This window comes from Bos indicus x Bos taurus, chromosome X (assembly GCF_003369695.1).
Source record: "Bos indicus x Bos taurus breed Angus x Brahman F1 hybrid chromosome X, Bos_hybrid_MaternalHap_v2.0, whole genome shotgun sequence".
NCBI lineage: Eukaryota > Metazoa > Chordata > Mammalia > Artiodactyla > Bovidae > Bos > Bos indicus x Bos taurus.
This window is the reverse complement of record NC_040105.1, coordinates 70,134,681-70,278,859: the sequence shown is the minus strand read 5'-3', so window position 1 is coordinate 70,278,859 and position 144,179 is coordinate 70,134,681. Positions and strand designations below refer to the sequence as shown.

The 144,179-nt window shown below is 38.3% G+C and overlaps 3 protein-coding genes and 1 pseudogene across 4 annotated transcripts; 3 read left to right on the top strand and 1 right to left on the bottom strand.

Moving 5' to 3' along the window:
• Positions 1-10,631: 10,631 nt before the first annotated feature.
• LOC113887634 lies at positions 10,632-11,634 on the top strand (annotated as a pseudogene).
• Positions 11,635-34,369: 22,735 nt separating this feature from the next.
• LOC113888074 (fibronectin type III domain containing protein 3C1-like) lies at positions 34,370-98,848 on the top strand. The gene is made up of 26 exons (XM_027535402.1): positions 34,370-34,450; positions 36,463-36,582; positions 36,890-36,965; positions 41,028-41,104; positions 49,700-49,994; positions 50,585-51,412; positions 51,929-51,981; positions 52,319-52,461; positions 54,168-54,227; positions 54,586-54,724; positions 55,238-55,291; positions 55,398-55,519; positions 55,604-55,778; positions 56,706-56,792; positions 57,016-57,154; positions 57,752-57,820; positions 58,227-58,345; positions 58,470-58,575; positions 61,742-61,848; positions 62,053-62,166; positions 63,159-63,308; positions 82,835-83,109; positions 83,740-83,952; positions 84,399-84,565; positions 97,465-97,586; positions 98,053-98,848. Exons 1-26 carry the CDS (start codon positions 34,370-34,372, stop codon positions 98,389-98,391), a joined length of 4,230 nt encoding a protein of 1,409 aa, XP_027391203.1. The 3' UTR covers positions 98,392-98,848.
• Positions 98,849-106,530: 7,682 nt separating this feature from the next.
• TAF9B (TATA-box binding protein associated factor 9b) lies at positions 106,531-130,927 on the top strand. 2 transcript variants are annotated; one of them, XM_027535177.1, is made up of 8 exons: positions 106,531-106,864; positions 107,702-107,783; positions 108,413-108,549; positions 108,623-108,757; positions 110,568-110,643; positions 112,731-112,841; positions 129,900-130,042; positions 130,716-130,927. In XM_027535177.1, exons 1-8 carry the CDS (start codon positions 106,814-106,816, stop codon positions 130,740-130,742), a joined length of 762 nt encoding a protein of 253 aa, XP_027390978.1. In that variant the 5' UTR covers positions 106,531-106,813; the 3' UTR covers positions 130,743-130,927. The 2 variants fall into 2 exon arrangements, with proteins under 2 accessions (XP_027390978.1, XP_027390979.1); XM_027535178.1 differs by lacking the exons at positions 129,900-130,042; positions 130,716-130,927 and adding an exon at positions 113,937-115,242 and having other exon boundaries at positions 106,641-106,864.
• On the bottom strand, positions 119,713-142,393 carry PGK1 (phosphoglycerate kinase 1). The gene is made up of 11 exons (XM_027535175.1): positions 142,213-142,393; positions 135,855-135,905; positions 133,086-133,241; positions 132,831-132,975; positions 129,438-129,541; positions 128,670-128,789; positions 122,716-122,830; positions 122,289-122,468; positions 120,941-121,118; positions 120,577-120,675; positions 119,713-120,190 (listed from the first exon to the last, which is right to left on the bottom strand). The coding sequence occupies exons 1-11, from the start codon at positions 142,275-142,277 to the stop codon at positions 120,150-120,152; spliced, it is 1,254 nt and encodes a 417-aa protein (XP_027390976.1). The 5' UTR covers positions 142,278-142,393; the 3' UTR covers positions 119,713-120,149.
• Positions 142,394-144,179: the final 1,786 nt, after the last annotated feature.

The window sequence follows — 144,179 nt, the reverse complement described above, 5'->3', positions numbered from 1 at the left end:
GACAGGAAAAAGGAAAACGAATTAAAAGAAATGAGGACAATCTCATAGACCTCTGGGACAATGTTAAATGCTCCAACATTCGAATCATAGGAATCCCAGAAGAAGACAAAAAGAAAGACCTAGAGAAAATACTTGAGGAGATAATAGTTGAAAAACTTCCCTAAAATGGGGAAGGAAATTATCACCCAAGTCCAAGAAACCCAGAGAGTCCCAAACAGGATAAACCCAAGGCCAAACACCCCAAGGCACATATTAATCAAATTAACAAAGATCAAACACAAAGAACAAACATTAAAAGCACCTAGAGAAAAGCAACAAATAACACACAAGGGGATTCCCATAAGGATAACAGCTGATCTTTCAATAGAAACTCTTCAGGCCAGGAGGGGATGGCAGGACATACTTAAAGTGATGAAAGAAAATAACCTACAGCCCAGATTACTGAACCCAGCAAGGATCTCATTCATATATGAAGGAGAAATCAAAAGCTTTACAGACAAGCAAAAGCTGAGAGAATTCAGCTCCACCAAACCAGCTCTCCAACAAATGTTAAAGGATCTTCTCTAGACAGGAAACACAAAAGAAGTGTATAAAGTTGAACCCAAAACAATAAAATAAATGGCAATGGGATCATACTTATCAATAATTACCTTAAATGTAAATGGGTTGAAAATGGAGAGATCACAACAGACAACACAGAAATACAAAGGAACATAGGAGACTACTATCAGCAATTATATGCCAATAAAATGGACAACTTGGAAGAAATGGACAAATTCTGACCCACCCAGAAGATAGCGAGGAGTAGGACAGGGAGAACACTTTCTCCCCCAAAATTCATCAAAAGAGCATTTAAAAGCTGAGTAAATTCCACAAAACAACTTCTGAATGCTGGCATAGGACATCAGGCACCCAGAAAAGCAATCCAAGTCTTCGAAAGGAGGTAGGACAAAATATAAAAGAACAAAAAAAGAGACAAAAGAGGGAGGGACGGAGTTCTGTCCCAGGAAGGGAGTCTTAAAAAGAGAGAAGTTTCCAAACATCAGGAAACCTTCTCACTGCTGAATCTGTGCCGAGCTTTGGAACACAGAGGGCAACATAACAGGGAGAAAAAATAAACAATTAAAACTCGCAGATTGCGAGCCCTACAGTAACTCCCCCAGTGGAGAAGCAGTGCAGACGCCTGCACACGCCATTCGCAAGCGGGGGCTAGGCAGGGAGGCCACGGCATGGGCTGCATTGCTTAGAGTAAGGACCTGGCCTGAAAACCCTGAGCGCTATCTGAGCGAAATAATCTGGGCTAACAAACCAGACTGTGGGATATCTACCACGCGAAAAGCCAGCCCTAACCTAAGACACCGCCAGGCCCGTGCACAGAACAAAGGACTGAACAGAGATAGCCAGCGGCAGACCTTCCCCCTCCAGTGACACGCAACCAGAGCCGGAAGGGGCAATCGCAGCCCCAGAGAGACATTATCTATAAAAACTGTAAGCAGGCTTCTTTGCTAACTAAAACTTCTTGGGGGGTCTTGACGGTCAACATCTCCCTGAGAAGGTGCGCCGGTTGTACACCTAGATAACTGAGCGGCGGGGAGGCGATAAGTCGCAGCAATCACGCTCGCTAAACACCTCATCACCTGAGCTCCTCGGGACCTGGGAAGGGCACAAAACGCAGGCCCAACGAGTCTGCACCTCTGAGGACTACCCGAGTGCCTGGAACCTGAGCGGCTTGGACCTGGGAGGAGCAGGCAGCCCAGGGCCGGCCTCGGATGGTTCCCAGCGGAACAACCTAGAGCCTGAGCAGTGTGGGCAGAGAGGCTACACGCGCCGTGATCGGGGGCAGACCCAGTGTGCCTGAAGCACTGCGAGCACACGCCAGTGTTACTTGTTTGCAGCATCCCTCCTTCCCTCCCCACAGCAAGACTGAACAAGTGAGCCTAAAAAGAAAAAAAAAAAAAAAGTGTCCTCCACCGTCCCCTTTGTGTCAGGGCGGAAACCAGACACTGAAGAGTCCAGCAAACAGAACAAGCTATAACAGAGGGAACTGCCTTGGAAGCTACAGGCAATAGATTAAAACCCTGTGGTTACTACCAACTATGTAGGAAGAGGCCTATAGATCTTGAGAAATAAAAGTCAGACCAAGGAACTAGCCAAAATGAGCTGAAACCACAATACTCACAACAAAACCCAGAGAAAGTCCTCAATATATTTTTACTATTTTACGATCATTCTTTCTTTTTTTTTATTTTTTAATTTTTTAAAAAAAATTTTAAGTTCTCTTTATTCCTTTAATTTTCACTTTTATAACCTATTACTTTGCAAAAAAAAAAAAAAAAAAGACCCTATTTTTTTTTCTTCAGCAAACTTCATATATATTTTTTTTATATTTTTTGACCTTGGTTTTGTTTGTTTGTTTTTTCTTCTTTTCTTTTTTTTTCTTCATCTTTTTTTTTTATTTTTTAAACTTACATAATTGTATTAGTTTTGTCAAATATCAAAATGAATCCGCCACAGGTATACATGTGTTCCCCATTCCTGAACCTCCTCCCTCCTCCCTCCCCATACCATCCCTCTGGGTCGTCCCAGTGCACTAGCCCCAAGCATCCAGTATTGTGCATTGAACCTGGACTGGCATCTCATTTCATACATGATATTTTACATGTTTCAATGCCATTCTCCCCAAATCTCCCCACCTCTCCCTCTCCCATAGAGTCCATAAGACTGTTCTATACATCAGTGTCTCTTTTGCTGTCTCATACACAGGGTTATTGTTACCATCTTTCTAAATTCCATGTATATGTGTTATTATACTGTATTGGTGTTTTCCTTCTGGCTTACTTCACTCTGTATAATAGGCTCCAGTTTCATCCACCTCATTAGAACTGATTCAAATGTTTTCTTTTAATGGCTGAGTAATACTCCATTGTGTATATGTACCATAGCTTTCTTATTCATTCATCTGCTGATGGATATCTAGTGCTTCCAGGTCCTGGCTATTATAAACAGTGCTGCGATGAACATTTGGGTACACGTGTCTTCTTTTCTTTAACATTGTATTTTTGAAATTCCAAACTCTACTCTAGATTTTTAATTTTAGCTTTTTGGTATTGTTATCAATTTTGTACCTATAGTTTTTTATAATTTCTGTGACTTTTTTTTCTCTGTTTCTTTCTCTTCTACTTTTATATAACATTGTATATCTGAAACTCCAACTCTACTCTAGAGTTTTAACTTTTGCTTTTTGGTATTAGTTATCTATTTTGTATCTATATTTTCTTTATAATTTTTGCAACCTTGTTTGTTTTTGTTTGTTCATTTTTTCTCTCTTTCTTTTCCTTCTTCTTTTCTTCAACATCGTACTTTTAAAATTCCAAACTCTACTCTAGATTTTTAATTTTTGCTTTTATGTATTTGTTACCAATTTAGTACCTTTAAGAACCCAATCTTCAGTACCCATTTTTCACTAGGGAACGAGATTACTGGCTTAACTGCTCTCTCTCCCTTTGGACTCTCCTTTTTCTCCACCAGGTCGCCTGTGTCTCCTCCCTAACCCCTCTCTACTCTACCCAACTCTGTGAATTTCTGTGTGTTCCAGACGGTGGAGAACACTTAGGGAACTGATTACTGGCTGGATCTGTCTCCCTCCTTTTCTTCCCCACTTTTATCCTCCTGGCCACCTCTGTCTCCTTCCTCCATCTTCTCTTCTCTGTTATAACTCTGTGAACATCTCTGAGCGTTCAGTTGTGGACTGCACATAAGGAAGTGATTATTGGCTAGCCCACTCTCTCCACTATTGATTCCACCTCATCTCATTCGGGTCACCTCTAACTCCCTCCTCCCTCGTCTCTTCTCCATATAACGCTGTGAACCTCTCTGGGTGACCCTCACAGTAGAGAAACTTTTCATCTTTAATGTAGATGTTTTATCAGTGGTGCTGTATAGAAGGAGAAGTTTTGAAACTACTGTAAAAATAAGACCAATAACTGGAAGCAGGAGGCTTAAATCCAAACCCTGACTCCAGGGAACTCCTGACTCCAAGGAACATTAATTGACAGGAGCTCATCAAATGCCTCCACACCGACACTGAAACCAAGTACCACACAAGGGCCAACAAGTTCCAGGGCAAGACATACCAAGCAAATTCTCCAGCAACAAAGGAACCACAGCCCTGAGCTTCAAGATACAGGCTGTCCAAAGTCACCCCAAAACCACAGACATCTCATAACTCATTACTGGACATTTCATTGCACTCCAGAGAGAAGAAATACAGCTCCACCCACCAGAACACCAACACAAGCTTCCTTAACCAGGAAACCTTGACAAGCCACCTGTACAAACCCACACACAGTGAGGAAACACCACAAAAAAGAGAACTCCACAAACTGTCAGAATACAGAAAAAGACACCCCAAAATCAGCAATTTACACAAGATGAAGAGACAGAGGAATACCCAGCAGATAAAGGAACAGGATAAATGCCCACCAAACCAAACAAAAGAGGAAGAGATAGGGAACCTACCTGATAAAGAATTCTGAATAATTATAGTGAAATTGATTCAAATCTTGAAATCAAAATGGAATCACAGATAAATAGCCTGGAGACAAGGATTGAGAAAATGCAAGAAAGCTTTAATAAGGACCTAGAAGAAATAAAAAGGAGTCAATATATAATGAATAATGCAACAAATGAAATTAAAAACACTCTGGAGGCAACAAATAGTTAGAATAACAGAGGCAGAAGATAGGATTAGTGAATTAAAAGATAGAATGGCAGAAATAAATGAATCAGAGAGGAAAAAAGAAAAAACGAATTAAAAGAAATGAAGACAATTTCAGAGACCTCCAGGACAATATTAAACACTACAACATTCGAATCATAGGGGTCCCAGAAGAAGAAGACAGAAAGAAAGACCATGAGAAAATACTTGAGGAGATAATAGGTGAAAACTTCCCTAAAATGGGGAAGGAAATAATCACCCAAGTCCAAGAAACCCAGAGAGTCCCAAACAGGATAAACCCAAGGCGAAACAACCCAAGACACATATTAATCAAATTAACAAAGATCAAACACAAAGAACAAATACTAAAAGCAGCAAGGGAAAAACAACAAATAACACACAAGGGAATTCCCATAAGGATAACAGCTGATCTTTCAATAGAAACTCTTCAAGCCAGGAGGGAATGGCAAGACATACTTAAAATGATGAAAGAAAATAACCTACAGCCCAGATTATTGTACCCAGCAAGGATGTATTTCAAGTATTAAGGAGAAATCAAAAGCTTTTCAGACAAGCAAAAGCTGAGAGAATTCTGCACCAACATACCAGCTCTCCAACAATACTAAAGGATATTCTCTAGACAGGAAACACAAAAAATGGTGTATAAATTCGAGCCCAAAACAATAAAGTAAATGGCAATAGGATCATACTTATCAGTAATTACCTTAAACGTAAATGGGTTGAATGCCCCAACCAAAAGACAAAGACTGGCTGAATGGATACAAAAACAAGACCCCTACGTATGTTCTTTACAAGAGACCCACCTCAAAACAGGGGACACATACTGACTGAAAGTGAAGGGCTGGAAAAAGATTTTCCATGCAAATAGGGACCAAAAGAAAGCAGGAGTAGCAATACTCATATCAGATAAAATAAACTTTAAAACAAGGCTGTGAAAAGAGACAAAGAAGGTCACTACATAATGATCAAGGATCAATCCAAGAAGAAGATATAACAATTATAAATATATATGTACCCAACATGGAGCACCACGGTATGTAAGACAAATGCTAACAAGTATGAAAGGGGAAATTAACAATAACACAATAATAGTGGGAGACTTTAATACCCCACTCACACCTATGGATAGATCAACTAAACAGAAAATTAACAAGGAAACACAAACTTTAAATGATACAATAGGCCAGTTAGACCTAATTGATATCTATAGGACATTTCATCCCAAACAATGAAATTCACCTTTTTCTCAGGTGCACATGGAACCTTCTCCAGGATAGATCACATCCTGGGCCATAAATCTAGCCTTGGTAAATTCAAAAAAATTTAAATCATTCCAAGCATCTTTTCTGACCACAATGCAGTAAGATTAGATGTCAATTACAGGAGAAGACCTATTAAAAATTCCAACATATGGAGGCTGAACAACAGGCTGCTGAATAACCAACAAATCACAGAAGAAATCATAAAAGAAATCAAAATTTGCATAGAAACGAATGAAAATGAAAAACACAACAACCCAAAAACCTGTGGGACACGGTAAAAGCAGTCCTAAGGGGAAAGTTAATAGCAATACAGGCATACCTCAAGAAACAAGAAAAAAGTCAAATAAATAACCTAACTCTACACCAAAAGCAACTAGAAAAGGAAGAAATGAAGAACCCCAGGGTTAGTAGAAGGAAAGAAATCTTAAAAATTAGAGCAGAAATAAATGCAAAAGAAACAAAAGAAACCATAGCAAAAATCAACAAAACCAAAAGCTGGTTCTTTGAAAGGATAAATAAAATTGACAAACCATTAGCCAGACTCATCAAGAAACAAAGGGAGAAAAATCAAATCAATAAAATTAGAAATCAAAATGGAGAGATCACAACAGACAACACAGAAATACAAAGGATCATAAGAGACTACTATCAACAATTATATGGCAATAAAAATGGACAACGTGGAAGAAATGGACAAATTCTTAGAAAACTACAACTTTCCAAAACTCGACCAGGAAGAAATAGAAAATCTTAACAGACCTATCACAAGCACGGAAATTGAAACTGTAATCAAAAATCTTCCAGCAAACAAAAGCCCAGGTCCAGACGCCTTCACAGCTGAATTCTACCAAAAATTTAGAGAAGAGCTAACACCTATCCTGCTCAAACTCTTCCAGAAAATTGCAGAGGAAGGTAAATTTCCAAACTCATTCTATGAGGCCACCATCACCCTAATACCAAAACCTGACAAAGATCCCACAAAAAAAGAAAACTGCAGGTCAATATCACTGATGAACATAGATGCAAAAATCCTTAACAAAATTCTAGCAATCAGAATCCAAAAACACATTAAAAGATCATACACCATGACCAAGTGGGCTTTATCCCAGGGATTCAAGGATTCTTCAATATCCGCAAATCAATCAATGTAATACACCACATTAACAAATTGAAAAATAAAAACCATATGATTATCTCAATAGATGCAGAGAAAGCCTTTGACAAAATTCAACATCCATTTATGATAAAAAACTCTCCAGAAAGCAGGAATAGAAGGAACATACCTCAACATAATAAAAGCTATATATGACAAACCCACAGCAAACATTATCCTCAATGGTGAAAAATTGAAAGCATTCCCTCTAAAGTCAGGAACAAGACAAGGGTGCCCACTTTCACACTACTATTCAACATAGTTTTGGAAGTTTTGGCCACAGCAATCAGAGCAGAAAAAGAAATAAAAGGAATCCAAATTGGAAAAGAAGAACTAAAACTCTCACTATTTGCAAATGACATGATCCTCTACATAGAAAACCCTAAAGACTCCACCAGAAAATTACTAGAACTAATCAATGATTATAGTAAAGTTGCAGGATATAAAATCAACACACAGAAATCCCTTGCATTCCTATACACTAATAAGGAGAAAACAGAAAGAGAAATTAAGGAAACAATTCCATTCACCATTGCAACGGAAAGAATAAAATACTTAGGAATATATCTACCTAGAGAAACTAAAGACCTATACATAGAAAACTATAAAACACTGATGAAAGAAATCAAAGAGGACACTAATAGATGGAGAAATATACCATGTTCATGGATTGGAAGAATCAATATATTGAAAATGAGTATACTACCCAAAGCAATTTATAGATTCAATGCAATCCCTATCAAGCTACCAAAGGTATTCTTCACAGAGCTAGAACAAATAATTTCACAATTTGTATGGAAATACAAAAAACCTCGAATAGCCAAAGCTATCTTGAGAAAGAAGAATGGACCTAGAGGAATCAACCTGACTGACTTCAGGCTCTACTACAAAGCCACAGTTATCAAGACAGTATGGTACTGGCACAAAGACAGAAATATAGATCAATGGAACAAAATAGAAATCCCAGAGATAAATCCACACACTTATGGACACCTTATCTTTGACAAAGGAGGCATAAATATACTATGGATTAAAGAAAATCTCTTTAACAAGTGGTGCTGGGAAATCTGGTCAACCACTTGTAAAAGAATGAAACTAGAACACTTTCTAACACCATACACAAAAATAAACTCAAAATGGATTAAAGATCTAAATGTAAGACCAGAAACTATAAAACTCCTAGAGGAGAACATAGGCAAAATACTCTCTGACATACATCACAGCAGGATCCTCTATGACCCACCTCCCAGAATATTGGAAATAAAAACAAAAATAAACAAATGGGACCTAATTAAACTTAAAAGCTCTTGCACATCAAAGGAAACTATTAGCAAGGTGAAAAGGCAGCCTTCAGAATGGGAGAAAATAATAGCAAATGAAGCAACTGACAAACAACTAATCTCAAAAATATACAAGCAACTCCTACAGCTCAACTCCAGAAAAATAAATGACCCAATCAAAAAATGGGCCAAAGAACTAAATAGACATTTCTCCAAAGAAGACATACAGATGGCTAACAAGCACATGAAAAGATGCTCAACATCACTCATTATCAGAGAAATGCAAATCAAAACCACTATGAGGTACCATTTCACACCAGTCAGAATGGCTGCTATCCAAAAGTCTACAAGTAATAAATGCTGGAGAGGGTGTGGAGAAAAGGGAACCCTCTTACACTGTTGGTGGGAATGCAAACTAGTACAGCCACTATGGAGAACAGTGTGGAGATTCCTTAAAAAACTGGAAATAGAACTGCCTTATGATCCAGCAATCCCACTGCTGGGCATACACACTGAGGAAACCAGAAGGGAAAGAGACACGTGTACCCCAATGTTCATCACAGCACTGTTTATAATAGCCAGGACATGGAAGCAACCTAGATGTCCATCAGCAGATGAATGGATAAGAAAGCTGTTGTACATATACACAATGGAGTATTACTCAGCCATTAAAAAGAATACATTTGAATCAGTTCGAATGAGGTGGATGAAACTGGAGCCTATTATACAGAGTGAAGTAAGCTAGAAAGAAAAACACCAATACAGTATACTAACGCATATATATGGAATTTAGAAAGATGCTAACAATAACCCTGTGTACGAGACAGCAAAAGAGACACTGATGTATAGAACAGTCTTATGGATTCTGTTGCAGAGGGAGAGGGTGGGAAGATTTGGGAGAATGGCATTGAAGCATGTATAATATCATGTATGAAACGAGTCGCCAGTCCAGGTTCAATGCACGATACTGGATGCTTGGGGCTAGTGCACTGGGACGACCCAGAGGGATGGTATGGGGAGGGAGGAGGGTGGAGGGTTCAGGATGGGGAACACATATATACCTGTGGCGGATTCATTTCGATATTTGGCAAAACTAATACAATTTGTAAAGTTTAAAAATAAAATAATTTTTTTTAAAAGAAAAAAAAAAAAAAAAAAGAATACCCACCAAAAAAAAAAAAAAAAAGAAATGGACAAATTATTAGAAGAGTATAACTTTCCAAAAATGAGCCAGGGAGAAATAGAAAATCTTAACAGACCCATCACAAGCATGGAAACTGAAACTGTAATCAGAAATCTTCCAGCAAACAAAAGCCCAGATTCAGACAGCTTCACAACTGAATTCTACCAAAAATATAGAGAAGAGCTAACACCTATCCTACTCAAACTCTTCCAGAAAATTGCAGAGGAAGGTAAACTTCCAAACTCATTCTATGAGGCCCCTATCATCCTAATACCAAAACCTGACAAACGTGCCACAAAAAAAGAAAACTACAGGCCAATATCACTGATGGACATAGATCAAAAGTCTTTAACAAAATTCTAGCAGTCAGAATCCAACAACACATTAAAAAGATCATACATCACCACCACGTGGGCTTTATCCCAGGGATCCAAGGATTCTACAATATCTGCAAATCAATTCATGTAATACACCACAGTAACAAATTGAAAAATTAAAGCCATAATTTTATTGGATGATAATAGATGCGGAGAAAGCCTTTGACAAAGTTCAACATCCATTTATGATGAAAACTCTCCAGAAAGCAAGAATAGAAGGAACATAGGTCAACATAATAAAAGCTATAGGCCCGGGCGATGACAGAAAGCCAGAGGGAGGGGCGAGAAAGAGCGAGAGAGAAGGAGCCAGGGAGGCGAGAGCGGCCGGCGGCCGGCAGGCGGCGGGTGCCCATCCTCCGGCGGCAGCTGCGCGGAAGCCCCGTACGTCCCCGCGTCCTTCACCGACTCTCCGGGCGCGCGGGCCGGCGGGCCGGGGCGGGCCGGGGCGGGCGGGGGTCTCCCGGAGGCCGCGCGCTCGGAGCCGCCCGAGGGGCTTGGGCGGGGCGCGGAGTCCACAGTGCCGGGCTCCTCCGTCCCCCGCCGGGAGCTGGCGGCGGCGGCGGGGTGGGGGGGCTAGGAAAGCGGCGCCCGGGGCGGGGACGCGCGGGGGGCTGGAGGAGGTGGCGGCGGAGGGGCCGGGGCCGCCATGGACGACAAGGCGTTCACTAAGGACCTGGACCAGTGGGTCGAGCAGCTGAATGAGTGTAAACAGCTCAACGAGAACCAAGTCCGGACGCTCTGTGAAAAGGCTAAGGAAATTTTAACAAAAGAATCAAATGTACAGGAGGTCCGTTGTCCTGTCACCATCTGTGGAAATGTGCATGGCCAATTCCATGACCTTATGGAACTCTTCAGAATCGGCGGGAAGTCGCCAGACACAAACTATCTGTTCATGGGCGACTATGTAGACAGAGGTTATTATTCTGTGGAAACGGTAACTCTTCTTGTGGCATTAAAGGTGCGTTATCCAGAGCACATTACAATACTGAGAGGAAACCACGAAAGCCGACAAATTACCCAAGTTTATGGCTTTTATGACGAATGTCTGTGAAAGTATGGAAATGCCAATGTTTGGAAATATTTTACAGATCTCTTTGATTATCTGCCACTTACAGCTTTAGTAGATGGACAGATATTCTGCCTCCATGGTGGCGTCTGTCCATCCATAGATACACTGGATCATATAAGAGCCCTGGATCGTTTACAAGAAGTTCCACATGAGGGCCCCATGTGTGATCTCTTATGGTCAGATCCAGATGATCGTGGTGGGTGGGGTATTTCACCACGTGGTGCTGGCTACACATTTGGACAAGATATTTCTGAAACGTTTAACCATGCTAATGGTCTCACACTGGTTTCTCGTGCTCACCAACTTGTAATGGAGGGATACAATTGGTGTCATGATCGGAACGTGGTTACCATTTTCAGTGCACCCAATTACTGTTATCGTTGTGGGAACCAGGCTGCTATCATGGAATTAAATGACACTTTGAAATATTCCTTCCTTCAGTTTGACCCAGCACCTCATCGTGGAGAGCCTCATGTGACCCGGCGCACCCCAGACTACTTCCTGTAAATCCCTCTTGGGAAAACCTGCCTTTGTATGTGGAAGTATATCTGGCTTTTATATATATATATATATACACACAACAAAAAAGGCAAAAAAAAATAAAATAAAATAAATAAAAGCTATATATGACAAATTCTCAGCAAACATTACCCTCAATGGTGAAAAATTAAAAGCATTTCCCCTAAAGTCAGGAATAAGACATGGGTGCCCACTTACATCATGACTATTCAACACAGTTTTGGAAGGTTTGGCCACAGCAATCAGAGCAGAAAAAGAAATAAAAGGAATCCAAATTGGAAAAGAAGAACTAAAACTCTCACTGTTCGCAGATGACATGATCCTCTACATAGAAAATCCTAAAGATTCCACAAGAAAATTACTAGAGCTAATCAATGAATAGAGTAAAGTGGAAGGATCTAAAATCAACACACAGAAATCCCTTGTATTCCTATACACTAATAATGAGAAAATAGAAAGAGAAATTAAGGAAACAATTCCATTCACCATTGCAATGAAAAGAATAAAATACTTAGGAATATACCTACCTAAAGAAACAAAAGACATATATATATAGAAAACTATAAAACACTGGTGAAAGAAATTGAAGAAGACACTAAGAGATGGAGAACTATACCATGTTCATGGAACAGAAGAATGAATATAGTGAAAATGAGTATACTACCCAAAGCAATCTATAGATGCAATGCAATCCCTGTCAAGCTACCAATGGTATCTTTCACAGACCTAGAACAAGTAATTTCACAATTTGTATAGAAATACAAAAAACCTCGAATAGCCAAAGCAATCTTGAGAAAGAAGAATGGACCTGGAGGAATCAACCTGCCTGACTTCAGGCTCTATTACAAAGCCACAGTCATCAAGACAGTATGGTACTGGCACAAAGACAGAAATATAGATCAATAGAACAAAATAGAAAGCCCAAAGATAGATCCACGCACCTATGGACACCTTATCTTTGACAAAGGAAGCAAGAACATACAAGGGAAAAAAGACAAACTCTTTAACAAGTGGTGCTGGGAAAACTGGTCAACCACTTGTAAAAGAATGAAACTAGAACACTTTCTAACACCATACACAAAAATAAACTCAAAATGGATTAAATATGTAAACATGAGACCAGAAACTATAAAACTCCGAGAAGAGAACATAGACAAAACACTCTCCGGCATAAATCACAGCTGGATCTTCTATGACCCACCTCCCAGAATATTGGAAATAAAAGCAAAAATAAACAAATAGGACCTAATTAAAATTAAAACCTTCTGCACAACAAAGGAAACTATAAGCAAGGTGAAAAGACAGCCTTCCGAATGGGAGAAAATAATAGCAAACAAAGCAACGGACAAAGAATTAATCTCAAAAATATATAAGCAACTCCTGCAGCTCAATTCCAGAAAAATAAATGACCCAATCAAAAAATGGGCCTAAGAATTAAACAGACATTTCTCCAAAGAAGACATACAGATGGCTAACAAACACATGAAAACATGCTCAACATCACTCATTATCAGAGAAATGCAAACCAAAACCACAGTTAGGTACCATTTCACGCCAGTCAGAATGGCTGCGATCCAAAAGTCTACAAACAATAAATGCTGGAGAGCGTGTGGAGAAAAGGGAACCCTCTTACACTGTTGGTGGGAATGTAAACTAGTACAGCCACTATGGAGAACAGTGTGGAGATTCCTTTAAAAACTGAAAATACAACTGCCATATGACCCAGCAATCCCACTGCTGGGCATACACACCGAGGAAACCAGAATTGAAAGAGACGCATGTACTGCAATGTTCATCGCAGCACTGTTTATAATAGCCAGGACATGGAAGCAACCTAGATATCCATCAGCAGATGAATGGATAAGAAAGCTGTGATACATATACACAATGAAGTATTCAGATCAGATCAGATCAGTCGCTCAGTCGTGTCCGACTCTTTGTGACCCCATGAATCACAGCACGCCAGGCCTCCTTGTCCATCACCAACTCCCAGAGTTCACTGACACTCACATCCATCGAGTCAGTGATGCCATCCAGCCATCTCATCCTCTGTCGTCCCCTTCTCCTCCTGCCCCCAATCCCTCCCAGCATCAGAGTCTTTTCCAATGAGCCAAATCTTCGCATGACGTGGCCAAAGTACTGGAGTTTCAGCTTTAGCATCATTCCTTACAAAGAAATCCCAGTGCTGATCTCCTTCAGAATAGACTGGTTGGATCTCCTTGCAGTCCAAGGGACTCTCAAGAGTCTTCTCCAACACCACAGTTCAAAAGCATCAATTCTTCGGTGCTCAGCCTTCTTCACAGTCCAACTCTACATCCATACATGACCACAGGAAAAACCATAGCCTTGACTAGACGAACCTTTGTTGGCAAAGTAATGTCTCTGCTTTTGAATATGCTATCTAGGTTGGTCATAACTTTCCTTCCAAGGAGTAAGCGTCTTTTAATTTCATGGCTGCAGTCACCATCTGCAGTGATTTTGGAGCCCAGAAAAATAAAGTCTGACACTGTTTCCACTGTTTCCCCATCTATTTCCCATGAAGTGATGGGACCAGATGCCATGATCTTAGTTTTATGAATGTTGAGCTTTAAGCCACCTTTTTCACTCTCCTCTTTCACTTTCATCAAGAGGCTTTTTAGTTCTTCTTCACTTTCTGCCATAAGGGTGGTGTCATCTGCATATCTGAGGTTATTGATATTTCTACCGGCAATCTTGATTCCAGCTTGTGTTTCTTCCAGTCCAGCATTTCTCATGATGTACTCTGCATATAAGTTGAATAAACAGGGTGACAATATACAGCCTGGACGTACTCCTTTTCCTATTTGGAACCAGTCTATTGTTCCATGTCCAGTTCTAACTGTTGCTTCCTGACCTGCATACAAATTTCTCAAGAGGCAGATCAGGTGGTCTGGTATTCCCATCTCTTTCAGAATTTTCCACAATTTATTGTGATCCACAAAGTCAAAGTCTTTGGCATAGTCAATAAAGCAGAAACAGATGTTTTTCTGGAACTCTCTTGCTTTTCCCATGATCCAGCAGATGTTAGCAATTTGATCTCTGGTTCCTCTGCCTTTTCTAAAACCAGTTTGAACATCAGGAAGTTCACAGTTCATATATTGCTGAAGCCTGGCTTGGAGAATTTTGAGCATTACTTTACTAGCATGTGAGATGAGTGCAATTGTGCGGTAGTTTGAGCATTCTTTGGCATTGCCTTTCTTTGGAATTGGAATGAAAACTGACCTTTTCCAGTCCTGTGGCCACTGCTGAGTTTTCCAAATTTGCTGGCATATTGAGTGCAGCACTTTCACAGCATCATCTTTCAGGATTTGAAATAGCTCAATTGGAATTCCATCACCTCCACTAGCTTTGTTCATAGTGATGCTTTCTAAGGCCCACTTGACTTCACATTGCAGGATGTCTGGCTCTAGGTCAGTGATCACACCATCGTGATTATCTGGGTCATGAAGATCTTTTTTGTACAGTTCTTCTGTGTATTCTTGCCATCTCTTCTTAATATCTTCTGCTTCTGTTAGGTCCATACCATTTCTGTCCTTTATCGAGCCCATCTTTGCATGAAGTGTTCCTTTGGTATCTCTGATTTTCTTGAAGAGATCTCTAGTCTTTCCCATTCTGTTGTTTCCTCTTTTTCTTTGCATTGATCGCTGAAGAAGGCTTTCTTATCTCTTCTTGCTATTCTTTGGAACTCGGCATTCAGATGTTTATATCTTTCCTTTTCCCCTTTACTTTTCGCTTCTCTTCTTTTCACAGCTATTTGTCAGGCCTCCCCAGACAGCCATTTCGGTTTTTTGCATTTCTTTTCCATGGGGATGGTCTTGATCCCTGTCTCCTGTACAATGTCATGAACCTCATTCCATAGTTCATAAGGCATTCTATCTATCAGATCTAGGCCCTTAAATCTATTTCTCACTTCCACTGTATAATCATAAGGGATTTTGTTTAGGTCATACCTGAATCGTCTAGTGGTTTTCCCTACTTTCTTCAATTTAAGTCTGAATTTGGCAATAAGGAGTTCATGATCTGAACCACAGTCAGCTCCTGGTCTTGTTTTTGCTGACTTTATAGAGCTTCTCCATCTTTGGCTGCAAAGAATATAATCAAACTGATTTCGGTGTTGACCATCTGGTGATGTCCATGTATAGAGTCTTCTCTTGTGTTGTTGGAAGAGGGTGTTTGTTATGGCCAGTGCATTTTCTTGGCAAAACTCTATTAGTCTTTGCCCTTCATTCCGTATTCCAAGATCAAATTTGCCTGTTACTCCAGGTGTTTCTTGACTTCCTACTTTTGCATTCCAGTCCCCTATAATGAAAAGGACATCTTTTTTGGGTGTTAGTTCTAAAAGGTCTTGTAGGTCTTCACAGGACCATTCAACTTCAGCTTCTTCAGCATTACTGGTTAGGGCATAGACTTGGATTACTGTGATATTGAATGGTTTGCCTTGGAAATGAACAGAGATCATTCTGTCGTTTTTGAGATTGCATCCAAGTACTGCATTTTGGACTCCTTTGTTGACCATAATGGCTACTCCATTTCTTCTGAGGGATTCCTGCCTGCAGTAGTAGATATAATGGTCATCTGAGTTAAATTCACCCATTCCAGTCCATTTCAGTTTGCTGATTCCTAGAATGTCGACATTCACTCTTGCCATGTCCTATTTGACCACTTCCAATTTGCCTTGATTCATGGGCCTGACATTCCAGGTTCCTACGCAATTTTGCTCTTTACAGCATTGGAACTTCCTTCTATCATCAGTCACATCCACAGCTGGGTATTCTTTTTGCTTTGGCTCCATCCCTTCATTCTTCCTAGAGTTATTTCTCCACTGATCTCCAGTAGCATATTGGGCACCTACTGACCTGGGGATTTCTCTTTCAGTATCCTATCATTTTGCCTTTTCATACTGTTCATGGGGTTCTCAAGGCAAGAATACTGAAGTGGTTTGCCATTCCCTTCTCCAGTGGACCACATTCTGTCAGATCTCTCCACCATGACCTGACCATCTTGGGTTGCCCCACGGGCATGGCTTAGTTTCATTGAGTTTGACAAGGCTGTGGTCCTAGTGTGATTAGATTGACTAGTTTTCTGTGAGTATGGTTTCAGTGTGTCTGCCCTCTGATGCCCTCTTGCAACACCTACCGTCTTACTTGGGTTTCTCTTACCTTGGGCGTGGGGTATCTCTTCACGGCTGCTCCAGCAAAGTGCAGCCATTGCTCCTTACCCTGGACGAGGGGTATTACTCAGCCATTAAAAAGAATACATTTGAATCACTTCTAATGAGGTGGATAAAACTGGAGCCTATTATACAGAATGAAGTAAGCCAGAAAGAAAAACATCAATATAGCTAATGCATATATATAAAATTTAGAAAGATGGTAATGGTAACCCTGTATGTGAGACAGCAAAAGAGAAATGATGTATAAAACAGTCTTTTGGACACTGTGGAAGAAGGCGAGGGTATGATGATACAGGAGAATGCTATTGAATCATGTAAATTATCACGTGTGAATCCAATCGCCAGTCCAGGTTCAATGCATGATACAGGGTACTTGGGGCTGGTGCACTGGGATGTCCCAGAGAGATGGGATGGGGAGGGATGTGGGAGGGGGTTTCAGGATGTGGAACACATGTACATCCATGGCGGATTCATGTCAATGTATGGCAAATCCAATACAATATTGTAAAGCAAAAAAAAAAAAAAAGACTATTTCCCCAAAATGTATTATTGAGTTCAACAAAAAGTTAAAAGCCACAATATCCAAAGAGAAACCATAGGTCTTTTTGAGAACTAAACATAATTTTTATACTATGATAATTTTAGTAATAACTTTTCTTGGGTCCTTAACTTTAAAAAAAAAAACAAAAAAAGCTTTTAACGTATTTCTTCATGTATATACTTTTGGGTTAGAAATGCCATAGTACTTCAGCTGATGACCATGCATTTCCTGTATTCCATGATTTGCAGTGATACCAAGACACTTGATAAAGTATATAGTTACCTCCTCTGACATCATCCTCATCAGAGTGGATATTAGGCCTCAGCTTTCATTAATAACCCAGTATTAATTGATCATCTTGAAATTTTCTATAGTTCCTTCTCAAATCTATTTATAGACTATATATTCACATTCTCTATCACAAATTGTATATACTATCTTGACTAGGAGGACTACTTGTTGATATTTCCTGTGGGTTTCTTTCTGTCTTTAAACCATTTATTTGGCCATCATGTGAGCAAGAGGAGGATCTTGATTCTGGTATTCCAGTATTTCTTTACAGATGCCAGTTTTTCCTAGACTTAGCCTCTCATTTCCTCTTTTTATGAAATAACGTGCTTTACTTTCAAAGATTAATAGAGTAATTTCAGAAAATTTTTTAAAATAGAGAAAATTTATCTTTAAAAATACAAGTCACTTTGTAATCCCACCCAATCAGAGACAGCCATAAGTAAAATCCTAGTATATTTCCATCAAGTCTATTCTCTATGCATATATGTAAACTTCTTCTTCAGTCACTATGTCATGTCTGAATCTTTGCAACCCGTGGACTGAAATACACCAGGCTCCCTTCCTTCACTGTCTCCTGGAGTTTGATACTATCTAAACATCTCATCCTTTTATACATATATGTATATATATATACATAAACTATTAGTCATAATTGGATGCATGCTATATGTAATTTTATATTCAGTAATATTTATCCAACAGTGTATCTTGTGTATTTTTTCATGTATTCAGAATCTATTAAGTTCCACTGTTATTCATTACTCCTCATTCTTTGTCTTCCTATACTGAAGTTCTAAACTTTTAAATCAGTCTCTAAGTAGCTCGCTTTATTGAGATTTGGAATCATTTTTGTATTTCAAATGATGTGTTACTTTTCTGTATATTACATTGGTGTGCAATGGAGTCTGCTCAAGGGTTACTTGTGTCTCTTTTGTTTTAATGCTGCCTGTTTCAATTAAGTCATCCAAAAATATTTTCATTTTATACAGAAGTCTAAAAAAATACTATACTTGATATCTTCAAAATGTCCCTTTTGCAGATATTAACCAGAACTTCTTTAAGGGTTTTAACTTTAAAATTCTCTTTTCATTCATATAAGTGATAACAGCATATTAAATCTCTGGCTTTTAAAAATTCACTCTTTACATTTATTTTTTAAACTTTTCATTGAAATAAATTTGACATGCAACTGTGTAAATTTAAGAAGAGGTGGCAAGAATACACAGAAGAACTATACAAAAAAGATCTTCATGACCTAGATAATCACGATGGTGTGATCACTCACCTAGAGCCAGATATCCTGGAATGCAAAGTCAAGTGGGCCTTAGGAAGCATCACTATGAACAAAGTTAGTGGAGGCAATGGAATTCCAGCTGAGCTATTTCAAATCCTGAAAGATGATACTGTGAAAGTGCTGCACTCAATAGGACAGCAAATTTGGAAAACTCAGTAGTAGCCACAGGACTGGAAAAGGTCAGTTTTCATTCCAATCCCACAGAAAGGCAATGCCAAAGAATGCTCAAACTACCGCACAATTGCACTCAGCTCACACACTAGTAAAGTAATGCTCAAAATTCTCCAAGCCAGGCTTTAGCTGTACGTGAACCATGAACTTCCATATGTTCAAGCTGGATTTAGAAAAAGAAGAGGACCCAGAGACCAAATTGCCAACATCCACTGGATCATCAAAAAAGCAAGAGAGTTCCTATATATATATATATATATATATATATATATATATATTTCTGCTTCATTGACTATGCCAAGGCCTTTGACTGTGTGGATCACAATAAATTGTGGAAAATTCTGAAAGAGATGAGAATACCAGACCACCTGACCTGCCTCTTGAGAAACTTATATGCAGGTCAGGAAGCAACAGTGAGAACTGGACATGGAACAACAGACTGGTTCCAAATAGGAAAAGGAGTACATCAAGGCTGAATATTATCACCCTGCTTATTTAACTTATACACAGAGTACATCATGAGAAATGCTGGGCTGGAAGAAGCACAAGCTGAAATCGATTGCCGGGAGAAATATCGATAACCTCAGATATGCAGATGACACCACCCTTATGGCAGAACGCGAAGAAGAACTAAAAAGCCTCTTGATGAAAGTGAAAGAGGAGAGTGAAAAAGCTGGCTTAAAACTCAATATTCAGAAAACTAAGATCATGGTATCTGGTCCCATCACTTCATGATGAATAGATGGGGAAACAATGGAGACAGTGGTAGACTTTATTTTCTTGGGTTCCAAAATCACTGCAGATGATGATTGCAGCCGTGAAATTAAAAGACGCTTACTCCTTGGAAGAAAAGCTATGACAAACATAGACAGCATATTAAAAAGCAGAGACATTACTTTGCCAACAAAGGTCCGTCTAGTCAAAGCTATGGTTTTTCCAGTAGTAATGTATGGATGTGAGTTGGACTAGAAAGAAAGCTGAGCACCAAAGAATTGATGCTTTTGAATTGTGGTGTTTGAGAAGACTCCTGAGAGTCTCTTGGAGTGCAAGGAGATCCAACCAGTCAATCCTAAAGGAGATCAGTCCTGAGTGCTCATTGGAAGCACTGGTGTTGAAGTTGAAACTCCAATACTTTGGCCACCGGATGCAAAGAACTGACTCACTGGAAAAGACCCTGATGCTGGTAAAGATGGAAGGTGGGAGGGGAAGGGGATGACAGAGGATGAGATGATTGTATGGCATCACCGAGTTGATGGACATGAGTTTGAGTGAGCTCCAGGAGTTGGTGATGGACAGGGAAGCCTGCCGTACTGGAGTCCATGGGGTCACAAAGAGTCAGACATGACTAAGTGACTGAACTGAACAGCATGTTAGTTTGATACCTTTATATATTGTAATATGATTGCTATTTTAGCAATAAATAACATTTCTACTGTTATATAAATATCATTGATTTATAATGGTTGGAATAGTTAAGCTCCAATTAACAAATCTGATGATTATTATACATTATAATATTGCTGTCTATGTACACTATGCTGTGAATTGTGTCTCTAGAACTTATTTACTAATCACTGCAAATTTGTATCCTTAAAGAATATCAGTCCTATCTCTCCATCTCCTATTCCCTGGTAATCACCATTTTACTCTGGATTCATGAGTATGGCTTTTTAAAAATTTCAGGTATAACTGATATCATATCATACTTGTCTTTCTTATCTCTGATTACATCTTACTTATCCCACTTAGCATAATGGTCTCAAGGTCCAAAACATCCATTCTTTATAACTGCATATAGCAACTTGAAAAGCAAAAATATTTTTGATTTTGTGAATTTTTTACATTTTATTCTCCATTATTACCTCTTGTGTCCATTTTTGGGAAAATCTCAGTGATATTTATTCTTTCTAATTCTCATCCTAACTATGTACAGTATTTTTACTAGAATATATTTTTTTCAACCTAAGTATTTCATAGCTTCAGAATGAGAAGATGGCACAATAAATGATAAATTGTTTATATATGACTTCTTTCTCTTAACAGACAATTATCCTTCCTTCAAAATCTTAAAACTTTATCAAATCATGATTATTCAAATGTTATGAATAAGCAGTTCCAGAGTTAAGTAGTTTTGAAAATCTTTTATCTCATAATAGGTGATATATATGCATAGCAGCATAGTGTGTATATATCTGGCCTGTGTCTAGGTTGTCTATGTGTCTGTGTTGTTGATCTTCCACATTCTCCCAGGACTGACCTAAATTCCAGCAGGGGTGATGGTGGGTACTTGAATAAGAGTAACTCCATTCCCTTGGAAGACTTTATTCAAAGGCAAGTAGTACTATTAAAACAAGAAGACAATTATTAATAGGCCTCCAATTTTATGAAAGGAAATTTTATAGTTAAGGACACTAATAATTGCTCTATTTAACAATAAAAGGGGTTGAAACTTTGCAGAACTCTCACTTGTATCCTGTGGCTTCAGGATGTAAAAGATTATTGTGTTTAAAATTTCTATATATTATCGCTTGTTTTACATTTTTAGTCTGTATATTTATATACTTATTTTCTACCCAAATTCTATTTGTTTTTATTTATATTGTGTATGCTGTGCCATTCTAAGTTGCTTCAGTCGTGTCTAACTCTGCGATCCTATGGACTGTAGCCTGCCAGGCTCCTCTGTCCATGGGATTCTCCAGGCAAGAATACTGGAATGGATTACTGTGTGCCCTCCTCCAGGGGATCTTCCAGACCCAGGGATCAAATCCACATCTCTTACATCTACTGCCTTGGCCAGCAGGTTCTTTATCACTGAGCCACCTGAGAAGCCACTATATTATAGATAGATAGAAAGATACAGATAGATATAGATATATTAGATAGATAGATAAATATGCTTCATATATATCTCCTAACCTAATTAAATATTCATAAGATAATGAAAGACTTTTGAGGTTAACTACTATATATTTCCCAGCTCACTTCAAGTTTCAGCTGTCTGTAATAGTTTCAAACAGCATTGATCTCTCCCTTCCCTAGCTAATTCTGGAATTTATTGTCTGTTTCAAATATTTTAATTTTTTATTATATTCAGTTAAGCATTTTGTTTTATATAGGTGACTCCATTTTTTATTTTTTGATGAATTTTATTATTATTATTATTATTTTATTTTATTTTATTATTTAACTTTACAATATTGTATTGGTTTTGCCATATATCAACATGAATCTGCCACAGGTATACACATGTTCCCCATCCTGAACCCTCTTCCCTCCTGACTCCCTTCTTTTTAATGTGCAGGCTTATTAATCTTTTTAATAAGATTAATCTTATTAACTAATCTTTAATAATCTTTTTAATGAGATTTAAGTAAATCCTTTTGGATTTTCCACCAAAAAATAATAATAATAATGTTATAAATGGTAGTTAGAGTCCAGGGCCAGTACTGGAAATTTATTTGACATGTCATGTAGCTGAAAAGGGCTTTATCTGCAATGACAAAAAAAAAGAACATAGCATTCTTATAATTTTAACTAAAATACAGTGACCAAAAACTACATTAAAATCCTTTCTTATTGAAAAGGGTCCTAAGATGGCAGAGGAAAAGGACGGGGAGACCACTTTCTCCCCCACAAATTCATCAAAAGAACATTTGAACGCTGAGTAAATTCCACAACACAACTTCTGAATGCTGGCAGAGGACATCAGGCACCCAGAAAAGCAGCTCATTGTCTTTGAAAGGAGGTAGGAAAAAATATAAAAGACAAAAAGAGAGACAAAACAGGTAGCTTTTGTCTGTCGGAGCTCTGTCCCAGGAAGGGAGTCTTATAAAGAGAAGTATCCAAACACCAGGAAACACTCTCACTGCCGAGTCTGTGGCGAGCCTTGGAATCACAGAGGGCAACATAATAGGGAGGAAAAATAAATAAATAATTAAAACCCACAGATTACGAGCCCAATGGTAACTCCCCCAGTGGAGAAGCAGTGCAGATGCCTGTACCCGCCACTAGCAAGAGAGGACTGGGCAGGGAGGCGCAGGCTGCATTGCTTAGAGTAAGGATCGGGCCTGAATGCCCCGAGTGGTGCTGGGAAAACTGGTCAACCACTGGCAAAAGAATGAAACTAGAACACTTTCTAATACCATACACAAAAATAAACTCAAAATGGATTAAAGATCAAAACTTAAGACCAGAAACTATAAAACTCCTAGAGGAAAATATAGGCAAAACACTCTCTGGCATAAATCACAGCTGGATCCTCTATGACCCGCCTCCCAGAATATTGAAAATAAAAGCAAAAATAAATAAATAGGACCTAATTAAAATTAAAACCTTCTGAACAACAAAAGAAACTATAAGTAAGGTGAAAAGACAGCCTTCCGAATGGGAGAAAATAATAGCAAATGAAGCAACAGACAAAGAATTAATCTCAAAAATATACAAGCAACTCCTACAGCTCAACTCCAGAAAAATAAATGACCCAATCAAAAAATGGGCCAAAGAACTAAATAGACATTTCTCCAAAGACATACAGATGGCTAACAAACACATGAAAAAATGCTCAACATCACTCATTTTCAGAGAAATGCAAATCAAAACCACAATGAGGTACCATTTCACGCCAGTCAGAATGGCTGCTATCCAAAAGTCTACAAGCAACAAATGCTGGAGAGGGTGTGGAGAAAAGGGAACCCTCTTACACTGTTGGTGGGAATGAAAACCAGTACAGCCACTATGGAGAACAGTGTGGAGATTCCTTAAAAAGCCGGAAATAGAACTGCCTTATGACCCAGCAATCCCACTGCTGGGCATACACACTGAGGAAACCAGAATTGAAACAGACACGTGTACCCCAATGTTCACTGCAGCACTGTTTATAATAGCCAGGATATGAAAGAAACCTAGATGTTCATCAGCAGATGAATGGATAAGAAAGGTGTGGTACATATACACAATGGAGTATTACTCAGCCATTGAACCAGTTCTAATGAGGTGGTTGAAACTGGAGCCAATTATACAGAGCGAAGTAAGCCAGAAAGAAAATCACCAAAACTTTTAAAATCTCGACTTTTCAATAATAGCCATGCTAACAAGTGTGAAGTGATGCCTCCCAGACTTCCATAATTGCACACCTGACTGTGAGTGATTGTCAAAAAGGGTGATCTTTGGGTCAGATCAGATCAGATCAGTCGCTCAGTCGTGTCCGACTCTTTGCAACCCCATGAATCGCAGCACGCCAGGCCTCTCTGTCCATCACCAACTCCCGGAGTTCACTCAGACTCACGTCCATCGAGTCAGTGATGCCATCCAGCCATCTCATCCTCTGTCGTCCCCTTCTCCTCCTGCCCCCAATCCCTCCCAGAAATCTTTGGGTCAGGGGAAGTGAAATAGTGAAGTGTCTCAGTCGTGTCTGACTCTGCAATCCCATGGACTGTAGCCTACCAGGCTCCTCCATTCATGGAATTTTCCAGGCCAGAGTACTGTAGTGGGTTGCCATTTCCTTCTCCAGGGGATGTTCCCAACCCAGGGATCAAACCCAGGTCTCCCACATTGCAGGCAGATGCTTTACCTTCTGAGCCACCAGGGGCAGGGGAAGGATAGTAAAAAACTCTAAGTCTGCCATGTTGGTGGCATCACTCCATCTAACATTTCTAAAGTGCCTACTGTATGCTCACCAATGCAGAATACAAAAACAGGAAGACTTGCATAATCAGGGGTAAAGCAGGACTTTGACCTCAGGTGCTTAGACCCAGACTTATTGCTATGAAACAATGCAATTTTACATTATTTAGAAAACTAAAATAATTATAATAAGATCACATATCTTCTTGCAGAAAGATTCAGTTTACCTTATTGGTGGCTTACCCAATTAATATTTATTTCAAGGGAATAAAAAATATACCTTTATCAAGCTAGAAGTTAATTTTAAAAAGCAGCTTTTGGCAAGAGTATATTGTAGAAGACTTTTAATAACTTATTTCCAGTTTTAAAAATATTTGTGACTTTGGAATTGGAATTTAAAAAGGCTGTAGTTTTTCAGTTGCTCAGCCATTTCTGACTCTATGTGATCCCATGGACTGCAGCATGCCAGGCTTCCTTATCCTTCACCATCTCCTGGAATTTGCTCAAATTCATGTCCATTGAGTTAGTGATGCCATCTAACCATTGCATCCTCTATCAACCCCGTCTCCTCCTGTCCTCAATCTTTCCCAGTATCGATGTCTTTTCCAAAGAGTTGGCCCTTCATACTGAAAGGTTGTTTTTGAACCACGAAAAGACGCTGGGATTCTTGGCCTCCGGAGGAGAGGAATTCAATCCAGGGCCAGAGACAAGGTTTGATCGCTCAGAGCTTTTGTGTAATAAAGTTTTATTAAAGTATAAATGAGATAAAGCTTCTGACATAGGCATCAGAAGGGGCAGAAAGAGTACCCCCTGCTAGTCTTCAGCTGGATGTTATATAGTCACTAGCAGTTTGTTAATGAAATAAAGGAATGTCTTAAAACTCAGAATGGCACCAGGCCCCTCATCCATAAGATGTATTTGGGGATAATCTTGGCACCAGACGAGTCATCCCGGGCCATAAAATGATTGACTTGAATCTTGTAGAAGGGCAGATTACCATACAAATAGTTTCGTTTACATAGATTAGGGGAACAATGTCTGAGTATAACATAATGGTTTGTCAAGTAGGTTCTGAGCCATTAGGCGGAACTGATTTGAAGACAGCATCTGGGGTAAATGCATAGTACATTAACATAGCTTAAGACAAACATTTCCATGAGAAAAATGCGTTGGTTAACTCAAGGTTTGAGAATAGTTAACTTCAGATGGAACCAGGTGTCATTATGGCAAAAGAGTATTTTAAGAGAAACCTCCTTTTAAATTTGAGAGAGAGAAAAATGTCTGACACTTGCAGCCTATTTCCTCTGTTTGGAGACCCCTGGTCTTCCTGCCTGTTACCCTCACATTCCCCCCTTTTCTTTTAGGAGAAATTGTTGCCTAGGGAAAAGGGGCATTGTTCTCATCCCATAACTGTTTCCGAGCTGACAAGGGGCATTGTCCCTAAATTGGTGAGGCAACATATTCTCCTAACCCTCATACCGAGGATTTCTGATCCAGGAAGAAGCTGTAGCAGTAGCAGGAGTTTGAGCAACCATTTGTAACTTAAAAGCTTTCATGTGACTAGAAACAAATCAGTTACACAGTTACAGATGCATGGAGCAAACAGCAAAAACAAAACAATCAGAATTATTATTATTAAGATAATTTTCCACCATGGGGAACTAGTTAATGTCTCCCAAAGTGAGGCGATTGAGGCTTCAAAAGTATCCATAGCCCCAATCATCTTGTTCATGTGTTTAGTAAAATGAGTAAAATTAGTGCTCATATCAGGTATATATGTACAGCATTGGGTATGAATAATGGTACAAGTTCCTCCTTGCACAGTTGTCAGAATATATAAATCCAATCTGTTTTGTAAAACACCTTTTTAATTTGTGCTTGTTCAGCATTAGAGCTGAAATAACTTTTTGAGAATCTTGTAATGACTGTTGAGTAAAATTAGTCAACGCATCCACTTGTAGCATAACATCTGTAGTTCCCAAAGAGGGAACAAACACTGCAGCCAAATAATCATACCAGTGAAATACGGACCTTGCCCACTGAGTTTTAAGGTGGGGTGAATTAGCAGGCTTTTCTGGAAGCTCTGAAAATATAAAGCCGTGAGTAAAGGCTAGACCCAGGGTGCATCTCCCTGTCCAACCAGGGAGAAGCCATGTTCATAGGTAAGAGCCACATGTCCACTAAGTCCCGTTTGGACCAAGCCAGTGTGGCTGAGATATCCAGTCCCAATTAGTGCCTGGCCAGACAAAGGGAGGACCTGAACTGGGGTTGGAAAACATGGGAATGATTACGTTGCATATTTCCTAAGGCAAAAATCCCAATTGTTTCCAATCATTGTAATTAAGTTGTTGGCTAACTTTTGGGGATGGCACTGTTTGTTCCCAGTATATAGGGGCAGTAGATATTAGACGTCCTTTTTCAGGAGTTAGCCGTATAACCTCATCCCATATTTGATAAACATCAGGTAAAAAACCATTAGATATAGACCTATTTGCCTTATGTGTAGCAAAATAGTCATTAAACCAAGACAATGTATAATCAAAATTAAAAGTCACATTATGTCCATAGTTAAAGTACAAAGTGTTGCACCAGTCCATTTTAGGGTTGTTAGATGTCATCAGATGAAGAAGAGGCATCACATATGATTGTTGTCAAAGATATTCGCAGACTTGGAGAAAGCGTTTTCCTTGAAGAGGAGATGTCCACCACAGGAAGCCTTCCACTGATGAAGAGGAGAGTGCTCCGCAGACCCAGAAGTTAGACTGATTGTGGAATGCAGCGTAGGAGTGAGCCCAGGACAGGAAGGCATTGTCTTGAGGATCAAATGGTAGATTCAGAATTTTGGGAGTCAGCAGAAGTAGGCTCACATAGATTATCAGGCCCATCTGAAAAGTACAAAATCAGAGCAGAGAAAGTAAAGACATAAAATGACATCACTTAGTTCTGGTCAGGGTGTCACCTCTTAACTTAAGTGTGATGTACCCACGAATCAATTCCTGGCACTTTGACAACTGTGGGAGAAGAAAGAATAACCTGGCAAGGGCCTTCCCAGAGGGGCTTGAGGGATGGGCCCCCAGACCCCAATGTTTTTATGAAGACCTTGGTTCCTGGCTCTAATAGAGGCTTGCTTGACTCAGAGGCTGCGTCAGGAGTCATCTCCCAGAGTTCTGTTAATGCCTGTTGAAAAGCTGAGAGCTGAGTTACATAACTAATTAATTCCAAGGCTTCAGGGTCTATAACAATGTCTGTGCATAAGAAAGGCCTTTCATACATACATTCAAAGGGGGACAGTCCCTCCTTTTGGGGGGCAGTTCGAGCCCTCATTAAAGCTATGGGTAGGACTTTAATCCAATTGTCCTGCATCTCTTGAGTTAATTTGCACAGATGTCTTTTGATAATGTCATTAGCTTTTTCAACCTTCCCTGAGTATTGGGGTCTCCAGGAACAGTATAAGTGATATTCTATTCCTAGAGCTTTAGACACCCCCTGAGTTACAGCAGCTTTAAAGGTGGAGACATTGTCGCTCTGAAGGCTCCATGGCAGCCCAAGCCTGGGGATAATTTCATGGATTAAAATCTTTATAACCTTCTTAGCCTGTTGACTATGACAGGGAAAAGGCTCAATCCACCCAATAAAAGTATCCACCCAAACATGTAAGCAAGAATATCCATTAGCTTTTGGCATATGAGTAAAATCAATTTTCCAGTCCTTTCCAGGATACTTCCCTCTTCGTTATAATCCAGATTTTGTTAGCTTTTCAGCCTTTGGGTTATTTTTCTAACAAACCTCACACCTTTTGATAATGTTCTTTAAAGTATTTATTACATTTTTACCTTCAAACAAATGAGAAGCCATCTGGTAAGTACTCTCTGCACCCAAATGAAAACTCTGGTGTAAACACTTAAGAATTTTCCACTGAGCATTTTCAGGAATTTTTAATAGTCCATCCTCAGACTGTAACCATCCTTTATCAGTAATCTTTGCTCTTCTTTTCTCATATCTTTCTAATTCTTCCTCAGTATATTATGGTTTTTCCTGTTCCACAGGACCTGTCCAAATCAAAGGCGTCTGTAGTGAAGGGGTTTCATAAAGTGGCGCTTTTCTGGCTTGACAGTCAGCCAACTGATTGCCTTCTGCTACTCTACTGGGTCGCACAGAGTCGGACACGACTGAAGCGACTTAGCAGCAGCAGCACTCTACTCCAATCCCTGCTGTGTCCTTTGCAATGCATAACAGCTACTTCTTTAGGACAATATATAGCCGTTAAAAGTCTCTCATCTCTCTGAAATGCTTAATAGATTCTCCTGTTGCTATTTTAAACTGTCTTTATTTCCATATTGCAGCATGAGCATGTAAAGTTAAATAAGCATACTTAGAGTCAGTGTCATTTGCTGCCCTTTGCTTAACTCTAGAGCTCGGGTCAGAGACACAAGCTCTGCTAACTGAGAGCACTGGTTCCCTAGGGGAGAGATTTTGCTTCTAAAACCTGTTCAGCAGTCACCACAGCATAAACTGCTTTACACTTTCCATCCCGAACAAAAGAACTGCCATCTGTAAATATTTCCATGTCAGGATTGTCTAATGGAGTATTCTTTAGATCTTCCTGAGCTGCATAGTTTAAAGTTAGAAATTGGGAACAATCGTGATTGGGTATTTCATTTTCCTTCTCAGGAAGGAAAGTGGCAGGATTTAAATTTCCACAAACTTTAAGCTTAGTTACTGGTCCTTCTAACAACAATGACTGATATAAGAATCCGACTGTCTCTCATCCAAATATTAACCTTAGAGTTTAAGATTCCACTCACATCACGAGAAGTCAGTACAGTAAGGCTTCGTCCATTAATTATTTTTAAAGCTTCAGGTGCTAATAGGGCCGCTGCCCCAATTACTCTTAGGCAGTGGGGCCACCCACGTGAAATTATATCTAATTCTCTACTTAGATAAGCAATAGGTTGCTGGTGAGGCCCTCGGGGTTGTGTCAAAATTCCTAAGGCCATACCTTTTCTTTCAGTGACAAACAAATTAAATGTTGACCCTGTGGCCAAGCTCAAAGTGGGAGCTTGTAGGAGAGCAGTCTGAAGAACCTTAAAAGCCTTTTGAGTATCTGGAGACCAAACCAGTTTGTCGGTTTGGGCCTGCTGAGTCTCAGCTATAAGTTTATATAAAGGCTGGGCAAGTTCCCCATAACCCGGAATCTAAATGTGACAGTAGTCTGTGATTCCCAAAAATCTTCTCAGTTGTCTTAAAGTCATAGGTAGGGGATGATTTAGTTTAGGTTTAATTTTCTCAGAGCCTATGGCCCCAGTCTCTTTTGATATGATTAGGCCCAGATATCTAACAGATTATTGACAAAGCTGAGCCTTTTCTCTTGATGTCCTGTAACCGCAGCCTGTCAGAAAGTTTAAGAAATCTTTTGAGGCTCATGAATAAGTTTTTTCTGTCTCAGCACAGAGCAGAATATCATCTACATATCGTAACACCACTATTTCACAATTATTAAAGTTTGGTAGATCTCGTGACAAGTTTGTCCAAATATGTGAGAACTGTCATGAAATCTCTGGGGCAAAACTGTCCAGGTTAACAGAAGCTGGCTGTGTAGGGTCTTTAAAGGCAAGTAGAAATTTACTTTTTTCCGCCAAAGGCACTGAATAGAAGACATCTTTCAAATCAATTACTGAGATATATTTTAGCTCGTTCAGGAATTTTAGACAATAGAGTATAAGGACTAGGCACTATAGGGTGTAAAGGAACTACAGCCTCATGTATTATTTGTAAATCTTGAACTAGTCTGTATTTATCATTTGATTTTTTTATATCTAAAATAGGAGTGTTGGATGGACTGTTAAAGGGAATTAATAGTCTCTGTTCCTTTAAATTTTTGATGATGGGTTTTAACTCTTTTCTAATCTCAGGTTTTAGTGAATACTGTTTCTTACGTGGAAATAAGTTTGGGTCTTTGAGCTTGACAACTTCAGGAATAGCATTTGGTGTTCGACCCACAGATCTTTCATCAGCCCACACTCTAGGATTTACATTTTGTTCAATTAAAGGGAGAGAAAGGGAGGGCTCCATATTCATGAAAACAGAGGCATGGACCTTGTTCAGTATATCCCTCCCCAAAAGGGGTGAGGGAGACTCTGGTGCAATCAGAAACTCGTGTGAAAATAGCACAGAATCTCAGTTACAACTTAAAGAATAACTGAAAAAATATCTTTTGGCTCATCTAGACAGTCTCATTACGGAAGCGGATCAGGAAGAAAGTGGGCCAGGGGCTTCAGTAAGCACAGAGTAAGTTGCCCCAGTATCTAAAAGGAAATTGATGGATTGGCCCCCCACAGTTATTAATACTCGAGGTTCCTCGGGTGTAATTAGGATGGGAGCTTGTTTGTGGACCCCCGGGCACCTTCAGTCCTGATTGTTTTGAGAGTCCCACCCCGGAGACCTACGCCTCTGGGGGCAGTCTCTTCTAGTGTGGTCCTTTACAGACCGGACATGGAGCCGGGGGCGGCTTGGATGCCTGAGGGCAATCCCGCTTGAGGTGTCCCTCCTTTCTACAGTAATAGCAAGCCCATCTCTTCTTACCTGGGTCCCACTGGGCTTTTTTTTCAGGCTGTTTAAGAATGGTTTTCACAGCCATTGTGAAGGCTTCTACCTGTTTCTTTGTCTTTTTTTCTTTTTCTTATATTCCCTACCATAATATATTGTCTGAGCCAGTTGTAACGGAGTATCTAAAGACTGATTTGGTCCATACGCCTGTTTTAAGAGCTTACGGTGGATATCTGGAGTGGACTAAGTGAGAAATCTATCTTTTAAGATCTCTTTTTCCTCTTCACTTTTGGAATCAGTTTCAGGGAATCTGAGAAGGGCTTCTCTCAGTCTATCTAGGAATTACCAGGAGCTTCCTTTTCCTCCTGTTCTATGTTTGTCAATTTGCCATAGTGGAATGTGAAGTCAAGTGGGCCTTAGAAAGCATCACTACAAACAAAGCTACTGAAGGTGATGGAATTCCAGTTCAGCTATTTCAAATCCTGAAAGATGATGCTGTGAAAGTGCTGCACTCAATAGGACAGCAATTTGGGAAAGACAGCAGTGGCCACAGGAGTGGAAAAGGTCAGTTTTCATTCCAATCCCAAAGAAAGGCAATGCCAAAGAAAGCTCAAACTACCACACAGTTGCACTCATCTCACACGCTAGTAAAGTAATGCTCAAAATTCTCCAAGCCAGGCTTCAACAATATGGGAACCGTGAACTTCCTGATGTTCAAGCTGGTTTTAGAAAAGGCAGAGGAACCAGAGATCAAATTGCCAACATCTGCTGGATCATCAAAAAAGCAAGAGAGTTCCAGAAAAACATCTATTTCTGCTTCATTGACTATACCAAAGCCTTTGACTGTGTGGATCACAATAAACTGTGGAAAAATCTGAAAGAGATGGAAGTACCAGACCACCTGATCTGCCTCTTGAGAAACCTATACGCAGGTTGGGAAGCAACAGTTAGAACTGGACATGGAACAACAGACGGGTTCCAAATAGGAAAAGGAGTACGTCAAGGCTGTATATTGTCACCCTGTTTATTTAACTTATATGCAGAGTACATCAGGAGAAACGCTGGGCTGGAAGAAGCACAAGCTGGAATCAAGATTGCTGGGAGAAATATCAATAACCTCAGGTATGCAGACGACACCACCCTTATGGCAGAAAGTGAAGAGGAACTAAAAAGCCTCTTGATGAAAGTGAAAGTGGAGAGTGAAAAAGTTGGCTTAAAGTTCAACATTCAGAAAACGAAGATCATGGCATCTGGTCCCATCACTTCATGGGAAATAGATGGGGAAACAGTGGAAACAGTGTCAGACTTTATTTTTCTGGGCTCCAAAATTCCTGCAGATGGTGATTGCAGAGATAAAATTAAAAGATGCTTACTCCTTGGAAGGAAAGTTATGACCAACCTAAACAGCATATTCAAAAACAGAGACATTACTTTGCCAACAAAGGTCCGTCTAATCAAGGCTATGGTTTTTCCAGTGGTCATGTATGGATGTGAGAGTTGGACTGTGAAGAAAGCTGAGCACCGAAGAATTGATGCTTTTGAACTGTGGTGTTGGAGAAGACTCTTGAGAGTCCCTTGGACTGCAAGGAGATCCAACCAGTGCATTCTAAAGGAAATCAGTCCTGGGTGTTCATTGGAAAGACTGAGGCTAAAGCTGAAAGTCCAATACTTTGGTCACCTCATGTGAAGAGTTGACTCATTGGAAAAGACTCTGATGCTGGGAGGGATTGGGGGCGGGAGGAGAAGGGGACTACAGAGGATGAGATGTCTGGATGGCATCACTGACTCGATGGACATGAGTTTGTGTGACCTCTGGGAGTTGGTGATGGACAGGGAGGCCTGGCGTGCTGCAATTCATGGAGTCACAAAGAGTCAGACACGACTGAGCGACTGAACTGAACTGAAAGGCTTAGCACCTGCCTGCCTGAGTCCTTCAAGAATACATCTGACAAAATGACTCTGATCCCATCTTCCTTTAGCTGTGTTGTAGTCCCATTCTGGTTCTGTAATTGGGACCGCCTGATTTCCAGTGGGGAGGGTGGTTATCTCATCCTCCCTCTTTCTTCCTGATTCATTACCAAGCCATTTATCTCCATCAGTTCAGTTCAGTCTAAGTGGCTTTTCACAGTTGAGTAGTATTTAAAACTTTAAGTTTGTAAGTATTTCTTATAATCCTAAGCTAAGAGAATATATGCATTTTCCTGCTAGATGCATTCCATACTTCTTTAAATCTTTCATTTTTGGAAAGCTATATTCACAAGCAAAAAGTCTCCAAAGACTGCATTAAAAAAAAAAAGAAGAAGAAGAAAGAAAAACTTGGTAAGGAAATGATGTAAGCAGTGACTAGAATTATGACATAGTGAAAATTCTTTTGCATCAGTAGTTACCACGGAGATGTAGAACCACAGCAATACACTTCATTTGGAGAACTTGCCTAGCTCCAAGAGGTTTCTTCTTGAGTATCCTCTTTCTCCACCTTCAAAAACATCATATTTTTCTTTCTGATTTTTGTCCAGGTGTATATGGACCCAAGGATCTGGGCTGCTACACCATATTTTATCACTTGGTTCCATCTACACATGAAGTATTTGAACCTGGAAAGTATTCTAAGTTTAAAGGTTTGGATTTAAAGCTTTGAGCCATGTTTAAGATACTTGATTTTAGTATCTGAAACAGTTAAGATAAATATCTATGGTCCTATCATTTTAAAAGGTATCTAGTTAATTTTTAAAGCCTTCTAAGCAATATGAAGTCTTATTTGGCAGTTATCATAGATTGGAAATTAACTGAACTTGATCTGAGTGAACCAAATGACCAATAACTTGTTTAAATCATTCTTCACACTGTAAAATGCAGCTATCTTTATTTAATGAGTGAAGAGTGAACACTCAAAGCTCTACTCTTAACATTCTATTCTTTCATTTATGAAAACAAATAATTATTTTGAAATGTTGCCATAAAACAATTTCAGTTAAGTAAACATTTCTGGAGAGAAAAATTATATGATGGATTTTCCTAGGAATATTTTATCAGGTTTTGTCATTTAAAATCACTGTGATTTAATTTGATTAATCTAAGTTTTCGCTCCCTTTTTAGAAACATCACTTTTTGTGAAAGCCAAACTTTTTAGACATGACTGAACATGGGCTTGCATCTACTCTTACTGAAATGCCTCTTTTAACTCCACTGATCAACGGAGATCCTATACATCAGGTAAGGGTAGTTTTGCTTTTTTTTTTTTTTTTCATTAAAACTGTTCAAATTTTTATTGAATTCAGTATTAGCTTTTATTTAGAAAAACTGTGTCACTTTTAATGACTGGTCACTTACTTTGCAAGTTTTTAGTCTTTTTATCAACATCTACTTATCTTCTTCTTAACATTGCTTGAGTGATATTTAACACTACCTTAGGTCCCACATTACCTCCTTTTGTGTGGATTTAGATTCTTTTGTAGCCTTTATTGGTAGGCTCAGAAGTCCTGGCAATGTGTCTTAAAGTTATACGACCCAGAGCTTGTTCTGTTGAATGATTTTAAATATGACTCTAAAGCAGATTCAACTTCCTTCATAGTCATTCATAGCTGTAAGTTCAACTTGCTAATATTTAAAAGTATCATTTTGAGCAACAGTGACATCTACCCACAGACTTGGTCTCCAGAAAGAAAGAGGGTGTGATTCAGATTTAGGATTCACCCATTTAAGATAATCTACTGAAGAAAAGTCATCTACATATGTAATATAATTTCAGACTTAAATTTAAGACAGTAGGGAAAAACCACTACACCATTCAGGTATGACCTAAATCAAATCCCTTTTGATTATACAGTGAAGTAAGAAATAGATTTAAAGGACTAGGTCTGATAGAGTGCCTGATGAACTATGGACAGAGGTTCGTGACACTGTACAGGAGACAGGGATCAAGACCATCCCCAAGAAGAAGAAATGCAAAAAAGCAAAATGGCTATCTGAGGAGGCCTTACAAATAGCTGTGAAAAGAAGAGAAGTGAAAAGCAAAGGAGGAAAGGAAAGCTATACCCATTTGAATGCAGAGTTCCAAAGAATAGCAAGGGGAGATAAGAAAGCCTTCTTTGGTGACCAGTGCAAAGAAATAAAGGAAAACAATAGAATGGGAAAGACTAGAGATCTCTTCAAGAAACTTAGAGATAACAAGGGAACATTTCATGCAAAGATGGGCTCAATAAAGGACAGAAATGGTAGAGACCTAACAGAAGCAGAAGATATTGAGAAGAGATGGCAAGAATACACAGAAGAACTGTACAAGAAAGATCTTCATGACCCAGATAATCACGATGCTGTGATCACTCACCTAGAGGCAGGTATCCTGGAATGTGAAGTCAAGTGGGCCTTAGGAAGCATCACTATGAACAAAGCTAGTGGAGGTGATGGAATTCTAGTTGAGCTATTTCAAATCCTAAAAGATGATGCTATGAAAGTGCTGACTCAATATGTCAGCAAATTTGGAAAACTCAGCAGTAGCCACAGGACTGGAAAAGGTCAGTTTTCATTCCAATCCCAAAGAAAGGCAATGCCAAAGTATGCTCAAACTACCACACAAATTCACTCATCTCACACACTAGCAAATTAATGCTCAAAATTCTCCAAGCCAGGCTTCAGAAATACTGTGAACGGTGAACTTCCAGACGTTCAAGTTGGTTTTAGAAAAGGCAGAGGAACCAGAGATCAAATTGCCAACATCCGCTGGATCAAAAAAGAAAGACAGCTCCTGAAAAACATCTATTTCCACTTTATTGACTATGCCAAAGCCTTTGTGGGGATCACAATAAACAGTGGAAAATTCTGAAAGAGATGGGAATACCAGACCACCTGACTTTGGCCACGTGATTGGAAGAACTGACTCACTGGAAAAGACCCTGATGCGGGAAAGATTAAAGGTGGGAGGAGAGGGGGATGACAGAGGATAAGATGGTTGGATCACTGACCCAATGAACATGAGTTTGAGTAAACTCTGGGAGTTGGTGATGGACAGGGAGGCCTGGCATGCTGCAGTCCAGAGGGGTTGCAGAGAGTTGGACGCGACTGAGTGACTGAACTGAACTGAACTGAACTGAATGTGAAAAGGTCTCTGTTTTTCTTCAGAGCTTAAAAAGATGAGCAAATATTGTACTTCTAGCTTATCACTTTGACATGTCAAAAGCAGCCAGTATAAAAATGACCTTATTAAAATTAAAATTACTTTTTACTAGATGGAGAGTTATCTGGATACCACTGTTGGAACACCGTGTACTACTAATTATTCACAAATGATGACTCATCCCAAGAGATATACCAGATGGCCTTCTTGTCCTCAGTACTGGGTACAACAAGTATGTCTGAATTTTTCCTTCAGATAAGTTTAGTTTTCTGTTTTTTATATTTTTGCAGAATTTTTTTTTTTTTGAGGGATGGAATTTGCGTCCTCCATCTCAATAAACCTATTTCCTATGATCCTATTATATTAAGTTTTACTTGGGTGAGGGAGGACCTGCTCTTACTTAGTGCCTAGTTGTACTCTACTCCTTGAGAATTTTGAGACCCCAATTAGTGATTTTGAATATTTTTTTTCAAAAAGATAATGATGATTTTTTCATAGATTAATAGAAAATATGCCATTAAAGAATGATTTATTTCTAGATTATACTGGTGCACGTTAACCCTGGGGAGATCCTCACCATCAAGTCCAACGATGGGAGCATTCAAAATATTCAAGGTCAGTAAAAGTATGTATGTTGTTTGATATCAAATAGAGGTGAATTTAAATATTAGTGTGAGGTGATTTTACTAGTAATCTAATCCCCTAATATCCTTTCTTGTTTGAGCCATATTGAGTGCTCTTAAGTTTATATACTCCTCATAGGAGCATAATATCAACAGAGCAACCAGGACTCATCTTTCTAGTGCTACTACAGACCTTCATGTAAAGTACTTATAAAAATTAACAATTAATTGAAGAATTACATTTGAAAAAGTCCAGATTTTGGAACTACTCAAAGCCTTTGACTGTGTGAACCACAATAAACTGTGGAAAATTCTGAAAGAGATGGGAATACCAGACCCCCTGACCTGCCTCTTGAGAAGCCTGTATGCAGGTCAGGAAGCAACACTCAGAACTGGACATGGAACAACAGACTGGTTCCAAATAGGAAAAGGAGTATGTCAAGGCTGCATACTGTCACAAGTTGGAATCAAGATTTCCAGGAGAAATATCAATAACCTCAGATATGCAGATGACACCACCCTTATGGCAGAAAGTGAAGAGGAACTAAAAAGCCTCTTGATGAAAGGGAAAGAGGAGAGTGAAAAAGTTGGCTTAAAGCTCAACATTCATAAAACGAAGATCATGGTATCTGGTCTCATCACTTCATGGGAAATAGATGGGGAAAGTGGAAACAGTGTCAGACTTTATTTTGGGGGGCTCCAAAATCACTGCAGATGGTGATTGCAGCCATGAAATTAAAAGACGCTTACTCCTTGGAAGGAAAGTTACGAGCAACCTAGATAGCATACTGAAAAGCAGAGACATTACTTTGCCAACAAAGGTCCGTCTAGTCAAGGCTATGGTTTTTCCAGTGGTCATGTATGGATGTGAGAGTTGGACTGTGAAGAAAGCTGAGTGCCGAAGAATTGATGCTTTGGAACTGTGGTGTTGGAGAAGACTCGAGAGTCCCTTGGACTGCAAGGAGATCCAACCAGTCCATTCTAAAGGAAATCAGTCCTGGGTGTTCATTGGAAGGACTGATGCTGAAGCTGAAACTCCAATACTTTGGCCACCTCATGCGAACAGTTGACTCATTGGAAAAGACACTGATGCTGGGAGGGATTTGGGACAGGAGGGGAAGGGGACGACAGAGGATGAGATGGCTGGATGGCATCACCGACTTGATGGATGTGAGTCTGAGTGACCTCTGGGAGTTGGTGATGGACAAGGAGGCCTGGTGTGCTGTGATTCATGGGGTCACAAAGAGTCGGACATGACTGAGGGACTGAACTGAACTGAACAACCACTGATAGTTTTAGACTATCCTCTGATAGGAGACTGGTGAGTGCTTCAGACAACTCATTCATTCATACATTCAACAAGTATTTCATTAATGCCTAGCCTATTCCACCACTAAGCTAAGTTGCTTCAGTCATGTCCAACTCTTTATGACTTTATGGATTGTAGCCCACTAGGCTCCTATGTCCATGAGATTCTCCAGGCAAGAGTACTGGAGTGGGTTGCCATACCCTCTTCCAGGGGATCTTCCCTAACCAGGGATCGAACCTGCTTCTGCGATTCCTGCATTGCAGGCAGATTCTTCACCGCTGAGCCACCTAGGAAGCCCATTCCAGCACTACACTAAACATTTAAGATAGAAAAATGTATAAGAAGGAGGAAATTATTTATATATAACTATTAAAAGTTTGATATCTATATACATGTGTATATAGCAAATGTGCAGCATACAGAATTATTTCAGTAGTAGTACAAAGTTAATAAATATTTACTTCGTTTAAGATTTATTACTGGGGCTTCCCTGGTGGCTCAGTGGTAATGAGTCCGCCTTCCAATGCAGGAGACAGGTTCAATCCCTGGCCCCAGAGGATCCTACATGCCACAGGGCAACTAAGCCCATGCACCACAACTACTGAACCTGTGATCTAGAGCTCGTGTGCTGCAACTACTGAAGTCTGCACACCCTAGACCTTGTGCTCAAGAGAAGCAACCACAATGAGAAGCCCACACACCTCAATTAGAGAGTAGACCTTGCTTATTACAACTAGAGAAAAGCCTGCATAGCAACAAAGACCCAGAACAGCTAAAATAAATAAATAAATGATTAAAAATTTTTTAAAGATTTACTATTAAGTATTTCAAAGTGCAGTGATTGTTTCTCTTTTTATGCCAATTATTTTGCATCTAAAGGTGATTTTGAGCTATGTCTCAAAATGCTTAGAAATATCATTTAGCATTGGGTTCCGTATGGCTGCTATATACAGTTTACCATAAACTCATCTTTATTATTTTCCCCCTTATTAACAGCAAATTACCATTCTAAGCCTTGAAAGCCACATATATTTTTACAACTAAGCACTAATTATAATAATTTCAGATAAACAAAAGAATGATGACATATAAATGCCTCTATTCTATGTTGTATTTTTATTTCCTATGCAATGTGTCTTTAAGATAGTGAGAATACCTGGTATAAATATAAGGCATCACAGTACATCATGAGGAAACACTGGGCTGGAAGAAGCACAAGCTGGAATCAAGATTGCCGGGAGAAATATCAATAACCTCAGATATGCAGATGACATGACCCTTATGGCAGAAAGTGAAGAGGAACTAAAAAGCCTCTTGACGAAAGTGAAAGAGGAGAGTGAAAAAGTTGGCTTAAAGCTCAACATTCATAAAACGAAGATCATGGCATCTGGTCCCATCACTTCATGGGAAATAGATGGGGAAACAGTGGAAACAGTGTCAGACTTTATTTTGGGGGCTCTGAAATCACTGCAGATGGTGGCTGCAGCCATGAAATTAAAAGACGCTTACTCCTTGGAAGAAAAGTTATGACCAACCTAGATAGCATATTGAAAAGCAGAGACATTACTTTGCCAATCATAGTCAAGGCTATGGTTTTCCCAGTGGTCATGTATGGATGTGAGAGTTGGACTGTGAAGAAGGCTGAGCACCGAAGAATTGATGCTTTTGAACTGTGGTGTTGGAGAAGACTCTTGAGAGTCCCTTGGACTGCAAGGAGATCCAACCAGTCCATTCTGAAGGAGATCAACCCTGGGATTTCTTTGGAAGGAATGATGCTAAAGCTGAAACTCCAATACTTTGGCCACCTCATGCAAAGAGTTGACTCATTGGAAAAGACTCTGATGCTGGGAGGGATTGGGGGCAGGAGGAAAGGGGGACGACAGAAGATGAGATGGCTGGATGGCATCACTGACTCGATAGACGTGAGTCTGAGTGAACTCCGGGAGTTGGTGATGGACAAGGAGGCCTGGCGTGCTGCAATTATGGGGTCGCAAAGAGTAGGACACGACTGAGTGACTGAACTGAACTGAACTGTGTAGCACTGGGTCCTTTATGTTATGTTGTTCCTCCCAAATTATTTCACTTTGCTAATTTAGTTAAAAGCCTTCATGTGAAAATTGATTTAAGTTTTTTATATAATATCACTATAAAATATATTTTATGATACAGAATAAAACTTCTATTATTCAACATACAACTATGATAGGTGAGTAAAATGGGGAAGTAAAAGACAACTATGTGTTTGTGCTAAGTCCCTTCAGTCATGTCCAACTCTTTGCTACCCTATGGACTGTAGTCCACCAGGCTCTTCTGTCCATGGGTTTCTCCAGGCAAGACTACTGGAGTGGATTGCCATGCCCTCCTCCATGGGATCTTCCCAACCCAGGGATCAAACCCGTGTCTCCCATGTCTCCTACATTGGAAGGCAGATTCTTTACCACTAGCGCCACCTGCAAAGTGAAAAAACAATTATACTGGAAGTAAATACACTAGCTGTGTATTTGGCCAAAATTTTTATGATATAAATTTCACCCAATCCCCGTTATGTGCCTTGGTTATATTTCATCATTTGTGATGAATTTTTATTGATTTATCTGCATTCCTACCTAGTCTCCTACGTAAGTAAACAAGACACAGTTTCAAAATGTCTGACTTGTTAACACTTGGAACTAGTTTTCACTGTGCAAAATTAAATGGATTTTTTTAAACTTATTTAAAATTTTATTAACAATAATTATCTTTTAGGACCTGCTGATGTACCTTTGATGTCGCCAAGTGGTACTTTGCCACCAATATATCTTCCTCCTGGTTACATGTCTCAGGTATACTACTGTAGCTTTCTTTGGTATTTAGCACTAAGCCACCATTTAACAGTTCTTTTTACATTACTGTATGATAAGAGAACTTCTAGAATACCATTTATTTATTCACTTTATTGTTATCACGAATGCTAAAAAGCAATTGCAGTGATGTTTAACCAAACCTACCTAGTTCAGTTCAGTTCAGTCACTCAGTCATGTCCAACTCTTTGTGACCCCATGAACCACCGCACTCCAGGCCTCCCTATCCATCACCAACTCCTGGAGTTTACCCAAACTCATGTCCTGTGAGTCTGAGATGCCATCCAACCATCTCATCCTCTGTCGTCCCCCTTCTACTCCAGCCCTCAATCTTTCCCAGCATCAGGGTCTTTTCCAATGAGTCAGCTCTTCACATCAGGTGGCCAAAGTATTGGAGTTTCAGCTTCAACATCAGTCCTTCCAATGAACACCAGGGATTTATCTCTTTTAGGATGGACAGGTTGGACCTCCTTGCAGTCCAAGGGACTCTCAAGAGTCTTACCCAACACCACAGTTCAAAAGTATCAATTCTTCTGCATTAAGCTTTCATTTTAGTCCAACTCTCACATCCATACATGACCACTGGAAGTACCATAGCCTTGACTAGACGGACATTTGTTGGTAAAGAAATGTCTCTGCTTTTTAATATGTTGTTTAGGTTGATCATAACCTTCCTTCCAAGGAGTAAGCTTTTATGGATGCAATCACCATCTGCAGTGATTTTGGAGCCCCCCCAAAATAAATTCGGCCACTGTTTCCACTGTCTCCCCATCTATTTGCCATGAAGTGATGGGACCAGATGCCATGATCTTCGTTTTCTGAATGTTGAGCTTTAAGCCAACTTTTTCACTCTCCTCTTTCACTTTTATCAAGAGGCTCTTTAGTTCCTCTTCACTTTCTGCCATAGGGGTGGTGTCATCTGCATACCTGAGGTTATTGATATTTCTCCCAGTAATCTTGATTCCAGCTTGTGCTTCATCCAGACCAGCATTTCTCTGCATAGAAGTTAAATATGCACGGTGATATACTCTGCATAGAAGTTAAATAAGCACGGTGACAATATACAGCCTTGACATACTCCTTTTCCTATTTGGAACCAGTCTGTTGTTCCATGTCCAGTTCTAAATGTTGCTTCCTGACCTGATACAGGTTTCTCAAGAGGCAGGTCAGGTGGTCTGGTATTCCCACCTCTTTCAGAATTTTCCACAGGTTATTGTGATCCACACAGTCAAAGGCTTTGGCATAGTCAATAAAGCAGAAATAGATGTTTCTCTGGAACTCTCTTGCTTTTTCAATGATCCAGCAGATGTTGGCAATTTGATCTCTGGTTCCTCTGCCTTTTCTAAAACCAGCTTGGACATCTGCAAGTTCACGGTTCACGTATTGCTGAAGCCTGGCTTGGAGAATTTTGAGCATTACTTTGCTAGCGTGTGAGATGAATGCAATTGTGTGGTAGTTTGAGCATTCTTCGGCATTGTCTTTCTTTGGGATTGGAATGAAAACTGACCTTTTCCAGTCCTGTGGCCACTGCTGAGTTTTCCAAATTTGCTGTCATTTTGAGTGCAGAACTTTCACAGCATCATCTTTTAAGATTTTAAATAGCTCAACTGGAATTCCATCACCTCCGCTAGCTTTGTTCATAGTGATGCTTCCTAAGGCCCACTTGACTTGATATTCCAGGATGCCTGGCTCTAGGTGAGTGATCACACCATCGTGATTATCTGGGTCATGAAGATCTTTCTTGTACAGTTCTTCTGTGTATTCTTGCCATCTCTTCTCAATATCTTCTGCTTCTGTTAGGTCCATACAATTTCTGTCCTTTATTGAGGCCATCTTTGCATGAAATTTTCCTTTGATATCTCTAATTTTCTTGAAGTGATCTCTAGTCTTTCCCGTTCTATTTCTTTGCACTCGTCACTGAGGAAGGCTTTCTTATCTCTCCTTGCTATTCTTTGGAACTCTGCATTCAAATGGGTATAGCTTTCCTTTTTTCATTTGCTTTTCACTTTTCTTCTTTTCACAGCTACTTGTAAGGCCTCCTCAGATAGCCATTTTGCTTTTTTGCATTTCTTCTTCTTGGGGATGGTCTTGATCCCTTTCTCCTATACAATGTCACCAACCTCTGTCCATAGTTCATCAGGCATTCTGTCTATCAGATCTAGTCCCTCAAATCTATTTCTCACTTCCACTGTATAATCAAAAGGGATTTAATTTAGGTCATACCTGAATGATGTAGTGGTTTTCCCCACTTTCTTCAATTTATGTCTGAAGTTGGCAATAAGGAGTTCATGATCTGAGCCACAGTCAGTTCCCAGTCTTGTTTTTGCTGACTGTATAGAGCATCTCCATATTTGGCTGCAAAGAATATAATCAATCTGATTTCGGTGTTGGCCCTCTGGTGATGTCCATGTGTAGTCTTCTCTTGTGTTGTTGGAAGAGGGTGTTTGCTATGACCAGTGCATTCTCTTGGTAGAACTCTATTCGCTTTTGCCCTGCTTCATTCTGTACTCCAAAGCCAAATTTCCCTGTTACTCCAGGTGTTTCTTGACTTCCTACTTTTGCATTCCAGTCCCCTATAATGAAAAGGACATCTTTTGGGGGTGTTAGTTCTAAAAGGTCTTGTAGGTCTTCACAGAACCGTTTAACTTCAGCTTCTTCAGCGTTACTGGTCAGAGCATAGACTTGGATTACCGTGATATTGAATGGTTTGCCTTGGAAACAAATAGAGATCATTCTGTCGTTTTTGAGATTGCATCCAAGTACTGCATTTCAGACTCTTTTGTTGACTATGATGGCTACTCCATTTCTTCTAAGGGGTTCTTGCCCACAGTAGTAGATATAATGGTCATCTGAGTTAAATTCACCCATTCCAGTCCATCTTAGTTTGCTGATTCCTAGGACATCAATGTTCATTCTTGCCATCTCCTGTTTGACCACTGCCAGTTCACCTTGATTCATGGACCTAACATTCAATGTTCCTATGCAATATGCTGTAAGCATCGGACCTTATTTCTATCACCAGTCACATCCACAGCTGGGTGTGGTTTTTGCTTTGGCTCCATCCCTTCCTTCTTTCTGGAGTTATTTCTCCACTGATCTCCAGTAGCATACTGGGCACCTACAGACCTGGGGAGTTCATCTTTCAGTGCCCTATCTTTTTGCCTTTTCGTACTGTTTATGGAATTCTCAAGGCAAGGATACTGCAGTGGTTTTCCATTCCCTTCTCTGGTGGACCACATTCTGTCAGACCTCTCCACCATGACCCATCTATCTTGGGTGTCTCCACACAGCATGGCTTAGTTTCATTGAATTAGACAAGGCTGTGGTCCATGTGATTATATTGGCTAGTTGTCTGTGATTGTGGTTTCAGTCTATCTGCCCTCTGATGCCCTCTCTCAGAGCCTACTGTCTTACTTGGGTTTCTCTTACCATGGACATGGGGTATCTCTTCACAGCTGCTCTAGCAAAGCGCAACCGCTGCTCCTTACCTTGGACGTTGGATATCTCCTCACGGCTGCTGCTCCTGACCCTGGACATGGGGTAGCTCCTCTCAGCTGCCACTCCTGACCCTGGACGTGTGGTAGCTCCTCTCAGCCACCACTCCTGACCATGAACGCTCTCTAGACTGTCTTGTAAATAATGCCTTATTAGTCTAATGAATTTGTATCTCTTCATATTCATTAATACTTCATTGCTCTTGTTTGTTTCTATACATTTTAACCAGTCTTAATTATCTACTACAATTGCTATTGTAAAGGCTTCTGACAGTGTGTGGGCATTATTCCCTAAAATTACTTAGTATTTTTAGTTCAGTAGTATTTCATTGTCAGTTGTCAGACTACAATGGGCACTTTTTTAAAAATTCATTTATTTATTTTATATGGAGGCCAATTACCTTACAATATCGTGGTGAGTTTTGCCATACATTGACATGAATCAACCATGGGTGTACATGTCATGTGTCCCACCATCCTGAACCACCCTCCCACCTCCCTCCCCACCCCATTCCTCTGGGTTTTCCCAGAGCACCAGCTTTGTGTGCCCTGCTTCATGCATTGAATTTGCACTGGTCATCTATTTTACATATGGTAATATACCTTTCAATTCCATTCTCTCATATCATCCCACCTTCGCCTTTTCCCACAGAGTCCAAAAGTCTGTTCTTTACATCTATGTCTCTTTTGCTGTCTTGCATATAGGGTCGTCATTGCCATCTGTCTAAATTCCACATATATGCATTAATATAATGTATTGGTGTTTTTCTTTCTGACTTATTTCACTCTGTATAATAGGCTCCAGTTTCATCCACCTTATTAGAACTGACCCAAATGCATTCTTTTTTATAGCTGAGTAATAGTCCATTGTGTATGTGTACCACAACTTGCTTATCCATTAGTCTGCCAATGAACATCTAAGTTGCCTCCATATCCTAGCTATTGTAAACAGTACTTCAATGAACATTGGGATACATGTGTCTCTTTCAGTTCTGGTCCTTGGTGTGTATGCCCAGCAGTGGGATTGCTGGGTCGTATGGCAGTTCTATTTCCAGTTTTTTTAAGAAATCTCCACACTGTTCTCCATAGTGGCTGTACTAGTTTTCATTCCCACCAACAGTGTAAGAGGGTTCCCTTTTCTCCACACCCTCTCCAGCATTTATTGTTTGTAGACTTTTTGATGGCAGCCCACAATGGGCACTTTTTTAAACTTCCTCAAATGTTTATCAAGTACCTAAAATGGGCAGAGAGCTTTGACTCCTACAGAGATTAATAAGATATTACATGGTCTCAGAAATTTTATAATTGAGACTATGTCTTTTTCTATTGCTTGGCTGTGGAGATCAAGAACATAGTAAAGTCAATATGTGTATGTGTTCTTAGTCACTCAGTCATGTCCGACTCTTTGAGACCCCATGGACTACAGCTTTGATGGCTCCTCTGTCCATGGGGATTCTCCAGGCAAGAATACTGGAGTGGGTTGCCATGCCCTCCCTCCATAGGATCCTCCCAACCCAGGGATCGAACCCAGGTTTCCCATATTGCAGGTGGATTCTTTACCATCTGAGCCACCAGGGAAGCCCAAGAATACTGACTGGAGTGGTTAGCCTATCCCTTCTCCAGGGGAACTTCCCTACCCAGGAATCGAACTGGGGGTCTCCTGCATTGCAGGAAGATTCTTTACCAGGGAAGCTCAAAAGTCAATATAATATGGTTTAATTTTAAATGGAATTATCTATTTAAGCAATGTCTAGCAAAAATATAAATGCATGTACCCTTTCATCCAGCAGTTCTACATTGAGGAATTTATCCAAAGACGTATTTTTACAAATGTGGAATAATAAATGTACAAGAATTATTTGTGTTTATTTTTGTGTATGGTGTTAGAAAGTGCTTTATTTTCATTCTTTTACAAGTGGTTGACCAGTTATCCCAGCACCACTTGTTAAAGAGATTGTCTTTCTCCATTGCATATTCTTGCCTCCTTTGTCAAAGATAAGGTGTCCATAGGTGCGTGGATTTATCTCTGGGCTTTCTATTTTGTTCCATTGATCTTTATTTCTGTCTTTGTGCCAGTACCATACTGTCTTGATGACTGTAGCTTTGTAGTAGAGCCTGAAGTCAGGCAGGTTGATTCCTTCAGTTCCATTCTTCTTTCTCAAGATTTCTTGGCTATTCAAGGTTTTTTGTATTTCCATACAAATTGTGAAATTATTTATTCTAGCTCTGTGAAAAATACCATTGGTAACTTGATAGGGATTGCATTGAATCTATAGATTGCTTTGAGTATTATACTCATTTTCAAAAATAAACTCAAAATGGATTAAAGATCTAAACATAAGACCAGAAACTATAAAACTCTTAGAGGAGAACATAGGCAAAACACCTTCCGACATAAATCACAGCAGGATCCTCTATGACCCACCTCCCGGAATATTGGAAATAAAAGCAAAAATAAACAAATGCAATCTAATTAAAATTAAAAGCTTCTGCACAACAAAAGAAAGTATAAGCAAGGTGAAAAGACAGATTCAGAATGGGAGAAAATAATAGCAAATGAAGCAACTGACAAAGAATTCATCTCAAAAATATACAAGCAACTCCTACAGCTCAACTCCAGAAAAATAAATGACCCAATCAAAAAAATGGGCCAAAGAATGAAATAGACATTTCTCCAAAGAAGACATACAGATGGCTAACAAACACATGAAAAGATGCTCAACATCACTCATTATCAGAGAAATGCAAATCAAAACCACTATGAGGTACCATTTCACGCCAGTCAGAATGGCTGCGATCCAAAAGTCTACAAGCAATAAATGCTACAGAGGATGTGGAGAAAAGGGAACCCTCTTACACTGTTGGTGGGAATGCAAACTAGTACAGCCACTATGGAGAACAGTGTGGAGATTCCTTAAAAAACTGGAAATAGAACTGCCTTATGACCCAGCAATCCCACTGCTGGGCATACACACTGAGGAAACCAGAAGGGAAAGAGACACGTGTACCCCAATGTTCATCGCAGCACTGTTTATAATAGCCAGGACATGGAAGCAACCTAGATGTCCATCAGCAGATGAATGGATAAGAAAGGTGTGGTACATATACACAATGGAGTATTACTCAGCCATTAAAAAGAATACATTTGAATCAATTCTAATGAGGTGGATGAAACTGGAAACTATTATACAGAGTGAAGTAAGCCAGAAAGAAAAACACCAATACAGTATACTAACGCATATATATGGAATTTAGAAAGATGGTAACAATAACCCTGTGTACGAGACAGCAAAAGAGACACTGATGTATAGATCAGTCTTTTGGACTCTGTGGGAGAGGGAGAGGGTGGGGAGATTTGGGAGAATGGCATTGAAACATGTATAATATCATGTATGAAATGAGTCGCCAGTCCAGGTTCGATGCACGATACTGGATGCTTGGGGCTGGTGCACTGGGACGACCCAGAGGGATGGTATGGGGAGGGAGGAGGGAGGAGGGTTCAGGATGGGGAGCACGGGTATACCTGTGGCGGATTCATTTCGATGTTTGGCAAAACCAATACAATATTGTAAAGTTTAGAAATAAAATAAAATTAACAACAACAACAAAAAAAAAAACCACAATGGGGTACAATTTCATGCCAGTCAGAGTGGCTGTGATCCAAAAGTCTACAAGCAATAAATGCTAGAGAGGATGTGGAGAAAAGGGAACCCTCTTACACTGTTGGTGGGAATGTAAACTAGTACAGCAACTATGGAGAAGAGTGTGGAGATTTCTTTAAAAACTGGAAATAGAACTGTCTTATGACCCAGCAATCCCACTGCTGGGCATACACACTGAGGAAACCAGAACTGAAAGAGACACGTGTACCCCAATGTTCATTGCAGCACTGTTTATAATAGCCAGGACATGGAAGCAACCTAGATGTCCATCGGCAGACGAATGAATAAGAAAGCTGTGGTACATATACACAATGGAGTATTACTCAGCCATTAAAAAGAATACATTTGAATCAATTCTAATGAGGTGGGTGAAACTGGAGCCGATTATACAGAGTGAAGTAAGCCAGAAAGAAAAACACCAATACAGTATACTAACGCATATATATGGAATTTAGAAAGATGGTAACGATAACCCTGTATGTGAGACAGCAAAAGAAACACAGATGTATAGAACGGTCTTTTGGACTTGGTGCAGGGGGGGGATGATTTGGGAGAATGGCATTGAAACATGTATAATAAATATCATATAAGAAACGAATGGCCAGTCCAGGTTCAATGCAGGATACAGGATGCTTGGGGCTGGTGCACTGGGATGACCCAGAGGGATGGTATCAGGAGGGAGGTGGGAGGGGGGGCCAGGATGGGGAACACGTGTACATCCATGGCAGATTCGTGTTGATGTATGGCAAAACCAATACAATATTGTAAAGTGAAAAAAAAAAAAGAAAACTTTAAAAAAAAAGAATTATTTGTTATAATACTGTTTGTAATCACAAAAGGCTGGAAACAACCCACAAGCATGTCAATGGAGGACTGTTGAAGTATATCCATTTAATGAGATAATGGGGAGCACTAAGCAAACAAGCAGCAATGCAAAAAAAAAAGAGGGGGGGGGAAGCCCTATGTATGATATAGAAAGATCTTCAAGTTATATTTCTATGTGTAAAAAACAAACTACAGAATGTGCAAATAATGCTATCTGTATGGAAAAAGGAGGAAAAGCAAGAATCTCTATTCTTATTTGCTTGCAAGGCATAAAGAAATTCTGAAAGTTTTCATAAGAAACCAAGAACAGTAGCAATCTACTGGAGGGAAATAAGGTTTAGGAGGGAAACTCTTCATGTATTTTTTATACATTATGGTTTTGAACCATGACAATATATTATCTATTGTCAAAAGTTATATTTTTAAAAATGTACAGAAAAGGAAGAAATATCTTGCCTCCCACTTGACATAGTTTTACTTCATTATTGGTGTTTGATCCTTTATGATTTTACAGCACAGAATAAAAATCTAAAACATAGTAGGAAAATGCTGATTTTTATGGATTCTAATATGTTTATGACTGTTTTCCATCTTAGGTGGTGGAAGAAAATGGGATTCGAAAAATTATCATTGTGCCTCAGACAATCGACTACTACACGACCATGTCTGCTCCTATACAAGTACCACACTTCATAGCACCAACTTTTATGTATCCACAAGCCACTCAACTCATATATCCCACATCTCAAGGGGAGTTTCTGCCACCTTACATTCAAGAGCCTGTGCCACAGCAGCTGCCACCACCACCACTGCTGCCACCACCACCACCGTTGCCACCACCACCACCACTGCCACCACCCCCAGCAGCATTTATATATCATGAGCAACATGGTAGTATATAATATTCTTAAATAGGAGAATTTTTTAGTTTGTTAAAATTAACAGCTGTGGGCAACTATTAAAATTTTAAAAGTAGAAGACATATTTCAATAAATGATTGCATTTCATGCATATATATTATGATGGATAATAAGAGGCATTGGTTTATGTCTTATGCAAAATGCCCATAAACAGAATTTTCTATAAATTTTTTGTACTTTGATATAGCATGTGATTTATGATATTTATTTTACTGACTGGATCTATAGAATCATATTGAAAAATCATAAAAGAATGTTTTCATTATTAATGGCATACAGTGGTATTATAAAAGACACACTATAATCATCTTAAAAACCTTAAAATTTGGAAGTAGAGTTACTCCCTAGGAAAACACTATCTGTATTTGCTCATGTTTTTCTTTCTGTATATTTCAGTACATAATAAATACACACATTAACCTAACATCTGTATTAAAGCAAAGTCGATTTTTTTAAGTAAAGCATGGTTTATGAGTGCTTTTGGTGGTTTGAAAAAGATTTTAAAGATTTTGAGATATGTAATTATTGTAATTATTAAGCAGTATTCGTTATTTCTTTTAGAAACCTATTCCCATGGAACAGCAAATTATAACCAACTTGACGAAAGGGCTGGTAAAATGGAAGAACATATGAAGAAAGAAATGCAAGAAAGCCAGATTGATGGACACAAAAATAGCTGTATGATTACCAACACCTCACTGCTTTTGAACCAAGCTAATGATTATTCCAGTATTCCTGGTACTCTGAGCACTTACACTGTGGACTATGCTCCAAGCACCTGCACTGTTGACAGTACTTCAAGCACCTACACTGTGGACAATACTTTCAGCACTTACACTGTAGACAATGTTCCATGCACCTACACTATCAAAGACACTTTGAGTACCTGCACTGTGAACAATGCTCTGAACATTTACACTGCTGACAATACTCCCAGTACTGACACTGTTGACCACCCTTCAAGCACTTATTTTACTGACAATACTCCCTTGAATTCTTCCACTGACCATGCTTCTAATATTTCCACCACAGACACTGATCTGCACCCTTCCACCAGTGAAAATAGTGGTCAGAGCCCTTCCAGCACTAATTATGCCTCCAAGACTTCCACCTCTGACAGCACTCCCACACCACCACCTATTGACAGTACTCCAAGCTCTTCCATTCCTGACAGTGCTCCCAACCCTCCCATCTCTGAAAGTGCTCCAAGTACGTCTGCCACCGATGTTGCTCTCAATACAGACAATGCAACCAGCACTTCCAACGCTGCTAGTGCTCATGTTGAAATTGGTCATGAAAACAAATGCATCAACCCAGGAAGTGAAGACATCAAGCAGAAACCAGGTGGAAAACGAAGCAAGAGTCCATCATCAAATACTGCAGAAAAAGGTAAGGTGAGGATTTTGGTTTTGTCACCAGTGAACAGACATCCTAATGTTAGGAGTCTCAGGGCATTTTAAATATCTAGGTGCCATTTTCTGCTTCCATTTCTGGTTGCCTTTTTTGTACCCTTACTTCCCAATTCTTAATAAAACCACAATTAGGCTGCCTTTTTAAATTATGGAGAAATGACCATCTTCATACAAAACATGTCAGGTATTTTATATACATATCACATAATTTTTTCTAGTTATCTGCCAGTAAAACATTGAAAACTACTCTATCATCCTAAAAAGTTCACAAGATTTTATTTAAATTGAGGACTTTAGTTCACCTTTTGTTAGAGTTTATTTAATGGCATACGTTTTAGACTGCTTTCTTATTTTAAAACTTTTAATGTAAAATGCTAATAGGTGTTAGTAGATCTCTTGGTGATGATATATTTGTAGTTGGGTAATGGGCATCTACCTTTATCTTGTTTTTGCCAATGTAATATTTTGTTTTGGGTTGCTTTTCTACTTTTAGAATGCAGAACAGAACATGGAAAGTCTTGCTGTTTCAGCATTGAGAAACCTGTAGTAAGTAACTAAAGAGAATATTTAAGTATTTATTTTCATTTGCTTTGTCACTGTAAAACATGAAAATTCACTGATATTCTTCCCTAGCACAATTTTAATTTGAAGCCTTTACCTGGATATAATTTCATAATCTTCTTTAGCTGTTAAGTACATAAAGATCCAGTGCGGCATTGTTAAAGATAATATTAATGGCTCATTGTTTAGTCACAGTATTTAAGCACCTAATATGAAAAGAATGATATACTTAGCATCAAACAAGGTTTAGGGAAAGATTACCCCATAAATTACAGATTATAATTTTTAAGTATCCTACTTGAATTCTTGTTATTTGTTTTAGGTTTCTGATATTCAGACAAGCTCTGCTGTTATTTCATGGAAGACACATGGTTCTGAGAAATGCAATCATACTAAATCTCCTGTAACATTTGAATTAGAAATATCTAACAGTGGTAAAAATGGAAAATATATAAATGTATATATGTAAGTCTCTTTTTAATCATCTCTCACTTCTCATAATTCAATTCAAATATGCTCTCTAAACCTTAGCTTATACCTAAGCTAAGTACTAAAGATTTTTCTGCAGTTTTTTTCAAGCTTTGGGTGTAATTTTCTACAGAAATAGTTTTATAAGTGGTGGTAGGTTGCCGGGTCGATTCACAAAATTCACTGAATCATAGGTATTTTCGAGCTGAAGGGAACCTTAGATATCAACTGCTCCATTCTCTTCAGTTTACAGATGTCTTATATGATAAGTTTAGACTTGGGAAATAAAGATTTCCTCTAATTCTCCCTTCTCTTTTTTCACTTAAGGAAACATGATGGTAGGCCTTTGTGTACACAAGGGAGGTAAGGCTTTCCCAGGAATTTCATTACAGGAGCTCATTATAATGCAGAACTATGATAGCATAAGGAGAAGGAAATGGCAACCCACTCCAGTCTTCCCGCCTGGGAAATCCCTTGGACAGAGGAGTCTGGTGGGCTACAGTCCATGGGGTCGCAAAGAGTCAGATATGACTGAGCAACTGAGCACTCGGCACGTGATAGCAGGAGAATGAGTTTAGGTATGTGCTTAGAAGATAGAAACAGGACTAGAGAGAATACAGTGGAGGACACAGTAAGAGCATAACCAAACACTTCCAACACCTTTTCAACTGGATAGGGACATGCAATCTGAAAGAGAACAAGCTGAGAGAAGCACAATGGAAAGGAAATTCTACACAGGAAAGAAAGAGAAGTTCTTTTGCCTACTAAACAACTAAGCAAGAAATAAGTCAGAGATCTCGAGCTGTCTTACAGCACTTTAAAAATCATAAACATCTTAAATTTTATTTGCTAGAATTTATCATCTTTATTCAGAGACTTGAAGTGAAAATTTAAATGTAATTATGTAAAGTTTTATTTCTTTTATAATTAACAACTAGAAATTTTAATTTAAAAATTATAATACACAATCTTCTATATTGAGTAGAGTGATGAAAAGATGTAAAATGTGATGAAAAGCTATGTATAAAATTAAGTTTTGCATGAATTTACATAATAGTCTTTTTCTGGTATTATGTATTCCACAAAAGTCATTGTTTTTTATAAAAATATACTTTGTCTATTCCTCTTATTACCCTACAACCTTGAGAGACCTTCGCTTAGAAGCATAGGTCTTTGCTTAGAAGTAACAATCTTTTAGCTCTTTTCAGAGGCTATTTCAGGGTTTAGAAGCTCAGGAAGCTCCTTGAGGTGGTAGAGTACACCAAAGTACTTATGAGTATTTACTCAGGAAGATGTAGGTATAGGAGCACAGCCACTTTATCCACTGTAGCAGATAGGTGGCCACCCCCAAAAGACTGCTCTGTGTGAACAAATAAATTGCACGATGCATGGTGTCTTTGAGGCTTTTCATATGAACATAATTTAAAATAAGCTAGTTAAAGACAAATCTGTATTATTACAGTGTGAAGAAGCTGTAGCAATAAAATAAAATTCCACTTCCTAAAGGTATATTAACTTGGCATGCAAGTAAAGAATTTTGAATTATTAATATCACATATTTTGCATTCTTATAAAATCTGTTAAAGTTATCTAAACTTAAAGGAGAATTGTGCTTCTTTATCAGTTGAATATATAAGATTAAGATTGTTACTTAGTTTTTAAATGTGTGTGAGATCTGTTATAATCAAAGGTTATCTCCACAGCGGTGATGAATTTACATTTACTCTACTTGATCTACAGCCATTCATGGCTTATTTTGTAAGGTAAGTACTCCATCCTATACAACCTCCCTCCATCATATAGCCAGTCCCACTCCTGAGTCTGTATCAGGTCACTACCTATGATTCCTATAGTCAGCCTTGCTACTTGCTAACAGAGTGGTCTTTCGTTCAAGTTTCAAAACAAGCCCCTACAAATCCAGCATTAGTTCACTTTCTTTCATTTAAAACAGGTAAGAGGGTGGTTTGGGAGCCATTATTTGCAAGGATACAGCTTCGTTCAATTGGAAAATTTTTTATAATTAGCTCCTAAGAAATGTATCTGGAAACTCAAGTATGCAATTTAGTACATATGTTAGGATAAATATTTGAATGCTTACAACAATTGTCATTACATTTTTAGAATTACAACTGTAAGAGGCTCAGCACACAGAACTGTGTCTAAAGTGGTTAGCTTCACAACTCCAGGTTTCAAACCAGACCCTCCACTTGCACCCAAACTGATTAACCGATCCAAGAGCAGCCTGAATTTACAGTGGAAAGTAAGGATTTTACTGCCAAAATACCTCAAAATGTTTTTTAATTTAAAAACATTCTTTCTACTTTGCCTTGAATGTTAAATATGAAATTTTGCATGCTTCATCTGACCTATTTCCCTAGCACTTTTCCATCTCCATAATCATCTTTCTCTTTCTGTCTATATAAAGCATCAAGTAAATGATAAATGTCAATCAGAATTTCAATAACTAATGAAAGTTGAAATGTCAATTTCTATAACCTAAATACATTTGTAATTGTGGCTACCAATAAGTCTTCCTCTCAATTTACTTTGAGTACTAACTTTCTTCCTTGCATAAAATTTAGGAAGCACAACAAAACATAAAATTTGGCATGTCCTATAGACTGTAAAAAGTACACTTTAACTTTAATATCTGAATTACTTCAAAAATAAAATGCAAACAGATTAATTTTACAGTGATTTACTTTAGTCGTATATACGTGTGTGTGCTGTGTAAAAATAGCTCATCATAATTTTATCTTTCTGATATTTTTAGGGTTCCAATGGTAATGGTTCCAAAATAAACAGCTTCTTTTTGGAATGGGATGAGGTAAGCAGTTTTACTTTTTTAAAGCACTTATTTGTAAATTATTAATATTATGAATTTTTATTTGAAACATTTTATAATGTTCTAATATTTTATGTATATTATTAAGGGCAAAGGTGAAGACTTCAAAAGTTGCTATATAGGTACCATGAAACAGCACAAGATCCTTAAACTGAATGCTTCTACAAAATATTCATTCAGATTAGCTGCAAAAAATAAGTTCGGCTTGAGGTACGTTGAACTACTACAATATTTAAAAGTCTATACTTCAGTAAGAACTTGAAACTAATTTTTCCATCTTCATTTATTTTTCAGTGATTTCAGTGAAATAGCAGTCTTCCATACATCAGGAATTATGCCTCCAACACCTTCACCCCCTAAGCTGAAAGAAGCAGGAATCTGTAATTTGTCACTAGAATGGTGTGCCCCAACTAACACAAATCCAAATGACAGTCTTACTTATGTACTAGAAATGGAGGAAGCAGGATTTGTAAGTTTTTCTTTCATATCCTTTAGTCTTCAACTTCAGTCTTAGGTATATTTTATACACATTTTACTCTGAAAAAAAATAAGATTTTATTAATTTAATTAACTTACTTTCATCAAAGTACATGATTCCTGAGTCTCAGTGTTCTGGATGGGACCAGTGCAGAGCCAAGGTTAAGCAAGCCTATACAGGGAGATCTTAAGGTATCCAAGTCCCTACAAATAAGGTAGAAGCAGCAACAGCTGTAACAACAGAACAGAGACTCAGAGAAGTGTATTAGTTCTTCAACTTTGCACCTATCCTGGACAAACTTGCATGGTCACACAGCTGTCCTACATACTTCACCAGGGCAAGCCATTTCCTCATCTCCCTGAATCTTTGATGTGGATGGAGGGCAAATTGTTTCATTCCATTCCAAACATTCAAGTGTATACTGAATAGACTAGTCAACTTAAAAAGCAACCACATTTTAAATAAAACAACTAATTAGATTTTTTGTGTAAGTAATATGTTAAGTGCCTTCATAGGCCTTTACAGAGAAGTAAAATATGCTACCTGTCCAGATAAGCCTGGATCCCCTAAAAAAACCATATATAAAGGGAAAGATCCATGCACACAGAGTAAAAATTGGATGGGGTAAGTAATGTTTTTCTATTTTAAAACTTACTCTAAATATTAACTATTGAGAAAAAAATCTTCCTCTAATTGCCCTCAGCTTTACAAAGTAGTAAAACATTAAAACATTATCTCATTACATCCTGAAAAAAGGAGCCCTTTAAAGTAGAAATTATCTCTATTTTTTTTATACAGAGAAACTGAATTTCAGAGTCTAAGGGGCTTTCTCAGAACCACCCAGATGGAAAATAAGTTGAAGTTGGAACTTGAACCCAGGCCTGTCTCATTCCTAAATCCATTGTCTTTCATTTCCAGGGGTTAGGTTTTAAACCTCAATACAATGGAGAAGATCTTTCATGCACTATAAGAAATCTTCAGAGAAGTACTACATACAAATTCAGGGTATGTGGCTATAATGTATAACTTGTATCATATTTTAATATAAAAGTATACACTTCACTAAAGATAAAAATGAGTGTCTTTTGGGGTTGAAATGAAACCTTTTTGTATTTAGTTCTCAGAAATTTTCAAGTAACTTGCTTTACAGTGTTATTTACAAACTGCACATTTTCAAATCACATTTATTTCCAATGGTCAACCAAAGTATTCTCTTTTACTCAAGCAGATCTTTGCCTGCAATGCAGAAGGAAGAAGCAACCCCAGTAGAGAAGTAAAATATGCTACCTGTCCAGATAAGCCTGGATCCCCTAAAAAACCATATATAAAGGGAAAGATCCATGCACACAGAGTAAAAATTGGATGGGGTAAGTAATGTTTTTTTATTTTAAAACTTACTCTAAATATTAACTATTGAGAAAAAAATCCTCTAATTGCCCTTAGCTTTACAAAGTAGTCTCTTAATCATTTGTATATTAAATATTTTACCATATAAATGTTCCATTATAAACTATGTTCTTTTTTCTAGTTCTCTATTGCTATCTCATTAATTCATATATGAACAAATTACTGAACTTTATATGAGCCTTTAAAATTATGGTTATTACAAGTAAGATTATATCTAATACAGAGGCTGTAATTAGGACACACTGATGATAAATATCAACTTGACAGGATATTATACAAATTATTTTGCCTCTAAACTGGAAAAATCCACTTTAAGGTACATACAATTAGCATTTCAGTCTCTTCCAAAGAACTTTAAAATGTTACTTAAGTAACATTCTAACAATGTAATTTGATTATGTTCTTATGATCTTTATTAATATCTGAATATTAATATCCTGTTAAGTTCCATGTTTGCATTTTTCTTCCATGAAAAATCTTAATTTATAAGATAACATTGCAATGAAAGACTTTTAAGTTTACGCAAGAATAATTTTAATTTTATTTCTCTTTTTCAGAACCACCCGAAGATAATGGTGGGACAAACATTTCAAGTTACAGTTTAGAAGTTAGGGAGAATTTGGATGGTAAGGCATCATAATTTTTTAATGTTTCATTCTGAAATAATTTTAGACTTTCCTAGAAGCTGCAAAAAATAGTATAGAGAATTCCCATGTGCAACCTTCACTTAGCTTCTCCTAATATTAATATCTTCGTGCAATATCATAGAGCAATTATTCAAAGCCAGGAAATTGTCACTGGTATAATACTATTAACTAAACCCCAGAACTTACTTGGATTTCTCCAGGTTTTGATAATAAATCATATTTACTAACTGATCTAGTATGATTTTATGGTTAATTCTATGGGGAATATAATTAATTACTGTAAGTAGGTGATTGGACAGTAGTTAACTTCCAAAATGGTATATACATGAGATAAGATTTATAAGCTACCTATAAAAATTGGACAAATTTGCTTCTATCCCTTCAGTGAATTTCTGGAACATAATCTACAATGGAACCACAACGGAATTTCTATACAATCACCTGCAACCTGGTACTACATATAAATTAAGAGTCTTTTGCACTTCACCTATAGGCCATAGCCAGGTGAGAAAAGAGAGAAAGAAAAGTTTTTAAATTGAGTATTGAAATGAATTGTATAATATTACTAAATGTTTTACAAAATTAAACTTGAATTCAGTAGCCATAAGGTACTTTGTATTTTTCTTAGCCTTCAGATATATTGACTGTTCAGACACCTAATCTTTCTCCTGCATCTTGCCGTCCTCCACCCTTGAATGGTAAAGTGCAGTCCAAAGAAAGCAACATCCAATGCAGTAAGGCTTCTTCTGTGATTTGAATTACTGACTTAAATTTCCTGTTTTGTAACTTCTGATTTTTATATTGATATATTTAGTTGGCCAAAAAGTTTCTTTGGTTTTAAGTAAAAATTAAAGACACATTTTTCATTTTTACCAAGAACTTAATTGAACAACATGTTCACAGTTTTGTTCCACTGCCTTCTGCCATTTTTCAGGCAACTTCATAACTCCATCTTCCCAAAACTTTCTTTTTGAGCAAAAGACTGTTCCAGGTGCCTTTTACAGTATTCCAGGGAATTTAAATTTTTTCTATTAAGAGAATTTTATAAACACTGAAATAAATGGAAATCTGAAGGTGAAATGTCTGGTAAATATAGCAGATGAATTAGGACTTCCCCGACAAGCTGTAACTGTTTTTGCCTGGTCACCAAAAAATGTGCAATCTTGTATTATACTGATGGAAGATTATATGTTTTCTGTTGATTAATTCTGGTGCTTTTCATCAAGTGTGGCTTTTAGTTGGTCTAATTGGGAGCAGTACTTATTGGAATTAATCATTTGGCTTGCCAGAAGGAGCTCATAATACAGGACTCCCTTCCAATCCTACCATGTACACAATATCACCTTCTTTGGATGAAGATGCCTTTGGTGTGGTTGGTAGTGGTTCATTTCATTCAACTCATGATCTCTTCCATTCCACATTATTGTACAGTATCCACTTTTCATCATCCATCACAATCTGTTTTTAAAACAGAATGTTTTCATTATGTTTAAATACAGAATCATGTGAGGAATTACGATCAAGAAGGTGTTTTTCTGCTTAACTTTTGTGGACCCCAAACATCAAAGTGATTAACATAACCAAGCTGGTGTGATTTTCAACACTTGATTTGGATATTTGGAGTATGTCAGCTATCTACCACGTGGTATAACATTGATTATTCTCAATGTTTCAATTTGATCCCTATCAACTTCAGCTGATCTACCAAATGTGGAGCATCATGGAGGAAGAAATCTCAAACAAGAAACTTCACAAACCACTTTTGATATGTTCAATCAGCCACAGAATCTTCTCCATATCTTCACAAATCTTTTTTGGTGTTTTTATCTTTTTTGAAATAATAAATCATAATATGCTGAAATGTTGCTTTTTTTCTTCCATCTTCAACATTAAAATAGCTACAAAAACTCACCAATTTCATTGTCTTATTAAATGCATACTGATATGATAGCTGTTACAATACAAGCTTACAAAATTGTTTTCAATGAAGTTAAAGGCAACTAAGCTCTTGTTCAAGCTGGTTTTAGAAAAAGCAGAGGAATCAGAGATCAAATTGCCAACATCCACTGGATCATCGAAAAAGCAAGAGAGTTCCAGAAAAACATCTATTTCTGCTTTATTGACTATGCCAAAGCCTTTGACTGTATGGATCACAATAAACTGTGGAAAATTCTGAAAGAGATGGGAATACCAGACCACCTGACCTGCCTATTGAGAAACCTATATGCAGGTCAGGAAGCAACAGTTAGAACTGGACATGGAACAACAGACTGGTTCCAAATAGGAAAAGGAGTACGTCAAGGCTGTATATTGTCACCCTGCTTATTTAACTTATATGCAGAGTACATCATGAGAAACGCTGGGCTGGAAGAAGCACAAGCTGGAATCAAGATTGCCGGGAGAAATATCGATAACTTCAGATATGCAGATGATGCCACCCTTATGGCAGAAAGTGAAGAGGAACTAAAAAAACCTCTTGATGAAAGTGAAAGACAAGAGTGAAAAAGTTGGCTTAAAGTTCAACATTCAGAAAACGAAGATCATGGCATCTGGTCCCATCACTTCACGGGAAATAGATGGGGAAACAGTGGAAACAGTGTCAGACTTTATTTTTCTGGGCTCCAAAATCACTGCAGATGGTAATTGCAGCCAGGAAATTAAAAGACGCTTACTCCTTGGAAGGAAAGCTATGACCAACCTAGATAGCATATTGAAAAGCAGAGACATTACTTTGCCAACAAAGGTCCATCTAGTCAAGGCTATGGTTTTTCCAGTAGTCATGTATGGATGTGAGAGTTGGACTGTGAAGAAAGCTGAGTGCCGAAGAATTGATGCTTTTGAACTGTGGTGTTGGAGAAGACTCTTGAGAGTCCCTTGGACTGCAAGGAGATCCAACCAGTCCATTCTAAAGGAGATCAGTCCTGGTATTCATTGGAAGGACTGATGCTAAAGCTGAAACTCCAGTACTTTGGCCACCTCATGCAAAGAGTTGACTCATTGGAAAAGACTCTGATGCTGGGAGTGATTGGGGGCAGGAGGAGAAGGGGACGACAGAGGATGAGATGGCTGGATGGCATCACTGACTCGATGGACATGAGTCTGGGTGAAGTCCGGGAGTTGGTGATGGACAGGGAGGCCTGGCATGCTGCGATTCATGGGGTCACAAAGAGTCAGACATGACTGAGCAACTGAATTCAACTGAACTGAACTGAACTGAAGCTCTACTAGAGCCATCTTACAGAAAATAAATGAGCATTTTGGCCAGCTCAATATAAATCTATTAAAACAGAATAAATGGTTTTCTTTTAGTGCAAAATCAAATAATGTCTAGAAAGTTATTTCTTGGTAATTAAAATCAGAAAAAATTTAAATGGGAACTAAAAAGTTAACTAACACAAATTGGTATAATTTGAACTTTTTGTTACTTTAGCATAAAGTAACTTTTATATGTTTAACATGTCTTCTTAAATTATATTGTGTTTTTAAGTACCATCCTTAAATTTTGCAATTTTTAAGTTAATTTTGTATATTTTTCAAATAGTAGGAAGTTGCTAAATAACACAGGGAGCCTAGTCTGGTACTCTGTGATGACCCAGAGAGATGGAATGAGGGTAAAGAGAGAGGCAAGACAGCAGGAAAGTATACATATGTGTGTGTGTACATATATATATATATATATATATATATATATATACACACATACATATATGTACATGCATAATTATGCTGAAGCCTGTCATGCTGCAGTCCATGGGGTCGTGAAGAGTTGGACATGACTTGGCAACTGAAAAACATATAATTATGACTGATTTGCATTGTTATATGGCAGAAATCAACACAAAAACTGTAGTTTTTCATCCATTAAAAAAGAAAAATCAAAAAAAATGTATATTTTTACAGACAATTCTCCTACAAAAGGAAACTCTGAAGCACTTACAAATGTCAAAAAGGTAAATGGCAACCAAGATGATGCACAAGGGCACTCTGGCACAGAAGTGAGATGCACAGTGAGTAAATTCATTCCTAGAGAATTCAGTTTCTGGTTAAAAGCAACAAATAAATCTGGGGAAACTAAATTGTTCAGCTAATCATTTGTAGTTCATTTCACTTTGGATGAATACATGCTTCTACTTCTTATCAAGGTGGGGAGTGAACATACCTGCACAATCATTTGTATGTCTGCTTATTTGTTTGTTTGTGTTTATTTGTAGTCTGGATCTCATTCATCAACATGTGAAACTGCTCCAGTCCCAAGCCCTCCTACTCAATGTGGTATACCTGTTCTAACCTGCAAGAGTCCAACCTGTGTTGTTGTTAGTTGGGAAGTACGATCTCAGTTTATTAGTTTTGATGATATAAAAGCACAGTAATTGGTTTAGAAATTGCTTTTAAAGTCTATAACTCCCTAAGGGTTCAGAGTCTAGATTAGTCTGGACCATGGTTTTAGAACACACCTAAGACCTGTTGCTAGTGCTATTAGAAAGGCAAAGGCTATGGTAATCCTGCTTTCCAAATCTTATATTTTTGAAGGATAATAAATTTAGAAAACCAAAGAGACAATCAGTATGCAACCAATTGAATTTTTGAGACTAAAATAAAAGATAATAAAATTAAATCTATTTATAGTTTTTTTAAAGTTTCATTGGGAAAACTCTGGTAGTTTGTTTGCATATAACCACAGTATGACACATAAGAAATGTGACTGTGAAGTAATGAAGAATTTTTTTTTAATGTACATCCATTTGAATATTTTCCCCTTCAAACTAATCAAACTCAAAAAGAATTGGCCTAGTTATTAAGCCCCCTAAGTGTCTTTGATTTTTTTCTTCCCTTTTCCCCAAATTCTAGTAGAGAATTTTTAGCATTAACAAAAAAACCTTTAGTCTGATAATAATAAATGATTACCTATAATGAAAGAGATTGCAAAAATATAAAGAGAGAGATATGAATCACTTTACTGTACACCTTAAATGAACACATTATAAATCAACTATATTACAATAAAAAATTTTAAAAATAATAATAAGTGATTGATCTGTTCACACCCCTGTATAAAAGCCAGACAGTACTGGGCTTTGTGTTTGATCCCACTAGTATGTTGAATTATCCAATCCTTTCTCTTAATTTTATTTGAGCCATTTAACATTAATTACAGTGTTCAACATTATGTTTATTTCTGTACTTGTCTATATTTCATTCCATTTAATAGATTATAGGCTTTGACACTGAAAGGATCATATTGTTACTTTCCATAGTATTGAGTATAGTGACTCCTTATGGAAAGAGCTAAAATTTTTGTTTTTGTTGCATTTTTCAGATTCCTGCGTGTAATGTTGCTGAGATCACTGATTACAGATTAGAGTGGGGACAAACTGAAGATTCAATGCACTTGATTTACACTGGCCCTTGTCTGAGCTATGAAGTTAAAGGTCTCATTCCTGCCACTATGTATTTTTGCAGAGTTCAGGTAATCCTAACAGTTCTTCCAATGTAAGCAAAGTATTAAGCTATGTTATTCACATTCATAATATACCATTTCCAGTGGAAAGACCAGAAGGGAGTCACAGACTTCCAAATCTTAAATATTCATCATATCCAGCAACAACATTCTGGGTTCCTTTATCTTGATTTTAAAGCCTCACATGATCTGGCACCTACTTTCTCTTTTTAAATTTGTTTATTTTTTAATTGAAGGATAATTGCTTTACAGAATTTTGTTGTTTTCTTTCAAACATCAACATGATGTCACCTACTTTCTATTTCAACTTGATCTGACATTATTTTCTCTTCAGTTCTATATTTCCCAAATTTCCCTGAACTCACTTGAAATGCTTTTATAAAACACTGAATTCTGAACCTCCACTCAGACCTACTGCATCAAAATTTTTAATCCAGAAATCTACTAATCTGTATATTATAAAAGCACCCAAAGTGATAATTATCATTAATTAAGAAAAACTGCACAAATCATACCAAACAAACAAGTCTACTGCCACCCCAAGTATGTTTTGTACATTTGTTCATACTGGTTGTTTGGCTATCTTGTTCCATAAAGCCAAGCTTCTGCATGAATGCTTCCCTGGATACCTTAGGTGGAAATGATCCCTTCATCTTCTACTAGAATTAAAAAAATTATAACTTTAAGGTTTGGGGAAACGGCCTACATTTAGAATTACCTGATATGTTGTCCATATAGTGTTAAGCCATCAAATCCTAGGAACCCTAATACTGGTACCTGAGCTGCATGTTCCAAATTGCCTTTCATAACTGGAAGTTGGGGGGTTTTTTAAGTATTTTTTTTAGAAAAGAATCCTTTGTAATATTTTTGGATACCCTTATTTTTGTATTAGAAAAATGCTCTCCCAATATATATTTATTAGACAGCCACCACAATAGTTCAAAGAATAGGGGAATTTATGAACATTAAAGTTGCTTTAGTGGGTCAGACATTAATGGTGAGACATTAATTAATTTTAAAGATATTAGAGAGGTAAAAATCAATGGACTAGCTTCTAGCCAAGACAGAGTTCCCCCATAATTCCCAAGTCTTCCCTCTTACAACCAAAAAATCCTGAGCATAAAACAACAAGCAAACATGGGAAAACTCTGAATCGTGGAAAGAAAGAAAAATGTGGAAGGAAAAAAATCCTGGGGAACTCACAACTTGAATAACACAGTGGTGAGCCCTTGGACTTCCTTATCATCTCCCATATAGCCCAAAAAGGGTGTGAGAGAAGTCTCCAACTCAAAATTTCCAAAAGGGACAGACAGAACAAAAACTCCAAGAAAAGCCTGTTTCACCTCAGCCCCAGCAAAATGACTGGCAATAGGGTAGCCTAATAGAAGAAAATATTGTTCACAATACCCACTTTACTCCACCCAAACATCAAGAGAAAAATTACACATATCCCTATCCTTCCCCACCCCTGAAATTTCAACAGGCCAAGTAGGAAGCTGACTATCCAATTTACCCCAGAAGCAAGCAGCATGCTCTAATTTTTCTAGCCAAAGGTATCAGTTTTGGCAGGGCCAAGCAGGTAATTAATCTTCCATCCTCTGCCTGGCAGAAGCAGGCAGTACTCTGCTTCCATTCCCCTGCTAACTGGTGTCAGTATGGCCAAGCAGGGAGCTTCCAGTCTTCCATACCTCTCTCATGGAAGCAGGCAGCAGCTCTCTAATTCCCCTGTAAGAGTAGTGTTGGCAAGCTCAGCCTCTACCCCCACCCAGCAGCAACATACTGAACAAAGTGGTATGATTCAGGCTAGTTAGCTCTCTACTTTCCTCCTGCCTGTGTCAGTGAGACCCAGAGTGAAGCTGAACTTACATGTCCACCTACTGGCACTGAGACTGAAAGACAATATGGGAAGCAGAGCTAGTCAGCACTCAGGCCCACCTGCCTTCACCTGCTGTCAATAGGTTCCAGTGGAGAGCTCAGTCTCCATATCTTCTCACCCATTAGAGAGGGATCTAGGTGTTGAGAAAGCTATGCTATTTGGTGCCTCAGCCTCCCCATTCTCTTCCCTTGGTGTCATTAAGACCCAGCTGGTAGCTGAGTTTACACTTCCACCCTTAATAAAGAGAGGTGTTAGTCCTGCACTTTCCATCTCCATGGTATTGGCACAACCCAATGAGGAGTTGAGTTTATACCCACACTCAGAGACAGTGATGCAGTATAAATAGTTGCCCTACTTTTCCTGGAAAGAAATCAAAGGGGCCTAGACAAGAGCTGAACTTCCACCCTACCCAACTTTTGCACTATACCTCTGGAGGGATACAGTCTACTAAATTCAGTTCAATTTAATCGGTCAGTCATGTCTGACTCTTTGCAACCCCATGGACTGCAGCATGCCAGGCTTCCCTGTCCATCACCAACTCCGAGAGCCTACTCAAACTAATGTCCATTGGGTTGGTGATGCCATCCAACCATCTCATGCTCTATCATCCCCTTCTCCTCCTGCCTTCAATCTTTCCAAGCATCAGGGTCTTTTCCAATGAGTCGGTTCTTCGCATCAGATGGCCAAAGTTTTGGAGTTTCAGCTTCAACATCAGGCCTTCCAATGAATATTCAGGACTGATTTCCTTTAGGATGGACTGGTTGGATTTCCTTGCAGTCCAAGGGATCTCAAGAGTCTTATTCAACACCACAGTTCAAAAGCATCAGTTGTTCAGCACTCAGCTTTCTTTCTAGTCCAACTCTCACATCCATACATGACACTGGAAAAACCATAGCTTTTGATTAGATGAACCTTTGTTGGTAATGTTTCTGCTTTTTAATATGCTGTCTAGGTTGGTCATAGCTTTTCTTTTTTTAATTTCATGGCTGCAGTCACCATCTGTTTTTTGTTGTCTTTTTTAAACAGTCTACTAAAATATGATTAAATGAGATCCAGGTCTCATAGTATAGTATTCAAAATGTCCAGAATAAGTAATCATTTGTCATAAGAAGAACCAAGAAAATCACAACTTCAATGACAAAAAAACAACAGACTCTGTGAAGTAAGTCAGAGGTTTGAGTTATCTGAAAAGGGCTTAAGCAGCCATCAAAAAAATATTCTGACCAGTAATTATGAGTTATCCTGAAACAAATGAAAAATATTAAAAATCAAAACAAAGAAATAGAAGTTGTAGAAGAAAACCAAATGGAAATTACAGAACTTAACAATACAATAACAAAATAAAAACTTGATTGGATGGGCTTAATAGTAGAGTGGCAATGACGAAAGATATAGTCAGTGAACTTGAGGACAGATAATAGAATTTACCCACTCTGAACACCAGGAAGGATTTAGAAAAAAAAGAAAAAAATTAATGATTTCAGAGATATATGAAATAACAAAATACCTAATGTTCATATCATTAAACCCCAGCAGGAAAGAAGAGAAAGAGTAGGAATGAAAAATTATTCAAAAAATAATAAAAAGCATTCCAATTTGGGGAAAAACATAATTCAAAATATTTTAAAAGATGGACAAATCCAAAATAATATAAACCTGAATAAACCCACACAACTAAGCCACATCTTAACTAAATTCTGGAAACAAAAAAGAAAGAAAAATATCTTAAAAGTACCCAGAGGAAAATGGTACACTACTTATAGGTGAACATCAATCCAGATGACAAAGGATACCTCATCTGAAACCATGGAGACCAGCAAGAAATGGCACAACATTTTTCAAGTAGATAGGAATTGGCAACTGCAAACTATATCCAGTAAAAAATATTCTTCAGGAATGAAAAGAAAATAAAGACATTCTCAGATGAAGGAAAACTAAGAATTTGTTGCCAGCAAAACTACCCTTAAAAATATCTACAGAAAGTACTCTAAATAAAAAGGAAAAGATAACAGAATAAGGTTTAGAACTTCAGGAAATAAATAACATTGGGATTTTGACTCAAGATGGTGACATATGAGTCCTGAGCTCACCTCCTCCCACAGGCACACCAAAACTATAGCTATACAGTAACAACTCCCTCTGAAAGAAGTCCAGGAATATTCTACCCAGCAAAGTTATCCTTCAGAACTGAAGGCAAGATTAAGAGTTTTCCATGGGAAAAAAAAATTCACAGGATGGGAGAAAATATTTGTAAATCAAGGGACTGAAAAGGGATTAATCTCAAAAATATACAAACAGCTCATGCAGCTCAATATCAAAAAAGCAAACAACATAATCAAAAAATGGGCAGAAGATCTCAATAGACATTTCTCCAAAGAAGACATACAGATAGCCAACAAGCCCTTGAAAAGGTGGTCAATGTGGCTCATTCTTAGAGACATGCAAATCAAAACCACAATGAGGTATCAGCTCACACCTGTCAGAACTGCCATCGTCAAAAAGTCTACAAACAATAAATGCTGGAGAGGGTGTGAAGAAGAGGGAATCCCCCTACGCTGCTGGTGGGAATACAAACTGGTACAACCACTATGGAGAACAGTGTGGAAGTTCCTTTAAAAACTAAAAACAGAGCTACCATATGATCCAGCAATCCCATTTCTGGACATATATCCAGAGAAAACCATAATTCAAAAGGATACATGGATACCAGTGTTCACTGCAATAGCCAAGACATGGAAGCAAACTAAATGTCTGTCAACAGATGAATAAGATAAACAAAATGTGGTAGATAGATAGATATAGATATAGATAAAATGGAGTATTATTACCACTGAGTCATCAAAACAAATGAAGTAATGACATTTGTACAACATGGATGGACCTAGAAGTTATAATACAGTAAAGTAAGTCAGACAAAGACAAATATCATATGATAACAGCTACATGTGCCATCTAAAAAAAATGATACAAATGACCTTATTTACAAGACAGAAACAGACAGACTCACAAATTCTGAAAACAAACCTATGTGTACCAAAGGGGAAAAGAAGCAGAGAAGGATAAATTAGGAGGTTGAGATTAACATATACATACTACTATATTTAAAATAGATAACCAACAAGTACCTACTATATAGCATAGGGAACTCTACTCAATATTCTGTAATAACCTATATGGATAAAGAATCTGGAAAACAATGAATATAAGTATATGCATAATTGCATCACTCTGCTGTACACCTGAAACTAACACACATTATAAATCAGTTATACTCCAATAATTTATTGTTTTTATTTTATTTTTATTTGTAGGATAATTGCTGTACAGTGTTATGTTGGTTTCTGCCACACAACAACATGAAACAGTCATAAGTACACATATATCCTCACCCTCTTGAACTTCCTTCCCAACCCCTCATCCCACTCCTCTAGGTCATCAAAGATCACCTGGCTGAGCTTCCTGTGTTACACAGCAACTTCCCACTAGTTATCTATTTTATGCATGATAACATACATGTTTCAATGATACTCTCTCAATTCATCCCACTTTCCCCCTTCCCCAAAGTGTTCACAAGTCCACTCTCTACATCTGTGTCTCTATTCCTGCCCTGCAAATATGTTCATCAGTACCACTTTCTGGATTCCATATACATGTGTTAATATACAATATTTGTTTTTCTCTTTCTGACTTACTTCACTCTGTATAACAGTCTCTAGGTTCAGGAGCCTCAATTCAACTGACTCAAATTCATTCCTTTTACGGCTAATATTTCATTCTATATATGTACCACATCTTCTTTATCTATTCATTTGTCAATAGACATATGGGTAGCTTCCATGTGCTGGCTATTGTAAATAGTGCTGCAGTGGACATTGGTGTCCATGTGTCTTTTTGAATTATGGTTTTCTCAGGGTATATGCTGAGGAGTGGGATTGCTGGGTCATATGATAGCTTTATTGCTAGTTATTTAAAGAATCTCTATACTGTTATCCATAGTGACTATATCAATTTACATACCTACCAACAGTGCAAGAAGGTCCCCTTTTCTCCAAATCCTCTCCAGCATTTATTGTTTGTAGATTTTTTTATGATGGCCATTCTGACTGGTGTGAGGTGATTGTAGTTTTGATTTGCATCTCTCTAAAGCTCAACATTCAGAAAACTAAAGTCATGGCATCCAGTCCCATCACCTCATGGCAAATAGATGGGGAAACAGTGGAAACAGTGGCTGACTTTATTTTGGGGGGCTCCAAAATCACTTCAGATGGTGATTGCAGCCATGAAATTAAAAGATGCTTATTCTTGGAAGGAAAGTTATGACCAACCTAGACAGCATATTAAAAAGCAGAGACATTTCTTTACCAAGAAAGGTCCATCTAGTCAAGGGTATGGTTTTTCCAGTAGTTATGTATGGATGTGAGAGTTGGACTAGAAAGAAAGCTGAGCACCAAAGAATTGATGCTTTTGAACTGTGGTGTTGGGTAAGACTCTTGAGAGTCCCTTGGACTGCAAGGAGGTCCAACCTGTCCATCCTAAAAGAGATAAATCCCTGGTGTTCATTGAAAGGACTGATATTGAAGCTGAAACTCCAATATTTTGGCCACCTGATGCAAAGAGCTGACCCATTTAAAAAGACCCTGATGTTGGGAAAGATTAAAGGCAGGAGAAGAAGGGAACGACAGAGGATGAGTTGGTTGAATGGCATCACCGACTCAATAGACATGAGTCTGGGTAAACTCCAGGAGTTGGTGATGGACAGGGAGGCCTGGAGTGCTGCGGTTCATGAAGTTGCAAAGAGTTGGACACGACTGAGCGACTGAACTGAACTGAACTGAATAATGAGTGATGTTGAGCATCTTTTCACGTATTTATTGGCCATTGGTATATCTTCTCTGGAGAAATGTCTGTTTAGGTCTTCTGCCCACTTTTTGATTACATTTTGTTTTTCTGGTATTGAGCTGCATGAGCTGCTTGTATATTTTGGAGATTAATCCTTTGTCAGTTTCATTTGCTATTAATTTCTCCCATTTGAGGGTTGCCTTTTTAGCTTGTTTATAGTTTCCTTCACTGTCCAAAATCTTTTAAGTTTAATTAGCTCTCATTTCTTTATTTTTGTTTTTATTTCCATTACTCTAGGAAGTGGGTCAAAGAAGATCTTGCTGCAATTTATTTCAAAGAGTGTCTTGCTTGTTTTCCACTAAGAGTTTTAATGGCCTTACATTAAGTCTTTAATCCACATTAAGTTTATTTTTGTGTACAGAGTTAGGAAGTGTTCTAATTTCATTCTTTTACACATAGCTCTCCAGTTTTCCAAAACTACTTATTGAAGAGGCTGTCTTTTCTTATTGTATATTCTTGCCTCCTTTGTCAAAGATAAGGTGCTCAGAGGTGTATGGGTTTATCTCTGGGTTTCTATCTTGTTCCATTGATCTATATTTCTCTTTTTGTGCCAGTACCATACTGTCTTGATTACTGTAGCTTTCAGGGAGGTGTTCCAGACAAATAAGGGCTAAATGCCTTTATCATCATAAGTTCAGCCTTATAATAAATGTTAGATTTCTTTAAGCTGAATGAAAAGACACTAATAAGTAACATGAAAACATATAAAAGTATAAATCTCACTGTTAAAAGTAAATAAACAGTTACATTAAGAATACTTTAATGTTGTAATAGTGGTGAGTCAGTCCCCTATACCAAGAAACCTATATATCTAATATGAATATTTAAAAACAAAAGTACTAAAAATAAGTATAACTATAATAATTTGTTATCAGATACATAAGATTAAAAGATGTAAAATAGGACATCAAAAACATAAGATGGGGAACAGATTAAAAATACATACCTTTAAGTATGTGTAAAAACTTAAGTTGCTATTAACCTAAAATAGACTGTTATAAGAAGTTTTACATAAGCCTTAAGGTAATCACAAAGCAAAAACATGTAATTGTCATCTAACTGCTAAGTTGTGTCCAACATTTTGGCAACCCCATGGACTGTAGCCTATCAGGCTCCTCTGTCCATGGAATTTCCCAGGCAAGAATACTGGAGTGGGTTGCCATTTCCTTTTCCAGGTGATCTTCCTGACCCAGGGATCAAACCTGAGTTTCCTGCATTGGCAGGTGGATTCGTTACCACCAGGGAAGCCCCTCAAAACAGTTACAAAATATGAAGACGAAGGAATCTAAGTATATTACTACAGAAAGTCATCAAATCACAAAGAAAAAAGCAAGAGAAGAAAGGAGCAATGGAACACGAAACAGAAAGAAAACAATTGCCAAAATAGCAGTAGTAACTCCAAAGTTATCAATAATTACAAATACATCAAATTCTCTAATCAAAAGGCATAGAGTGGGTGAAAGGGCAAAATTGCAATAACCAACTGTATGATAACTACAAGAGACAATCCAGCTTTAAGGACACATATAAACTGAAACTGAAGGTATGAAAAACAAAAATCCTTGCAAATGAAAAACAAAAGAAGCTATACTTATATCAGACAAAATAGACTGGAAAGCAAACACTACAAGAAGGGTCAAAGAAGGATATTATATAATGAAAAAGGGTCAATCCAACAAGATGATATAACATTTATAAATGTTCATGCACTCAACATAGAGCCCCTAAATATATAAAGCAATACTAACAGACCTGCCCCCTTCATGGATCACAGCCTTGTCATGGTGAAGGGGCTTGTGTAACTCAATGAAGCTATGAGCCATGCTGTGCAGGGCCACCCAAAATGGACAGGTCGTAATGAAGAGTTATGACAAAACATGGCCCACTAGAGTAGGAAATGGCAAATTACTCCAGTATTCTTGCCATGAGAACCCCATGAACAGTATGAACGGGCAAAAAGTTTTGACACCAGAAGATGAGCCCCCGGGTCAGAAGGTGTCCAATATGCTACTGGGGAAGAGTGGAGGACAATTACTAATAGCTCCAGAAAGAATGAAGCAGCTGAGGAAAAGCAGAAATGACACTCAGTTGTGGGTGTGTCTGGTAGTGAAAGTAAAATCCAATACTGTAAAGAATAATACTGCATAGGGATCTGGAATGTTAGGTCCATGAATCAAGGTAAATTGGATATGGTCAAGCAGGAGATGATAAGACTGAACATTAACATCTTAGGAATCAGTGAACTAAAATGGACAGGAACGGGTGAACTTAATTCAGATGACCAGTATATCTACAACTGTGGGCAAGAATCCCTTAGAAGAAATGGAGTAGCCTTCATAGTCAACAAAAGAGCCCAAAATGCAGTACTTGGGTGCAATCTCAAAAACAACAGAATGATCTTGGTTCATTTCCAAGGCAAACCATTCAACATCACGGTAATCCAAGTCTATGCCCCAACCATTGATGCTGAAGAAGCTGAAGTTGACCAACTCTATGAAGATCTACAACACCTTCTAGAACTAACATCAAAAAAAAAAGAATGCCCTTTTCATCATAGGGATTGGTAGGCAAAAGTAGGAAGTCAAGAGATACCTGGAGTAACAGGCCAAAAGTTTGGCCTTGGAGTACAAACTGAAGTAGGGCAAAGGCTAACAGAGTTTTGTCAAGAGAATGCACTGGTCATAGCAAACACCCTCTTCCAACAACGCAAGAAACGACTTTCCACGGACACCACCAGATGATCAATACCAAAATCAGATTGATTATATTTTTGCAGCTAAGGATGGAGAAGCTCTATATAGTCAGCAAAAATAAGATCTGGAGCTGACTGTGGCTCAGATCATGAACTCCTTATTGCAAGTTTAGGCTTAAATTGAAGAAAGTAGGGAAAACCACTAAGCCATTCAAGTATGACCTAAATCAAATCCCTTATGATTATATAGTGGAAATGACAAATAGATTCAAGGGATTAGAACTAGTAGACAGCATGCCTGAAGAACTATGGATGGATGTTTGTAACATTGTATAGGAGGTGGTAACCAAAACCATCCCAAAGAAAAAGAAATGCAAGATGGCAAAGTGGTTATCTGAGGAGGCTTTACAAATAGCTGAGAAAAGAAGAGTAAAAGGCAAAGGAGAAAGGGAAAGATATACCCAACTGAAAGCAGAGTTCCAGATAATGTAAAAAGATTGAAATACCAAGAATCTTCTCTAACTAGGAAGCAATTACAATAAGAAAATGGAAAAAGCTCAAATATATGTGGAGATTTAACAACATACTACTGAACAGCCAATGGGTCAAAGAAGAAATCAAAAGAGAAACCTAAAAATATCTTGAGACAAATGAAAAAGGAAATACAACATACTAAACATGTGAGATTGGGCTTCCCACATAGTGCTAGTGGTAAAGAATCTGCCTGCCAATGCAGGAGACATAAGAAATGTGAGTTTGATCCCTGGGTCAGGAAGATCCCCTGGAGGTGGGCATGTCAACCCACTCCAGTATTCTTGTCTGGAGAACCCCATGGACAGAGGAGCTTGGCAGGCTACAGTTCATAGGGTCCGAAAGAGTCAGACACTACTGAAGCAACTGAGCATGGACACAAACATATAAGATGCAACAAAAGCAGTTTGAAGAGGAAAGTTCATAGTGATTATATGGAAATAAGAAAACAGATTAATATTAACAAGCAGATGAAGGAAATAGCAAAGATCAAAGTGAAAATAAATGAATTAAACACTAAAATGTCAATAGAAGATATCAGTTACTAAGAACTGATTTTTGAAAAGATAAACAAAATAGACAAACCTTTACCTAGACTTATTAAGAAAATAAGAATGAGAATACAAATAAATAAAATTAGAAATGAAAGAGTAGACAACTGATACCACTAAACCATTATAAGAGATTAACGTGAACAATTGTACACTAAGTTAAACAACATAGAAATAATGGATACATTCTTAAAAACATACAACCTACTCAGAATGAATCATGGTGATATAGAAAATTTGAATGACCAATGATAAATAATAATTGGATCAATAATCGAATACCTCCCAACAAAGAAAGGTCCAGCACATGATGGCTTCACTGGTGAATTCTACCAAACATTTAAAGAAGAGTCAATACCAAACTTTCTTGAACTCTTCCCAAAAAATAGAAGAGGAGGGACACTTCCAAAATCCATTTTATGAGGCCAGCATTTTATAAGGCCAGCATTCCCATGATCCAAAAACCAGAGAAGAAGAAAAAATTACAGGCCAGTATGCTTGAGGAACATAGATGCAAAAATTATTAACAAAATATTAGAAAACTGAATTCAACAATATGTTAAACAAGTCATACACTATAATCAAGTAGGATATATTCCAGGAATGCAAGGATGGTTCAATGTCAGCAAATCATTCAGTGTGATAGACCACCTTAATGAAATGAAGGATAAAAATTGTATGATTCTCTCAATAGATGTAGAAAAAACATTTGATAAAATTCAACATTCATGATGGTTAAAAATTAATTCTCAGCAATTGAAGTAGAGAGAAAATATACCTCAACATAATAAAGATCAAATATGGCAAGCCCACAGTTAACATCATATACACCAGTGAAAAGCTGAAAGTTTTTCCTCTAAGATCAGGAAGAAGATAAAAGTGACCACTCTTGCCACTTCTGGTCAACATAGGATTGGAAGTCCTAGCCTGAGGAATTAGGCAAGAAAAAGAAATGACATCCAAATCATAATGGAGGAAGTAAAACTGTCTCTATTTGCAGATGACATGACATTATATATGAGCACCCTAAAGACTCCAGCAAAAAAAGAAAAAAAAATTATTCAAATTAAAAATTGAACTCAGTAAAGTTACAGCATACAAGATAAATGCACAAAAATTAGTTGCATTTCTGTACACTAATAACAATGTGTTAGGGAAACTAAGAAAACAATCCCATGAACTACTGCATCAAAAGAATAAAATACTTAGGAATAAATTTAACAGAGGTGAAAGATCTGTACACTGAAACTATAAGACACTAATGAAAAATTGACGAAGACACAAGTAAGTAGAAAGATATTCCATGCTCATAGATTGGAAGAAATAATATTAAGATGTCCATTACCCAAAGTAAGTGACAGATCCAATGCAATCCCTATTAAAATTCCATGTCATTTTTCATAGAAATACAACAAACAAATCTAAAATTTCTGTGAAACCATAAAAGACTCCAAACAGCCAAAGCAATCTTGACAAAGGAAAAAAGGTGGAGGCATACTTCGTGATTTCAAACTATATTACAAAGTTATAATAATCAAAACAGTATCATATTATAAACTTCAGCTGTAATATTAATAAGATCTGAGAAATGTAAAAGACAGTTAATTAGAATTGGACATGAACAACAGACTGGTTCCAAATAGAAAAAGGAGTATGTCAAGGTTGTATATTGTCACCCTGCTTATTTAACTTATATGCAGAGTACATCAAGAGAAACACTGGGCTGGAAGAAGCACAAGCTGGAATCAAGATTGTCGGGAGAAATATCAATAACTTCAGATATGCAGATGACACCATCCTTATGGCAGAAAGTGAAGAGGAACTAAAAAGACTCTTGATGAAAATGAAAGAGGAGAGTGAAAAAGTTGGCTTAAAGCTCAACATTCAGAAAACTAAGATTATGGCATCTGGTCCCATCACTTCATGGCAAATAGACAGGGAAACAGTGGAAACAGTGGCTGGCTTTATTTTGGGGGGCTCCAAAATCACTGCAGATGGTGATTGCAGCCATGAAATTAAAAGATGCTTACTCCTTGGAAGGAAAGTTATGACCAACCTAGACAGCATATTAAAAAGCAGAGACATTTCTTTACCAACAAAGGTCCGTCTAGTCAAGGCTATGGTTTTTCCAGTAGTTATGTATGAATGTGAGAGTTGGACTAGAAAGAAAGCTGAGCACCAAAGAATTGATGCTTTTGAACTGTGGTGTTGGAGAAGACTCTTGAGAATCCCTTGGACTGCAAGGAGATCCAACTAGTCCATCCTAAAGGAAATCAGTCCTGGGTGTTCATTGAAAGGACTGATGTTGAAGCTGAAACTCCAATATTTTGGCCACCTGATGCGAAGAGCTGACTCACCTGAAAAGACCCTGATGTTGGGAAAGATTGAAAGCAGGAGGAGAAGGGGACGACAGAGGATGAGATGGTTGGATGGCATCACCGACTCAATGGACATGAGTTTGGCTAAACTCCGGGAGTTGGTGATGGACAGGGAGGCCTGACATGCTACGGTTCATGGGGTCGCAAAGAGTCAGACATGACTGAGCGACTGAACTGATTCTGACTGAATTGAACTGAATGTAAAAGAAAATGACTATATTTGATAACACTATCATATAATTGAAATTCGCCAAAAGAGTATAATTTAAATGTCCTTTCCAGAAAAGAAGAAAAAAGTGTGAGGTGGCAGGTGTAGGAATCCTCTCATAATGTATATTTATATCAAATCACCATAACATACCATCTAAATACTGTAATAATTTTATTCGTCATTTATATCTCAATAAACCTGAAAAGTAAAATTGTAATGGGTTAAAAACAGGGATAAATATAGTAGAATACCCTTCCTCTCATAGGTTCTTAAAATATATTTGATGTTTGAAGCAAAAATTATAACACCATCTGTTGTGGTGCTCAATAAACAAGGAGGAAATACTTGAGAAAATCATATTTTTTTAATGAGGAAGGTAGAGGTACCTAAGTTGAAGTAATGTTTCTGGGCCTCACTCAAAGTGGTAAAACATTAATACCCACAGACTTTAATAACTTACATATGTACATTTTAATACCTGGGAAACTACTAAGAAAACTTTATAGAGTAACATACACAAAAATAGTGTAAATAAGTGAAATCAAATTAGTTTTCCAAAAAGTATTCAAGTTATCCCATACAAAGGTAAGACATTAGCCAAAGAACTTGTGACTTGAACTCCAGAAATGCTCAGGGAGGAGGGAAGTGGTCTGTTAACCAGGCTTCAGTTTCACAGTTCCATATCCCCACTCCTTGCCATTAAAAAATCTGCTGGCCTCACAGTGAGCTGTGACACACACTGTCACACAGTGACATAGGGGGAGGTGTCCCTTGAGGAATTAGGTCATCACCTGCCAAGTAAGAAATAGAGGAAAGAGAAACAGAAGTAACAAACAGGAAAATTAAAGGCAGACTTAAGCTCTAGCATACTAATTATTAACTTTAATATAAAACAGCCTAATTATAATTATTAAAAGCAGAAATGGCATAATGACTCAAAAAAATCACAGGCCAATATTCTGTCTATAAGAAACTTACTTCAAATACAATAACATAAGAAAGTTGGAAGCAAAAGGGAAAAAGATATATCATGTAAACATTAATAAAACAAAAAAGCAGGCGTGATTACATGTATATAGATAATGAAGACTTCAAAACAAAGGAATTACTGGAGACCAAAAGATACATTAGTAATGCTAAAAGGATCAATGCACCAAAGCACATAAGCATCCTAAACGTGTATGTATCGAGCAACAGAGCCTTAAAATATATGAAGCACAAAGTGATAACCAGAAAGGAGAAATTAGGCAAATACACACTTACAATAGGGAACTTCAACACCCCTCTCAGCAACTGATAAAACTACTAAGTAGAAAATGACCAAGGATAGTGAACAACTGAACAACACAATCAACCAACAGGATCTAATAGACATATTTAGCACACCACCCAACATCAGATTACATACTCTTTTCAAGTATCCATAGCACATTCCCCAAAATAGGCCATATCCTGAGCCATAACAATGTAAAATAATTGAAATCATACAAAGTGTGTGTTCTGACAATAATGAAATCAAACTAGAACTCAGCAACAGAAAAATAACAGGAATGTCACTGAAAACAGGCAGAAGTTAAACAATACACTTCTAAATAATCCATTTACCAAAGAGGAAATATCAGAATAAAAAATTTAATACATAGAATTGAATGAAAGTGAAAATACAGCATACCAAAATAGGTGGGATGCACCTAAAGCAGTGCCAACAGAGAAATTTATAACATTATACACTTATCTTGCAAAAGAAAAAAAGAGACTCAAATCAGTAATCTAAATTCCTACCTTAATTAGTAGACAGAAGAGTAAAATGAACCAAAAGCAAGCAGAAGGAAGGAAACGATCAGAAGTCAATGAAATAAAAAACAGGAGAACAATAGAGAAAAGTCAGTGAAACAAAAAGTTGGTTTTTGAAAAAAAAATCAATAAAATTGATAAACCACTTGCAAGACAAAGATAAAAAGAACAGATACAAATCACTAAAAGAACAAAACATCGGATATCACTACAGATTTGTCAGTCATTAAAAGCATAATTAGGGATGACTGAGCAACTTTACACTCATAAGTGCAACAACACAGAAAAAATGGACCAATTTCTTGAAAACCACAATCTGCTAAAACTGAGCCAAGATGAAATGGACCATGTGAATACCCCTATAGGTTGTCATCAAAGAAATATTCATAAATAAAGAGGCCCTGGAAAAGAAATCTGCAGGCCCAGATGGTTCCACTGGAGAATTCCACAAAGCATGTAAAGAAAAATTAACATTAATTTTAAATCTCTTACAGAAAATGGAAAATGAGAGAGCTCCCACTTCATTTTATGAGGACAGTATTACCCCAAAACCAAAATCAAAGATAATACAAAAAAAAAAAAAGAAATCTGCAAATAGATTATTAATAGATTGTTAATTTATAAACACATTTTTTAGAAAAAAACCTTTAACAAAATGTTGGCATTTCAAATCTGACATTGTATAAAAGGAATTATATACCTTGACCAAGTGGAATTTATGCCAGGTATGCAAGCCTGGTTCAAAATTGGTAAATCAACCGACGTGATGTACTATACAAACAAGTTGAAGAAGAAAAAATCATATGATCACATCAATTGACCAAAAATATGTTTGACAAAATCCAACAACCATTCATGCTTTTTTTAAATCTCAAAATTAGGAATGGATGGGGGCTTCCTCAACTTGATAAAGGCCATCTACAAAAAACCTATAACTAACATCATATTTAATGGTGAAAGGTGATTCCCCCAAGACTAAGAACAAGACAAAGATAATCTCACCACTCTTACTCAACATAAAACCAGGAATTTTCAGACACTGAAATAAGGTGAGTAAAGAAAATAAAAGGCATATATGCTATAAAGGAATAAATAAAACCATCACATTCTGCAAATAACATGTTTATCTACACAGACCATACCAAGGAAAGTACCAAAAAAAAACTCATAGAACCAATACGTGAAGTAAGCAACATCCTCATGACACAAGATCAACACCTCCAAATCAATCACATTTCTATATACTAACAACAAATATGTAAAAACAGACATTTAAAGCACAATAACATTTACAATAACTCTAGAGAAAATGAAACATGTAGGTATAATTCCAACAAAACATGTACTGTACATATGTGCTGAACTTTACAAAATGCTGATTAATCAAAGACCCAAAGAACTAGAGAGACATATTGTGATAAAAAATTGGAATACATGACATTGTAACGATGTTTAATGTTTAATTTCCCCAAAATGATTTATAAGTTTAATATAAATCCTATCAAAATCTAAGCAAAATTACTGATAGATACATACAATCTCATTCTAAAATTTATGTGGAAATTCACAGCATCTAAAATAGATCACTCAATCTTGAAAAACAAAACTAAGGCGGAAGAAACCACTCTATCTAATGTTAAAAACTTACTGTGGATATAGTAATAAAGACAGTGTAGTATTAGTGAAGGGACAGACACATAAGTCAATGGAACAGAATAGAGAACCGAGAAATCAACCTACACAAATATGCCCAACTGATTCTTGGCAAGATGTGAATAAGTTAAGGATGCCCTTTTCAAAAAATTATGAATATACAGCCAAAAAACAAAAATCTCTCACCTTATATTTGTAAAAACTAACTCAAAATGGACCATAGAAAACTGAAAATTAAAACATAAAACTTTTAGAAAAAATTACAGGAGGATATCTTTAGGATTTCCTGAAGCTAGGAAAAGAGTTCTCAAACTTGGTATCAAAAGCACAAACCATAAAATGAAAATTTGATAAATTTGAGCTCCTTAAGCTTAAAAACTTACTCTGCATAATCCCCTGTGGAGAAGATAATAAAGCTATGCTACAGGCTCGGAGAGAATCTTTACAAAACACATATCCGACAAAGGAGTAATATCTAGAATATATAAAGAACTCTCAAACCTCAACAGTTTTAAACCCAAACAACCTAGTTAGAAAATATAGTTCACAGAAAAGAACATACAGATGGTAAATAAGCACATGAAAAGATTTTCAACATCATTAGCCATTAGAGAAATGCATGATGAGATATCATGACCCACCTATCAGAATGGCTAAAATAAAAAATAGTAAAATAAATAAATAAAAATAATGATAACACCAAATGCTGGCAAAGACATGGAGAAACTGAATTACTCATACATTTCTGATGGGAATTACATCCACTCTGTAAAAGAGTAAGGCAGTTTCTTACAAAACTAAACATACACTTAACTATATTGCAACATTCTTGGGCACTTAGACAAATAAAAATATATATCCACAACAAAAACCTGTACATGGATGTTCATAGAACTTTTATTTGTAAGGACAAAAAATTAGAAACAGATCAGATGTCCTTCAACAAGTAAATGATTAAAGTAACTGTACTACATCCATACCATGGCTAACTATTTGAAAATAAAAGGAATCAAACTATTGATGCACACAACAGCTTTTATGGATCACAGAATTATGCTGACTAAAAAATACCTATCTGAAAAATTCACATACTGCTTTATTCTGTTTACATTTTTGTAAATAATGTTTTTGAAAAAACACAATTATATTTATGAAGAACAAATTACTGGTTGTTAAGGCTTAGAAAAAAGGGGGAGGGAGAAAAGATCATTGAGGCTATAAAAGGGTAAATTGTGATGGAGCTTCTATCTTAACTGGGTTGAGGATTACATGAAGCTACACATGTGATAAAATGTCATAGAAATAAATATACACACAAATAAGCACATGTAAAATTGGTGAAATCTGAGTAACATCGATGGAATGTATTAATGTTAATTTCCTGATTATAATATTGTACTATAGTTGTGCAAAATATTACCTTTGGGGAAAGTGGCTGAAGGATACACTAGAATCTACAATGATCTCAAAATAAAAAATCTTACAAAGTCGATGAAACTTGAATAGATGTGGACTTTGGGCTACCACCAACAGAGATAGAAACTACAAGTTAAAGAAAAGGAAGAAAGTTTGATGACACCGCCCTTATGGCAGAAAGTGAAGAGGAACTAAAAAGACTCTTGATGAAAGTGAAAGAGGAGAGTGAAAAAGTTGGCTTAAAGCTCAACATTCATAAAACGAAGATCATGGCATCTGGTCCCATCACTTAATGGGAAATAGATGGGGAAACAGTGGAAACAGTGTCAGACTTTATTTTTCTGGGCTCCAAAATCACTGCAGATGGTGACTGCAGCCATGAAATTAAAAGACGCTTACTCCTTGGAAGGAGGGTTATGACCAACCTACAAAGCATATTCAAAAGCAGAGACATTACTTTGCCAACAAAGGTCCATCTAGTCAAGGCTATGGTTTTTCCAGTGGTCATGTATGGATGTGAGAGTTGGACTGTGAAGAAGGCTGAGCGTCAAAGAATTGATGCTTTTGAACTGTGGTGTTGGAGAAGACTCTTGAGAGTCCCTTGGACTGCAAGGAGATCCAACCAGTCCACTCTGAAGGAGATCAGCCCTGGGATTTCTTTGGAAGGGATGATGCTAAAGCTGAAACTCCAATACTTTGGCCACCTCATGCGAAGAGTTGATTCATTGGAAAAGACTCTGATGCTGGGAGGGATTGGGGGCAAGGAGGAGAAGGGGACGACAGAGGATGAGATCGCTGGATGGCATCACCAACTCGATGGACGTGAGTTTGAGTGAACTCCAGGAGTTAGTGATGGACAGGGAGGCCTGGCATGCTGCAATTCATGGATCACAGAGAGTCGGACACGACTGAGCGACTGAACTGAACTGAACTTGACGGGATAAATGAGTTTGGTTTGGGTATATTTTTCCTGAACTGTCCGTATTAGCTCTCTTCATTTACCTTCCCAGTTTTAGACTCTTCACTTTCTTAAATATGCAACCTACAGATTTCCGTGTATATGTCAGCATCTTAGAACCATATTGTTTCATATTGCAATATATAAATGTATAAAATCAATGTTACACATCTTAAACTTACACAATGTTATGTGTCAATTATATCTAAAATTTTTATTCCATATTATTAGAATTGGAGTTTAAGAAAGTTTATTTTGTGAATTTGTATATACAAAGAAATGAGAAAACTAATCACATGTGACTCCCATTCCCAATGTTCTCTCTGCTTCCTCTTAAGAGAGATCCATAAAAATTGTAAAGAAGGGCAAGAGGGCATGCATTCTTGCAAATGTGATGTCACTCAGGCAAGGCCTGGTTTCTTGGGTATGAAAAGATCTCACATGTGAAAATAAAGCCACAAGCAAAATCCAAACCACATACACACACAAAAAAACAAAATTTGTTTCTATGCAACAAAATGGTTTATGTACAAAAGCAAAGTAATAATGAATCTCTAACAGAATATACTTTTTCAGGCTGTAAATATAGTTGGAGTTGGAATGTTTGGAGAAACTGGCATAGTAACCACACCAGCAACTGTACCGGCAGTAGTAACAGTGTTACAAGAATTTGAAAACAAAGTTCCTGCCAAATTGGCATCATCTTGCATCGCTATTCAGTGGGAGGAACCAGATTGCCATGGTTCTGCAATCACCGGCTATAACATTGAATATGGAGACAGAAAAATTTTGACTGTTAATAGAGTAACAGAATGTCTTCTGGAAAATCTACAGCCTGATACCACATACAGGTAAGTTGCTTATATCTTACTTGCTACTGCTAAGTCACTTCAGTCGTATTCGACTCTGTGTGACCCCATAGACGGCAGCCCACCAGGCTCCTCCATCCCTGGGATTCTCCAGGCAAGAACACTGGAGTGGGTTGCCATTTCCTTCTCCAATGCATGAAAGTGAAAAGTGAAAGTGAAGTTGCTCAGTCTTGTCTGACTCGTAGCGATCCCATGAACTGCAGCCTACCAGGCTCCTCCATCCATGGGATTTTCCAGGCAAGAGTACTGGAGTGGGGTGCCACTGCCTTCTCCGTATATCTTACTTAGGTAGATGGAAAGCTTTTTGAGACTTTTGAGCAGTTTTACATTTGTAGGTTTATACAATCTACATAGCATTTTCTTTGAAACAGATTTCTATTGTTTTAGAAAAATTGGGCATTACTAAGAGTCAGTTTCTCCTCCTCATTAAGAATTGTCAATACTGACTGTGCAAATTCAAGATTTTTGTTTCAGAAATTTGTCTCTAACAATTAGTATAATATAATAGTTAATATCCTACATAGAGTTACTAGGGGGTTAACTTAAATGTAGCAATGTATTTTCTTTTCTAAATCTAAATTAATACAGTTTATTTTTTTTTCTCACAACTAGAATCAGAATTCAAGCTATCAATCATTATGGACTAAGCCCTTTCAGCCAATCAATAAGAACCAAAACCAAGCCACTGCCACCTGAGCCTCCACGACTTGACTGTGTGGTCTATGGGCACCAGAGCCTCAAACTGAAATGGGGTAACTCTTCAAGCAAAAGATTACTTTCTAACCTTACAAGCTATAATTTATTAATGGGAGATCGATCTGACAGGTAAACTATTTTTTACTATTTAGCATGTATCATAATAAAAATATTTTAAATTTTCCTATTTTAATTCATAATCCAAAGTGGTTTCAATGAACTAATAAAGTTTAAAGCATCCCATTAACATGCTAGCAATACTTTCTTAAATTCTTACTGATAATTCAGCTCTCTATTTTTGCCTCTTTCAAAACATTTCTTCCCTTATACAACAGATATCAATACTATGGAATATAGAGTTACCAAAGAAATATGAAAGCCTGCACCTTCACATTGTGATATTTACAATTTGATTTTTTTTTCTTTAGTGTTTTACCTTTATGGCTTCAAGATTATTTATTTAGGGCTTATTGTAATTTTAAAAACAGTTTTAAGTCAGTCATATAGAGTTATTTGTACCTGTGGGCCAGTTGATTAATAATATTGCTTCCTTTCATCTCGATTCCCATTTCCAGATTTTCTATTATTTATCATGGACCTTGTCAAAGTCACAAGGTACAAAGATTGAGTGAACATACACAATATAAATTTAAAATCCAAGCATGTAATGAAGCTGGTGAGGGGCCACTGTCTGGTATCTATACTTTCACTACAACCAAAACCCCACCAGCCACACTTAAAGGTAAGTATTATAAGCCATGATAATGAAGACTATGTTAATTTGAGTTCCAGTAGCTCATATATAAAATTTCACAGTAAGGTTTATTTTAAATATTCAAAAATAGAACACCAAAATTATTTAATTATGGATTAAAAGGGCAAGATAAAATTTAATGATGTCCCAGAATCATGATTTTTTATGTTTTAATTTTATTGGAGTATAGTTGATTTTTTAAATGTTGTGTTAGTTTCAGGTGTAAAGCAAAGTGATTCAGCTATACATATATATATATATATATATATATACACGCATATATATATATCCACTCATATATATAGTGGATATATATATCCACTATACATATATCCACTCTTTTTTTAGATTCTTTTCTCATATAGGTTATGCCAGAAAACTGAGTAGAGTTCCCTGTGCTATTCAGCAGATCCTTTTTGGGTATCTATCTTATATTTAGTAGTGTGTGTGTATTCATCGCAAGTTCCTGATTTATCCCTTCCCCCCATGTTTTCCCTTTGGTAGCCATAAGCCTGCTTTCCATATCTGTAAGTCTGTTTCTGTTTTTGAAATAAATTCATTTGTCTTTTATAGATTAAATTGCACATATGAGTGATATTATAGAATATTTGTCTTTCTCTTTCTGACTTAACTTCACCTAGCATGACAGTCTCTAGGTCCATTCATGTTGCTGCAAATGGCATTATTTTATTCTTTTTATGACTGAATGAGCTTCCTTGGTGGCTCAGTGTCAAAGAACACACCTGCCAGTGCAGGAGATGCAGGTTCAATCCCTGGGTCAGGAAGATCCTGTGGCGAAGGAAGAGAAGGAAATGGCAACCCACTCCAGTATTCTTGCCTGGGAAATTCCATGGACACAAAAGCCTGGCAGGCCACACTCCATGGGGTCACAAAAGAGTTGGACACAACTCTTAGTGACTAAACAACAACAAACAATACTCCACTGTATATATGTACTACATCTTTATCCATTCCTCTGTCGATGGCCTTTTATGTTGCTTCCATGCCCTGGCTACTGTAAATAGCACTGATATGAATATTGGGGTGCATGTATCTTTTCAAATTATGGTTTCCTCCAGATATATGCCCAGGAGTGGGATTTCTGGAACATATGGTAGCTGTATTTTTAGTTTTTAAAGGAACCTCCATACTGTTCTCCATAGTGGATGTACCAATTTACATCCCCACCAACAGTGTAGGAGGGTTCCCTTTTCTCCACACTCTCTCCAACATTTGTTTGTACACTTTTTGATGATGGCCATTCTGACTGATGTGACATGATACTTCATTGTAATTTTGATTTGTATTTCTCTAACAAATAGTGATGTTGAACATCTTTTCATGTGCTTTTTGATCATCTGTATGTCCTCTTTAGAGAAATGTGTATTTAGATATTCTGCCCATTTTTTTTTATTGGGTTGTTTTTTTGGAAATTGAGCTGCATGAGCTGCTCGTATATTTTGGAGAATAATTCCTTGTTGGATGCTTTGTTTGCAAATATTTTCTCCCATTCTGTGGGTAGTCTTTTCATATTGTTTATGGTTTCCTTTGCTATGCAAAATCTTTTGAGTTTAATGAGGTCCCATTTGCTTATTTTTGATTCTCATTATTATAGGAGATGGATTGAAAAAGATATTGCTGCCATTCGCATCCAAGAGGTTCTGCCTATATTTTCCTCTAAGAGTTTTATAATATCTAGTCTTATATTTAGATCTTCAATCCATTTTGAGTTTATTTTTGTGTATAGTATTAGAGAATTTCTAATTTCATTCTTTTACATGCAACTGTTCAGTTTTCCCAACACCACTTATTGAAGAGACTGTCTTTTCTCCATTATATATTCTTGTCTCCTTTGTCATAGATTAGGTGACCACAGGATTATGGGTTTATCTCTGGACTTTCTATCCTGTTCCATTGATCTATATTTGTTTTTGTGCCTGTATGATACTATTTTGATTACTGTTTCTTTGTAGCATAATCTGAAGTCAGGGAGCCTGATTCTTCCAGCTCTATTTTTCTTTCTCAAGCTTGCTTTGGCTATTCAGGGTCTTTTATATTTCCATATAAATTGTAAATTTTTTTCTTCTAATTCTGTGGAAAATGCTATTTTAATTTGATAGAGGCTGCATTGAATTTGTAAATTACTTTGGGTAGTATAGTCATTTTCATAATATTGATTCTTCAAATCCAAGAGTGTAGTATATTTCTGCATCTGTTTTTGTAATCTTTGATTTTTTTTCAAATCAAAATTTGATTTTTTGATTTTATAGTTTTCAGAGTACAGGTTTTTTGTCTCCTTAAGTGGGTATTTTATTCTTTTTGTTGCAAGAGTGAATGGGATTGCTTCCTTAATTTATCTTTCTGATTTTTCATTGTTAGTGTGTAGAAATACAAGAGATTTCTGTGTATTAATTTTGGGGGTTTTTTTGTCTTTGGGAATTTTTTTACTCAGCATAATTCTTTGAAAAGTCATTCAGCTGGGTGTGTATATAGCAGTAGTTTGTTTCTTTTTGCAGCTGAGCAGTATTCCATGATATAGAATAGCCACAATTTTTTTAAACACTCACCCAAAGAAAGATACCTGGTTGTTTCCAGTTATTAGCTATTATAAATAAAGCTTCTATAAGTATTCATTTATAGGTTTTTGTCTGAGCACAAGTTTTCATTTCTCTGGGATAAATGCCTAGGAATGCAATTGCTGGAAGTTGCGTATTTAATTTTTTAAGAAACTGCCAAATTGTTTTCAAGGAGGCTGTGCCAATTTATTATACATCCCCACCAGCGATGTATGAGCAAGCCAGTCTCTACACTTTCTCATCAGCATTTGGGATTGTCATTATTTTTTATTTAGTCATCCTGATAAGTGTGTATTGGTATTCAACTGTGATTTTAATTTGCCATTCCCTCATGGCTAATGATGTTGAACATATTTTCATGTGCTTATTTACCATCTGGCTATCTTCTTGGGTGATATGTCTTCACAATTTCTCCCATTTTCCAATTGGATTTTTTGTTTACTATTGAGTTTTGAGAGCATTTACATTCTAGATATTAGTCCTTTTTTGGATATGTGGCTTGATAATATCTTCTCTCACTTTGTAGTTTTTCATTCTCTTCACAGGGTCTTTTGCTAAGCAAAAGACTTTAATTTTGATGAAGTTGTTTTCCTTTATTGTGTTTTTGGTGTCAAGTCTAAATTCTTTGCCAAACTCTAAATCCGGAAGAATTTTTCCCACGGTGTTTTGTTTTCTTTTTTTCCTAAAGGTTTCATAGGTATAGGTTATACATTTAAATCCATGAGCTGTTTTGAGTAAATTTTCTTTTTTTTTTTTTCAATGTATTTTAAATGTATTTATTTTAATTGGAGACTAATTACAATATTGTAGTGGTTTTTGCCATTCATTGACATGAATCAGCCATAGGTATACATGTGTTCCCCATCCTGAACCCCCTTCCCACCTCCCTCCCCATCCCATCCCTCTGGGTCATCCCAGTGCACCAGCCCTGAGCACCCGGTCTCATGCATCAAATCTGGACTAGCGAACTGTTTCACATATGATAATATGCATGTTTCAATGCTATTCTCTAAGACCATCCCACACTCGCCTTCTCCCACAGAGTCCAAAAGACGGTTCTATACATCTGTGTCTCTTTTGCTATCTCGCATTTAGGGTTATTGTTACCATCTTTCTAAATTCCATATATATGCGTTAGTATACTGTATTGGTGTTTTTCTTTCTGGCTTACTTCACTCTGTATAATAGTTTCCAGTTTCATCCATCTCATTAGAACTGATTCAAATGTATTCTTTTTAATGGCTGAGTAATATTCCATTGTGTATATGTACCACAGCTTTCTTACCCATTCATCTGCTGATGGACATCTAGGTTGCTTATAGGCTATTATAAACTCTATGTGTGTGTGTGTGTGTGTGTGTGTGTGTGTGTGTGTGTGTATATATATATACGCTATTATAAACAGTGCTGCCATGAACATTGCAGTACACATGTCTCTTTCAGTTCTGGTTTCCTCAGTGTGTATGCCCAGCAGTGGGATTTCTGGGTCCTATGGCAGTTCTATTTCCAGTTTTTTTTTAAGGAATCTCCACACTGTTCTCCATAGTGGCTGTACTAGTTTGCATTCCCACCAAAAGTGTAAGAGGGTCCCCTTTTCTCCACACCCTCTACAGCATTTATTGCTTGTAGATTTTTGGATAGTAGCCATTCTGACCAGTGTGAGATGGTACCTCATTGTGGTTTTGATTTGCATTTCTCTGATAATGAGTGATGTTGAGCATCTTTTCATGTGTTTGTTAGCCATCTGTATGTCTTCTTTGAAGAAATGTCTGTTTAGTTCTTTGGCCCATTTTTTGATTGGATCGTTTATTTTTCTGGAATTGAGCTGCAGGAGTTTTTTGTATATTTTTGAGATTAATTCTTTGTCAGTTGCTTTGTTTGCTATTATTTTCTCCCATTTTAAAGGCTGTCTTTTCACTTTGCTTATAGTTTCCTTTGTTGTGCAGAAGCTTTTAAGTTTAATTAGGTCCCATGTGTTTATTTTTGCTTTTATTTCCAATATTCTGGGAGGTGAGACATAGAGGATCCTGCTGTGATTTATGTCAGAGAGTGTTTTGCCTATGTTCTCCTCTAGGAGTTTTATAGTTTCTGGTCTTACGTTTAGATCTTTAATCCATTTTGAGTTTTTTGTATGTGTGTATGGTGGTAGAAAGTGTTCTAGTTTCATTCTTTTACAAGTGGTTGACCAGTTTTCCCAGCACCACTTGTTAAAGAGATTGTCTTTTCTCCATTGTATATTTTTGCCTCCTTTGTCAAAGATAAGGTGACTATAGGTGCATGGATTTATCTCTGGGCTTTCTATTTTGTTCCATTGATCTATCTTTCTGTCTTTGTGCCAGTACCATACTGTCTTGATGACTGTAGCTTTGTAGTAGAGCCTGAAGTCAGGCAGGTTGATTCCTCCAGTTCCATTCTTCTTTCTCAAGATTGCTTGGCTATTTGAGGCTTTTTGTATTTCCATACAAATTGTAAAATTATTTGTTCTAGTTCTGTGAAAACTACTGTTGGTAGCTTGATAGGGATTGCATTGAATCTATAGATTGCTTTGGGTAGTATACTCATTTTCACTATATTGATTCTTCCAATCCATGAACATGGCATATTTCTCCATCTATTTGTGTCATATTTTATTTCTTTCATCAGTGTTTTATAGTTTTCTATATATAAGTCTTTTATTTCTTAAGGTAGATTTATTCCTAAGTATTTTATTCTTTTCGTTGCAATTATGAATGGAATTGTTTCCTTAATTTCTCTTTCTGTTTCCTTGTTGTTAGTGTATAGGATTGCAAGGGATTTCTGTGTGTTGATTTTATATCCTGCAAATTCACTGTATTCATTGATTAGCTCTAGTAATTTTCTGGTGGAGTCTTTAGGGTTTTCTATGTAGAGGATCATGTCATCTGCAAACAGTGAGAGTTTTACTTCTTCTTTTCCAATCTGGATTCCTTTAATTTCTCTTTCTGCTCTGATTGCTATGGCTAAAACCTCCAAAACTATGTTGAATAGTAGTGGTGAGAGTGGGCACCCTTGTCTTGTTCCTGACTTTAGGGGAAATGCTTTCAATTTTTCACCATGGAGGATAATGTTTGCTGTGGGTTTGTCATATATAGCTTTTATTATGTTGAGGCATGTTCCTTCTGTTTCTGCTTTCTGGAGGGTTTTTATCATAAATGGATGTTGAATTTTGTCAAAGGCTTTCTCTGCACCTATTGAGATAATCATATGGTTTTTATCTTTCAATTTGTTAATGTGGTGTATTACATTGATTGTTTTGCAGATATTGAAGAATCTTTGCATTCCTGGGATAAAGCCCACTTGGTCATGATGTATGATCTTTTCAATGTGTTGTTGGATTCTATTTACTAGAATTTTGTTAACAATTTTTGCATCTATGTTCATCAGTGATATTGGCCTGTAGTTTTCTTTTTTTGTGGCATCTTCGTCTGGTTTTGGTATTAGGGTAATGATGGCCTCATAGAATGAATTTGGATGTTTACCTTCCTCTGCAATTTTCTGGAAGAGTTTGAGTAAGATAGGTGTTAGCTCTTCTCTAAATTTTTGGTAGAATTCAGCTGTGAAGCTGTCTGGTCCTGGGCTTTTGTTTGCTGGAAGATTTCTGATTACAGTTTCAATTTCCATCCTTGTGATAAGTCTGTTACGGTCTTCTATTTCTTCCTGGTTCAGTTTTGGAAAGTTGTACTTTTCTGGAATTTGTCCATTTCTTCCAAGTTGTCCATTTTATTGGCATATAGTTGCTGATAATAGTCTCTTACGATCCTTTGTATTTCCATGTTGTCTGTTGTGATTTCTCCATTTTCATTTCTAATTTTGTTGATTTGATTCTTCTCCCCTTGTTTCTTGATGAGTCTGGCTAATAGTTTGTCAATTTTATTTATCTTCTCAAAGAACGAGCTTTTGGCTTTGTTGATTTTTGCTATGATCTCTTTTGTTTCTTTTGCATTTATTTTGGCCCTAATTTTTAAGATTTCTTTCCTTCTACTAACCCTGGGATTCATTTCTTCCTTTTCTAATTGCTTTAGATGTAGAGTTAGGTCATTTATTGACTTTTTTTTGTTTCTGAGGTAAGCCTGTATTGCTATGAACCTTCCCCTTAGCACTGCTTTTACAGTGTTCCATAGTTTGGGGTTGTTGTGTTTTCATTTTCATTCGTTTCTATGCCTACTTTGATTTCTTTTTTGATTTCTTCCACCTTGTTTTTTATTCAGAAGCGTGTTGTTTAGCCTCCATAGTTGGGATTTTTAATAGTTTTTTTCCTGTATTTGACATCTAATCTTACTGCATTGTGGTCAGAAAAGATGCTTGGAATGATTTCAATTTTTTTGAATTTACCAGGCTAGATTTATGGCCCAGGATCTGATCTATTCTGGAGAAGGTTCCGTGTGCGCTTGAGAAAAAGGTGAAATACATTGTTTTGGGGTGAAATGTCTTGTGGATATCAATTAGGTCTAACTGATCCATTGTGTCATTTGAAGTTTGTGTTTCCTTGTTAATTTTCTGTTTAGTTGATCTATCCATAGATGTGAGTGGGGTAGTGAAGTCTCCCACTATTATTGTGTTATTGTTAACTTCCCCTTTCATATTTGTTAGCATTTGCCTTACATATTACAGTGCTCCTATGTTAGGTGCATATATATTTTATAATTGTTGTATCTTCTTCTTGGACTGATCCTTTGATCATTATGTAGTGTCCTTCTTTGTCTCTTTTCACAGCCTTTGTCTTAAAGTCTATTTTATCTGATATGAGTATTGCTACTCCTGCTTTTTTTTTTTTTTTTGGTCTCCATTTCTGTGAAATGTCTTTTTCCAGCCCCTCACTTTCAGTCTGTATGTGTCCCTTGTTTTGAGGTGGGTCTCCTGTAGACAATATATATAGGTGTCTTGTTTTTGTATCTGTTCAGCCAGTCTTTGTCTTTTGGTTGGGGCATTCAACCCATTTACATTTAAGGTAATTATTGATAAGTATTATCCCATTGCCATTTCCTTTGTTGTTTTGGGTTTAAGTTTATATACCCTTTCTGTGTTTCCTGTCTAGAGAAGATTCTTTTGCATTTGTTGGAGAGCTGGTTTGGTGGGGCTGAATTCTCTCAGCTTTTGCTTGCTGTAAAGCTTTTGATTTCTCCTTCATATTTGAATGAGATCTTTGCTGGGTAAAGTAAGTATGTCTTGCCATTCCCTTCTGGCCTGAAGAGTTTCTATTGAAAAATCAGCTGTTATCCTTATGGGAATCCCCTTGTGCGTTATTTGTTGTTTTTCCCTTGCTGCTTTTAATATTTGTTCTTTGTGTTTGATCTTTGTTAATTTGATTAATATGTGTCTTGGGGTGTTTCGCCTTGGGTTTATCCTGTTTGGGACTCTCTGGGTTTCTTGGCTTGGGTGGCTATTTCCTTCCTCATTTTAGCCAAGTTTTCACCTATTATCTCCTCGAGTATTTTCTCATGGCCTTTCTTGTTGTCTTCTTCTTCTGGGACTCCTATGATTCAAACGTTGGGGAATTTCACATTGTCCCAGATGTCCCTGAGGTTGTCCTCATTTCTTTTAATTCTTTTTTCCTCTCTGCTTCATTTATTTCTACCATCTATCTTCTACCTCACTTATCCTATCTTCTGCCTCCGTTATTCTACTGTTGGTTCCCTCCAAACTGTTTTTGATCTCATTTATTGCATTATTCATTATATATTGACTCTTTTTTATTTCTTCTAGGTCCTTGTTAAACATTTCTTGTATCTTCTCAATCCTTGTCTCCAGGCTATTTATCTGTAACTCCATTCTGATTTCAAGATTTTTGATCATTTTTACTATGATTATTCTGAATTCTTTTTCAGGTGGATTCCCTATCTCCTCCTCTTTTGTTTGGTTTGGTGGACATTTATCATGTTCCTTTGCCTGCTGGGTATTTCTCTGCCTTTTCATCTTGTTTAGATTGCTGTGTTTGGGGTGGCCTTTCTGTATTCTAGCAGTTTCTGGTTCCTCTTTATTGTGGAGGTTCCTCCCTGTGGGTGGGGTTGGATGAGTGGTTTGTCAATGTTTCCTGGTTAGGGAAGCTTGCATCGGTGTTCTGGTGGGTGGAACTGGATTTCTTCTCCTTGGAGTGCAATGAAGTGTCCAGTAGTGAGTTTTGAGATGTCTATGGTTTTGGTGTGACTTTGGGCAGCCTGTATATTGAAACTCAGGAGTATGTTCCTGCATTGCTGGAGAATTTGCGTGGTGTGTCTTTCTCTGGAACTTGTTGGCTCTTGGGTGGTGCTTGCTTTCAGCATAGGTATGGAGGCTTTTGGATGATCTCTTATCAATTAATGTTCCCTGGCGTCAGGAGTTCTCTGGTGTTCTCAGGTTTGGGGCTTAAGCCTCCTGCCCCTAGTTTGCAGTCTTCTTATTACAGTAGCCTCAAGACTTCTCCATCCATACAGCACTGATGATAAAACTTCTAGGTTAATGGTGAAAAGATTCTCCACAGTGAGGGACACCCAGAGAGGTTCACAGAGTTACATGAAGAAGAGAAGAGGGAGGAGGGATATAGAGGTGACCAGGAGGAGAAGATGGGGAATCAAAAGGGGAGAGAGCAATCTAGCTATCTCCTCCCTATCTCAGTAAACAATTCCCTATGTACTCTCCACAGTCTGGAACCCTCAGAGAGGTTCATGGAGTTACATAGAGAAGAGAAGAGGGAGGAAGGAGATAGAGGTGAGCAGGAGGAGAAGAAGGGGGTGATCAAAAGGAGAGAGATAGATCTAGGCAGTACTCTGTTCCCTAAGTGTTCTCCACAGCCCGTAACACACACAGAGATTGACAGAGTTGGGTAGAGAAGAGAAGGGGAAGGGAGGAGATAGAGGTGGCCTGGGGGAGAATAAAGAGAGTCAAAAGGGGAAGAGAGTAATCAAGCCAGTAATCACACTCCTAAAAATGGCTACTGAAGGTTGGATTCTTAAATGTACAAAATTGATAACAAATACCATAAAGCAAAGATTAAAAATCTAGAGTAGAGGTTAGAGTCTCAAAAATAACAATATTTTAAAAAATTACAAAAAGTATAAGAAATATATATAAGTATAAGAAATATATATGAAGTTTGCTTTAAAGATAGGGATTTTCTTTTTTGCAGGGTAATCAGATCAGATCAGTCGCTCAGTCGTGTCTGACTCTTTGCGACCCCATGAATCACAGCACGCCAGGCCTCCCTGTCCATCACCAACTCCTAGAGTTCACTCAGACTCATGTCCATCGAGTCAGTGATGCAATCCAGCCATCTTATCCTCTGTCGTCCCCTTCTCCTCTTGCCCCCAATCCTTCCCAGCATTAGAGTCTTTTCCAATGAGTCAATTCTTTGCATGAGGTGGCCAAAGTACTAGAGTTTCAGCTTTAGCATCATTCCTTCCAAAGAAATCCCAAGGCTCATCTCCTTCAGAATGGACTGGTTGGATCTCCTTGCAGTCCAAGGGACTCTCAAGAGTCTTCTCCGACAGAACAGTTCAAAAGCATCAATTCTTCAACACTCAGCCTTCATCACAGTCCAACGCTCACATCCATACATGACCACAGGAAAAACCATAGCCTTGACTAGACGAACCTTTGTTGGCAAAGTAATGTCTCTGCTTTGCAATATGCTATCTAGGTTGGTCATAACTTTCCTTCCAAAGAGTAAGCGTCTTTTAATTTCATGGCTGCAGTCATCATCTACAGTGATTTTGGAGCCCAGAAAAAATAAAGTTTGACACTGTTTCCACTGTTTCCCCATCTATTTCCCATAAAGTGATGGGACCGGATGCCATGATCTTTGTTTTCTGAATGTTGAGCTTTAAGCCAACTTTTTCACTCTCCTCTTTCACTTTCATCAAGAGGCTTTTTAGTTCCTCTTCACTTTCTACCATAAGGGTGGTGTCATCTGCATATCTGAAGTTATTGATATTTCTTCCGGCAATCTTGATTCCAGCTTGTGTTTCTTCCAGCCCAGCGTTTATCATGATGTACTCTGCATATAAGTTAAATAAACAGGGTGACAATATACAGCCTAGACGTACTCCTTTTCCTATTTGGAACCAGTCTGTTGTTCCATGTCCAGTTCTAACTGTTGCTTCCTCACCTGCATACAAATTTCTCAAGAGGCAGATCAGGTGGTCTGGCATCCCCATCTCTTTCAGAATTTTCCACAGTTTATTGTGATCCACACAGTCAAAGGCTTTGGCATAGTCAATAAAGCAGAAATATATGTTTTTTCTGGAACTCTCTTGCTTTTTCCATGATCCAGCAGATGCTGGCAATTTGATCTCTGGTTCCTCTGCCTTTTCTAACACCAGCTTGAACATAAGGAAGTTCACGGTTCACATATTGCTGAAGCCTGGCTTGGAGAATTTTGAGCATTACTTTACTAGCGTGTGAGATGAGTGCAATTGTGTGGTAGTTTGAGCATTCTTTGGCATTGCCTTTCTTTGGAATTGGAATGAAAACTGACCTTTTCCAGTTCTGTGGCCACTGCTGAGTTTTCCAAATTTGCTGGCATATTGAGTGCAGCACTTTCACAGCATCATCTTTCAGGATTTGAAATAGCTCAACTGGAATTCCATCACCTCCAGGACTAGCTTTGTTCGTAGTGATGCTTTCTAAGGCCCACTTGACTTCCCATTCCAGGATGTCTGGCTCTAGGTCAGTGATCACACCATTGTGATTATCTGGGTCATGAAGATCTTTTTTGTACAGTTCTTCTGTGTATTCTTGCCATCTCTTCTTAATATCTTCTGCTTCTGTTAGGTCCATAGCATTTCTGTCCTTTATCGAGCCCATCTTTGCATGAAATGTTCCTTTGGTATCTCTGATTTTCTTGAAGAGATCTCTAGTCTTTCCCATTCTGTTGTTTTCCTCTATTTCTTTGCATTGATCACTGAAGAAGGCTTTCTTATCTCTTCTTGCTATTCTTTGGAACTCGGCATTCAGATGTTTATATCTTTCCTTTTCTCCTTTGCTTTTCGCTTCTCTTCTTTTCACAGCTATTTGTCAGGCCTCCCCAGACAGCCATTTTGGTTTTTTGCATTTCTTTTCCATGGGGATGGTCTTGATCCCTGTCTCCTGTACAATGTCATGAACCTCATTCCATAGTTCATCAGGCATTCTATCCATCAGATCTAGGCCCTTAAATCTATTTCTCACTTCCACTCTATAATCATAAGGGATTTGATTTAGGTCATACCTGAATGGTCTAGTAGTTTTCCCTACTTTCTTCAATTTAAGTCTGAATTTGGCAATAAGGAGTTCATGATCTGAGCCACAGTCAGCTCTTGGTCTTGTTTTTGTTGACTGTATAGAGCTTCTCCATCTTTGGCTTCAAAGAATATAATCAGTCTGATTTTGGTGTTGACCATCTGGTGATGTCCATGTGTAGAGTCTTCTCTTGTGTTGTTGGAAGAGGGTGTTTGCTATGACCAGTGCATTTTCTTGGCAAAACTCTATTAGTCTTTGCCCTGCTTCATTCCGTATTCCAAGGCCAAATTTGCCTGTTACTCCAGGTGTTTGTTAATTTCCTACTTTTGCATTCCAGTCCCCTATAATGAAAAGGACATCTTTTTTGGGTGTTAGTTCTAAAAGGTCTTGTAGGTCTTCATAGAACCGTTCAACTTCAGCTTCTTCAGCATTACTGGTTGAGGCATAGACTTGGATCACTATGACATTGAATGGTTTGCCTTGGAAACAAACAGAGATCATTCTGTCGTTTTTGAGATTGCATCCAAGTACTGCATTTCAGACTCTTCTGTTGACCATGATGGCTACTCCATTTCTTCTAAGGGATTCCTGCCCACAATAGTAGATATAATGGTCATCTGAGTTAAATTCACCCATTCCAGTCCATTTTAGTTTGCTGATTCCTAGCTTCTCTTCTTTTCTCAGCTATTTGTAAGGCCTCCTCAGACAACCTTTTTGCCTTTTTGCCTTTCTTTTTCTTGGGGATGGTCTTGATCATTTTCTCCTGTACAATGTTACGAACTTCCGTCCATAGTTCTTCAAGGCACTCTATCAGATCTAATCCCTTAAATCTGTTTGTGACTTCCAAAGTTGTAAAAGATATTACTAGAAAATAAAATATTTTTATTAATTGACAATTTTAAGTGCTTAAAGATTTTATTACAAGCATTAAGATGCTGGTGATACAGCAAAAGTCTTTACAATAAGAACTAAAAATATATATCACTTAATCTTACATGGGTTACCTTTTACTGACCATATAAAACTGTATGAGAGATTTCAATGTTTTCAAGACCACCTGGGCAAAGTGGAACCATCTAAGCTGAAATTCTCTTTTTCTAGCACCTAAATTGCACCACTTGAATAACAATACTTGTGAGGTCAAATGGGAATCTTTGGAGCCAATAAATGGAGATTCCATAGTTTACAGTCTTCAGGTCATCAGTGGAAGTGGAACTGACCTGGTAAATTCTTATAAATTTTGTCTTTGTAATTTATAGTTTTACATCCTGCTGGGGACTGAGCTCTTGTCAAAGAGTACAATATTCTTTTATGATGTTGAAAGTAACTAAATCTTATCCAAAAATCCTATCTGGTCCTAAATATTTATGTACATAATACTTGGGAACAATTTGTTTATGTATTTAACTTAATATTATTGGATGTAGTTATTTTTAGATTCCACTGACCACATGCCAAGCCATTTCAAACCAAATGGAATTTAATGTTTAACAGTTAACAGTCTTTGTTATCTGTTATATTGAAGAAAATTACACCTAAATAGTACTGGGATCTCAAGATATTAGAGACTGTAACAGTAAACTTTTATTTTGTTGTGAACATATTCATGCAATGTTTCCTGTTGTCAAAAACCTTTTTTTTTTTTTTTGTAAGAAAATACAATTTTAATTTTGACTCTTTTTCATTTAGATTTACAAAGGACCGAACACATCATTCTCCTTTTCCAACTTTCTCACAAATTCACATTACCACTTCAAAGTCTGCGCTGGACGTCAATGTCAGAATTCTGCTGGGATACAAGAGCTCTGGGGACAATGTAGCCCAAGTGCTCTTTTCTCAACCTATAAGCAACAGCCGGGGCCTGGTAAAGATGTTAGAGGAAGGCAGGGAAGCAGCCCTAGTGAAGGGAAACATGAAAAACCCAAGATAGAGATGAGTGATGATACCTTTGTTCTAATCCTTGTAATAGGATTTGCACTAATTGCCATTCAATGTGCTGCTATGATTCAGTACCTCCTTATCAACTAATCTATTTTTACACATTTTCAACTTTTTAGGAAGTTCTAAAACAAATTACATCAAATATAGAAATTGCTAGATGCATCTCAGTTCTTAAAAGTAAATTTTATTGGGTAGAAATCCTTATGAACTTTTATCTGACATCAAAAGAACTGCCTTCAAGAAATTCATTTTTAATTAAAAAAAAAAAGAAATTCATTGTGAGAGTAGAAGAGTTTTTTTTAGAAAATAAGTATATTTTAAATTTGAGAATTTTAGCAACACTCCACTATTATGTAAAATGACCTAAAACCTCTCTTGAAAACTATTCCCTGTCTTAATTTTTCAAATGAATATTTTGCAAAGTTTTAAGAGTTATGAGAGGATAAAAGCATTTCCAAATTTTATACAGAACAAAATGGTAAAAATCAATTCTACATGTCAACTTACATTCATATGAAATAATAAAAAGTATCTACCAACTTTATGTACTGTACTGTAATTTTTTCAAGGTAACATACTCAGCTGTTTGGCTTGTGCTCTGATAATTACTTTGATAGTGGGAAAGTACTAATTTACAGCACTTTGGGAGTGGAAGTAGGGAAGTAGGAAGCCATTTTATACCATTCTAAGCTCTTTCAAATACACTCAGTGCCGATTATTCTGTAACTGGAATAATTAAACATGATACATATGATTATTCATATTTTACATGGAATATTTAAATGATTTATTCTCAAAATTGATGCATTCATATTTATTTCTAGTTACAAATGAAGCATCTCTCTCTATTCTCACAATCTTTCAGGAGCTGTTTTGGCCATCTTGCAAAGGAGATGTCACCCTCTCTAAAGAATATTTCTTCAGTTCAGTTCAGTTCAGTCGCTCAGTTGTGTCCGACTCTTTGCGACCCCATGAATCGCAGCACGCCAGGCCTCCCTGTCCATCACCAACTCCCAGAGTTCATTCAGACTCACGTCCATCGAGTCAGTGATGCCATCCAGCCATCTCATCCTCTGTCGTCCTCTTCTCCTCCTGCCCCCAATCCCTCCCAGCATCAGAGTCTTTTCCAATGAGTCAACTCTTCGCATGAGGTGGCCAAAGTACTAGAGTTTCAGCTTTAGCATCATTCCTTCCAAAGAAATCCCAGGGCTGATCTCCTTCAGAATAGACTGGTTGGATCTCCTTGCAGTCCAAGGGACTCTCAAGAGTCTTCTCCAATACCACAGTTCAAAAGCATCAATTCTTCAGAACTCAGCCTTCTTCACAGTCCAACTCTCACATCCATACATGACCACAGGAAAAACCACAGCCTTGACTAGACGGACCTTTGTTGGCAAAGTAATGTCTCTGCTTTTCAATATGCTATCTAGGTTGGTCATAACTTTCCTTCCAAGGAGTAAGCGTCTTTTAATTTCATGGCTGCAGTCACCATCTGCAGTGATTTTGGAGCCCAGAAAAATAAAGTCTGACACTGTTTCCACTGTTTCCCCATCTATTTCCCATGAAGTGATGGGACCGGATGCCATGATCTTCGAATATTTCTTACCTTTATTGAAAATGTTTAAATATTATCTCTATTTCAGTTTGCTCTTTGTGTTTCAAAAATGAAAATCATAAGTTGGCCCATTTTCACATGGGCTAATTTTGGCATACCCAATGAAATTGCACTGATACGTGGTGTGTTACAGAAAATTTATTTAGGTGGTTGCTGTTCAATTTAGAGCTTGATGTATTGTTTAAATATGAAAAACATAAAACAGTTTTCTTCAAAAGTAAATTGTGATACCATATTAATCCACATTCTAAACGAATATTACCTTCATATTTTAACATTAAAGAATACTAAAAATGAAATTTTTAATGTAATAACTTGTTATATACACCACGGAAATAATATTTTAAAGCCTATTTTAAAAAATATATCTTATCAGTCTTTCTTTGCCTATAAGCAAACATTTCCTTAAAATTTACCTAGTGGAAAATAATTTAAAGGTGTATTTAAAATCTTACCTATATAGTAATTTGCTTTTAATGGAAAATGGAAAATTCTCTCAATTTAAAATACCTTGTAAGATTGATAATTAAACTGAATACACTTTAATCTGCTAAAAGTAAATGTTTTGCAGCTTTTATATTTCATATACCTACATTCATCAAACTAATGTAGAACCTAAAATTTACACTTATTAAAGTATTACTATCATAGGAAACATTTTTAAATACCAATAAAAATAACAAAATTATTCCCCTGCTATTTTTGAAACGGGACTTGTACAAGTTTATTTGGAATAATTATCCCCTTGATATTACATATTTATCTCCTCCCAAAGAAACTAGAAAAATTACAACCAGTTTAAGATGTCTTTTTTTTAATTTATTTTTAATTGAAGGATAATTGCTTTACAATATTCTGTTGGTTTCTGCCATATATCAACATCAATCAGCCATAGGTATACATATGTCCCCTCCCTCTTGAACCTCCCTCCCACCTCCCACCCACCTGACCCATCAAGGTTGTCACAGAGCACCGGACTTGGGCTCCTTGCGTCATACAGCAAAATCCCACTGGATATCTAATTTTACATGTGGTAATGTATATTGTTCAATGCTACTCTCTCAAGTCTTCCCACCCTCTCCTTCCCACCTTGTGTCCACAACTCTATTCTCTTTGTCTGCATCTCCATTGCTGCCCTTCATATAGATTCATCAGTATCATCTTTCTAGATTCCATATATATCTAGATGTCTTTAACTGGCTGTTACAACATTGTTTTATAAATCTTGTTTCTGACTTTTTTCTAATTCTAGGGCATTGTATATTCTGAATATCAGAAGAATAAGGTTTTAGTCTCATCTCTGCTACTAACAAATTTTATGACCTAAAGAAAACCCACAAAAATAAACTCAAATGGATTAAAGACTTAAATGTAAAGCCAGAAACTATAAAACTCTTAGAGGAAAACATAGGCAGAACACTCTTTAACATAAATTGCAGCAAGATCCTCTTTAACCTACCTCCTAAAGTAATGGAAATAAAAACAAAAATAAACAAATGAGAACTAATTAAATTTAAAAGCTTTTGTACAGCAAAGGAAACTATAAACAAGGTGAAAAGACAATACTCAGAATAGGATAAAATATTTGGAAATAAAGCAACTGACAATGGATTAATCTGCAAAATACACAAGCAGCTCATGCAGCTTAATATAAAAAAAGAACAACTTAATAAAAAAGAGGGCAGAAGACCTAAACAGATATTTCTCCAAAGAAGACATGCTGATGGCTAATAAACACGTGAAAAGATGCTCGGCATCACTCATTATTAGAGAAACACAAATAAAAACTACAATGAGGTATCACCTCACACAGGTCAGAATGACCATCATCAAAATATCTACAAACAATAAATGCTGGAGAGGATGTGGAGAAAAGGGAACCCTCTTACATTGTTGGTGGGAATGTAAATTGATAAAACCACTATGGAGATTCCTTTAAAAACTAGGATATTGATGTATGGCAGAAACCAACACAATATTGTAAAGCAATTTTCCTCCAATTTAAAAAAAATAAATAAAAATAGGAGTAAAGCTACCATATGACCAGCAATCCCACTCCTTGGCATACACCCTGAGAAAACCATAATTCAAAAAGACACATACATCCCAATGTGTCTTTTTGACACACTCTAATACTTTGGCCATCTGATGCAAAGAACTGACTCCTTGGAAAAGACCCTGATGCTGGGAAAGATTGAAGGCAGGAGGAGAAGGGGACAACAGAGGATGAGATGGTTGGATGGCATCACCAAGTAGATGGACATGAGTTTAAGCAAGCTCCAGGAGTTGGTGATGGACAGAGAAGCCTGGTGTGCTGCAGTCCATGGGGTCACAAAGAGTTGGACATGACTGAGCGACTGAACTGAGTTGATCCCAATGTTCATTGCATCACTATTTACAATAGCCAGGACATGGAAGCAACCTAGATGTCCATCATCAGATGAATGGATAAAGACGTTATGATACATATATACAATGGAGTATTACTCAGCCATAAAAAGGAATGAATTTCAGTCAGTTGAACTGAGGTGGATGAACCTAGAGCCTGTTATAGAGTGAAGTAAGTCAGAAAGAGAAAAACAAATATTGTATATTAATGCATATATATGGAATCGAGAATAATGGTACTGATTAACTTATTTGCATGGCAGGAATAGAATCACAGACATAGAGAATGGACTTGTGGATACAGTGGGGGAAAGAGAGGGTGGGATAAATTGAGAGGGCAGCACTGACATATATACACTACCATGTGTAAAACAGATAACTAGTAAGAAGATTCTGTATAAAACGGGGTTCTCAGCTTGGTACTCTGTGACAACCTAGAGGGGTGGGATGGGGAGTTGGGAGGAAGGCTCAAGAGGGAGGGGATATATGTATACTTATAGCTGATTTGCATTGTTGTATAGCAGAAACCAATATAACATTGTAAAGCAATTATCCTCCAATTAATTTTTTTTTAAAGAATGGAACAACAAGGTCCTACTGTATAGCACAGGGAACTATATTCAATGTCCTCTGATAAACCACAATGGGAAAGAATATGAAAAAGAATGCATATGTATGTGTATAACTAAGTCACTTTGTTGTACAGTGGTAAATAACACAACAATGTAATTCAACTATGTATGCATGCTAAGTCACTTCAGTCATGTCCGACTCTTTGTGATCCAGTGGAACTATAATTGAATTTTTTTAAGTTTTTTGATGTGGGCCATTTTTAAAGTCTTTATTAAATTTGTTACAACACTGCTTCTGTGTTATGTTTTGGTGTTTTGGCCACAAGGCATGTGGTATCTTAGCTCCCTAACCAAGGATCGAACCTGCACCCTCTCCATTGGAAGGCAAAGTCTTAACCACTGGACCACCAGGGCAGTCCCTATAATTGAATTTAAAAAAGGGAAAAAAGAAAACCCTTTCCCTTCTATAGGCATCAATTGTATAAAATATTAATAAATAAAACTTACAGGTACATGATCTTTAAAGTTCTTTTCACATCTAAGAGTCTATCCTGATACATCAGCTATAATGCTGGTATACTAAACTCAAGCAGATTAAGTCAATAATTCCACATAGAGGTAGACAAATAGCAATTAGGCAGAGTCAAGAAGAACAGTAGCACCTAATAGGTACCATCTTGGGTCCAATTCACTGGAGTCCCTATTCTTTAGGGGACCCCAGATTTGCCTTGCCTATTTTTATCTTCTTCTATACCACTGAAAAACCAAAAATCTCCATAACATTTCAGCTACTTTCTTACCCATGCAGCAAGCCTATAACTGCTTCTTGATTGTCTGCTGCTGCTGCTGCTAAGTCGCTTCAGTCGTGTCCGACTCTTTGCGACCCGATAGGCAGCAGCCCACCAGGCTCCCCCGTCCCTGGGATTCTCCAGGCAAGAACACTGGAGTGGGTTGCCATTTCCTTCTCCAATGCATGAAAGTGAAAAGTGAAAGTGAAGTCGTTCAGTCGTGTCCAACTCTTCACGACCCCATGGGCTGCAGCCCATCAGGCTCCTCTGTCCATGGGACTCTCCAGGCAAGAGTACCGGAGTGGGGTGCCATCGCCTTCTCCACTTGATTGTCTAAGAACTGTTTACTGCTCACTACCTGAGAAAATAGAAGTGTGAAGAGATCCCATCAGTGGATGGCTTTCTTCTTAAAGCACATAATTGCCCAAGATGTGAGCAAAGAAAAGCTCATGAAAAGTAGTTCTTGGTAGAAATCAGATGATGTCAACAACCAACTCAAGCATATGTTCATGCCCCTTGGGGGTTCTCACATTCATCCCACAGATATGCACTGCTTCCCCTTTAATATATGTGCCAAATTTAGATTAAAACCCACTTTCTGGGTTAACTATAAACAGGCACAACAGATCTTACTAGGGTGATGGAACTGTTCCAAAATTGTATTAAGGTGATAACTGGATAACTTGGTAAGTTTATTAAAAATTACTGAATTGGATGGGGTAGGGATGGATTGAGAGTTTGAGATTAGCTGATGCAAAGTCTCATATATAGAATGGATAAGCAACAAGGTCTTACTGTATAGCACAGGGAACTAGATTCAATATCCTGTGAAAACCCATAATGGAAAAGAATATGAAAAAGAATATATATATATATATATATATATATATATAACTGAATCACTTTGATGCACATCAGAAACTAACACGACATTGTAAATCAGCTATACTTCAATAAAATAAACCTTAAAAAACATTGAACTGTATGCTTAAAATGAGTTAATTTTATGTTATGTAAATTACACCTCAAAATGTTATTTACAAACAACCTTGCTATATCACCAGGCTTCCCTGGTGGCTCAGACAGTAAAGAATCTGCCTGCATTGCAGATGACATAATCCTCTACATAGAAAACTCTAAAGATACCACCAGAAAATTACTAGAGCTAATCAATGACTACAGTAAAGTTGCAGGATATAAAATTAATACACAGAAATTTCTTGCATTTCTATATGGCAAAACCACTACAATGTTGTAAAGTAATTAGCCTCCAATCAAAATAAATTAATTAAAAATAAATAAATTTAAAAATTTTTTTAAAAAGCTTTTGCACAACGAAGGAAACTAAACAAAGTGAAAAGACAGCCTTCAGAATGGGAGAAAATAATAGCAAACGAAGCAACTGACAAACAATTAATCTCAAAAATATGCAAGGAGCTCCTGCAGCTCAATTCCAGAAAAATAAATGACCCAATCAAAAAATGGGCCAAAGGACTAAACGGACATTTCTCCAAAGAAGACATACAGATGGCTAACAAACACATGAAAAGATGCTCAACATCACTCATTATCAGAGAAATGCAAATCAAAACCACAGTGAGGTACCATCTCACACTGGTCAGAATGGCTGCTATCAAAAAGTCTACAAACAATAAATGCTGGAGAGGGTGTGGAGAAAAGGGAACCCTCTTACACTGTTGGTGGGAATGAAAACTAGTACAGCCACTATGGAGAACAGTGTGGAGATTCCTTAAAAAAAAATTGGAAATAGAACTGCCATGTGACCCAGCAATCCCACTGCTGGGCATACACACCGAGGAAACCAGAACTGAAAGAGACACAAGTACCCCAATGTTCATCGCAGTACTGTTTACAATAGCCAGGACATGGAAGCAACCCAGATGTCCATCGGCAGATGAATGGATAAGAAAGCTGTGGTACATATACACAGCACGGCAAAACCAATACAATATTGTAAAGCTAAAAAAAATTTTTTTAATTTCAAAAAAAATAAAGCCAAAAAAAATCACATATGTTTTCAAAAAATTTTAAAAAAAGAATATTATTCATTTATTAAAAAGAATGCATTTGAATCAGTTCTAATGAGGTAGATGAAACTGGAGCCTATTACACAGCACGAAGTAAGTCAGAACAAAAACACACCAATACAGTATATTAACGCATATATGTGGAATTTAGAAAGACAGCAACGACGATCCTATATGTGAGACAGCAAAAGAGACATAGATGTAAATTAAGAACAGACTTTTGGACTCTGTGGGAAAAGGCGAGGGTGGGATGATTTGAAAGAATAGCATTGAAACATGTATATTATCATATATAGAATAATGACCAGTGCAAGTTCAATGCATGAAGCAGGGCACTCAAAACCGGTGCTCTGGGACAGCCCAGATAGATGGGGTGGGGAGGGAGGTGGGACGGAGGTTCAGGATGGGGGACACGTGCACCCATGGCCGATTGATGTTGATGTATGGTAAAAACCACCACAATGTTGTAATTAGCCTCCAATTAAAATAAATTAATTTTTTAAATAAAAAAAGTAAATGACAGGGCTTTGAGTGTGAGAACAGCTGACCAAATGCCTGCTGGGTGGAGAGCAGGCTATAGGCTAGAGTTGCCAGATTTGGCAAATAAAAATAGGGGACGCTAAAAATTTGTTCGTCGTTGATTCAAATTTAACTGGGTTTTCTGCATTTGACCAGGCAGCCCCACCACAGAGGCAGGTGGAGGCAGGGCGTCTGCAGACATTTCAGGGAGACTTAAGGGGCCAGGGTGGCGGCAGGGGAGGTAAGGAGGGGCCCCAGAAAAGTCAAGGGTGGCCATATTGTGCACTTTTCCGGGGAACAGCTCTGGGAAGGCGAACTTATCCGCTCGTCCAAGCGTTGGGCAAGGGCTCTTCAGGGAAGGCTTCCGCGTCTCTTCAAGCCTCCTGCGCCGTGGATTCCCTGCAAGCCCGCAAGCCCGGCCGCCCTCAGCCTCCGCAGGAGGGGAGGAGGCGAGGGAACGTCCGCCCGCGGAGCAAGGGCCAGCGCGGTAACCCCGCCTTCCGCGATCGCAGGGGAGGGGCCTGAGCGAGGAACCCTAGAGCAGCCTTCTCTCCGCCGGATGACGAGCTGCAGGATAACATGGAGTCGGGGAAGATGGCGCCTCCCAAGAACGCTCCGAGAGATGCCTTGGTGAGTGCGAAGGATGCGTGGCGGGTTGAGAGGCTCCTCGCGGCCATATCCGGGGTCCGAGAGGTGGGCCCGTGTGGAGAACCTGGTGATGGGCTTGCAGGCCGAGTTCAGTCCTGCCAGGGACGCCAGGAGTAGTAGACTGGCGTGCCCTGGACCCCGGGGCTCTCTCCCGCCACCCTGGCGGCCCGGCTGGAGGGAGGCTGGAGCCCTCCGAATGCGCAGGCCGGCCGCCCAGGTTTATCTCCTGGACCTTGGGCCCCGGCCGCCTAGCCGTCCCTCCCCGTCTGCGAATCCTGACTCGTACGTCCAGGGTTTTGATGCTAAGTTTCCCCGGTAGCCACATCTGAAAATGACAACCAGCTGTAGCCACCTACCTAGGGAGGGAAAGCCAACCCGGGACTTTTTCTTCTCTTTGCCCCCGCCCCCACCCCCACCAAAAAAAAAAAGTTTTCAGCAAAGAGGACTCCGAGGGCATTTGGAGTGGTCTTTGTGCGGCTTCACAGGTGGCGCTAGTGGTAAAGAACCCTCTTGCCAATGCATGAGACCTAAGAGACAGGAGTTAAGAGATCACTGGAGGAGGATATGGCAAACCACTCCCGTATTCTTGCCGGAAGAATCCCACGGACCGAGGAGCCTGGCGGGCTACAGTCCATGGGGTCGCAAAGACAGAAGTGACTTAAGGTGCATGCATGACACTTGCTTGAGAGGAAAAGGACGAGTACAAGTTTGGAACCCAGAGAAGGGGGACCTTGTATCACAAATGTAATTATTACCTTCGGTCCAGTCTTGATTTCTATACCTCGATTAAGCATCTGACATTTTTATTTGAATCCACAGGTGATGGCACAGATTCTGAAGGATATGGGAATTACGGAGTACGAACCAAGGGTTATAAATCAAATGTTGGAATTTGCTTTCCGTAAGTTAACATCAAAAATTTGTCTAACTTTTGAATTTGAAAAATCGTTCATTGTAAGAACATTTTCAACAAAATTGCTTTTAACAGTTAACGTCATAACATGTCATTATATACACTTATCCAAACCCACAGAATGTCGAGTTCCAAGAGAGAACCATAATATAAACTATCAATTAAGAGTCGGACATGACTTGGCTACTGAACAACAGACAAGTGATTATGATAGGTCAGTGTATCAGTCTATCAGTTGTAACAGACGTGCCACTCTGCAGGGAACACTGGTAACAGGGGATGCTATGCTGCATGTATAGCTGCAGGGAGTATATGGGAAATCTCTATATTATCCCAAATTTTGCTGTGAATCTAAAACTACTCAACAAAAATTAAGTTTTAAAGTATGTGGAAAAAAAGTCATAAAATTCAGAAAGCAATAAAAAGGAACTCAGGCTAGGGAACAGTATTTATATTGTGATCATCTGTTTAAAGTTGATTGTATAGATAGGACAATTAGACATTAAAACCAAAATTCATAAACTTTCTGGAAATTAGTGAAACTTTTTATTAAGAAAAGTGCCCATAAATATTAAGCTATTTTCATATGTTTAAAAAATAATGTTTTGTTGTTAAAGGATACGTGACTTCAATTCTGGATGATGCAAAAATTTATTCAAGCCATGCTAAGAAACCTAATGTTGATGCAGATGATGTGAGACTGGCAATCCAGTGTCGGGCTGACCAATCTTTTACCTCCCCTCCCCCAAGAGATGTGAGCAAACTTTTATTTGAAGTTCATTTACTTATAGTTTTTAATTGTTGTTCTAATAAGCATTTTTTTTTAGTTCTTACTGGATATTGCAAGGCAGAAAAATCAAACCCCTTTACCGCTGATTAAGCCGTATGCAGGACCCAGACTGCCGCCTGACAGATACTGCTTGACAGCTCCAAACTATAGGCTAAAGTCCTTAATTAAAAAGGTAAGGATTTTTAGTCATTTTAGTTTTGTAAAAGGGTAAGATGTGTTAGGGGAATTTGTAGAGATCAAATTCCTGTAAATAGTGCAGGAAATTAAAGGCTAAGATAAGCTAAATACTAAATTTATAATCTAGAGTGAGGGAGCTGCTGAAAACCATTATTAAAGATGGAACCATGTTTTAAATTTTTTTTAAAGTAAAATGAGTTTTCTAAAGTGTAAGACGTAAGCATATACTCTATTCAGTTTTAAAGCCAAAACTTCATGCTTACTTAAATGTTAACAATTTCCTTATGTTTCCGGACAAGGAAACATTCACCTGCTGTGAATTTTCCTGACAAAATGAAATATTGCTTCATTATCCATCACCAAACTCTTTGTGCCACTCCTCAATACATGGGAAAAGTTGCCTAGAGATGGAGGTATGTTAGGCTTTTGTTAGATGCATGTTGATTTAGCTTCATGGGCATAATAGACACCTTCTTATACCCAGAGATTAAAGTGCCATATATAGCACTTTATAAGGTATATTATAGAAAATAATATAATAGAAAATAAAATACTATATAAGGTAATTAATAGAAAACTTGGGTCATCACTGGGATGACCCAGAGGGATGGGTGGGAGGGGGGTTCAGGATGGGGAGCACATGTACACCCATGGCTGACTTATGTGAATGTATGGTAAAAACCACTACAATATTGTAAAGTAATCAGCCTCCAATTAAAATAAATAAATTTATATTAAAAAATAATAAAAAATAAAAGCCTGTATTATATAAATTTCATAACTCTTAAGTTTTAAAAGGCAAACAGGAAAATTAAATGTTTGGTACACAATAAATAAATAAAAAATTTTTTAAAAAGAAAACTTGGGCCTTTAATTCTGCAGTTTATTTATATGTTCAACTTCACAAATTCTCGTAGCTAAAATTCAGTGCCAAATGCTGTGTGAAGAGTTTTACATGGATTATTCAATTCTCACAAGAATCCTATGAAATAAGTATTGTTATCCCCATTTGACAGATAAGAAAACTGAGGCACAAACAGATTAAATAACTTGCCCAGGGTCACTCAGTGATAAAGCCTGGATTCAAACTCAAGCAGGTAGGCTCCAGAGCCTACATTCTTTACCACTATACTATCCTGAATTTTTAGCATCTTAACTATTGAACTTGTAAACATTTTTGAAGTTACTTTGTGCTTATTCCCAGGTCTCATAACTCCCAATCTTTACACTACACCGTAACAGAGTAAATGATAAACCATCAGGCATTGGACTTGCTTTCTAAAATATGACCTAAGGCTTTCCCACCACTGAGAAAGTTCTCCCCACATTGGGCTACATTTGTACCTCTGAAATTCCACCATAAGGAGTTTCTTTCTTTTTGGGTTAAGATATTAACTAGTTAAGATTCAAAAATCATAAGGAAGTTAGCTGTTATACCCAAATAAGACTCTACTTCAAACTTTAAAACTATATAGGATTATATATCTTATATATATATATATATATATATATATATATATATATATATATATATATATATATATTCATATCCATGTTGATATAGATATGTATTGTTTCTATTACTTGTGTTTATATGTGAGTGTGAGTGTGTATGTGTGTGTGTGTGTGTGTGTATTTGTGAAACCCCTAGTTTAAATGTTGCATTAGAACACTGAACAAATTGGCATTCTTGCCATCAGTTATCCATTGATAATTCACATCAAAAATCCTAATTTCATTTCCTGGTAAATTTAGTTGTCAAGTCTGAACAACATTAAAACTAATTTGTGTTTTAAATCCCCTAGGGACCTAACCAAGGACGACTGGTTCCACGGTTAAGTGTTGGAGCTGTTAGTAGCAGACCTACCACTCCTAACATAGGTAAGTGAGAGAGAGAAAAATGGCTTTTCTGGCTGGTAAAGAAGTGCCCCAGCACTTGATTTTGAACTATAATCCAAGTCAAAAATGGAGTCAGAAATTCCCATATGTGTTGCCATTAATACATTTACTCATCCTCTAGTATAGCTGTAAACATATATTTTATCAGATTTCAAAATGAGACAGCCACAAGGAATATCTGATCCCAAATGAGAATAGAATTGGATGTTACTCAACATTATTGTATGTACTAAGTGTGGTACCAAAAACAAAAGTTTAAGCTGTGTTCTATCTGGCTTTTATACAAATGAAGTTGCCAAACTCACTCATGGCAGTAGCCTACCTATTATCAGAAATTAAATTTCTGAGTAAATTGGGAAGAGATGCAATCAAAAGAAGTTTAAAATACACAAAGCTCAGTCATGTCCGACTCTTTGTGACCCCATGGACTATAAAGTCCATAAAATTCTCCAGGCCAGAATACTGGAGTGGGTAGCCTTTCCCTTCTCCAAGGGATCTTCCCAACCCAGGGATCAAACCCAGGTGTCCCACATTACAGTCTGATTCTTTACCAGCTGAGCCACAAGGGAAGCCCTAAGAATATCAAAGAAAATCATTTTTAATGTAACCTTTTCAAAAGTAGTACTATTATTCTGTATTGGTCAGTGAGCACCCCTTCAAACTGTCAGTTTTAACAGGTCTCCATCATTCTTTGAGCATTTCTTCCTTTCTGGCACAAGATGTTCCAAGCTCATCTTATATTTTCTTTACCCCAGTCCCAGAATCATCCTTTCTCCAAAGAACCTTCATTCCTTTTAGTATAGAATGGTATTTAGAAACCATAATGTCATTGTTATTTAGATAATAAGAAACACATAAATAATAGATGTAGATTTCCTGTTTTTTTGTTCTATATTCCTGCTGGATTTCTTTCATAGTCAGTCTTTTCAGGAAAAAAATCCCCTTCTCTTTGACCAGTAGTGATTTCTTGGTTTTTATTGCTTATAACTTGAATCCTATAGATGTTGTATAGCTCTAGAGTAAGCAGCATTTGATTTTTGAGATGTGTAGACAGTCTTTCATTATTTTTAAGGTGTGAATTCACATTTTGGCATTTAAAACCAGCCTGGTACAGTATTAATTGTACACTTCTAATTATATGCATGTCCTTTATAGGCAGGAGTTTGCATATATAATTTCTGTAACTTTTTGATCATATACTGTTTATATGTTGGTTCATATTACTTTTTATGAACTTTTTAAAAACTCTAGGCTGTGGTAATCAGTTACATGTGTTGGCAAGTTAACCAGTTTTAGTTATCAGTTGTGATTTTTATTCCTGGACATTTATTGTACATGTTTTAGAGATTTTATAATCTATAACGGACAAAGAAACATTCACCTGCTGTAAATTTTCCTGAAAAAATGAAATATTGCTTCATTATCCATCACCAAACTCTTTGTGCCACTCCTCAATACATGGGAAAACTTGCCTAGAGATGGAGGTATGTTAGGCTTTTGTTAGATGCATGTTGATTTAGCTTCATGGGCATAATAGACACCTTATACCCAACAAATGACAGAGATTAAAGTGCCATATAAGGTAATTAATAGAAAACTTGGGCCTTTAATTCTACAGTTTATTTAAATGTTCAACTTCACAAATTCTTGTAGCTAAAATTCAGTGCCAAATGCTGTGTGAAGAGTTTTACATGGATTATTCAATTCTCACAAGAATCCTATGAAATAAGTATTGTTATCCCCATTTGACAGATAAGAAAACTGAGGCACAAACAGATTAAATAACTTGCCCAGGGTCACTCAGTGATAAAGCCTGGATTCAAACTCAAGCAGGTAGGCTCCAGAGCCTACATTCTTTACCACTATACTATCCTGAATTTTTAGCATCTAAACTACTGAACTTGTAAACATTTTTGAAGTTACTTTGTGCTTATTTCCAATGATTTTTTTTTCACCTTTCATTAACTCCATGTGTTTTGAAGGTAATTTCTAGTAAGCTAAAGGAAAGCAGAAATTGAACCTATATAATAAGTCATCTAACTAACATGATCTGTTAATTACAACTGTAGCGACCCCACAAACAGCATCTGTCCCAAATAAAGTTGCACCTCCAGTGTCAGTGACAAGCCAGAGATTCACGGTGCAGATTCCACCTTCTCAGTCCACACCTGTCAAACCAGGTAACATGATGGGTGGGGTATGGGGGGTTGAAAGTTGTTCTTTTAAATTTTCCTGAATTTTAAAATTTGTGAGTGATTGTCATTATTGAACAGTTTGTATTCCCATAGCAATAATTGAATTGTTTTACTATCATAATAGGTAAATTAGGGTTCATCAGAGGTCTATAACCCCATTAAAATTGTATGAAATTTTATATGTGTAACATTTTGGGGGAGAAGGGAGAGATTTCAACATGATCCTCAGATTCTCAAACAACATAGTGTTAAATCTCAAGAAAATAATACAACTTAGTGTATATCAAATGAAAACTGTATGTTTATTCAATTCATGGAAGTATAGATAGGAAGTTTGAATATAAGTAGAATTCTAACATAGTTTATTCTTGAATAAGTTTAGATTCCACATCTTCTGAAACTAACCGTGTACAATAAACTACTTATATAAAATATTGGTCTCTAAGGGAAGGATGATTCCTGACCTTGAACATATGCCTTTAGTATGTTGCATGATGAATCCAGTCTACTGCTAAGTACTAATTGAAATTTTAGGTAAATGCTCTGTGTCTCATTTTTTAATTGAACATTAAGGGAATGTAGCATTTTAATCATAACTGCCAATATCTTTATCTAGAGGCCTGTTGCCATTTTTATCTTTTATGAAATTTTTGTCACCAAGAAAAGCAGGATTACATTTTTTCCTTCCAGATGGAGTTGGTATAGTATATTCTTGGTTATCAAAATACTCATAGCTTTTGGATGCTGGAATAGTAAATATTCATGATATATGAAGAAACATATACATAACTATAGTATATTAATCATATAAAAGTGGATATTTAATTATGTAAATACACAAACGAGACCTAGGACACAAACAGTAAACTGCTTGTGATTATGGATGACTTTGGTTTTTTGTGTCTTGTGTTTTTTTATTTTCTTTTATGTACATTAACTTTTAAGGAATGTTATTTTTAAAACCTTTAAAAAAAAGAAATTATTATAAGAATTACATTCAGCTTTGTTGAATACTTTTTACCGTATGTGTCTGATTCTATGTAGTTCATAGTTTGGGTGTGTTTTCTCCTCTGTTTACAGTTCCTGCAACAAGTGCAGTTCAAAATGTTCTGCTTAATCCTTCAATGATTGGGCCCAAAAATATTCTTATTACCACCAACATGGTTTCATCACAGAACACAGCCAATGAATCAAACCCATTGAAGAGAAAACATGAAGATGATGATGACAGTGATACTATATAAGAAATACAGTGTAGTCTCTATGCATTTCAAAATTATAGTTGGTTCTGAATCCATATACCGAACTAGAACATTCTTGATCTTGTTTTATCTTAGAAAACTTAAATGTAGCTGCAGTATTTTTCACATTAGTTTAAACTGTTAGATTTCTTAAGGGTACCAGTGTTTTTTCACTAGGCTTAAAGTATAAAAAGCTAAGTGCTTGTTTTTTAATGATTTCATTAATGTTGACTCCTGCTACATTAATTCTATTTTTGGAAACAGCTTTCTGCAATGTATCTGATGTAGCACTTAAGTGTCAGTTTCTAAGCCTGATCAATGGACTAATCTTTAACAGCCTAATTTCTAATCTATATTTAAATACTTCTTTTGAAGATAAAATAGTCGCTTCTGTCCTCACCAGCTTTTTTTTACCAAATCTCTTAATTAAGCAAACATTTTTTGGAGGGGATGGATTTAGAGGGATTCTGAATTCATTTTGAATATATTTAAACTGTAACCTCCCACCTCCTCAGTCCCATTTCTACACCCTATTCGTTTTCTACACTACCTCCTCTCCACAGGCTTAGGTTTCTCCCTATTGCTCTTAAATTTAAAAGGCTAAAACTGGACTGTTAGGAATATAATTCCTGATAATATAGTTGTGTCATTTTTAAAACCTGCTTCACATGCCTAATGGTCTGTGGTTTACTTTAACTGGAAGGTTTACATTTGCTGTTTTTCTCTCCATATCAGAGCAGTTGTTTTATCCTTTGCCTTTTATGCCTGTTGAGCATTCCTCTGCTTTTGACAGGTAGTTTCTGGGTCAGTTATATGCAGTTTCAACCTTATATTCCAAGTTGGTAACTCCACCGTATTTCACATTTCAAAATTTAACACAGAAGATGGTATAGTTTAAAATCTGCCTTGATAAGTATATTTACACTGGACCTAGGCAAAACCACTGAAGAACAAGTGTTTTCTTCCTTTTTACCACCCGCATATATGTTTTGATCACTACTGCTTGAACCCTACTATTGGTATCAGTTCAGTTCAGTCACTCAGTCGTGTCCAACTCTCTGCGACCCCATGAATTGCAGCACGCCAGGCCTCCCTGTCCATCACCAACTCCCAGAGTTCACTCAAACTCACATCCATCAAGTCGGTGATGCCATCCAGCCATCTCATCCTCTGTCGTCCCCTTCTCCTCCTGCCCCCAATCCCTCCCAGCATCAGAATCTTTTCCAATGAGTCAACTCTTCACATGAGGTGGCCAAAGTACTGGAGTTTCAGCTTTAGCATCATTCCTTCCAAAGAACACCCAGGACTGATCTCCTTCAGAATGGACTGGTTGGATCTCCTTGCAGTCCAAGGGACTCTCAAGAGTCTTCTCCAACACCACAGTTCAGAAGCATCAATTCTTTGGCACTCAGCTTTCTTCACAATCCAACTCTCACATCCATACACGACCACTGGAAAAACCATAGCCTTGACTAGATGGACCTTTGTTGGCAAAGTAATGTCTCTGCTTTTCAATATGCTATCTAGGTTGGTCATAACTTTCCTTCCAAGGAGTAAGCGTCTTTTAATTTCATGGCTGCAGTCACCATCTTCAGTGATTTTGGAGCCCCAAAAAATAAAGTCTGACACTGTTTCCCCATCTATTTCCCATGAAGTGATGGGACCAGATGCCATGATCTTAGTTTTCTGAATGTTATGTATAGTGCAGATCAATTTTCACCTTGTCGCTGAGAATGTCACACATAAGATGGGATCACACCTGAAAGTTTTCTAATGGTTTCCTTCCTATAGAAGGCCAAAGCAAACAAATTAATGTGATGTGACGTGCATTTAGGTGTACTCTGTATAGGTTTCCCAATAATATTGCTAAACACCTTTCCCTATTTTCCATTTGTACACATCTAAACACCATATTGGGAAAAACTACAAAGCTTTCAAAAACATAAACAGGCTTGTGTTCTTTTTGTTAAGTAAGTTGACATATTCAACATAGGAATACTTTTGTAAAACTTCTACAATAAGTTTTCGTATCATAATTTAGAACTCATAGCCAAAGATCCTCAAAACTTAAGACGCAGGTTAAGTTTCATCTTAGGATGGTGCTTGATACATCAAAGAAAAATTGTCCAATAACATGGAAGAAATGTCTCATCAAAACTGTGATTCAGTATTTTTGGATAATAAAAGGTGATATCAAACTTACAAAAATACATCTGATCATCATAGGAGAAATGTTCATTATGTAGCATAGGATGTCATTACTTGAATGTTCTCAGGGAGGCAGCATGTCAAAGGCCTAGGTTCTAGTCCTGGCTCCATCACTAACCAACTGTGTGACCTTATTTCACCCATGAGCCTTGTTCTCACTAGTAATAGTAAACTGACACCAACCCTGCCTACCTCACAGGGATGTTGTGAAGGTTTAATTGGTATATGTTAAAGTTCTTTCAAAATTGTAAAAATGCTATATAACTCTGAGGAATTGTTAACATATTTGTTCTAAGATTATTAATAAAAAAAATTGAACTTATTTCTCATATTTTATTTAATGGCTTCAAAGAGGATGAATAAGGCCCATTAATTCTGAAATCCAAAAGACAAGATTTGCTTAATGTATGAATTAATTATAAATCAAGGTATAGCTTGCTTTTATTTGGAATCAGCATGTGACTCATCATAATGAAAGCAAAATAAATATGAAAGAAAATATGGGTTTAAATCTGTTAATAACATGCTTTTTATTTTTATTGAAATATAGTTGCTTTACAATGTTGTTTCTGCTGCACAGCAATGAATCAGCTATATATATATTAAAAAGGGATATATATATATATATATATATCCCTTTCTAATCCTTCCCATTTACACATGCTGTCTTTAATGGGAATTTATACATTTAACTGAGCCAGCCAGTGGGCGGTTTGCTCTTTCAGGTAAGACTGCTTTATCTTGCAGATCTCCCTTTCCTAATTACATCCGCCCATTCCAGCATCAAGAATGACATCAGACAGAAGCACTTCTAGGTGGAATTTTTTTTTAAGATGAAGATGTACTATAGTAAATTAGGTAACTGTCATCCTAAGTTCTTCCTTCTACAAGTAGGAAATAAGTGTCTTTAATTGGAATAAGAATATAGGGATACAGTCAGAATTCAGGGAATGGAAGATGTGGCCTAAGGGGTCCAGAGTGAAGAGAAGTACTCAAGAGGTAAGGAAAAAAAGAAACTAGTCAGGAGAGGTGCAGAGCAGTGTGTAACATACCACCATACATAACCCACACACACACATACCTGTTGTATGTGCATTAAGTAGCTCTAGATTGAAGGAAACCAGTCTTAACAGTGATTGATTGTTTCTAAGAAGGGAAACTGGCAGCTAGGGTAGGAAGGGGTCTTCTCATTGTGTGCCCCTTTTTGACTTTGGTATCATGTACTAGAAGGAAGTTTTACACATAAAAAGGAAAATAAGGGAAGCTGGAAACACTGAACTAAAGAAACTGAACTCATTTATGACATGATTATAATTTTTTTCTATATACCAGCATACATGTTTTCTGGAGGTTAAAAGTGAATTTGCTACACTTAAGCCTAAACCTTTGCAGTGTTTTATCAATAATTCCTAACTCTGTTATTAAACCAGGAAGCACATCTTTGTTCAATTCTACCTTATGTACTCATAAGTTGTTACGTACTGCCTTCCTTAACTCAGTTGTAAATTCCTTTAGGACATAAGTGTTATATTGCCTCCATTATGCCTCCATTATGTCCTAAGCATATAGCAGGTACTCAAATATTTGGCTGTTGGCATTTCCCCATTCATTTTCTGGATTAATGACTAAAATAAATGGGGAAGATCCTGGAAACGGAGTCTAGTAGAAAGCACTCGTACAATTGGGTTGATGGATGGATGAATTGGCAGTTGTAGAGTCTTAGGTTTATGGGCATTTACAATTCTTTCAGTTCCTTTGTACATTTGAAATAAAATGTTGGGGGAAAGGTAATCAGTAGGGGAAAAAAGTCATCAGTAGGCTGAAGTTCTGGCCCTGCTATGACATTAATTCACTGGATCAATGGGTAGTATCACTAGGCCTCACCAGCAAAAAGAGTGTACTAGAATTCCTGCTTTTCACATAAGGTTATAGCATACTATTAGAGGTATATAGAAACATGGTGTTTTTTTAAGATTAACTACAGCTATGAGGACAGTATTAATTAAAATACAAATGAACTTTTAGAAAAAAATTCAAGCCTTCAAAATTTGTTTAAAGCAGCCACGAAAATGTTCTTTTGCTGTTCTATCCAGAGTTAAGCAAAAGGTAGAATAAATAATATTTATTAATATTAATAAAATAGTCTACAGTAATCATCTCAGAGAGGCACAATGAAAAATCACCAGCCAAACCTGGATTTTAATCCCTGCTATTACTTACTGGCTCTATGATTGTGGCCAATAGTTTAACTATCTCTTTATCCAATAAAGGTGAAATATATACTCTAGTAAGTAAAACGCCCAGTAGAAAAATTCTGGTTAAACACGACCTTTTGAAAATACATGTTTACTTCTGCTCATTCCTGAAACTCCATTAAAATGACAGGAACAAGAAAGGAGGGACAATTACAAGGACAGTAAAAGAATCATGTCATTGGAATTACTTTGATCTTTTGATACAGTGTCATTAGATTTTCAGCAATAACAATGAATCAAAGCCTCTAATTCTGAGAAACTGCTGTGTAGGCTGAAATTCTACATATAACCAAATAGGCAAATATGAGTTAGATAAAGATACCTTCAGACACATAAAAATTTTACCTCCTAGGCACTCAATTTCTCATAAAGCTAATGGAGTCTTATGTTTCACAAAAGGAAGAGTAAAAGAAGAAAAGGTGGGGAGGGGAAGAGATTCAGGAAAGGGAAGGCCCAACACAGGAGTTTAAAGAAATCCCTAAGAGCTACCCCAGAGATTTCCTCTGGAAAGAAACCCCAGGGCAACAGCTATACAGGCAATCTAGGGGGCATCCAGGACAAACTGGAACAGGAACACAAGGACTCCAGAAGGGACATCTCTAATAAAAATGAACCAACTGGGACTTACCCCAGTGGTCCAGCAGTTAAGACCATGCTTCTGGCTGCAGGGGGCCCAGGTTTGATCCCTGCTTAGGAAGTTCCACATGCCACACAGTGCAGCCAAAAGAAAAAAAGAACCAACTGGTACGTTTGAGTATGTTGGGAATGAATCAGTGATAGATACACAGAAAAAAAGACACCAAGTTTTAAAACTATTTTTTAACTCCAAAGAAAAAAGGTATATAAGGAAATATAATCATGGCATAGTTCAGCTATGAATTGTAGTTACAATCACAATGTAGGCTTCTATTAATTAAATCTCAAATTATGACAAAACTATACTGGGAGAATCAAATAGGGGAAGTATATATGGAACAGAGGCTATAAGGGAGCTAAATCTCCCCATGTATGAAATTAACAGATACCTTGTTTAGGAAATCGAGATGTTAACAGTTTAAGCATATTACTTAGAATCATGGACACAGATGACCTGACCCCTTCCTCAAGATTCTGTTCTCATCCTAAATAACAAAATAGGACAGGAAAAAAAAATCCAGTTTCAATGGATCTTTTTATTTAATATGTCATCAACTTCATCTCCCTCCGTACCAATAATTGGAATTTCATCTTGTTTTCATGCTGAGTGGTAAAGCAATGACAAAGCTAATCAGAATAAGCTACTTCAGAAAGAGAACTAAGCTAACACAGCCCACTTTAACAGGCATAATATAAATATATGTACTCTAGAATGCACAACGGTTTAGTCTCTAAGAAATTCAAATGGGATCTTGAAGAATGTAGGCAATTCCCAGGTACAGCAAAGATGAGCTGAGATGTTCTGCAACTGTTTGAGGGTTCCTGGCACTACATCCCTTGGCTACTAGCTGATTCTTGACAAAGGGGAAGACATTAGCTAATGCCAAGTGGAGATGCAGACAGTGCTATGTTGACTTAGGGGCTATGCACAGGAACCAGAAGGCAGAAAAGTACTAAACACTGCTGAGAGCATCCACTCCAGGAAGCACTTTACCTGTTTTTGAGAGAACACACACACACACAAACACACACACACGGTCAGCATTACTATAAGATCCACTAAGCCAGATCTGTCCCCTCCTATCTTCCTAATAACATAGCAGTTCTTCTCTAGGATATATGGCCAGGAGTTGAGTAACTTCTACATTCTGGGCCCCAGGTATACTAGTGTGTAACCTCTTTGAGAATAAAAGTCTTCCCATCTGGCCCTCCCCACATCAAATGGAACCCAGGAGCTTTACTTGACGTTCCTCCTTTTGTATTGCCCATGACTTCTAATGACAACCCTACCACCTACTGTCTCCACCCCATTCTACTTAACTCTTACTGCATAAACCCTGTCATTCCTCCAAATAAGCCAAAAACATTAAAGATCCTCACCTTCCAGGAGCTCTAAACTGGCACCACCCCCAGTGCTCACATGACTGACTTTATCCTCTGTGTTCCATTTGGCACAGCAAGTAGCAGTGTCTCCACCACCTGTTGAACAAAAGCCAAATAAAAAGGGGAAAGAAGAGAAGAGAAAAAAGACTGGCACCAAAATTATAAGGCACTGTGTTCTCAAGCCCAAAAGGTAGCTGATAACCCCCCAACTCCATCTCATTTAGAGGTTTCTCCATGAATCATATACCCACTTAGCTCTCAAGATCCACCCAGCACCAAGGAACCTAGGAAAAGTGAACTATTTCTCCTCTACTTTCCTCTGATCTGCTAGCTCACATGGCATTAGCTTTGTACCCTTTACCTATGATGGTGATGCAGCCCCTGGAAGTGGCTTTCACCACCTCATCCATAAGGGCTTTGGTTCCTCGGGCAAAAGCTTCCCATTCAAATACACCCACAGGTCCATTCCACACGATCTGCTTAGCCCGAGCAACAGCCTCAGCATACTTCTTACTGCTCTCAGGACCACAGTCCAAGCCCTAAAAGGCAGATTTAAAAAGAGAGGATGAGCTACCAAGAAAAGCTACTTAGAGGAGCAAATACCACACCTCCACCAAAACCAGAACTCAAGGCTGAATATCAGAGTGTCTTCTAGAACTAAAAGATACAAGATACATTTCATTCTTTAAAATTACAAACTTGTTCATATCCTTTATGGAAGATCAAGTCTAAGGGAAAACCTCAAAAGTTATTTGATAAAAACATTTTTAGCCACATTATTTTATGACTGTAACTAGCTCAGTGGTTTTCAACTAGGGTCAATTCCACCCCTCCCTAGGGAACACATGGTAATATCTCAACATTTTTGTCTATCATGATTTAGAGGTGGTAGGGAGTTGCTACTTAGTATCTAGTGGGCAAACAGTCCTTAAACATTCTACAATGCAACAACAGCCCTCCATAACTAAAACTACCTGAGATGTCAGTAGTGCCGAGGTTGAAAAACACTAAACTAGATCAGTGGTGCTCAAACCTTGTGGTGCATCAGAATCATCAGGATGGCTTGTTAAAGCACAAATTTCTGGGCCCTACTCCCAGTTTCTGCTTCAGCAGGTTGGGAAAAGGGGGCAGGAATTTGCAGTTTTTAACAAGCTTCAAAATGATGCTGCTGTTCTTGGAACCACACTTAAAGCCACATGCCTAACAAAAGGACAGTGACTAAGCAAAGTAGTATGTCAACATTAACAATTTTCTACAGATATTAGAATGATAACAAATGGAGAGTACTACAATCAACTATTTAAATAAGTCCTTAATATACACATAGATTTTTCCCTGCTTGTAATAATTGTACTACCTTAATGTTTTCATATACAAAAAAATTCTTATACAGGGTTCTAGGCAGAAATAATAATATTTAATCCAACAGAACAGCCCAAACTATGAAAGTACATAGCATCATCCACAGCAATCAGTTAAGTACTTAATAAACATTAAATAGATGAAGAAACAAAAAGCAGTTTTGCCCTCACTTTTCAAATGAAAAGTCTTAGCAGCAATCTGATACCACTGCTTTTGCCCCATGGACTCTCCCTGAAGGAAGGGCTCACTGCCATATTTGGAGCACTTCCTTTAATTTTTTATTAGTTGAATGAATGATACCAAAATGTATTTGTTCACTCATACTACCAACCACCCAAGTGACTCACCATCCAGCCAGCAGGTATGCCAGAGGCCACAGTGGCTTGGCCAGTCTTGGCATTCTCATCAAACTTATCAGCAGTGACAAAGTCAACAGGCAAAGTAATCTTCACGCCATTCTTGTCAGCTTTGGACATCAGGTCTTTGACAATCTTGGATCCCTCTTCATCAAACAAAGAAGTGCCAATCTATATAGGGAAGTCAAGATGAGGAAGGTCAGCCTATATACTAAGAATGTGGTTACCTCACAAAGCAGACAGTATGAAATACAGCACAATATAAAGGAATAATTCTAAGACAAAAGAAAAACAACTTGCAAAATAAATAAAAATGGAGTTTTTAGGGCTCATGCCATAAGCTAATTTCCTTTGTAAATTTACATAACCTATTTCTCATGGAGAGCTATTTCACATCTACTTGGCATCGGTTTCCTACCTCCATGTTGTTGAGCACCTTAAGGAAGGTAAAGGCCATTCCACCACCAATAATCATTTCATTGACTTTGTCCAGCATATTACTGATCAGCTGGATCTTGTCTGCAACTTTAGCTCTGGAAGGGAAAGCAAGAATCATCACCAAAAGAACAAAGGACTAAAGAGCTGGTATTACACAAAGCCTGAGGTTTTATATCAAGGGACAGGAACAGAGAAATGTCCCACAGAGTGAGAAAAGTACTGGCTCTCAGCCTGGTGCTCTGTGAAGACCTATAGGGGTGGGATGGGGGTGGTGGGAGGAAGTCTCAAGAGGGAAGGGATATATATATTCTTATAGCTGATTCATGTTGTTGTACAGCAGAAACCAACACTGTTAAGCAATTATCCTCCAATTAAACATTAAAAAAATATTTTTTAAAAAGTACTGGCTAGCTTTGCCCTATGTTTCTCCAACACCAAAAAGCCAATCCATTACTAAGAAATCTTTTTAAGGTGTGGCTCTTGGCCAAGAAGGGCTTAGAAGACTTGCAATCATCTAAAGAAATCACAAGTTCCAAATAGATCTGTTTTGTCCCTCTTATTCCCCCAAAATCAAAGGTCAAGACTGGTAATTATACTTGAGAAAGATTGCTAATTGTGGGATCCCTAAGCTCACTGAGAACTGTCCTAACCCTAAAGCAGGTATCAAATTACATACCAAACAAATATATACTGAGCAAAAATAGACAAGATATTCACACTCTTAGGTCCATGTTTAGTTGCTGGAACATTTGCTTTATGGCATTCATTATTCTATTGGACCACTTGATTCAACACATTGGTTGTGGGACTTCCCTGGTAGTCCAGTGCCTAAGACTTTGCATTCCAATGCAGGGGGTGTGGGTTTGATCCCTGGTCAGGGATCTAATATCCCACATGCCTCATTACCAAAAAAACAAAATGTAAAACAGAAGTAATGGTGTAATAAATTCAATAAAGACTTTAAAAATGGTCCACATCAAAAAAAAAAAAATCTTAAAAAGCACTGAGTACTTACTCTGTGCCAAGCACTGTTCTAGGTCTTTAAGAAACATAAACATCACTGGGCAAAAGCAAAGATCCCTACCCCCTTGGAGCTTATATTCTAGAAGAGGGAAATAAGATAATCAACACAGATGTACCTTTCACCTCCCTGTGAGAGAAATATACATATCTAAACAGAAGAAATGGAGAAGGCGATGGCACCCCCCTCCAGTACTCTTGCCTGGAAAATCCCATGGATGGAGGAGCCTGGTAGGCTGCAGTCCATGGGGTCGTGAAGAGTCGGACACGACTGAGCGACTTCACTTTCACTTTTCACTTTCATGCATTGGAGAAGGAAATGGCAACCCACTCCAGTGTTCCTGCCTGGAGAATCCCAAGGATGGGGAAGCCTGGTGGGCTGCCGTCTATGGGGTTGTGCAGGGTCGGACACGACTGAAGCGACTTAGCAGCAGCAAACAGAAGAAAGGAGAAGGCAATGGCACCCCACTCCAGTACTCTTGCCTGGAAAATCCCATGGATGGAGGAGCCTGGTAGGCTGTAGTCCATGGGGTCGCTAAGAGTCAGACATGACTGAACGACTTCCCTTTCACTTCTCACTTTCATGCATTGGAGAAGGAAATGGCAACCCACTCGTGTTCTTGCCTGGAGAATCCCAGGGATAGGGGCGCCTGGTGGGCTTCCATCTATGGGGTCGCACAGAGTCGGACAAGACTGAAGCGACTTAGCAGCAAACAGAAGAAAAACAAATTCACTTGAAGCACAACCTTTAAAATCCTTCACATAAGTAATGGCTTGCTTTCCACAAATATTCCTATATATCTAAGTGAAGTGAAGTTGCTCAGTCGTTTCTGACTCTTTGCAACCCCATGGGATTCTCCAGGCAAGAATACTGGACTGGGTTGCCATTTCTTCCAGGGGATCTTCCAGACCCAGGGATTGAACCCAGGTCTCCTGCATTGCAGGCAGACCCTTTAACCTCTGAGCCACCAGGGCAGACCCCCCTATATATATCTAAATCCCACTTAAATAAGCAAATCACCTTGGGCTTATTTGCCTCTTCATTCAATAAACAAGATGATATCTATTCTGTAAGAGGCCTTATGCTAGGATTTGTGAAATGGAGGTTCAAAACAATAGTGATGTGGGAGAATGGATGGCAAGAGACTACTGATCTCTCACTTGTAAAGACTGATCACCACCAAGAGTAAAAATGGATTAACTGCTTTATACAAAAACATACACATACACACACAGAGAGTGAGAGGGAAACAGAAAGGATGAAAAGAGACTCAACATATAAAGAACATGGGATATTCTATACATCAAATACCCTGTTTCTTCAACAAATCAATGGAATGAAAAATAATAAGAGGGAACTATTATAAAATAATTAGGGTTAAGGTTATAAAAAATAGGAGAAGGCAATGGCACCCCACTCCAGTACTCTTGCCTGGAAAATCCCATGGATGGAGGAGCCTGGTAGGCTGCAGTCCATGGGGTCGCTGAGGGTCGGACACGACTGAGCGACTTCACTTTCACTTTTCACTTTCATGCATTGGAGAAGGAAATGGCAACCCACTCCAGTATTCTTGCCTGGAGAATGCCAGGGATGGGAGAGCCTGGTGGGCTGCCGTCTATGTGGTCGCAGAGTCAGACATGACTGAAGCGACTTAGCAGCAGCATTATAAAATAAAATATACCTAACAACAAAATGGCACCCCATTCTAGTACTCTTGCCTGGAAAGTCCCATGGACAGAGGAGCCTGGTGGGCTGCAGTCCATGGGGTCGCAAAGAGTCGGACACGACTGAGTGACTTCACTTTCACTTTTCACTTTCATGCATTGGAGAAGGAAATGGCAACCCACTCCAGTGTTCTTGCCTGGAGAATCCCAGGGACGGGGAAGCCTGGTGGGCTGCCGTCTATGGGGTCACACAGAGTCGGACACGACTGAAGCGACTTAGCAGCAACAACCATATACAATGCATAGATTTCATTTGGATCCTTATTCAAACAAACTGACTGTAAAAGACATTTCTGAAATGATGGAGAATTTCTGAATATAGACTGGGTATTGGATGACAGTATTAATAATAAGACTCTTAAATTTTGTTAGGTTTAACAGGTGGTTATTTTAAAAGAAATCTCAAGCTATGAGATGTATACAGAAGTATAAGAAATGAAATTATATGATATCTAAGGCTTGCTTTCAAACACTCCTGACATAAAAAGGATTAGAGGACAGATGAAACTGGATTGGCAAAAATGCCAGTAATTATTAGAACAGGGTAATAGGTACCTGTGAGTTTATTATACTATTTCAACTTCTATAATGTTTGAATGTTTCTACAACAATGTTTTGGGTTTTTTTCTCTTTTTGGCCACACTGCATGGCTTGTGGAATCTTAGTTCCCTTACCAGGGGTAGAATCTGGGCAGTGAAAGCAAGGAGTCCTAACCACTGGACCACTAGGGAATTCCCAACAGAATAATTTTTTTAATTAAATACAAATTCTTCCCCTATATTGTTAATGTTCTCAGGGACACTACATTGCAAGAAAGGTGGCCAAAAAAAACCCTCCGTGTAAACTTCCCCCAAATAGCAATTTTAGGCAGAGTCCAAAACCTAATCATAAGCACTAGGTAGCACTCACTCCCATATTCCAGGTCTAGAGAAGGACTGAGAACAAAACTCAAGTCCTAGTCTCCAGAGAAGCAAAGATCAGAGGCTGACCTTTATAATCCAGTGCACAAGAGTGGCAATGCTTCCAGGACACAGATTCAAGTACCTACCTTAACTATTTTTAGGACCCTGAAACTGGGCTCATGAAGCCTGGACAGCAACTATGCTACCTGAAATTGACACCCAACTCCAGAATCAGCTTTCATAGGGAAATGCTGAGTGTGTTCAGTCCCATGGGAAAATAATACCCTGCTCATAAAAGGGTCAGGAGCATCTAGCCATAAAGAGGCTGCTATCTAGAGAGTCGTGCCAAGTGACAAGATCTTATCCAGGAAGTCCCAGGTCTCTGTCCCTACTTTATCACCTAAAATGTATCCTCCTAGTCTCTTGACCTACACTTCTGAAATTTCTACTTTTAACTAAACCAGTAGCATATCACTATTCAGAGTACTCTTCCCCATAGGAGAAAATATAAAAAGGTATCGGATCTGAAAAAATGAGTTCCAAATAATATATTCAACACATATAAGGAGGTTTTCATATCTGAAAGGCTCAAGTGCTTCAAAAATTGTTAGATGAGCATTAGTGGGTAATAGTGGATCTTTCCAATTCTTCTCCCCAGAACCATTTTCTATCCTTTCTAGCCCTGTTCTCTGTCCCAGGAGGCTGACCTGCATAGACTGCATCAAGGAGGTCCTCTGCCCTCTGACATCCAGCTGGGTTGCAGCCCATTGTGGGTAAGAGGGGATACATCAATAGGACATTAAAATGAGATCAGAGTATCTATTTCCCTGGCTCCTTCCCTGCTAGATGACTATCCTCCATCCCTTGACCAAAGGCTATACAGTTCTTATCAGAGGTCCATCTCCACACAACTACCCTCTCTGGATTCTGGTAACCATCACTTCCCTTTTGCCCTTCAGGTCTAAGGGTGGTGATGATGGTTTCCTCAGATGACTGTATAGTCCCTTTTGTGTTTCCCTAAACCCCACCCACACCTTTGCAGATACTCCCTTTATTAAATTTTCCTCAGTCACCCAGTTTGATTGTGCTAATAACAATAAACCACCCAATTTATGGCCTCATGCTTGTGCTCAGTCACTTCAGTTATGTCTGACACTTTGTGACCCTATGGACTGTAGCCCGCCAGGCTCCTCTGTCCATGGGATTTCCCAAGGAAGAATACTGGAGTGGGTAAGCTATTCTGTCCTCCAGGGGATCTTCTTGACCCAGGGATTGAACCCACGTCTCCTGCAGCTCCTGTATTGCAGGCAGATTCTTTACCACTGAGCCATCAAGGAAGCCCAAGTTATGGCCTACTAGCAGGTAGGCCCAGATATTGAAGAAAGTGGGGAAAACCAATAGACCATTCAGGTATGACCTAAATCAAATCCCTTATGATTATACAGTGGAAGTGAGAAATAGATTTAAGGGACTAGGTTTGATAGAGTGCCTGATGAACTATGGACGGAGGTTCGTGTCATTGTACAGGAGACAGAGAGCAAGACCATTCCCAAGAAAAAGAAATACAAAAAAGCAAAATGGCTATCTGAGGAGGCCTTACAGGTAGCTGTGAAAAGAAGAGAAGTGAAAAGAAAAGGAGAAAAGGAAAGATATACCCATTTGAATGCAGAGTTCCAAAGAACAGCAAGGAAAGATAAGAAAGCCTTCCTCAGGGATCAGTGCAAAGAAAATAGAGGAAAATAATAGAATGGGAAAGACTAGAGATCACTTCAACAAAGGTCTGTCTAGTCAAGGCTATGGTTTTTCCAGTAGTCATGTATGGTTGTGAGTGTTGGACTGTAAAGAAAGCTGAGCGCTGAAGAATTGATGCTTTTGGACTGTGATGTTGGAGAAGACTCCTGAGAGTCCCTTGGAATGTGAAGAGATCCAACCAATCCATCCTAAAGGAGATCAGTCCTGAGTGTTCATTGGAAGGACTGATGTTGAAGCTGAAACTCCAATACTTTGGCCACCTGATGCAAAAAGCTGACTCATTTGAAAAGACCCTGATGCTAGGAAAGACTGACGACAGGTGGACAAGGGGATGACAAAGGATGAGATGGTTGGTTAGCATCACCGACTCAATGGACATGAGTAGACTCCAGGAGTTGGCAATGGACAGGGAGGCCTAGTGTGCTGCATTCCATGGGGTTGCAAAGAGTCAGACACAACTGAGCGACTAAACTGAACTGAACTGAACCAGGTATAAAACACTACTTAAAGCATGATCTTGAAGAGTTCTCTGTACCCGCCCAGGATGGCCAGGAACGGTCGCTCAGGGCTCTCCAAGGCCTTGGCAAAGTAGTTCAACTCCTTCTTCATCAAAAAACCTCCAGCCTTCTTTGGCAGATTTACTCCTACCATGGAGCTAGAAAGGAACAGAGACATTCAAATTTTAGTCAATCCTTAGCAATTCTCCCAATTCTAAAGGCCTTCTCCTTATCACTGAAATACTTTCACTTTTGAGACACCAGGACACCATGGTTTTCATCCCCAAACTACAACAAAACACTTAAGTACAAGATAAGGTTTTTGGCTAATAATGCAGGATAAAGCATAATAATGCAGTGAAAAGTAACTACCTTAAGTAGAATTTAAGATACCCAATTAATAGTCTTCAGGCCAAGGGTTTAACCACAATAAATTATCAGCCAGGTGATGCCAACAGGGAAGGATTCCTCGGTTTGCTTCCTACTGATAGCCTAAGACTCTGCTCCCACAGCAATCACAAAGGGAGAGCTCTCCATGAAATATCCGAAGTAAGACAGAACAACATCTTCCTAAAGCTCGACAAAAAGTTTCACAATCCTCAACATTTTTTACTTTTATTTCATCTTTAGATCAGGGATACTCAACAAGAACCACAGTTTTATTTGTAGCTCCAATTAGAGATAGAATCCAAAAAGACCACAATACAACACAGAAATTTCCAAAACTATTCCAGAGCTTTGGCTGCTTAAGTAAACAGAGAAATAATGCTCTCCCCGTTTGACAATGAACAAAAAACTTTTAGTACCTGTGGGCTCGGTGAGCAGTGCCAAAAGCATCATTGACATAAACATCCCCTAGCTTAGAAAGTGAAGCTCGGAAGGCTTCTATTTTGGTTGGCTCAGCTTTAACCTGAAGAGAAAAACAAAAAAGGGAGATATTGATGATTCCAAAGAAACTATAAAAGCATTTCATACCAAGAGTCCTCTTCAACATATCTAAAGACCCTGAGTTGGCAGGATAGCAATTTTTAAAACTAGCAACAGGATCTGTTCTTTCTTCCAAATATTCCAGATCTTTTGCTCATTTCTGTATGTTTCTGCTCTCCTTTGCCTTCCCTCAAATTGCAAGCCTAAGATTCCTAAATCACAGCTTAACCTCTAATCACATCCTACTGGTCTCTCTCCAGCTCCTAGGACAAAATACAAATTATCCTTCTCTCTCCTTGACTCATTGCTTCATTTTAACATATTCTCCTTGTAAAATTTAGGATTATACTTGTGTCAAGCTGCTAGCTGCCAAGACTCATACATATTTCTCATGAAAGCAACAAGGACAAGCTGGGGCAGAGAAGGCAGATGGAAACCTGACAACAGAAAAGCACCTCAGAAACACTGTATATATCAAAAGGAGGTAATTCATATAGCTTTCCCTGGAAGTTAGGCATCTGAGAAAACAATATACTTCTACAAAAAAGACAGAGGACAGAAAGTTGATGTAAAACATATGGCTTTGAATGTCAGCTCATTATCCAGGGATACTACCCTTTTCATAGGGGAAAGAAAGCAGGACAGCAGGATAAACAATGAGTCTCCAGTAAGAAACAAAGCAAAGATGCATAGAAAACCAGATGAGGGGGATTATGACAGAGAAGTATCAAAGCAGATGTTTAGTCACTGTCCACTCCCCTTCTCCTATATATTGAAATGAAGAAGGCTGTCACAAAGAACGGGCTTTCCTCTAGTGGCCCAAAGAACACAGGGGCACTAATGCTAAAACTAAAGTGTAGAGCCCCCATAATCTCTTTAAAATGGAATATTATCTGCCACCGCTGACTGCAAGATGTGTAGTCATGAAAACACTGCCCAAATGCCAGGAGACCTGGGTTCTAGGCCCACGTCTGACACTAATTTACTGTGTAACCTTTGTCAAGTTTTTCTCTATCCTTTCCCATCTATTAAAAAGGGAAGATAACTTCTCTAAGAACTGTTCATGGGAAAATGACACAAATTAAAAGCTATCTATGAAAAAGGTATTGTAAAAATTAGTAATAATCAGAACCTATTTCTCATTTTTTATCTGCCAGGAACCAGAAGGAAGAGAATGCTCCTAAAAGATAATGCAGGTACCCTGCATAAAGGAAAAAGTTCATGCCTCACTTCGTTTTTTATTCACTTTGAACTTATGGCTGGCTCGCTCCAAAAATTTCAAGCATGAAAAGCCACTGAACACTAAATGTAAAGTAAACTACCCACAAAGACATAGACTAGCACAGTTGGTTCATCACTTACTGTATATAACGATTTGCCTCAACCTGCCTCCTGCCATTTCTAAGCCCAAGAGTTTGAGTTTCAGCTTGAGTTTCAGTCTAAAAGGGCACCAAATTTTAGGTCAGCATTTAACTCCTACTACTGTAGCAAGACCATGCCAAAGGCAAGATAAGGCAAGACCTGAGCCTGCAGTGCTAAGAAAAGAAACTGCTTGAAAGCAGGCACTCTGATGACCTTAAGAAATGTCAGAAGCACAACAGGAGATTGAGATGCTAGCCTCAGAGCATCTTGTTCCCCAACATACTAAAGACATTAAGATTGGAAAGTATAAAGGGTGCTCTCTGATTCCCTTCTTATTTCTTAAGATAAGGAATGACAAGTACCTTCATATTTAAAAAAAAAAAACAAAAAAACCTAGGTCTCAGGAAGGCAGTTATTTCTGGAGTTACTTCTCCACTGATCTCCAGTAGCATGCATGCCCAGTTGTATCCAATTCTTTGCGACCCTATGGACTGTAGCCCACCAGGCACCTCTGTTCACGGGATTTCCCAGGCAAGAATACTGGAGTAGGTTGCCAGTATTTTATGAATCCATTTAATGAATCATTTAATGAATTCATTTAATGAATCCTCCAGGGGATCTTCCCCACCCAGGGATCGAACCCAAGGCTCCTGCATTGGCTGGTGGGTTCTTTACCAATGAGCCATGTGAGAAGTCCAGCTTCCTTTCTACAAATAGGCAAATTCGAAATCATCCTCAAAAGAGCCAGCTCTATCATTTAGTATTTAAATCCTGGTTGTCAGGTCACGGTAATCTATGTTGTGGGTATCTATGGTTGCCTTTTAAATTTTTTTTGGTTTTTTCCCCTATGGTTGCTTTTGTACAACAATGACAGAGTTGACTAGTTCCAATAGAAACCATATAAGGTTGTGACTGACCATCTGACCCACAAAGCCTATAATATTTGTTGTCTGACTCTTTACATAAAGTTTGCTTATTGATGGACTGAGCTACATACAAAGCCCAGCAACAGTACTCCTCCTCCTAACTTTAGTCAAATAACTGCCTTTCTGAGACCTAGGTTTTTTTTTTTTTTTTAAATATGAAGGTACCTGTCATTCTTTATCTTAAGAAATTCAGAGAAAGATCCTTTACACTTAAGAAAAGTGCCTTAAACCCAAGGTAATATCATCATGACCATTATCTACCTAACTCAATCAAATGTTCCAAATAGTCCCTTTCCACTTGACTTACGAAAGTACTTTTTCTGGTCACATGATTCTTTTATAAGAAAACCCCAATGATATCAAATTTAATTTACTGTTTTAAAAGTAACAAGTTCAAGCTTTAAGTTAATTCCCCTTCTAAATAAGAATACAGATTATTCTTCCATAATACACTAGGGCCTGCTGCTTATAAAAACTGTTCTAGCCCTGACAAAAAAATCTAAAACTGGCTCTGCTGGAAGAACAGCTGGTATATCATGAATACTCACTCCCCATAACCACCTGTAAATGTCTGCTCTCAGTCCTTGGGAACGATAGCCTACATTCTGATAGGATATTATCACATACTATTAGAAAAATACATCTTCATATATCAAAGGCCAGGTGTGTAACAAAGGGACAATTAGAAGCAGCATGTTCACCAAATACTCTTACACCCAAATGGTGTTCACATCTTTCCAAGGTATTTCAAAAACACTTGAGCATGATGAGGAGGGCTTCCAGGGCTGGCAATATCTTATTCTCTGACCTCGGTGGTGGTTACACAGGTGTGCTTACTTTGTGATAATTCATCAAGCTGTGCATTTATATATGTATTTCAATAAAAAGGTGTCAAAATAAACATGAGCTTCTTCTATTCTTCAATCACAGTCTCATGTACTCAGCCCTCCTCACCCCTACTAATGTCGAAATCACAGGTCCTACCTTGTTCCCAGAAGCATCTTTTCCCTTCCCTTCTTCCTCCACATGAAAACGAAGGTTCTCCAGCAGGATGACAGACCCAGCAGCTGGGTCAGCACAAGCCTTCTCCACTTCTGGGCCCACACAGTCCTTCAAGAACAAAACATCCCTGGAGAGATTATGACACAGAAACACTTGAACAGTCTGAATGTTAAGAACCAGCAACAACATACTTGACAACATCTCCTGTCACAGAGTTGACAAGAGCCTGAAACATACTTGCCCAGCAGAGATTTGAGTTCTACAGCAACTGGCTGCAAGGAGTACTTATCAGGCATGGGGACACCATCAGGCCGGCCCAGGTGGCTCATAAGAACAACTGACTTGGCTCCACTGTCCAAGCAGTATTTGATGCTTGGAACAGCAGCCTTGATCCTGCAACCAAGAAGAGACAGCAAGTAGAATAAGGCTACTCCTAAGAATTAGTGAGAACTATTTTATTCATGGCCTCATAAAACATAAAGCCTTTCTTCTCCAAATTCCTTCAAATCTGTCAGCAACTCAGTGATGGTCCTCAGGTTCATGTGTAGGGGAAGAAGTTAATAGGATGTCAACCCTCTACCTAGGGTTATACAATTTCATCATGTTTTGCACCTTGTGCAGAAAAAAAATTAATATAGTAGGACGGAAACTGCTGTCTTCAGAAGGACCTGCTTGCGAGGTTGGCCCTCGGCTGGTGTCTGGGAACTTGGCTTTTGAGCTGGTCCTTCAGTTCTCTGACAAAGGCTGTTCACAGTTCCTAGATCGTCTGTACAAACAGGTTTATATTCAACACTTGCTTCCCTCCAGGAGTAAGGAATTTTGGTAGCTGCTGGACAGAGGGTACCTATGTGATCAGCTCCCAGTAAAAATCTTGGGAGTTGAGTCTCTGAAGGGCTTTTCTGGGCAGAGATATCACACACAATTACTGCATTTTCACTGCTGGAGAAAAGGACCACACTTGGTGTCATGAGGGGGAGAGAGCATGGAAACCTAAGCATGGATTTCTCCAGATTCTGCCTGTGTCTTTTCCGCTTGCTGATCCTGTCATGCATCCTTTCACTTTAATAAACTTTAGCAGTGAATCCTTTCACCTTAATAAACTTTAGCAGTGAATCCTTCTAGTGAATCACCAAACATGTGGGTGCTTTTAGGGACCTCTGAAATACCCTAAGTGTTTGACTTTGGAAGAAATATAAAATTCTCAAATTTTGAAACCATTAAAAGAAATTTGGGGAAAACTGAAAAAACGTTACTTTTCAGTACCCATTACAAAATCCTAAGTCACTTTTTATGTAGGATAAAATAAATACATTATATAAAATGTGGTTTACATAACACATTGCGTTTACTAAATTATAGTTTAACCAAAAGTTTATTTAACTTCTTTAAACACTTCAATTTTTGTTACAAACCCAATACTAACTTTCCATTCATGGCAGTACTTAAGAAATTAAACCTGATAACAAAGAAAATATTTATTTATTCAACAAATATTTGTTGAATGCTACTTTTGTAGCAGCTACTATATCAGATTCTGAGAATACAACAGTGAATAAAATAATTTCTGCTCTCACAGAAGTGATAAGAACTATGGAGAAAATAAAGCAAGGTACAGTGACAAGAACGACTGGAGAATAGTGGTGGAGGGGATTTTAGAGAGGGTAGCCAGGGAAGGTCTCTCTAATAAGATGACATTTCAGCAAAGAATGGAATAATAAAAAGCCAAGTTATATTTCTAACTATCTTATGCTATTTGGCAGATATAAAAACTCAATTATACCAAATAAACAAGAAACCTTCATCAGGTACATTTGCCCAATGAAACCAAATTAATCTTCAGTGCTTTCCCTTAACAGTCAAGTTCTATTAGTTCTAATGCTTCATTTTATTTATCAACTCCACGGATTTCTGAAAATGAAGATCTACTCAGACTTGTTTCTCTGCTTTCTACTCATAAAATACCTTGATAGGCATATTTCTAATCTTTTATGTATGTTGCAGAAAATAACAAAAAAGCCAAGAAGGGTCAGAGATGGCTTATACAAAGACCTTTCACTATGGTGCAGGAGGGATGTGCTTGACAGAATGCCAGGCTCTATTCTGGGGCCAATATCTAAAAATGTTCTAGGTCTATACCTGTACCGTCCAATATGGTAGCCATTAGCCACAGGGACCTCCTGAATACTGGATATGTGGTTAGCCAGACTGGTATGTTGTCTAAGAGTAAAATATGTATTGGATCTCAAATACTTAATACCAAAAAAGTTAAATGTTCCTTTCATTAATTTTTAATTGATTATATATTAAAATGATTATTTGGAGCTTACTGGATTAAATATATTAAAATTAAGTTAATCTGTTTGTTTACTTTTTAATGGGACAACTAGAAAATCTTAAATTACATGTGGCTTTTATTATATTTTTACTAGACAGCACAGGCCTAGATCATTAGAACATACCTTTCCAGCTCAAACCCTTCATTTAAAATAAAAATCTTTTAGAATCTAATCAAAAGCAAGAACAATACTATCACTTAAAATTTCTGCTTCTGAATCTAGGAGCCAAGACATGGACAGCCTGAACAAGACATGTGGAGAGCCTAAACTGACTGAAAGTATTACTTCCAAAGTCTTTTCCCTTAAATCAAAATTCTCAAAAACTGATTTTATGGGGGCCAGTTAGAATAGGGGCTTGTAAAACTACATGAACAGTTCTTCATTTTGCAGGAAAGCTAAGTAACCTTAAACCTTGATAATCTTTAAAAATGTACAACCTCAAATTCTTCAAATTAAAAAAAAGGAGGAAAAAAATCACCTTCTTAAAATGATTTTTTTTCAATTTCTAAATTGTCATAAGAAAGCAAACCAGATGGTGGGTTGGTTGAAAGCCAAGATCATGCAGCTTAAGTTGCCATAATTCTACAATAAGAATGGAAAACCATTTCATTACATATACTCAGACCCACGTACATCTTAAACCTAGCTCAGGGTGTAGCAGGGACATTACCTCTGGTTGTTTGTTATCTGGTTGTTCTTCATAGGAACATTGAAGTCTACTCTGAAAAAGAAACAAAGTGTCAAGTTCAGAGCCACAATCAAATTATCATTCCCTCAAAGATTATGAGAGGTACTTTTAGTGAACCAGTTAAATAAGTGGAAGTTCAAAAGTCACCTTAAAAATAATCAGCAGTATTAGAAGATAGTGATTAGCCATGTGGAAGAGAGTGGGAGTAGTGACTTAGACAGGACACCAGAGGGAGCTTCAGGGGTTCTGATATTGTTCTCTTTCTTGATGTTGGTGACAAATGTGCTCTTTCTGTGATAATTCTTTGAGCTTTTGATTTGTGCCCTTTTAGGTATGTATTTCACACTTTTTAAGAGGAAAATTTTAAAAAAATCACAGGAACAAGCCCTGAAGACCTGGGAAGCTGAAACTAGTTCCATCTAAAAAGATTTCTATATGGGCCCAGCATGCTACTAACAATGGTGGCAGCCTGAAGGGTAAGGTTATAAAGAACACATCTGGATTCTGATTTCCCTGGTATTATTTCTGGGTCCTAATGAAGCAAACATTTCTCAAAAGAAAAAAAAATGGAAAAATAAAACACACCAAGAGAGTATCATTCGTTTTGGACGAAGTTTGGGACCTCAGGACCAGAAAGAAACCCAGTGTCCAAGGCTAAGTTCACACAGTATCCTTCAAGCAAAACAGTCAATAACCATAAGATAGCTTCTTTCTAAAAGCCTGATAGGACATTTTGCTGTACACCTGAAACTAACACAATATTGTAAATCAACTATACTTCAATTTTTTAAAAAACTTATTTAAAAAAAAAAAAAAAAAAAAACCTGAGAGGATGGAACATGTGACCCTACCCACCTAACAAACAGACAATCAGAAGAGAAGTGATCAAGACAGCACAGGCAGGGAATTCCCTGGCAGTCCAGTGGTTAAGACTCAGCGCTTCCACTGCCAAGGGTCCAGGTTCAATCCCTGGTTGGTGAACTAAGATCCCAAAAGCCACAGGGCATGGCCAGGGCAGGGGAAAAAAATATAGCAGTTTCCTTTCTTATGCAACTTCTTGCTGCTTTATCATTTTTAAGAACTTGTCATTCCTTCCCCTTTCTTCCAGATAGACTGGAACCTCAATCCCCTAGAAAGCAATGATGTGTGGTGGCTAGCTATCTGTAAGGTTTCACCTGCCAAGATCCTTTTTAAGTTGATTTCTTTTTCATCTATAGAATGGAGATGATAGTATCTACTTCACAGTTATTGTGAGAATTAAATGAGTTAGCGATCTGCAAAGTGCTTAGGAGAGTAACTGATAAACAGTGCCATAAAAGTGGTAACTATTATTATTCATGTGAGGACTTCTCCAAAACATGATTCTGTGATCTAAAAGGCACATCAACCATTACTAAAAACAGCTAGCAGCACGCACCAAAGGACAACAGTGAAGGTGTGACTGATTCAAAAAGACTTGTTGCTGTGTCTGACCATAAAGCTCCATCACTAGTCCTTCCTCTCTTAGGCTGAGGCTTGGCAGACAATTACAAAATCCTAAACCAACTAAGAAGACCACCAATTTCCTATGCCTCCTAGGCCTGTACGCTACTTCACTGAAGAATAACCTTTCCAAAGAGGAGTTGAAGGATTAATTCTATATTCAAATACTTTATTTAAAATCTTGAAAAATAAAAGCAGTATGCCTCTGAAAAAAGAAACAGTCTACTTAACTTCAGGCTACTTGATTCTGATTCTAAGCATCTTCTTTAAATATCCTAAGCAAGGCTCAGAGCATTCCAAAGAGGATAGAGTATCTCATCATGGATCATTTTCCCCCACCCTCTGCAGACTCCAAGAAGGCCCACATTCAAAAGGGTTAACAGCAAGTGGCCGAGCACAAGCCACCCCTTCAGTGCTGCTCCCTATCCCAGAGCCATGACACAGAAGAAATTCTCTAGAAACACTCAAGAATCTATCTCACCTATCCATGCTGCCATGGCATAGCTTACTGATGAGAAAAGGACTTATACTTTCTTCTCGTTGCTTGTGGATTACCTTCCCCCTGATGTTAACAACAGCTCTGCTTTTAACATCTCCTCTCTGAGGACTCCACCACAGAAACTGCTCTGGCCTACACATTTCACTTATCCTGTGTAAAATCTGTACCCTTTCCTTTTCTATTTCTCTTAATCCTGAGCTCAGCCTCAGGAACAAAGTCAGATATCACTACACACCACTCATATCAGAGTGGATGAAATAAAAAATGACATCAAGAGTTAGTGAGGATGCAGAGAAATTGATCACTCATACGCCCGTAGGAATGTAAAATGATGCAGCTGCTTTGGAAAACAGTCTGGAAATTCCTCAAAAGGTTAAGCATGTGTGCTAAGTCTCTTCAGTCATGTCCGACTCTTTGCGACCCACTGGACTGCAGCCTGCCAGGCTCCTCTGTCCATGGGATTCTCCAGGCAAGAACACTGGAATGGGTTGCCATGCCCTCCTCTAGGGGATCTTCCCAACCCAGGGACTGAACCCAGGTCCCTGGCATTGCAGGCGGATTCTTTACTGTCTGAGCTACCAGGGAAGCCCAAGAATACTGGAGTGGGTAGCCTATCCCTTCTCCAGAGGACCTTCCCAGGAATCGACCTGGGGTCTCTTGCATTGCAGGTGGATTCTTTACCAGTTCAGCTACCCAGGAAGCCCATACCACAGACTACTATTCAGCAATCCAAGGAATGAACGACTGATACATACAACAATATGGATAAATCTCAAGGGCGTTATGCTGGGTGAAAAAAATGCCATGTGTGATCCCACTTATATAACATATTGAAATAAAATTATAGAAATGCAGGACAGATTAGTAGTTACCAGGGGTTTAGGAATGGAGGGAGAGGGGCCAAGATGCTAAAGGATGACACATAGGGAGATCTTGGTGCTGCTCAAAGAAAATTAGTTTTGTATCTTGGATAGTGGTCAGAGTTACACAAATCTACACATGTTATAAAACAGCAAAGAACTATATGCTTTATTCTAATGTCAACTTCCTTCCTACTCTTGATATCGTACTGTAATTATGTAAGATGTATCCAATGAAGGAAACTGGGTGAACACAGGACCTCTCTATATTATCTTTGCAATGTTCTGTGAACATATAACTATTTCAGAATGAATCTTAAAAATATTAATTTAGTTGTAATAAGGATATCAAGTCTCTATCACCTGAAATCTCAGAAGTCCAGGCCCAGTTCCATTAAAAGCTCTCCAAGAAACCATTCCCACCCTTACTTCACTGTCCCTGATCAGGAAATAGGGGTATTATGGCTCTCTTAGAGGGCTTCCCTGGTGGTTCAGACAGTAAAGAATCTGCCTGCAATGCAGGAGACCCAGGTTCAATCCCTGGGTCAGGAAGATCCCCAGGAGCAGGAAATGGCAACCCACTCCAGTATTTCTGCCTGGAGAATTCCATGGACAGAGAAGCCTCGTGGGAGACCACGTGGTCGCAGAGAGTCAGACACGACTGAGCGACTAATAACTAACTGACTCTCTGAGACTTTTTTTTTCTTCTCTGCTGTTTTTCCTCCCTGTTTCTTCTTCCACTACACCAACTTGTAGCTGTTGCTTAACAAGTTACAACAGGTTAGAGAAAAACTGTGAGGTTTGTAAAAAATGGAGGAGGGAGAGCAAGCAAAAGGGAAGTGCTTCACCAGTCGGCAAAGGAGTATGACTGGCAACCTATGAGAGAAAGAAAGGAAATGACACAGCAAAATTAAACAGGAAATTTACTCAAGGTCTATAAAGTCAAATGGAATCCTAAAAAACTGAGGTACAACCTGGTAATTATCCAGTCAGAGATTTCTGGCTATCAGGAAGTTCCCTCAACAAATCAGTCAATTTCCCTTGGCAGTTCAAAGCAGGGGCCCTAAACATCACAGCTCCCCTTTGCAAGACAAAGAAAGGAGGCTAGTAAAGCAGCCACTACTCTGGAGGCTCCACTTCCGGAACACTGCCAGCAACCACTACATAAAGGCAATTAAAACAAAAAGAAATTTGAGCTGACATGCAAAGCTACCTAGATTCTTGCAAAAAGCAATCCTACAATGTTCAAGAGCTCTTTTCAAGAGCTACATTAATAATCTGGGAAAAAAGCAACTTCCTGTCCTCAAATCAGATAAGTAGAATTTATCCAGATTACAGGGGGAAATTATTGGCTGCAACCTTCAGCCGACAAAAGGTCTATTTTAACCTCTCCTTGTTCACTACATCCAAGAATTTAGAGGATATGGTTGGTAGGCAAGGAGACCCAAATTCTAGTTCTGGTTCTTCCACCAACGTGCTAGTTCAGTGACCTTGGATAGGTCATTTTCCACCAGCAAAACAGGACTAGCCAATCATTTCAAGGCTTACGGTTAATCTGTGTTAAATGAAACTTTGAGCCCTGGGGCAGAAACATATTTCAAATTAGGTCCAGAGGGAGAAAAGATAAGCACTTCCTCCAGTCTCACTCTCAACCAGCTCAGATAATTCCTCAAACCTGGGAAGAGAGGAGATAAAGCCTCAGACTGCAATTGTAGGTTCTCCAAGATATCGGAGAAGGCAATGGCACCCCACTCCAGTACTCTTGCCTGGAAAATCCCAAGGATGGAGGAGCCTGATGCAGTCCATGGGGTCGCTAAGAGTCGGATACGACTGAGCGAGTTCACTTTCACTTTTCACTTTCAAGCATTGGAGAAGGAAATGGCAACCCACTCCAGTGTTCTTGCCTGGAGAATCCCAGGGACAGGGGAGCCTGGTGGGCTGCCGTCTATGGGGTCGCACAGAGTCGGACACGACTGAAGTGACTTAACAGCCAAGATCTAGCTGCACGCCACTTTCCACTTGTCCTGTTTTTCATAAGTTCTATCCATCTTTCTTAAAAGCATCTGAGGGATAGACAGGGCCATTATCTAATACTAGGATGTCTGTGATTCCTACTCTGTTCAGATTGCAAAGGACTAGGTGATTTAGCAAAAGGGGACACCAGGCGTTTTTCATGGCCATAAGCTATTGGGTTCTTCTGATTATTGCCATAGCAAAGCAAAGCAGAAAAGGCCACTTGTAAACTAATAGTGGCCATAATGAAATTAGAGGGAAGGGGAGAGCTACATTAACTTTTAGGGCATCCACAAAGTACACCAATTCACAGCACCTACCTAGTTTAAGCCTTAAGTAAAGGGAGATCCCCTACTGCTTTCTGAACCGTTAATATAGAAAAGTTGCCCTCTCTTGAACCAGCCCAAATTGGGAAAGGATCACATCATTCACATGCCTGCCCATCAATCAACCACTTCCCTAAAAGGACAAGACTACCCAATGCTGTCAAGCCCTTATGCTGGCAAAAGCACCACCCTTGGATCCTATCAAGGTCAAGTCAGTTACATACCTAACTGAATTCCTGCAGTTAGCTCCTGACATGCACGAATGTACACGTTACAAAAAGGAGAAATGTAAATACTCCATACATCACACTAGTAATTTTGGCAAACAAGGGAGAAGCCATGTGGCCAGGGATCCACATGTTTGGAGTAAGAGACTCCAAGGCAGGTGGCTAGCCTTCCCCACTTCTAATATTCTAATATCCTGCTTCTCTAGCCACTTCTGGGAGTGAGGTTAGAGAACATCAAGAATGAGCAGCCACACCCTGCTCCACCATTACCCAGTGTGTGTCACAATCCTGATGCAAAACCCAAGGCCTGTGGTCCAAAGACACTACATGGCGGCAGAGGCCTGTTACGTAAGCTCTGCAGGGCCTCCTTCGGTGCGCCCCACCCTACCTCACCCTCCTACCCTCCTACCCTCCTACCCTCAACGCTTTAGTGGATTCTGCTCCTGAACAACATCCTCTGGGAAACATGTCCCTTTGGGCAGGGACCTTAGAAATGTGGGCCGTTTCTCATTTGTCTGGGGTGGTCTAGGGTGGTGGAGGAAGGAAAACTATCCAAATGACCTTTCAAGGTCCCTTCACTGGAGGCCTAGGGATCTGCAGGCTAAGCATCAGGTCCCACCTCACCAACTGAGAACTGGAGGCGACGGAACTGCCCTTCAGAAATAAGAAAAGAGGGCAAAATGGATCCCCGCAATCTGACCCTCCCTGGGAGGATCCACCCCAGCAAAGAGCAAATTCGGCTCAGTTTCTGGGCTGGGGAAAATGAGGTCAGAAACCGTTAAACCCGGGCAAAACCTCAGCCACAATGGTGGCCAGCCTCGCCCTACTGGGCTAGAGCCCTTGGGACCGACAGTAGGGCTAAAGGTCACTTGAGGCAGGAGGAAAAGAAGTCTGCCCCGGCCGGAGAGGCTGCGGGAGAACCCCAAGGATTACCTCATGACGACCCGCTTCCCCTTCACATCCAGCTTGTCCAGAGTCAGCTTGTTAGAAAGCGACATCTTGGCAATTCAGCTGCAGCGAGAGGCCAGGGGATGAGACAGCGGCAGAGACTGAGACCGACTCAGGGTCCGAACGCGTGGAAAATGCCTAGCACCTCACGGGCTGGGTCGCCACTCCTCCCGCCCCGCCCCTTTCCGGCCGCCGCGCCCGGCTCTCGGCGCCCAGTGGCCGCTCTAGAACGCGGCCCGAAGGCGCCCGCTGGCTGCCATTGCACCGAGGCGCTGTCAGTCAGCGAGCGCGATTGTGGGACGTGCAGCTGCCGCCAGTCACGTCCAGCACGCAGCGAGCGGCTGGGAACTTTCGTGACTAGAGGCAGGAGGCGGTGCCGCCGGACTAAGCGGCGGCGGGATCTGGAGCCAGTTGGCGCCGAGGGGCGGACACGGCTCGGGTTCCTGCGGCCGCACCGGAGGCAGCTGCAGAGCCCCGCAAACCCATGGCAGCCTCGGGGAAAACGTCACCCCACATCCCATGGAATTCCCGGCAACCCTATTCAGGATAGATGCAAATGAACCTCCTTGTGGAAAATTTCTGTTTTCCTGGCTCCCCCCAAAGGAATTCTCCGTAAGACTGCTAAGTGCCTTTAAGAATTGAGACCTTTCAGAAGTTGGGAAAGGCCCTGCTTCTCCCTTTCTCCCCTGCTTACCTTTTTTTGTAATAAGTGCAATGATTTGATTACAACGCAAAGCTAATGGCAAACACATAGAACATTTTTCACGTATTAACTCACATTGCTCACAAACTCTCAATCCTCATTTTACAGATGAATGAACTGATGCACAAAGAGGTTGCTTAGGGTTTCCGGTCTTGTAAATGGTGGATTCAAACCTAGACAGTTAAGATGTAGAGTTCATACACCTAACTATAGTGTAGTACAGATACCACTTCTCAGGACCAGGCACTCAGGTCCAACATACTTACAGAGTTGGCTGGAATGAAATAATTTGAGTCAGAAACATAAAAATTTTCCACATGGCACTCAAGATCTGTGTAAGATGTAGGAAATATTAATTCATAGTGCACTGGTACTGAGACACAAGTTCAAAGTTATAAGCATTCGTTTCTTTCAATCCTGTCAATGCATATTTGGGAAATCTCCATGGAGTTATTTCCAACTGAGTCTGAATTTGAGATGGGCCTGCTGGCCTCCTGGTCATCAGCTCTGCATACGTTGAGTACTCATTTCACTCCACCTGGGTTGTTGCTGTAGTAGTCGGAAGCAATTCCTTTTGCATAAGATAGAATAGCAACCAAGGGTATCAGCAAGCATATAATCTGACAGACTGAATTTAATAACAGTTCTCAATTATTGAGTGCTTGCTCTATGCCAGACACTGTACTAAGGATTGAACATACCTGACTCATTTACTCCTCACAATAGCTTTCTGAAGTAGGTACTGTTATTGTCTCTGTTTTACAGATGAGAACATGGAAGCTCAAAAAAGATAAGGAAGATTTTTCCACTACAGATTTGAAGGAGCATCAGATATGCAAAGATCCTAAAATGGGAAAGAGCATGAGACAACATAAAAAGTCCAACATTGCTGGAAAGTAGAGTTGAAGGAAGAGAGGTCTAAAACTATACTGATGAGGTAAAGCAAGGGGAGACCAGATGCTGTGGACTTAACAAACATGATAAAGATGTGATTTTTATCCTAAAGAGCTATGAGAAGCTATTTGTTGTGACCACTGTTACCTTGAATTCATGATATATAAAGAACTCTCAAAACTCAATGTTAAGAAAACAATTTTTTTTTCAATGGTCAAAGGATTTAGTGTGTGCATGCTCAATTGCTCAGTCTGTCCAACTCTTTGCAACCCCATGAATTGTAGCCCACCAGGCTCCTGTGTTCATGGACACTTCCCTAAATACAATATACAGATAACAAATTAGCACATAAGAA

Excerpts from the sequence above, each read along its gene's own strand:
- LOC113888074 (XM_027535402.1), top strand. The coding sequence starts at position 34,370 with ATGACTGAACATGGGCTTGCATCTACTCTTACTGAAATGCCTCTTTTA. Across the intron at positions 55,520-55,603 it reads AAAAATAAGTTCGGCTTGAG|TGATTTCAGTGAAATAGCAG; the intron begins GTACGTTGAACT and ends TTTATTTTTCAG. Across the intron at positions 62,167-63,158 it reads GTGTTGTTGTTAGTTGGGAA|ATTCCTGCGTGTAATGTTGC; the intron begins GTACGATCTCAG and ends TGCATTTTTCAG.
- TAF9B (XM_027535177.1), top strand. The coding sequence starts at position 106,814 with ATGGAGTCGGGGAAGATGGCGCCTCCCAAGAACGCTCCGAGAGATGCC. Across the intron at positions 107,784-108,412 it reads AATGTTGGAATTTGCTTTCC|GATACGTGACTTCAATTCTG; the intron begins GTAAGTTAACAT and ends TTGTTGTTAAAG. Across the intron at positions 110,644-112,730 it reads ACCTACCACTCCTAACATAG|CGACCCCACAAACAGCATCT; the intron begins GTAAGTGAGAGA and ends TTACAACTGTAG.
- PGK1 (XM_027535175.1), bottom strand. The coding sequence starts at position 142,277 with ATGTCGCTTTCTAACAAGCTGACTCTGGACAAGCTGGATGTGAAGGGG. Across the intron at positions 135,906-142,212 it reads GGGAAGCGGGTCGTCATGAG|AGTAGACTTCAATGTTCCTA; the intron begins GTAATCCTTGGG and ends TTTCTTTTTCAG. Across the intron at positions 128,790-129,437 it reads ACTGCTCACCGAGCCCACAG|CTCCATGGTAGGAGTAAATC; the intron begins GTACTAAAAGTT and ends GTTCCTTTCTAG.